The sequence below is a fragment of the Anomaloglossus baeobatrachus genome, unplaced genomic scaffold, assembly GCF_048569485.1.
Source record: "Anomaloglossus baeobatrachus isolate aAnoBae1 unplaced genomic scaffold, aAnoBae1.hap1 Scaffold_111, whole genome shotgun sequence".
Classification (NCBI taxonomy): domain Eukaryota; kingdom Metazoa; phylum Chordata; class Amphibia; order Anura; family Aromobatidae; genus Anomaloglossus; species Anomaloglossus baeobatrachus.
Window position 1 is genome coordinate 459,241 of NW_027441881.1, and position 124,204 is coordinate 583,444.

Consider the following 124,204-nt stretch of genomic DNA (forward strand, 5'->3'; position numbering starts at 1 on the left):
TGCATGGGACACTGTGAGGAGGGGGCAGCATGCATGGGACACTGAGGAGGGGGCAGCATGCATGGGACACTGTGAGGAGGGGCAGCATGCATAGGACACTGTGAGGAGGGGGCAGCATGCATGGGACACTGTGAGGAGGGGGCAGCATGCATGGGACACTGTGAGGAGGGGGCAGCATGCATGGGACACTGTGAGGAGGGGGCAGCATGCATGGGACATTGTGAGGAGGGGGCAGCATGCATGGGACATTGTGAGGAGGGGGCAGCATGCATGGGACACTGTGAGGAGGGAGCAGCATGCATGGGACACTGTGAGGAGGGAGCAGCATGCATGGGACACTGTGAGGAGGGAGCAGCATGCATGGGACACTGTGAGGAGGGGGCAGCATGCATGGGACACTGAGGAGGGGGCAGCATGCATGGGACACTGTGAGGAGGGGGCAGCATGCATGGGACCCTGTGAGGAGGGAGCAGCATGCATGGGACACTGTGAGGAGGGGGCAGCATGCATGGGACACTGTGAGGAGGGGGCAGCATGCATGGGACATTGTGATGAGGGGGCAGCATGCATGGGACACTGTGAGGAGGGGGAAGCATGCATGGGACACTGTGAGGAGGGTGCAGCATGCATGGGACACTGTGAGGAGGGGGCAGCATGCATGGGACACTGAGGAGGGAGCAGCATGCATGGGACACTGTGAGGAGGGGGCAGCATGCATGGGACACTGTGGAGGGGGCAGCATGCATGGGACATTGTGAGGAGGGAGCAGCATGCATGGGACACTGTGAGGAGGGGGCAGCATGCATGGGACACTGAGGAGGGGGCAGCATGCATGGGACACTGAGGAGGGGGCAGCATGCATGGGACACTGTGAGGAGGGGGAAGCATGCATGGGACACTGTGAGGAGGGGGCAGCATGCATGGGACACTGTGAGGAGGGGCCAGCATGCATGGGACACTGTGAGGAGGGGGCAGCATGCATGGGACACTGTGAGGAGGGGGCAGCATAAATGGGACACTGTGAGGAGGGGGCAGCATGCATGGGACACTGTGAGGAGGGGGCAGCATGCATGGGACACTGTGAGGAGGGGGCAGCATGCATGGGACACTGTGAGGAGGGGGAAGCATGCATGGGACACTGTGAGGAGGGGGCAGCATAAATGGGACATTGTGAGGAGGGGGCAGCATGCATGGGACACTGTGAGGAGGGGGCAGCATGCATGGGACACTGAGGAGGGGGCAGCATGCATGGGACACTGTGAGGAGGGGCAGCATGCATGGGACACTGTGAGGAGGGGGCAGCATGCATGGGACACTGTGAGGAGGGGGCAGCATGCATGGGACACTGTGAGGAGGGGGCAGCATGCATGGGACACTGTGAGGAGGGGGCAGCATGCATGGGACATTATGAGGAGGGGGCAGCATGCATGGGACATTGTGAGGAGGGGGCAGCAAGCATGGGACCCTGTGAGGAGGGAGCAGCATGCATGGGACACTGTGAGGAGGGGGCAGCATGCATGGGACAATGAGGAGGGGGCAGCATGCATGGGACACTGTGAGGAGGGGGCAGCATGCATGGGACAGTGTGAGGAGGGGGCAGCATGCATGGGACACTGTGAGGAGGGGGCAGCATGCATGGGACACTGAGGAGGGGGCAGCATGCATGGGACACTGTGAGGAGGGGGCAGCATGCATGGGACACTGTGAGGAGGGAGCAGCATGCATGGAACATTGTGAGGAGGGGGAAGCATGCATGGGACACTGTGAGGAGGGGGCAGCATGCATGGGACACTGTGAGGAGGGGGCAGCATGCATGGGACACTGTGAGGAGGGGGCAGCATGCATGGGACACTGTGAGGAGGGGGAAGCATGCATGGGACACTGTGAGGAGGGGGCAGCATGCATGGGGCACTGTGAGGAGGGGGCAGCATGCATGGGACACTGAGGAGGGGGCAGCATGCATGGGACATTGTGAGGAGGGGGGCAGCATGCATGGGACCCTGTGAGGAGGGAGCAGCATGCATGGGACACTGTGAGGAGGGGGCAGCATGCATGGGACACTGAGGAGGGGGCAGCATGCATGGGACACTGTGAGGAGGGGCAGCATGCATAGGACACTGTGAGGAGGGGGCAGCATGCATGGGACACTGTGAGGAGGGGGCAGCATGCATGGGACACTGTGAGGAGGGGGCAGCATGCATGGGACACTGTGAGGAGGGGGCAGCATGCATGTGACATTGTGAGGAGGGGGCAGCATGCATGGGACATTGTGAGGAGGGGGCAGCAAGCATGGGACAATGAGGAGGGGGCAGCATGCATGGGACACTGTGAGGAGGGGCAGCATGCATGGGACACTGTGAGGAGGGGGCAGCATGCATGGGACACTGTGAGGAGGGGGCAGCATGCATGGGACACTGTGAGGAGGGGGCAGCATGCATGGGACACTGTGAGGAGGGGGCAGCATGCATGGGACATTATGAGGAGGGGGCAGCATGCATGGGACATTGTGAGGAGGGGGCAGCAAGCATGGGACCCTGTGAGGAGGGAGCAGCATGCATGGGACACTGTGAGGAGGGGGCAGCATGCATGGGACAATGAGGAGGGGGCAGCATGCATGGGACACTGTGAGGAAGGGGCAGCATGCATTGGACACTGTGAGGAGGGGGCAGCATGCATGGGACATTGTGAAGAGGGAGCAGCATGCATGGAACATTGTGAGGAGTGGGCAGCATGCATGGGACATTGTGAGGAGGGGGAAGCATGCATGGGACACTGTGAGGAGGGGGCAGCATGCATGGGACACTGTGAGGAGGGGGCAGCATGCATGGGACACTGTGAGGAGGGGGCAGCATGCATGGGACACTGAGGAGGGAGCAGCATGCATGGGACACTGTGAGGAGGGGGCAGCATGCATGGGACACTGTGAGGAGGGGGCAGCATGCATGGGACACTGTGAGGAGGGGGCAGCATGCATGGGACACTGTGAGGAGGGGGCAGCATGCATGGGACACTGTGAGGAGGGGGCAGCATGCATGGGACACTGAGGAGGGGGCAGCATGCATGGGACATTGTGAGGAGGGAGCAGCATGCATGGGACACTGTGCGGAGGGAGCAGCATGCATGGGACACTGTGAGGAGGGGGCAGCATGCATGGGACACTGTGAGGAGGGGGCAGCATGCATGGGACACTGAGGAGGGGGCAGCATGCATGGGACACTGAGGAGGGGGCAGCATGCATGGGACACTGTGAGGAGGGAGCAGCATGCATGGAACATTGTGAGGAGGGGGAAGCATGCATGGGACACTGTGAGGAGGGGGCAGCATGCATGGGACACTGTGAGGGGGGGCAGCATGCATGGGACACTGTGAGGAGGGGGCAGCATGCATGGGACACTGTGAGGAGGGGGCAGCATGCATGGGACACTGTGAGGAGGGGGAAGCATGCATGGGACACTGTGAGGAGGGGGCAGCATGCATGGGACACTGTGAGGAGGGGGCAGCATGCATGGGACACTGTGAGGAGGGGGCAGCATGCATGGGACACTGTGAGGAGGGGGCAGCATGCATGGGACACTGAGGAGGGGGCAGCATGCATGGGACATTGTGAGGAGGGGGCAGCATGCATGGGACCCTGTGAGGAGGGAGCAGCATGCATGGGACACTGTGAGGAGGGGGCAGCATGCAGGGGACACTGAGGAGGGGGCAGCATGCATGGGACACTGTGAGGAGGGGGCAGCATGCATGGGACACTGTGAGGAGGGGGCAGCATGCATGGGACATTGTGAGGAGGGGGCAGCATGCATGGGACCCTGTGAGGAGGGAGCAGCATGCATGGGACACTGTGAGGAGGGGGCAGCATGCATGGGACACTGAGGAGGGGGCAGCATGCATGGGACACTGTGAGGAGGGGGCAGCATGCATGGGACACTGTGAGGAGGGGGCAGCATGCATGGGACACTGTGAGGAGGGGGCAGCATGCATGGGACACTGTGAGGAGGGGGCAGCATGCATGGGACACTGTGAGGAGGGGGCAGCATGCATGGGACACTGTGAGGAGGGGGCAGCATGCATGGGACACTGTGAGGAGGGGGCAGCATGCATGGGACACTGTGAGGAGGGGGCAGCATGCATGGGACATTATGAGGAGGGGGCAGCATGCATGGGACATTGTGAGGAGGGGGCAGCAAGCATGGGACATTGTGAGGAGGGGGCAGCATGCATGGGACACTGTGAGGAGGGAGCAGCATGCATGGGACACTGTGAGGAGGGGGCAGCATGCATGGGACACTGAGGAGGGGGCAGCATGCATGGGACACTGAGGAGGGGGCAGCATGCATGGGACACTGTGAGGAGGGGGAAGTATGCATGGGACACTGTGAGGAGGGGGCAGCATGCATGGGACACTGTGAGGAGGGGGCAGCATGCATGGGACACTGTGAGGAGGGGGCAGCATGCATGGGACACTGTGAGGAGGGGGCAGCATAAATGGGACACTGTGAGGAGGGGGCAGCATGCATGGGACACTGTGAGGAGGGGGCAGCATGCATGGGACACTGTGAGGAGGGGGCAGCATGCATGGGACACTGTGAGGAGGGGGAAGCATGCATGGGACACTGTGAGGAGGGGGCAGCATAAATGGGACATTGTGAGGAGGGGGCAGCATGCATGGGACCCTGTGAGGAGGGAGCAGCATGCATGGGACACTGTGAGGAGGGGGCAGCATGCATGGGACACTGAGGAGGGGGCAGCATGCATGGGACACTGTGAGGAGGGGCAGCATGCATGGGACACTGTGAGGAGGGGGCAGCATGCATGGGACACTGTGAGGAGGGGGCAGCATGCATGGGACACTGTGAGGAGGGGGCAGCATGCATGGGACACTGTGAGGAGGGGGCAGCATGCATGGGACATTATGAGGAGGGGGCAGCATGCATGGGACATTGTGAGGAGGGGGCAGCAAGCATGGGACCCTGTGAGGAGGGAGCAGCATGCATGGGACACTGTGAGGAGGGGGCAGCATGCATGGGACAATGAGGAGGGGGCAGCATGCATGGGACACTGTGAGGAGGGGGCAGCATGCATGGGACAGTGTGAGGAGGGGGCAGCATGCATGGGACACTGTGAGGAGGGGGCAGCATGCATGGGACACTGAGGAGGGGGCAGCATGCATGGGACACTGTGAGGAGGGGGCAGCATGCATGGGACACTGTGAGGAGGGAGCAGCATGCATGGAACATTGTGAGGAGGGGGAAGCATGCATGGGACACTGTGAGGAGGGGGCAGCATGCATGGGACACTGTGAGGAGGGGGCAGCATGCATGGGACACTGTGAGGAGGGGGCAGCATGCATGGGACACTGTGAGGAGGGGGAAGCATGCATGGGACACTGTGAGGAGGGGGCAGCATGCATGGGGCACTGTGAGGAGGGGGCAGCATGCATGGGACACTGAGGAGGGGGCAGCATGCATGGGACATTATGAGGAGGGGGCAGCATGCATGGGACATTGTGAGGAGGGGGCAGCAAGCATGGGACCCTGTGAGGAGGGAGCAGCATGCATGGGACACTGTGAGGAGGGGGCAGCATGCATGAGACAATGAGGAGGGGGCAGCATGCATGGGACACTGTGAGGAAGGGGCAGCATGCATTGGACACTGTGAGGAGGGGGCAGCATGCATGGGACATTGTGAAGAGGGAGCAGCATGCATGGAACATTGTGAGGAGTGGGCAGCATGCATGGGACATTGTGAGGAGGGGGAAGCATGCATGGGACACTGTGAGGAGGGGGCAGCATGCATGGGACACTGTGAGGAGGGGGCAGCATGCATGGGACACTGTGAGGAGGGGGCAGCATGCATGGGACACTGAGGAGGGAGCAGCATGCATGGGACACTGTGAGGAGGGGGCAGCATGCATGGGACACTGTGAGGAGGGGGCAGCATGCATGGGACACTGTGAGGAGGGGGGCAGCATGCATGGGACACTGTGAGGAGGGGGCAGCATGCATGGGACACTGTGAGGAGGGGGCAGCATGCATGGGACACTGAGGAGGGGGCAGCATGCATGGGACATTGTGAGGAGGGAGCAGCATGCATGGGACACTGTGCGGAGGGAGCAGCATGCATGGGACACTGTGAGGAGGGGGCAGCATGCATGGGACACTGTGAGGAGGGGGCAGCATGCATGGGGCACTGTGAGGAGGGGGCAGCATGCATGGGACACTGAGGAGGGGGCAGCATGCATGGGACATTGTGAGGAGGGGGCAGCATGCATGGGACCCTGTGAGGAGGGAGCAGCATGCATGGGACACTGTGAGGAGGGGGCAGCATGCATGGGACACTGAGGAGGGGGCAGCATGCATGGGACACTGTGAGGAGGGGCAGCATGCATAGGACACTGTGAGGAGGGGGCAGCATGCATGGGACACTGTGAGGAGGGGGCAGCATGCATGGGACACTGTGAGGAGGGGGCAGCATGCATGGGACACTGTGAGGAGGGGGCAGCATGCATGGGACATTGTGAGGAGGGGGCAGCATGCATGGGACATTGTGAGGAGGGGGCAGCAAGCATGGGACAATGAGGAGGGGGCAGCATGCATGGGACACTGTGAGGAGGGGCAGCATGCATGGGACACTGTGAGGAGGGGGCAGCATGCATGGGACACTGTGAGGAGGGGGCAGCATGCATGGGACACTGTGAGGAGGGGGCAGCATGCATGGGACACTGTGAGGAGGGGGCAGCATGCATGGGACATTATGAGGAGGGGGCAGCATGCATGGGACATTGTGAGGAGGGGGCAGCAAGCATGGGACCCTGTGAGGAGGGAGCAGCATGCATGGGACACTGTGAGGAGGGGGCAGCATGCATGGGACAATGAGGAGGGGGCAGCATGCATGGGACACTGTGAGGAAGGGGCAGCATGCATTGGACACTGTGAGGAGGGGGCAGCATGCATGGGACATTGTGAAGAGGGAGCAGCATGCATGGAACATTGTGAGGAGTGGGCAGCATGCATGGGACATTGTGAGGAGGGGGAAGCATGCATGGGACACTGTGAGGAGGGGGCAGCATGCATGGGACACTGTGAGGAGGGGGCAGCATGCATGGGACACTGTGAGGAGGGGGCAGCATGCATGGGACACTGAGGAGGGAGCAGCATGCATGGGACACTGTGAGGAGGGGGCAGCATGCATGGGACACTGTGAGGAGGGGGCAGCATGCATGGGACACTGTGAGGAGGGGGCAGCATGCATGGGACACTGTGAGGAGGGGGCAGCATGCATGGGACACTGTGAGGAGGGGGCAGCATGCATGGGACACTGAGGAGGGGGCAGCATGCATGGGACATTGTGAGGAGGGAGCAGCATGCATGGGACACTGTGCGGAGGGAGCAGCATGCATGGGACACTGTGAGGAGGGGGCAGCATGCATGGGACACTGTGAGGAGGGGGCAGCATGCATGGGACACTGAGGAGGGGGCAGCATGCATGGGACACTGAGGAGGGGGCAGCATGCATGGGACACTGTGAGGAGGGAGCAGCATGCATGGAACATTGTGAGGAGGGGGAAGCATGCATGGGACACTGTGAGGAGGGGGCAGCATGCATGGGACACTGTGAGGGGGGGGGCAGCATGCATGGGACACTGTGAGGAGGGGGCAGCATGCATGGGACACTGTGAGGAGGGGGAAGCATGCATGGGACACTGTGAGGAGGGGGCAGCATGCATGGGACACTGTGAGGAGGGGGCAGCATGCATGGGACACTGTGAGGAGGGGGCAGCATGCATGGGACACTGTGAGGAGGGGGCAGCATGCATGGGACACTGAGGAGGGGGCAGCATGCATGGGACATTGTGAGGAGGGGGCAGCATGCATGGGACCCTGTGAGGAGGGAGCAGCATGCATGGGACACTGTGAGGAGGGGGCAGCATGCAGGGGACACTGAGGAGGGGGCAGCATGCATGGGACACTGTGAGGAGGGGGCAGCATGCATGGGACACTGTGAGGAGGGGGCAGCATGCATGGGACATTGTGAGGAGGGGGCAGCATGCATGGGACCCTGTGAGGAGGGAGCAGCATGCATGGGACACTGTGAGGAGGGGGCAGCATGCATGGGACACTGAGGAGGGGGCAGCATGCATGGGACACTGTGAGGAGGGGGCAGCATGCATGGGACACTGTGAGGAGGGGGCAGCATGCATGGGACACTGTGAGGAGGGGGCAGCATGCATGGGACACTGTGAGGAGGGGGCAGCATGCATGGGACACTGTGAGGAGGGGGCAGCATGCATGGGACACTGTGAGGAGGGGGCAGCATGCATGGGACATTATGAGGAGGGGGCAGCATGCATGGGACATTGTGAGGAGGGGGCAGCAAGCATGGGACATTGTGAGGAGGGGGCAGCATGCATGGGACACTGTGAGGAGGGGGCAGCATGCATGGGACATTGTGAGGAGGGGGCAGCATGCATGGGACATTGTGAGGAGGGAGCAGCATGCATGGGACATTGTGAGGAGGGAGCAGCATGCATGGGACACTGTGAGGAGGGGGCAGCATGCATGGGACATTGTGAGGAGGGGGCAGCATTCATGGGACACTGTGAGGAGGGGGCAGCATGCATGGGACACTGTGAGGATGGGGCAGCATGATGTGAGGACAGTACAGATCATATTTCATAATTGAGGAAGGTGTGGTGGATATACAGTAGTTTATCAGGGAGGGCAGAGTGGTGTTTTAGTTTATTAGGGGCAGTCACAGTATATAAGTGGGGACGGTGTGGTGGGAATATTTTATACTCATGCTATGTTTTGATGTGCCTGTGGTGATCCCCATTGGGGGGGGGGGTTAGTGCCCTTCATTTCTCATTTATACTTTTTAAAGTGTTTTACAGAGTAGATCTGCCTTAAACAGTTGTCGTGTGCTAAAACTCAGTTTTACGTTGTCACTAAGGGGCGCGACCACTTAAAGTGCCTAGGGCAGCACGAAGGCAAAATACAGCCCTGACTGTGAGTATGCGCACAGTAAAAAACCATGATGACTGTAAATTCTGTTCCAGCGGCCGGAGCGATCACCCGGCGTCCGTAAAAAAAACCCAGTAAAAAAGAAAAACACAACGGATCGTTTTTTTGCAGCATCAGTTGTGCCACTATCTGCAAAGCAACGCATCCGTTGCATCAGTTACACTACTGATTGTGACTGATGCAAAACAACGGAAGTGTGAACTTAGCCTTACCGGCACTGGTGTCACAGGGTCGGAGATACTGAGAGCTCGGAGAGGGGGTGTCACTGCAGTGGAGCAGCTCAGGAGGGTCAATGGATAGAGAGTCAGTGAAACTGCATACTCATGGGGTGTTGCTGCTGCGTGCACCATTGATCTGCCAGCGGGCTGCTGGCTGTTTTGAATTGTCGGTTGACACGATGGAGTTCAAGAAAATGGACGCAGAGGCCAATCTGTGCAAGCGTTCGCTCTGCAGCCATTTTCTTGAATTCCATCGTGTGAACCGCCGAAGATTCCACGGAGCCTGCAGCCCACCAGCAGATCAATGGCGCCAGCTGCCGTGACACCCCACGAGCCTGCTGTATTGCCGACCCTCGTTCCACTGACCCTCCTGACCCGCGACACTCCTTCCTCCGAGCCCTCCAGCATTGCCAACCCTGTCTCCTGTGACCTGTCTGAGCTGCGCCCCCACTGCCACTCTCCCCTGGTGAGCTAAAATAAGACGCACTAGAATTATAAGACGGACCCCAATTTTAACAGTAAAAATGTTTTTTTTCCTACTTTCCTTCTTCAAATTTGGGGTGCGTCTTATAATCCGGAGCGTCTTATAAAACGAAAAATACGGTACTTACAGAGAAATTATATCCCACTGTCGGTTACATTAGGTGAATATATTTCTTCCCTGAATCCGCCTCTCCCAGATGACTACTCCAGTAGTAATGAGAAATTTTTATAAAATTGCCCCCAGTTTACCGAGCCGCACACACAATAAAAACACCAGCAGTAATGCGCAATAATATACCATTTATTATCAGCAGTTTTATCTGTAGTTATACAATCATTTGTCTTATTATTAGTAATTTTTATTTATTACAGATAAAATATTATAATTTTTGCCATCTGGAAACCATTAACAAGAAGCTGTTGTCAGATCCTCATATTCGTATAAGAATTCTTATAACTGTATGATGATGTACGGTAATTCTGACCACCACTAGAGGGAGCTAAATGTTTAAAGATTTTTGCAGTATTTTTTGGACTTAAGCTGGGGCCACTACTGCGATGCTTGCATGAGACTCGGCTCGCGCTGGCAGCACAGCGGGAGCCGAGTGTCATGCGAGTGTGCCTGCATCTGAGGTCCGACCCTGCGAGCGGACCTCAGCTGTTGGGGGCGGGCCGGCGATGCGGAGGGGCGGGCCGGCACAGAGGAGGAGAGGGAGGGATTTCTCTCCCTCTCTCCTCCGTAGCCGGCTATTGCGATTCTCGCTGTGCACGCGTGGTACACCTATGTACCACGAGTGCAGTGCGATTTTTCTCTCGCCCCATTCACTTGAATGGGTGCGAGAGAAAAAGAGTCTCGGCTTACAATCGCAGCATGCTGCGATTGTTTTCTCGGTCCGATTAGGGCTGAGAAAATAATCGCTCATGTGCGCTGACACCCAGGCTAGAATTGGTCCGAGGGGAATACGATGTTTTATCGCACTCCACTTGCACAGATTTTCTCGCCGGGTGGCTTGGGCCTTAAAGTGGTTTTCCACTTATAGAAAACTGTTTCCTACCCTGTAACAAAGTTAGACAGTACTCGCTCTCCCGCTGTTCGCACCAGTTCTCCACCGCCGCTTTGGTTTCTATGTTTCGGCTGCAGCGGTAACACCATGACTGCAACGCACATCGCTGTGACCTGACGCTGGACCGGGGGAATACGGTCTATGTTTGTGATTTTACATGCTGGGAAAAGATTAGGGATCACTTTTCTATAAGTGGAAAACTCCTTTAATGACAGCTGTATAAATCTTTATGCCGTGATCTCCCTTTCGTAATGGCTGAAAGTAGCGGCTGTTACAGTCATATAGCTATCAGGGTACAGGCAGGAGCCGGCGGCGGTGACTCCGGCCTCATAGTATTTGGCTATGCTACTAGTTATTACAATATTCAGAAAGCGCCACCTCATGTGCTCAATGTGCGGAGTACACAGAATGAAAATAACAGGATCTGTCACCAGCAACTCATGTCATCATAACAGCAAATGGAACCAATTGTCAGAGTCAAGATAACAATCATTTACTAAATCGAAGCAGAAGCAGTGATCGGCTGGTCATCAGGAGATCTCCCCTAAGGAGAATATGACTCGCCCACCCCAGTGCCTTAGGTGACTCTGTGTCGGGCCGGACTAGTCCGGGGTAGTCAGCGGTGGCGGGGCCCGACTCCGTGACCCTGGTGGAGTCAATTAAATTGGTGGTATGGATGGGGGAGATGGTGATGTTAAAGTTTATAATATATATTCGTGACGCCACCTGTGGATTGCGGCTATGGAGCCGCCGCTGCTGAATGGGGCCTCTGGGGCTAATGTAATGGCAACTGGGATGGTTCTGCTCCCCACAGGTGGAGCGGGTACCCCGGGGAAACCGTTGGTGCTTGTTAGAGTCTATGGTGTTGTGGATGCAGTGCAGGATGAATCAGACGACACAGGGCTTGCAGTTAAGATCTTTTAGGCCTTGTGCGCACTAGGCGTTTTTAGCCGCGTTTTTTACCGCGTTTTTGTGCGGAAAACGCAGTGACATTGCTTCCCCAGCAATGTCTATGGGTTTTCAGAAGTGCTGTCCGCACACAGCTTTTTTTGTAGCTGCGTTTTTGTGGTGACCACAAAAATGCAGCATGTCAATTATTTCTGCGTTTTTCACTGCGTTTTTCACCCATTGAGTTCAATGAGATGTTCAACAACGCAATGAAAAACGCATATAGCTGCGTTTCTATGACTAAAAACGCAGCTATAAACGCAAGGGGTGGGCAGTAAAGTGACGTGTACAGGAAGAGGATTCCTTCTGTTGGTAAACACAGAAGCATGAATCCTCCCGGTACCGTCACCGCTGCTTCCACAACCCGCCCGGTGCCATGTCAGCTCCGTGCGGCGCCATGTCTGGGCGGGAGGTGGAGGCAGCGGCGAAAACAAAAGTGAACAGTAGAAAAAAAAATGTCATATATACTCACCTGTCTGCAGGGTCCCGGTGCCATGCCCGCTCCCATCTCCTCCCGGTATCGCCGCTCTGGCTGTGTGCAGTCTCCCCGGGGCACGTACGAAGCTTGCAGGACCTGGCGGTGGATCACCTGATGCAGTCACCTGACGCATCAGCTGATCGTAATTCTCGCGGTGTCGCCGGCTTTTTCGCGCCCGGCCGGCTATCAGCTGATCCTGCCGTCAGGGGACTTCATCAGCTGATTACCGGCAGCTCCTGCAGCGATCGGACAGGATCAGACTCTCATCTGATCGCTGCAGGATCTGCCGATAATCAGCACAGACGTGAGTATTTATTTATTTATTTTTTTGCACTGATGCTTCAGCTGATTGTATAATCGGCTTTTATACAATCAGCTGATGTGTGATGTGATTCACATCCTAGAACCTGACACATCATCTGATCGCTTTGCCTTCTAGCAAACTGATCAGATGATATTGGATCCGGATTGGACGGCGCGGGACCCTGACCCAGGATTACTGCGGAGGGGGGTTCTTTATTTCAATAAAGATGGAGTCACTAATTGTGTTGTGTTTTATTTCTAATAAAAATAATTTTCTGTGTGTTGTGTTTTGTTTTTTTTTATCATTACTAGAAATTCATGGTGGCCATGTCTAATATTGGCGTGACACCATGAATTTCGGGCTTAGGGCCAGCTGATAATATACAGCTAGCCCTAACTCCATTATTACCCAGTGAGCCACCCGGCATCAGGAAGAGTTGGATACAGCGCCAGAAGATGGCGCTTCTATGAAAGTGCCATTTTCTGGGGTGGCTGCGGACTGCAATTCGCAGTGGGGGTGCCCAGAAAGCATGGGCACTCTGCACTGCGGATTCCATTCCCCAGCTGCCTAGTTGTACCTGGCTGGACTCAAAAATTGGGCGAAGCCTATGTCATTTTTTTTTTTAATTATTTCTTGAAATTCATGAAATAAAAAAAGGGCTTCCCTATATTTTTGATTCCCAGCCAGGTACAAATAGGCAGGTGGGGATTGGGGGCAGCCTGTACCTGCCTGCTGTACCTGGCTAGCATACAAAAATATAGCGAAGCCCATGTCATTTTTTTTTCTTTTTGGGCAAAAAACTCCTGCATACAGTCCTGGATGGAGGATGCTGAGCCTTGTAGTTCTGCAGCTGTCTGCTCTCCTGCATACACTAGTTCTGCAGCTGTCTGCTCCCCTGCATACAATGAACATTTTGAAGAAGGAAATGACATCAGACCTTTTTTTTTCATCAACAATCTTTAATGGCATTGTGCACTGATTAAAAACGCAGTGAGCAAAAACGCAGCAAAAAACGCACCAAATCGCGGTAAAAACGCACGCGTTTTTGTCGCTTTTTTTTAGCCGCGGGTGCGTTTTTTGAGACAAAAACGCACATAAAAACGCAGCGTGAAAAAAGCGCCTAGTGTGCACATACCCTTACTCACTGTTTCTGAGTCCAGGTGCTGGCAAACCGTTTTCCTACAGTAGGCTGGAATCCACTGTCCAGTGCCTCCGCTGATCCCGGCTAATTCAGTAATTCAAGGGCCAATGCCGGTGCACCCCTCTTTGTGTATCCTTTCTCCTGACTGTCTTCTTAGCCTTGACTCTATTAGTTGAACTGGTCTTGGCCTCCACCACAGGACCTGAACAAGGGGCTTGCCTCACTGGTTTCTTGCCCTCTTCCCAGGGGGACTGTGGCAGGTTGTGGCCCTGGATGCTTGCAACCACCCCGGGCCTTCGGTGTTACTTTATGAGGAAATGTCTTTCTTCCCTCTGTCTGGGGACCGTCCCCGAATGCAGCCGGATCCCTCCACCCGATCTTCCTGTGGAACAGGCCACGAGCTAAAAATGCCCTTCCGTGGCCCTGGGATCCTTTCTTTTCTTGCTAGACCCCAGGATCTTCACCAGGAACCTATTCTGTTCCTTTCTCTCAGACTTCACTCCTCCACTCTCCTGAGGTATCCACCTCCTCACTACTACTCTCTGACTGAACTGACTTTGAACTTCCTAGTTCCCTTTTCTACTTTTTGACTCTTCTCACACACCCACTAGCTAGGCCCCACCCACACTATGAGGGACCAGGAATGGGACTTACGGCCCCATGAATACATCTATGGGGGTTGCTGCTGACTCGCCCACCCCAGGGCTATGGGACACCCGGTGCCGGGCCGGACTAGTCCGGGGGTCGTCAGTGGTGGCGGGGCCCGGCTCCGTGGCCCTGGTGGGTGTCAGTTAAATATGGCTGGTGACTTGGGGTTAAATAAAGTTTGTGTTCGTGACGCCACCTGTGGTTTGCGGCTATTAAGCCGCCGCTGCTGTGTGAGGCCTCCGGGGTGATGTTATGGCAGCAATGGTGGTACTGCTCCCCACAAGTGGAGCGGTGTCTCGGGGACACTGTTGGTGCTCGTGAAAGTCTATGGTGTGGTGTGGATAACACGGTGCAGGGCCGACAGGCAATGAAAGAACCAGGCACAAACAACAGTCTCTTTACCTTCTCCTCTTTTACTTTAAGAACAGTCCAGTCCTGGGAGACCGTCACAGGTGGTGAAGGGGATTCGGTCGGCCTGGAAGTACTTGGGGTGATCTTTTTGGCCAGCTGAGTATGAGGCCTACTCCTGTTCTTTTCTTTACTATTATAGGACCCTGCTCTCTGGATCTAGCAATGGCCCTCTTGCTGCTGGGACCGGTGGTGCGTCCCTTTCCCTCTGTGGTAGGCTGCGCAGGCCCTCTCTGGTGCTTCTCTGCTGGAGTCCACACCGGGCCCTGATGATGCAGCTGTACCTTCGGGCTGTTTATGGGCCAGGTGCTTGCAGCTCTCCTGCCCTTCGGATTCGGCTACCAGGGAGTATTTTAAGCCCTGGTGGCCACAGACTCCGATGTCCGAGTCTCTTCTCTGCCTCTCTGCTACTCCTGCTTCCCTGGGCCAAGCTGCTCCAGCTCTAGGCCCCAGATCCACAGGACAGCACACTCTGCGTCTGCCTGCTATCACTTCTCTCTACAGACTGAACACTACTTCCTCCCTCAGGTCAGACTTAAGGAATGCTCCCTGGAATTCCAGGTTCAGAGCTCCCCCTGCTGGCCGGAGGGAGAACTGCGTTGGATGTTAAACTTACTGGCCAATGGACCTCCCAATTACCTCCAGGCTCAGCATTAACCCTTTGGGAGGGCAATGCTGTTGTGGCGACCAGGTCCTGGGGCGCCACACTCCCCCTTAGTTAAATTCAGAACTCCCGGACTGTAGAACAAAACATAACATGTTAGAACATTTCATCCCATTATGGGAGGCGCATTACTTAAACGTTACAAACTTAAACACTACTATAAGAGTCCAGTGTGGCTCCCTGCCGGGTGTCCATTACACTGCTCCATGGGAGACCCGCCACGATCAAACCCCCAACGTAGGCTCTGGGCGTGCGTCAGAGCATTGATGACCCCACTCTATGCACGCCGGACGGGTTTTTCTTCAGGGGTGTGGAGCACACTGATGCTAACTATGTACAATTAGAGTGTTGGCCACCCATAGCCCAGTGGCCCAATTGTCCATTTACTTAATCACCTAAAACAAAACATTACATACCAGACATTTTCACATAACTATTTACACTCTGTTAGGTATTTTACTTTCTATGTTCTATACCTTGGAGGGGGCTGTCCCCGAGTGCTACGTTGGGACCGGCGTAGCTCTGGGGTTTGTCCCTGACTACTTGGAGTGTCTGCCCCCCCCGTGTTATTGGTAGGCCTAACCCTGACAGGGATGCATGTTGGTTGCCTACGGGGTCTCAGATTCGCCAAGGGTACGGCAGGTTCACCACTGGCAGGGGGTTGAGCCTCCTGTTCTACTGCTGGCGTGTCATCTCGTGTTGGAGCGTACGGTTCTTTAGGTGGATCTGGAACCTCTTCTGTTTCTGGGTCGACCAACTGCGGGAACGTCAAGACTGGTACCACTATGGCATTGTTTATTCGGGTCCAAGTTTTGGGGAATTTTCCAAGGATTGTTTGGATCATCTCTTCCTCTTTTTCTTGACTTTGGGGACTTTCTTGTACTTCTTCTACTTCTTTTTGGGTTCTGCACAGTTCAGGGCACGCTTTCAGGCGGTCTCGAGAAACTGCTTGATAGGTCTTGCCTTCATCTTTGCTTATGAGGCATACCTTACTATTGTCAAAGTTGGAGGGAATAATGGTGTAGGGTTCATTCTCCCACTGATCATCTAATTTATGCGCCCTCCGCTTTTTCTTGAGGACCTGTTCTCCAGGTGCTAAGGGAGTTGCTGGGGCTGTTTGATTGTAGTTCTGCTCTTGTCTCGTTCTTGCTTGGGACAGGCTCCTTTCTACAACTGCTGGGCTTCTTGTGGAGCGTCTGGACCGAGATGGGTCTCAGCTTGTGCTAGCTTTTCTTTGACCAATCGCACGGCCGGGTCACCGTTCTGTGTCTCTTCCCAATTATGGTGGAGTAATGGGTTGACCGAGACCTCGTGCTGGCTCGAGCGCTTCACTCCTACAGCATGCTCACACTGGGAAACACCTTGGTGATGGAAATCCGGTAACTCTATCTCTTCGAGTTCATCCAGGTCTTCTCCAGACTCGGGTAAGTGAGGCATTCTGGACAGCGCATCAGCATTGTTATTCTTCTTGCCAGCCCGGTACTTGATGGTAAAGTCAAAGTTAGACAGCCGGGCCATCCATCGCTGTTCCAACGCACCTAACTTGGCTGTTGCCAGATGTGTCAACGGATTGTTGTCCGTGAAGATGGTGAACTTGGCCGATGCCAGATAGTGCTTGAAGCGTTCAGTCACTGCCCAAACAATAGCGAGGAACTCTAGCTTGAAGGAACTGTAGTTTTCTGGATTCCTTTCTGTGGGCCGAAGCTTCCTACTGGCGTAAGCTATCACCTTCTCTCTGCCTCCCTGCACCTGGGACAGAACTGCTCCCAGTCCCACGTTGCTGGCGTCTGTATACAGTACAAACGGCTGGCTGTAGTCAGGGTAGGCCAGAATTTCTTCTCCCGTGAGAGCCCCTTTCAGCCAGACAAAAGATGTTTCTATTTGGCTGTTCCATTCAAATGGAGGGCTCTGCTTCTTAGCCTGCTTTGGCTGGCCCACCAGGAGATCTTGAAGAGGCGCTGCTATCTTTGTGAAACCATCAATGAACCTTCGGTAGTAGCCCACCAGCCCAAGGAACTGCCGCACCTCCTTTACCGTGGTGGGTCTTGGCCAGTCCTTGATTACGGTGACTTTCTCCGGATCAGGTGCCACACCTTCTGCGCTGACCACATGACCCAGGTACTGTACCTTTGGCTTCAAGAGGTGACATTTGGACGGCTTTATCTTCAGGCCATACTCCGACAGGGACTCAAACACTTCTGCTAAGTGCCTCAGGTGATCTTCGTAGGTCTTGGAGTAGACTATGACGTCATCCAGGTACAATAGCACGGTTTCAAAGTTGTGATGGCCCAAGCAGCACTCCATCAATCTCTGAAATGTCCCTAGGGCATTGCAGAGCCCGAACGGCATACAATTGAACTCACAGAGACCCATTGGTGTCGTGAATGCAGTCTTCTCTTTGTCCGCCTCTGCCACGGGAACCTGCCAATACCCACTGGTGAGATCCAAGGTGGAGAAATAATTAGCTGATTTTAAGGCTGTTAGTGACTCCTCTATTCTGGGTAGTGGATAAGCATCTTTATGTGTAATGCGGTTAATTTGCCTGTAATCTACACACATCCTCATTGTACCATCTTTTTTTTTTACAAGCACTAGTGGAGCTGCCCAGGGGCTACAACTATCTCTGATAACCCCAGCCTCCTTCATTTCCCGTAACATTTCTTTGGCACGCTGATACTGTGCTGGGAGTACAGGGCGGTATCTCTCTTTAATGGGATGATGATCACCCGTGGGGATTTGATGTTTAACCCCTTTTACCTGCCCAAAATCTAGGGGGTGTTTGCTGAAGACCCGCTCGTACTCCTGTACCACCCGGTAAACCCCATGCTTTTGGTGTGAGGGGGTGGAGTCGGTGCCCACATGTAATTTTTGGCACCAGTCTTCCAGCTGCCCCTTGGAGCCATTGTCTTCCGCCTGGTCGGACGGTATCAAGGGTTCCACTGCTTTGATGGTATTGTTACTGACAGTGTACAGTTTTGCTACAGTGGCGTACCGGGGCAATTTGGCTTCCTCCTCCCCACAATTCAGGACACGGACGGGCACTCTCCCCTTGCGGACGTCTGCTACCCCTCTGGCTATCAGGACTCCAGGCCTACTGTCTGAATACACCGGTTCTACCAAGGCCTGGTAATCCTGACCCTTGAGGCCTATTGCTGCCCTACACCATATCAACATTTCACTTCTTGGGGGTATTGCAATGGGGAGGGGGTCACTTACCCTCACACTGCCAATTTCTCCTCCGGCCAGCTCTACCTGCTGCCTCCTCATCAGGGCTCTGATCTCCCTCTGTAGGGCACGCTGCTGCCCGGAGCTGGCAGTTTCAGACGCCTGTTGCAACAAAATTATCACTTCGGCAATACAATTTTCTATCACATTTGTACCAATGGTTAGCAGTGGGTCAGATTCTTTGCGATCAATATCTACAATTATCATCCCCTGACATGGCAATTCTACCTGCCCCACTTTAATGGTTACTTCTTTATACCCAATTTGAGGTAAGGGCTGACCATTACTGGCCACAATTGTTAAATCATCATCTGGGCCATGGTCAATGTCTGAATCAGCCCAATATCTTTTGTACAGTTTATAAGGGATGGTTGTTACCTGGGACCCCGTATCCAGGAGGGCATTCAAAGGGATCCCATCCAGCACAATAGGAAGGACCGGGCGTCCTCCCACATACTTGCTGCGACTGGGGGTTGAGTCGGGCTTCCTTACACCTGGGGGTCGGCTCCTGGCCCCAGGCTCGGCCCATTTAAAGGACAGTGTCTTGCAATATGGCCCGCCTGGCTGCAGCGGCGGCAGATCGGTTGTCCCGTTGAATCATACCGGTCTGTGTCTTTTCCTCGGGTCGGCGGAATCCTCCTCTGTCGCATCCATGGGACGTCATCTGGGCTGGAGGCCAACTCGATTCTTGCAGGCGATGGGGTCACTTGTAGAGACTGCACGGTCTTGGCAAGGGCAGCTACAGTCTTGGTCAGCTCCTGGACCTGCTGTCTGAGCTTTGCAGCGGGATCCTTATCCAGGGACTGCGCCTCAGCCCCTGCAGCGGCTCGTGTTGCAGGCACCACCCCGGGGTACGTGATAGCAAGAGGCCGGAGGGGTACTGGGTCATTCGGTGTAGATTCCCTCAGTACCCGGATGGCCTGGTCCTTAAACTTTGCAAAGTCCAGAGCAGGGTTCTGCAGGACCATGATACGCAGCTGGGTCCTGTGGGCATCTGACAGGAGCCCCTCTATGAACTGCTCAGTTAGGAGTTTGTCTTCTTCACGTACACTCTCTAGGTCCACCTGTTTAATTGCTTTCAGGGCCTCCTGCAAGTTTAAGGCATAGTCCCGTATGCTGTCTGTGGCCCGTTGTTTGCACCCAAAGAATCTCATCTTTATTTCTGCTGCAGTGCGGGTGTCAAAAGTACTCTTTAACTTGGCCAGTATCTGGGTTGCTGTCCCTTTATCTGTATCAGGCCAGGACTTCACTTCACGCTCGGCCGCGCCGGCTAGCTGCCCCATTAATATGCCCACCTTCTGGCTCTCAGTCAGCGGATACACCCGGAACAAGCTGTGCAGCCTTTCTCTGAAGTCGCTCAGGATATGTGACTCCCCGGAGTACTGCGGCAGCCATTCTGCTCCCGGGATGTACGGCATTGTGATCGGCATTACCGGCGCTACTGCGGGGGCTGGGGCGACGGCGACTGGGATTACATCGGCCGGTGCTGCTGCGTCTTGAACTACTACAGCCACCGGCTCTCCCTCGGTGTCGGACATCTTCCTCCCCCTTAGTGAACCTTACCAGGCTCCGCTTTCTTTTTACAATCTCTTCCGGGTAGCGCGGGGTTAACGACCCTCCGCTCTGATGGCGCACTCCCTTCGCGCTCTTTTTCGGGCACGCTCCCCTTCTTCCTGCACTCAGCGAAGCTAATGGCGGCGGCAGTCTTCAAACAGTAAACACACAGTCTTTTCAAAGGCGCACAGTACCCGGTGGGCGCCAGGCACGAAATCCTGTTCGTGACGCCAAAGTTGACTCGCCCACCCCAGGGCTATGGGACACCCGGTGCCGGGCCGGACTAGTCCGGGGGTTGTCAGTGGTGGTGGGGCCCAGCTCCGTGGCCCTGGTGGGTGTCAGTTAAATATGGCTGGTGACTTGGGGTTAAATAAAGTTTGTGTTCGTGACGCCACCTGTGGTTTGCGGCTATTAAGCCGCCGCTGCTGTGTGAGGCCTCCGGGGTGATGTTATGACAGCAATGGTGGTACTGCTCCCCACAAGTGGAGCGGTGTCTCGGGGACACTGTTGGTGCTCGTGAAAGTCTATGGTGTGGTGTGGATAACACGGTGCAGGGCCGACAGGCAATGAAAGAACCAGGCACAAACAACAGTCTCTTTACCTTCTCCTCTTTTACTTTAAGAACAGTCCAGTCCTGGGAGACAGTCACAGGTGGTGAAGGGGATTCGGTCGGCCTGGAAGTACTTGGGGTGATCTTTTTGGCCAGCTGAGTATGAGGCCTACTCCTGTTCTTTTCTTTACTATTATAGGACCCTGCTCTCTGGATCTAGCAATGGCCCTCTTGCTGCTGGGACCGGTGGTGCGTCCCTTTCTCTCTGTGGTAGGCTGCGCAGGCCCTCTCTGGTGCTTCTCTGCTGGAGTCCACACCGGGCCCTGATGATGCAGCTGTACCTTCGGGCTGTTTATGGGCCAGGTGCTTGCAGCTCTCCTGCCCTTCGGATTCGGCTACCAGGGAGTATTTTAAGCCCTGGTGGCCACAGACTCCGATGTCCGAGTCTCTTCTCTGCCTCTCTGCTACTCCTGCTTCCCTGTGCCAAGCTGCTCCAGCTCTAGGCCCCAGATCCACAGGACAGCACACTCTGCATCTGCCTGCAATCACTTCTCTCTACAGACTGAACACTACTTCCTCCCTCAGGTCAGACTTAAGGAATGCTCCCTGGAATTCCAGGTTCAGAGCTCCCCCTGCTGGCCGGAGGGAGAACTGCATTGGATGTTAAACTTACTGGCCAATGGACCTCCCAATTACCTCCAGGCTCAGCATTAACCCTTTGAGAGGGCAATGCTGTTGTGGCGACCAGGTCCTGGGGCGCCACACTGCCACTATCCCTGACCCAGTGTATGCCTACCAATTGGTGGGTGCAAGTTTAGTCTGTGGACCGGCATATGACCCCATTCTTACCGAGGATGGGACATCACACCTCTGGCTGAGGTGCAATATTTCTGTGGCGACGGAAGCCTCAGGGGCGCCACAAATATATCATCTATATTTTCTGCTAATTAAAACCAGAGCTGAGCCTGTTGTACACAGGGGAAATTTTGTCTCTTTTCCACAGTATCTGTCTTTAAAGGGAATCTGTCAGCAGTTTTTTGCTATTTAATCTGACAGAAGCATGATGTAGGGGCAGAGAGCCTGATTCCAGGGTTTCGTAACTTGCTGTAGTTTCACTACAATATTTTATCAGCAGGAGGTTATCACTAGAGGACTAGGTCTCATGTGGCGGCTAGTCCAGCTAATCTGTGTAACCCTGCCCCCAACAACTGATTGGCGGCTTGCAGACAATGTATAGTGTACACATAATGCTGCCAATCAGTAGTGTGTGCGGGGTCATACACAGCTCAGCATTCTGAGCTCTGCTACATCTACAGCAAAAAAAAAACAGGGATTCTATCAAAACTGCACAAGCAATCCAGTAGGTAACATCCCTGGAATCAGACTTTCTGCCCCTACATCATGCTGCTCCCAGATTACATAACAAAAAGATGCTGACAGATTACATTTAGCAGACAATCAACAATGAAACTGTGAACTTGATAAATGTTTCTGTCAGTCACTAACAGCGGCATTTAAGCCCCGAGATCTGGCTCTGACGTTAGTTCCGGAGCCCATTAGCATCCCTGCAGTATGACCATGAGGTGTCGATGGGCTGTCATGATGGCCGGGAACCTACGGAAACTCCACATACCGGTCAAGCTGATTTTTCTGTGATGTTCAGCCATAAACTGTGATTTTTATTCTACACAACATTAATGGAGCATTGCTGTATATAGAACAAGCGATCGCAGGGTCAAGGCCGTTAAAAAAAGAAACTTAACATGTTAGCAAAAGAAAAAAAACACAAACATTCAAATCCCCCTCCTTTTCCTAAGTTCCTTTTCCTAAGTCTATAAAGAAATGTAAAAAATTCAAAAATAGAAAAAATAAATAAATATATATTTAAATCTGAAATTAATCAGCACAATCTGCATTATGATTTTTTTTTTCCGATTTTCCTAACTTTATATGGTAAAATTAATGATGTCAACAAAATCTGCAAATTGTCTCACAACACACAAGCTCTACGTCTATGGTGACGGAAAGATAAGAAAGTGATGAGAATTAGAAAATTGGGAGGAAAAAATTAAACTGCAAAAATCTAAATTGTCTGTGTCTTTAAAGGGTTAAATCTGAATAATCCTAAATTTGCATTATATAATAATTAGACGCTATTATTACATATGATCTGTTTTCTCTTTTTCTTATTGATTTTTACATTTAATTTTAATTTTTTATATTTATCTTCTGTACATGATGATGGGGGCGGCCATATTGTCTGAGCTGCTGCTATTTTCTGTTAATGTCACTCAAAGATTTGCTCCACGGCAGACACATGGATGGAGGAGACCGTCGTCTGGAGAGGACTTGTGGGCATGCTCTGTGTCCTGTGCAGAGATCCCTGTGCGGGGAGGGGGGAGCTGTGTCCATCAGTTATTGTCAATGGAGGATCCTGCATTATCCTCCTCCAGCTTTATACCAGAGGTGTTACCTTACACTTCATTTCCTTCCTGTGTTGATAATGAGACTGCTGAGAAGTGATCTCTGTGGAAAATCTATTGTTAGTCCATGTGCCCACGGGCGCTCGTGCCTGCGGATATATTCGCAGGTACGGCCGCATGTTTCCAAACATGCGGACTTTCACGCGATTTACCTGCAGACGTCCCGGCCTCTATCTCCATAGCGGAGGGCCGGGATCTCCGCAAGTAAATCCGCATGAATAATTGACATGCAGTTAGGTGCGGCTGAGGGATCTCCGCAGGAGATTCCGCAGCCGCACTTTCCGCAGCGTGGACACAGACACTCCCCATGTCCCATAGGGTAACATGGGGAGTGCCTGTACATGGTAGAACCTGCGGATTTATCTGGAAAATCCAGAAAAATCCGCAGGTTTTCCGCGGCAAACTCCGCAGCAAAAAGCTCCCATGGGCACATGGCCTTAAGGTCAGTGGTGTCAGGAAACACAGGAAGATTTCAGGAGGCTCCAGAGGGAAATGTATTTTATGTCATAGAAAAATCAGAAAAATGTTTAGAATGAAAGTTAGTTTAAAAATTGGGATTTTTCTGATGTTTCTTTCCAGTTATGTTCTAATCTTCACCCAGCTATCTATATAGTGACCGTCATTATACATCCAAAACACACATAAGGCAGCATGAAGGGGCTCGGAGAAGGCGGCAGTGAAGGTGTGTAAGTGTCTGATGGGGTCACACAGCTCATAAAAGGACAGCTGCCCGGCCCCATAATCCAGACAGATCCTGACTCTACCACTGGAGATCTTGTTCGGTAACTGGATCTCTATACTGTCATGTATCACTGAATACTGATTATTATATCTCCTCAAACTCCAGGACTTGTTATTATTTCCAATCAGTGACTCTTCTCCCCTCCTGTCTATACTGGGATAACACATCCCCACACTCCACCCCCCTGATCTACTGCCCTCCACATCCCAGTAATGTCGTCCTGAGGTAAATCCCCTCCTGCTCATCACCTGATTATACTGGAATCTCTCTGCTGTTTCTGGACGATTCTGGTTATTTTGTGTCCAAGTCGCAGTTCTCAGGTCGTCTGATATAAGGAGATCATTACCAGCTGTGTTTACATCCAGTAATATGTCTGCAGGATCCTGCACATAGATCCCCCTCCTTATACCTGTTATTACCTCACATAATGTGTGTAATGTGTGTGAGATCACAGCCACATCCAGGTCATCTCCATCATGGAGCTGTTTATCATGTCCCCCTGTGTCCTCATCACCTCCCTCCTCCTCAGGATCACACAAGTCCCCGGTGTCTGGTTCCTGTAAGACGCTCAGTGGATCAGTCATGTTACACAGCTCCTCAATGTGCCTCATCTTCCTGGACAGCTCGTCCTTCTTTATCTCCAGCTGATGGATCAGAGCAGACAGTGACAGTGACTCTTCCTTTTCCTGCCTGGAGATCTCACTCAGGACCTTCTTCTCCAGGTCGTCCACCCGTCTCCTGATGTCTGTACACAGGGCAGTGACTCTCTCGGCTTCTCCAGCTGCTTTCTCTTGAGCTTTTCTCCTTCGTTCCTTCAGACTCCGAACTCTTTCCTCAGTCTTCTCTCTCTTTGTGGTCAGTTTCTGGAGAACATTTCTCAGTTTCTTCTTCTTGTTCTCTGAGGCCTCATCCAGTGACTCCATTTTATGTCCTTTATGTTTCCCAATCAAACTGCAGGACACACAGATACAAGCAGCGTCCTCAGTGCAGTAATATTCCAGGATCTTCTTATGGACAGAACATTTCCTTTTTTCCAGAGAAGTGCTGGGATCAGATAAGACGTGTTCTGGTGATTTGCTGTGAGTCCTCAGGTGTTTCTCACACAGAGAAGCCTCACAGTGTAGACAGGATCTAACAGCAGGTACAAGAGAGTCCACACAGTAAGTGCAGTAGATCCCAGTGATCTTTTGTTCTTGCTGAGTAATCATGAAACGTTCTGTGACATTATGAAGATTTATGTTCCTCATCAGCGCCGGCCGCTCCTGAAACTCTTCTCTGCATTCAGGACAGGAGTAAACTCCAGACCCGTCCTGTGTATCCAGCACACGATCAATACAGACCCGGCAGAAGTTGTGTCCACATCTCAGTGTTACAGGATCCTTAAAAATAGATAAACAGATGGAGCAGAGCAGCTCGTCATTCAGATCAGCAGACGCCATGGCTGACGAAAGACAGAAGAAGCGAAACTGAAAGTGGATGATTCCGGAACAGGAAAACTGTAGTTACACCCATTTTCTTAACCCCTTAAAGCTGCAGCATTTATTTTTCATCTCTGCATTCTAAAAGCCAAAGTTTTCTATTTTTCGATTGATACAGCCATACTAGGGCTTTTTTTTATGGCTGACGGAAGAAGGAAGAAACGAAACTGAGTGTGTCTAATAATACTTAGCAATGTTGTAGTTACACCCAGGCCCGGACTGACAGGCGGGAGGGGCGGGACTTCTCCCGGTGGGCTGGCCGGTGGAGGGGTGGGGGGGCCGCCCCCCGCCTCTCCCGCACTGCCTGCTGTTTAAAATTATTTTGTGGCTGCCGCCACCCGCCGGCCACCACTATAGCGGCGGGGTCCGGTGAGCGGCCCCCACCCATGCCGTACCCAGTACGTCAGTCATGGCGAAATCGCAGCCCCGGAGGCTGCGATCGCTGCAAATACCTTAGATTCGAGGAGGAGGGGACCTCAGGAGGGGTGGTGTCTCCTCCCTGGACCTACTGAGGCTGTGATTGGCTGACAAACGCCGCTCAGCCAATTACAGCCACTAATGTTTCAGCCATTGAAAATCGCTGAAACATTGAAATCCATCCAAGATCAGTGCAGCTGTAGCCCTGATCATTGGCTGGAGCTGGGTGACCTGTGTTTCACCCGCCCCCAGCTCTGATTGGATAGACCGGCCTTGTGACCGATCTCTCCAATCACTGTGGATCTGGGGCCGCAGACCACTCCCCTCAGCTTCACTCCGGCGTCTGTGACTCTGTGGAAGGTGAGGAGAGCTGCTGATCTATTATTACTATAGGATGGGGACAAAGTGCGCACATTACTATGAGATGGGGATAAGGCTGGGGACATTACTATAGGATTGGGACATTACAAGGATGGGCACAATACTATTGGATGGGGACATTATTACTATAGTATGGGGACATTACTATAGGATAGGGACTAGGATGGGCACATTACTATAGGATAGGGACAAGGTGGGCACATTACTATAGGATGGGGCAAGGCTGGGCACAGTACTATAGAATGGGGACTAGGATGGGCACATTGCTATAGAATGGGGCAAGGCTGGGGACATTACTATAGGATGGGGACAAGGTGGGCACAGTACTATAGGATGGGGCAAGGCTGGGCACAGTACTATAGGATGGGGACTAGGATGGGCACTATACTATAGGATGGGGACATTACTACAGGATGGGGACAAGGTGGGCACATTACTGTAGGATAGGGACATTACTACAAGGGGACAAGGATGGGAAACATTACTATAGAATAGGGATAATGCTGGGGACATTACTATAGGGTGGGGACAAGGTTGGCACATTACTAAAGGATGGACACATTACTATAGAATGGGGGCATTGCTATAGGATGGGGACATTGCTACAAGGGGACAAGGATGGGGAACATTACTATAAGATGGGGGACAAGGATGGACACATTACTATAGATTGGGGACATTACTATAGGATGGGGACAAGGATGAACACATTACTACAAAATGGGGACAAGGATGGGGAACATTACTTTAGGATGGGGACAAGGATGAGCACATTACTGTGAGATGGGGACTAGGATGGGGTGCAATACTACAAGGGGACAAGGATGAGCACATTACTGTGGGATGGGGACTAGGATGGGCACATTACTGTGGGATGGGGACTAGGATGGGGCACAATACTACAAGGGGACAAGGATGGGCACATTACTGTGGGATGGGGACTAGGATGGGGCACAATACTACAAGGGGACAAGGATGGGCACATTACTGTGGGATGGGGACTAGGATGGGGCACAATACTACAAGGGGACAAGGATGGGCACATTACTGTGGGATGGGGACTAGGATGGGGCACAATACTACAAGGGGACAAGGATGGGCACATTATTGTGGGATGGGGCACAATACTACAAGGGGATAAGGATGGGCACGTTACAACAATATGGGGAACATTACTAAAAGATGTTGGTCAAAATTTCTATATAGTGCTAATTGTAAGACTTAGTTACAAGAATGGAATAAAATATATAAAAAAAAATGTTTATATTTAAACAAAGAATGTGCGCGTTTTCTATAATGAACAAGTGAAAAGTTCAAAATCAGTGATCCCAAGGTGTGTAAAAAACAATAAAATATATTATATATGGTACCAATAAAAATGTCACTTTGTCCTGCAAAGAATGCGGCCCCCCAATTTATTTTTTTCCTCTGTGCGGCCCATACATCCAGCCGAGTTTGAGACCCCTGCCTTAAAGTAAATAAATATATGATAATGTCAAGGTAAAATAAAATGACTTATCGCTCGGTCCATACCCCTATGACTGTAAGCCAGTGGCTCCTGGGAGGTTCACCAGTTTCATTGATTTACTGTGCATGCCCAGGGTAGGAACAGTGACACCGTTTTCGGCCAGCCCAAGAGTTGTAAAGAGCTGAAGGTGCCATTGCTCTAACATCAGATAGGGCCGTAATTGTAATAAAAGAGAGCCGAGTGTAGAAGAAATAGGTGGCCCTCACCCCGATCCATAAAAGTCCTTTATTTTGTTTGCTTAAAAACCATAGATGCAGGAGGATGCGGCCGCGCTGCTTCGTCCTCCTGCATCCATGATTTATAAGCAAACAAAATAAAGGACTTTCATGGATCGGGGTGAAGGCCACCTATTTCTTCTACACTCTGCTCTCCTACGTATGTCGTCTATTTGAAGGTTTAGCTCCACTTTCTCCATGTGACCAGTTAGTGCTCATTGTACTCCTTTTTTGTCCTATGATGAGTTTGGTGGATTAATGTTGCCAGATCTATTTCACTGGTTGTGGTCACAATTGTAATAAAGACCCCCATCTAGGCAAGTAAGTATGTGTGTAGGGAGGGGGGCAGCATAGCTGCAATTGTTTTGTGACAGCATGTAATAAAGACCATTGAGGTTTTTATTACAAATATTGTCCTGCCTCTTGACAGCGTCCCTTTAAGAACATTCTAAATTTTCTGTAGGGCGACTTCAATTACATATAGTGTAATTCTGGCTTTACAGCAGTTTGGACGCTTTAATTATGCTATAGACCTCAAGCAATCCGCAAACAAATCTACTTCACATTCACTTCATAGTAGGTGGGCCTGTCTGCTCCCAAATGCCAGGGCTGATTTTCAGTCCCAGTCCGGCCCTGGACTTACACCCATTCATTTAACTCCTTAATGGGAATCCTTGTGAGAATACTGTGATTAGGGGCAGAAACCCTGATTTCAGAGTTGTCACTTACTTTACTGGGTCCTTTATTTTTTTTTTTATTTTTTTTTTAAAAAACAACTGTTTTCTGTGTTGCACAGCTACAAGTTATCTGAATGCTGAGCTCTGTATAACCCCACCCAGACCACTGATTAGCAGCATTCAGTCTACAACGTACATAAGCAGAAAGCTGCCAATCAGTGGTGTGCACAGAGAGAACTAAGGGGTACTTCTCACATAGCGAAATCGCTGCTGAGTCACAGGTTTTGTGACGTACCAGTGACCTTATCAGCGATCTCGCTGTGTGTGACACTAAGCAGCGACCTGGCCCCTGCTGTGAAATCGCTGATCGTTACACACTGTTCTGGTTCATTTTTTGCTCGTTGATCTCCCGCTGTGCAGCACGCATAGGCGTGTTTGACGGCAGGAGACCAACGATATGAATGAGCAGGGAGCTTGCGTCTGGCAGCCTGCGGTACGCTAGTAACCATGGTACACATCGGGTAACTAAGGAAAGCACTTTGCTTAGTAACCCGATGTGTACCCTGGCTATGTGTGCAGGGAGCTGGCGCCTGGCAGCTGCGGACGCTGGTAACCATGGTACACATCGGGTAACTAAGCAAAGCGCTTTGCTTAGTAACCCGATGTGTACCCTGACTACACGTGCAGGGAGCCGGCGCCTGGCAGCTGCGGACGCTAGTAACCATGGTACACATCAGGTAACTAAGCAAAGCGCTTTGCTTAGTAACCCGATGTGTACCCTGGCTACCAAGCAGAGCGTCGTTACACGGGTCGCTAGTGGCTGATCTCTGACCGCTGTGGAGATTTACCTGATTGACACCTCACCAGTGACCATTTAGAGACACTCCAGCGATCACGGCAAAGTCGGAACGCTGGTCGCGTCGCTTAGTGTGACGGTACCCTAAGAAGCAAGAAAAGCACAATAGGGTGATACCATATTACAACTATGTATCTGTGCTCACCAGATTAAGTTGTATATCACAAAGAACTTTAGAGTATATCAGCTGGTGACAGTCACATGAGGAATGATGGAGGAGAGTTGTAGGAAATATGCATGACAGCTATCTGTGCTGCTGGAAGGTGAGACAAATGGGTGGGGAAAGAAAGAACAAAAGGACTCCTTGTTTTTTTCAGTAGGAACCTTCACAGCTGCAATAGAAAAAACACCAAAGCTATGCAGAGCTGAGCTCCTTCAACATGGTCAGCATAAGTATGAGCTATAGCAGGCATAGGGAGGAGTGAGGAGAAGGCAGTGGCTGCAGCTGAGATTACAACTTGGTACCTGTTAGATCACTGCAGAATAGATATTAACTAGGTGTCACAAACCACCGGGGGGGTCACTCAGAAATCCCCCGCGCTGGCTACCAGTACGTCACAATCGGGGGGTAACAAGTGGGGGTCACCCCTCCTTTATACCTCCCGACCGACAGACAGAGCACGTGACGCGCTCTCTAGCGCCCCTCTTATAGTCAGGCCAATTATGGAATTGCCCGACAATAAGCAAGGAGGCCGCTATACTACTTATGCCGATTATTGAAGGGTCCCCGGTGAGAGTAGGGTATATATTCCCCCGACCTCCGCGGGCGGAATATATAAAATCTCCCCGAATCTCACTGGCCTCCCCACAATAATCCTTGGCACAACTCGCTGCCACCAACCGCTTCACGGTAACTATTAGCCGAACACACAGACGTGGGATTCAAGATCGAGATAACAGAACAGCCCAAGATTAATTATATAATTTAATCAGCCTAAAGCACACTAGAAACTACAATATATACAATAGGGAATCTACAGAATATACATATGTCAGAGTACAGTTACAATCAAAGCATGGGTTACAAACAGGCATACACAGTTCCAGCAGTTACCTTGTTGCGTCTGGCCACAGGGGGGCGCTGTACCCAGGTTTCTAGGATCCTTCCCACAGATGTTTCCTACACGTGCCCCCAGCGAAAAGAACACTGGAAAATGGCCGAAGTAGGGTTATCAACCTGGGCAAATCCAGGTCCCCTCCTACCTTAGTGACCTCAGAGGGAGCACTGCTCCACCCCTGGCTGGAGTTATGGACAAAATCCACAACATGGAATATGGCCATAACTTTGCCTGGGAGCGTCGTAGGCGGACGCCAACGCTCTCATTGTGACAGCTATGAATTTAGCTACAGAATGAGAGGACTCGTGACTTGTCTACTAGTTCCACATTGGCTGATATCACGCCTGGGGTATTTCCCAAGCTCCCGCTCCCATAAAAAGGGTGTGCCAGCATCGTCCGCATGCGGAGACACCATTTTTATGGTTGCCGTATTTATCGGAAATATGGCTTGCGAGATATGAACCATTTTTTACTGGAGTCGTTCTGTCTAGCTAGTTCCATAGCCTTGCTAATGAGATACAACTCTTGTTACAGGGTGACGGCAGGGAGTCATCCTGTGTCCATTGTTCCCACACCACCTCATCTCCATATCACAGGAGATGGCCATGGGATTTGTTGCTAAACCAGTTGTGTGAAGGAAAGGGGGGGTGACACCAGGAGAGGGCTTCCTGACATACTTGAATATCATGATTTATCGTCATATCTCCGGATTTACCTCACACCTCCCCCCTTTTGAGGGCGCTAGGGGGCAGCACACTCCGGTGTTCCCCCGTGCGCCCGTCCGCGACCTCTCCTTGTCGGGACAGCCCGTCTGCGTTACCGTGGTCACGGCCCCTTTTGTGGCGAATGGTGAAGTTGTATTGCTGGAGCGCAAGGCTCCATCGCAACAATCGCCCATTCGTCCCAGAGACGGTGTGCAACCAGCTGAGGGGATTGTGGTCCGTCTCCACGATGAAGTGGCGCCCGTATAGATAGGGTTGCAGACGCTGCAGGGCCCACACTATGGCCAGGCACTCCTTCTCCATTGTGGAATAGGCCACTTCCCTCGGTAACAGCTTCCGGCTCAGGTACAAGACTGGGTGCTCTTGGCTCGCAGAGTCCACCTGGCTGAGCACCGCACCGAGGCCGAAGTCACTGGCGTCGGTCTGTACTACAAACGGCCGCGTGAAGTCGGCTGCCTGTAGCACGGGCGGGCTGGACAGGGCGTCCTTTAGGGCCCGGAAGGCTGTCTCGCAGTCCATTGTCCAATCGACTGCAGAGGGCAGCTTCTTCTTGGTGAGGTCCGTCAAGGGCTTTGCCAGGCTACTATAGCATGGAACAAACCTCCTATAGTACCCAGCGGTCCCCAAGAAGGACATCACCTGCTTCTTGGTCCTGGGGGTGGGCCAGGATGCGATGGCCTCCACTTTCTCAGGCTCGGGCTTCAGTGTTCTCCCGCCTACCCGGTGACCGAGGTACTGGACCTCGCTCATGGCCAGCTGACACTTTCCCGGCTTGATGGTCAAACCTGCCCGGTGGATCCGCCTGAGCACCTGTGCTAGATGCTCTAGGTGGTCCTCCCAGGTGGGACTGAAGACGGCAATGTCATCTAGGTACGCGGCCGCGTACCCTTCAAGTCCCTTGAGCAGGGTGTTGACCATCCGCTGGAAAGTGGCAGGGGCATTCCTCATCCCGAATGGCATCACCGTGGACTCGTATAGTCCAAATGGGGTAATAAAGGCAGAGCGTTCCCTGGCCTTGCGAGTCAGGGGGATCTGCCAATATCCCCGGCTCAGATCCATGATGGTCAGGTACTGAGCCCCGGCCAACTGATCGAGCAGGTCATCGATGCGTGGCATTGGGTACGCATCGGCGACCGTGACAGCATTGAGCCCCCTGTAGTCCACGCAGAACCGAGTGGTTCGGTCCTTCTTAGGGACGAGGACTACAGGCGAGGCCCAAGCGCTGTTGGATGCCTGGATCACCCCCAGCTTCAGCATCTCGTCAATCTCCTGGCGCATGTGTTGCTGCACCTCCAGGGAGACCCGATATGCTGAACGCCGGATCGGGGGATGATCCCCAGTGTCCACGTGATGGACAGCCAAGTCAGTCCTTCCGGGCTGGTTGGTAAACAACCCCCGGAAGGGGTGTAGGGTGGCCCACAGCTGGGACCGTTGGTCCTCCAAGAGCTGGTGGCCAACCTCCACATCCTCAATGGATCCGCCTGCCCTAACCTGGGCTAGCATATCCAAGAGGGTTTCCGCTTCTCCCTCCTCGGGCAGGTTGCACACGGGGAGCGCACATGCCTCCCGCTCATGATGTGCCTTCATCATGTTCACATGGAAGGGCTTCCGCCTTCCACGGGCAGGGTCCAGGGTGACCAGGTACGTCACAGGGTTGAGCTGCTGGTACACGAGGTATGGGCCTTCCCAGGCTGCCTGAAGCTTGTCCTGTGGTACGGGGACCAGTACCCACACCTTTTGACCCACTTGGTAGGTCCTCTCACAAGCGTTCTGGTCGTACCAACGCTTCTGATCGGCCTGGGCTTGAGCCATATTGTCGTGTACCAGTTGCGTCAAGGCCTGCATTCTGTCCCGGAAGCGCATGACATACTCGATAACCGACACTCCAGGGGTGGCCAAATCCCCTTCCCAAGCCTCTTTCACCAGAGCCAGGGGGCCCCGCACACGTCGCCCGTACAGGAGCTCAAACGGTGAGAATCCTGTTGAGGCCTGTGGAACCTCCCGGTAAGCAAATAACAGGTGTGGGAGATACCGCTCCCAGTCACGCCCATGGGAGTCGACCAACATCTTAAGCATCTGCTTTAAGGTGCCATTGAACCGCTCGCACAGGCCATTAGTCTGTGGATGGTACGGGCTGGCCACCAGATGTCGCACCTGGACTTGCTTACAGAGGGCCTCCATCAGCTGGGACATGAATTGGGTCCCCCGGTCAGTGAGCATTTCCTGGGGAAAACCCACTCGGGAGAAAATCTCCAGCAATGCGGTGGCCACCTTGTCAGCCCGAATGGACGACAAGGCCACTGCTTCTGGGTACCGGGTGGCATAGTCCACTACCGTCAGTATGAAGCGTTTCCCGGAGCTGCTGGGGATGGCCAGCGGGCCGACCAGATCCACAGCCACCCTCCTGAAAGGCTCATCGATGATGGGCAGAGATACCAGTGGGGCTTTGGGGCGTGGCCCCGCCTTCCCCACTCTCTGACAGGTTTCACACGAACGGCAGTAGGCAGCCACATCGGCCCCCATCTTTGGCCAGTAGAAATGCTGGTTTAACCTGGCCTTGGTCTTAGCGATCCCTAGGTGTCCGGCCATCGGAATCTCATGTGCGATCCGCAACAACTCCGTCCGGAACGGATAGGGTACCACCAACTGTCGGTCCCTGGGCCACGCCTCCGGTGAACCCTGCTGGACCGTGGCCCGGTACAGCCGTCCTTGGTCCCAGACCACTCGCTCCGGGTCCGAGTCCGAGGGAGGCTGTGCCGCCTGCTCCTTAAGAGCTTTCAGGCTGTCGTCAGCTTCTAACGCTGCCTGAAACCCCTGACTAGATGTGGCCAGAATCGACGAGACTGTCACATCTTCAGTCAGTACCCCGGGACCTGTGTCCTGGCCTCCACCTGACTCGGCTGCCACTTGGTCAGAAGGGGAAGAGCTATCGGACCTCCGGGAGGCCCCTTGGCTTCCAGCCCTCCCACTGCGGGTGACAGCGGCCACAGCCGCTGCGACCGTGGGTCGTGCCTGCTCCTCCTCCGTTCCTGACCAAGTCGCTGGTTCAGGCAGACCTACCTGGCTTCCTGACACCCCGGTTGTGGGGGAACCATGCACCGAGATCTTACCTGGGAGCACTTCCGCTCCTGGACCGGCCCCAATCTCACCTGCCTGTTCCCCTCCTGCAGCAACAGAACCCCGCTGTGAAATCTCTGGGGACCCCACATTTGCTGTGGTAGCCCCCCACCCCACACACTGGTCCTCCCCCTGCAGCACCCTGCTCTCTGCTTATCCCTGCAGAGGGCAACAGATCCCAGCTCACAGGCTGGTTACTTGTAGAGGCATTGTCACACCTTTCTCTGACCCCCTCCCCTCCTGTCACAGCTGCAGCTGCGTGTGTGTCTATGGTGTCTGTGCAAGCAGAAATATCAGAGTTCACTCCCTCCTCCCTTACATCATTCATAGATAACACATTAACATTGTCAGGAGTCATGTCAGTACTGGCTGAAGGTTCAGCCCTTGGGGGGGGCCCAAACTGGGAGGTTATCTGCCCCAAATCTGTCCCAAGTAGCACGTTTGCAGGGATCCGATCAGTTACCCCCACCTCCCTCACCCCCCGCCCTGCGCCCCAGTCCACATAAATGTCAGCAACAGGCAGCGCCGGGTCAGTGCCTCCAATCCCGGAGACAGCGAGGGTTTTTCCAGGGATCAAGTCTTGGGGGGACACCATCTCAGGCCGCACCAGAGTCACCTCCGAGGCGCTGTCTCGCAGTCCTATGGTCACAGACCGGCCGACGGTGACAGGTTGGAAGCTGTCCAGGGACCTACCACCACCCCCACCCACACAATACACCTTGGGCGGCCCTTGGGACGGGGACGGAGCCGGGGCCTTGGGACGCTGAGGGCACATGGCCTTGAAGTGTCCAGGTAGGTTGCACTGGTGGCACCGTCTTGGTTCCGCCACGGGCCTGGAGAGGGGAGTTGAGGGGGACACCCCCTGCAGTCTAGGGGCAGGTGGGGCAGTCGCAGAATTCATCTTACCCCCTCTCCAGGTGCTGCTGGTGGCCGCTCTCCTGGCCTCAGGGGCCCGGTTGTTGGTGTAGTCATCGGCAAGGGCAGCTGTAGCCGTGGACCCCTTTGGCTTCTGGTCTCGGATGAACTGGCGGAGATCCTCAGGGCAGTTCCACAAGAGTTGCTCCGTGATGAACAAGTCCAGGATCTCCGGTCCGGTGGAAAGCTGCAGGCCTTGGGTCCAGTGGTCGGCAGCTCGGGCAAGTGCCCGCCTGTGGTCAGCCCAGGAGTCCTTTGGTCCCTTCTGTAGGCTCCGGAACTTCTTGCGGTAGGACTCTGGAGTGAGGTTGTACTGTTGGATCAGGGCCCGCTTGATGGTGTCGTAGCCCTGATCTGCCTCAGCAGGCAAGTCCCCAAGGATATCCAGGGCCTTACCCCTTAAACGGGGGGTCAGGTATTTGGCCCACTGGTCCTTGTCCAGATGGTGCTGCAAGCAAGTCCGTTCAAAAGCAGTCAAGAAAGAGTCCAAGTCTCCATCCTTCTCCAGCACTGGGAAGTCCTCAACACGGACCTTTGGAAGTTTGGTGTCTCGAAGGTCACATGTGGCTGATGAGGGCCGGAGCTGAGCTAGCTGCAGCTGGTAGTCACGGTCTGCCTGTCGCTCTCGCTCTTCACGCGCTGCCTGCCGCTCTCGCTCCGCAGCCTCACGCTCTGCGTGCCGCTCCGCAGCCTCAGCGTCACGCGCTGCCTGCCGCTCTGCCCTGCGCTCTGCCAGGAGTTCCTTGTAGCCCTTCTGGTCTCCAGCCTGGAGAAGGGCCATAGCCATTTGAAGAAGGCTATCCGAGCCTCCCAGGCTCGGTGGAATGGCACGTGGTGATCTGCGGCACGCTGCAGAGCTAGGCGATTCACTGTCCCTTTCAGAGCGGAGGGCTGGCATCTGGCTCGTTGAGGAACCTTGGGTGAGCTCCTCCTCATCTTGTCCAGCAGTGCCAGGTTGCGCAATGTCCTCGGCAGAACGGTTTTCTGGCGTCGAGCTCCTGGAGGACTCGTGGGCAACCTCCTCATTGCTGTCCACAGCACCGTCCTCCCTCTCTTCGGCTCCTGCCTTAGCATTGGCCAGTTGCATAGCTCTGCTCCTGGTGCCATCAGCCATTCTTGCAGACTTTTGGTCACTGACACAGAACTGACACCTGATGCCTCCACACACCTTACAGTATCTGCACTCTGACACTCTAGTGTTGAGCTAGTCTGAAGACCCCAGCAGCCACAGCTGCTGCAGGCAGTCTTTAGTGTCTGGGAGTATGGGTCTCACACTCACACACACTATTATCTCGATCCCACCGCTATGCCACCAATATGTCACAAACCACCGGGGGGGTCACTCAGAAATCCCCCGCGCTGGCTACCAGTACGTCACAATCGGGGGGTAACAAGTGGGGGTCACCCCTCCTTTATACCTCCCGACCGACAGACAGAGCACGTGACGCGCTCTCTAGCGCCCCTCTTATAGTCAGGCCAATTATGGAATTGCCCGACAATAAGCAAGGAGGCCGCTATACTACTTATGCCGATTATTGAAGGGTCCCCGGTGAGAGTAGGGTATATATTCCCCCGACCTCCGCGGGCGGAATATATAAAATCTCCCCGAATCTCACTGGCCTCCCCACAATAATCCTTGGCACAACTCGCTGCCACCAACCGCTTCACGGTAACTATTAGCCGAACACACAGACGTGGGATTCAAGATCGAGATAACAGAACAGCCCAAGATTAATTATATAATTTAATCAGCCTAAAGCACACTAGAAACTACAATATATACAATAGGGAATCTACAGAATATACATATGTCAGAGTACAGTTACAATCAAAGCATGGGTTACAAACAGGCATACACAGTTCCAGCAGTTACCTTGTTGCGTCTGGCCACAGGGGGGCGCTGTACCCAGGTTTCTAGGATCCTTCCCACAGATGTTTCCTACACGTGCCCCCAGCGAAAAGAACACTGGAAAATGGCCGAAGTAGGGTTATCAACCTGGGCAAATCCAGGTCCCCTCCTACCTTAGTGACCTCAGAGGGAGCACTGCTCCACCCCTGGCTGGAGTTATGGACAAAATCCACAACATGGAATATGGCCATAACTTTGCCTGGGAGCGTCGTAGGCGGACGCCAACGCTCTCATTGTGACAGCTATGAATTTAGCTACAGAATGAGAGGACTCGTGACTTGTCTACTAGTTCCACATTGGCTGATATCACGCCTGGGGTATTTCCCAAGCTCCCGCTCCCATAAAAAGGGTGTGCCAGCATCGTCCGCATGCGGAGACACCATTTTTATGGTTGCCGTATTTATCGGAAATATGGCTTGCGAGATATGAACCATTTTTTACTGGAGTCGTTCTGTCTAGCTAGTTCCATAGCCTTGCTAATGAGATACAACTCTTGTTACAGGGTGACGGCAGGGAGTCATCCTGTGTCCATTGTTCCCACACCACCTCATCTCCATATCACAGGAGATGGCCATGGGATTTGTTGCTAAACCAGTTGTGTGAAGGAAAGGGGGGGTGACACCAGGAGAGGGCTTCCTGACATACTTGAATATCATGATTTATCGTCATATCTCCGGATTTACCTCACACTAGGGATGAGTGAATGTATTTGCCATTATTCGGTATCCGACGGATAACAGACTATTCACGCCATTCGGTATCCAACAAACAAAACAACATCCACTCCGACACTTTCATTTTCATTTCTGACTTCCTGGTACTCATTTTGAGAGAGAGAGAGGGAGAGAGAGAGAATACTGTTTCAGTCTTTTCCCATCCATTTCAGCCTTTTTCTGAGTCACCACAGCTCGCCGTTAGGTCCAACGCAGGGGTGGGATTCAGCCGGTTCTGTCCGGTTCTGGAGAACTAGTTGTTAAAAATAGCAGCCGGTTTCCAGAACCGGCAAGAAACAGCTCCGGCGACCCGGTTCCCTGTATTCATTTGTGTTAGTGTCTCTTTAAGACACTAGCACAAATGAATCCCCGTACCTCCACGCCGCACTTCCTGGTACCGTGGAGCCTGTCTGCTCCCTGACCCGGTGTGCAGCGACGTGCTGACGTTGCGGAGATGACGGCAGTGTGAGGAGGTAGCTCCTCCTCCTGCCGTCTGTCAGCGTCAGAGTGCAGAGACGAGCCGCAGAGGAGGACGGAAGACAGGAGAAGCTGACGGTGGCTGGAGGTAAGCGCACAGTGAGCTCAATCTGCAGGGAGAGGAGCCGCATTAAGATGGGAGCTATATGTGGCTATATGGGGAGAGGCCACATAAGATGGGAGCGCTATATAGGGAGAGGGGCCACATTAAAATGAGAGCGCTATATAGGGAGAGGGGCCACATTAAGATGGGAGCTATATGTGGTTATATGGGGAGAGGAGCCACATTAAGATGGGAGCTATATGTGGCTATATGGGAAGAGGAGGCCATATAAGATGGGAGCTATATGTGGCTATATGGGGAGAGAAGGCCATATAAGATGGGTGCTATATGTGGCTATATGGGGAGAGGAGGCCATATAAGATGGGAGCTATATGTGGTTATATAGGGAGAGGCCACATAAGATGGGAGCTATATGGGAAAAAGAGCCATATGGGACAGGATCTGCAGGGGAAAAGGAGCACATGGGATGAGATCTGCTGGGGAAAGAGGCCTTAATGGGATGAGATCTGCTGGGAAAGAGGCCATAATGGGATGAGATCTGCTGGGGAAAGAGGCCATAATGGGATGAGAAAGAGACAAATAATGGGATGGGATCTGCAGGGGAAAGGGGCCATAATGGGATGGGATCTGCAGGGGAAAGAGGCCATAATGGGATGGGATCTGCAGGGCGGGAAAGAGGCCATAATGGGATGGGATCTGCAGGGCGGGAAAGAGGCCATAATGGGATGGGATCTGCAGGGCGGGAAAGAGGGCATAATGGGATGGGATCTGCAGGGGAAAGAGGCCATAATGGGATGGGATCTGCAGGGGAAAGAGGCCATAATGGGATGGGATCTGCAGGGGAAAGAGGCAATAATGGGATGAGATCTGCTGGGGAAAGAGGCAATAATGGGATGAGATCTGCTGGGGAAAGAGGCAATAATTGGATGAGATCTGCTGGGGAAAGAGGCAATAATGGGTTGAGATCTGCTGGGGAAAGAGGCAATAATGGGATGAGATCTGCTGGGGAAAGAGGCAATAATGGGATGAGATCTGCTGGGGAAAGAGGCAATAATGGGATGAGATCTGCTGGGGAAAGAGGCAATAATGGGATGAGATCTGCTGGGGAAAGAGGCAATAATGGGACGAGATCTGCTGGGGAAAGAGGCAATAATGGGACGAGATCTGCTGGGGAAAGAGGCCATAATGGGATGGGATCTGCAGGGCAAAGGGGCCATAATGGGATGGGATCTGCAGGGGAAAAGGAGCACATGGGATGAGTTCTGCTGGGGAAAGAGGCCTTAATGGGATGAGATCTGCTGGGGAAAGGAGCCATAATGGGATGAGATCTGCTGGGGAAAGAGGCCATGATGGGATGGGATCTGCAGGGCAAAGGGGCCATAATGGGATGGGATCTGCAGAGGAAAGGGGCCATAATGGGATGGGATCTGTATGGGGAAGGTCGTCCGTTCCAATTTTAGCAGGGCTCCTTTAGTAATAATTTTTAAAAACTGTATAAAAATCATTTAATACAATATGACTGACAGTGACTGGAACAACTGGTGCTGGACAGGAGAGTGAAGGTATAGGAGGGGAAGGAGATTTTACTTTAAATTACTTGTATTTTTTGGTTGAGGAAAGTGCGTGAAAATGGGTGTGTCTAACAAAATGGGTGTGGTTACAGAATGGGTGTAGTTTTCGAATGGGCGGGGTTTACAGAGAACCTGTTGTTAAAAATTTGAATCCCACCCCTGGTCCAACGTGAGATTATTCGAGTTTCCCATACACTTAAATTGTGCATCTGTGCCGCCCCCACGCCAGCCGTCGGGCTGCTCGGATCTGGATCCGTTGTGTGGCTCGAGGGGTTCTACCGGACCCGGGGGTCGCGCGGACACTTCAACTAAAAGGGTACGTATTTGTACGGTGTGTATAGTAAGTTGTCTGTGACGCCACCCACGGTGTGTGGTGATATGTAGCACCGCCGATGCTGTTGTGGGAACTCCCGGGGCGATGGTCTCGCAGCTGGATGTTAACCCCTCCGTGTGTAGGGATGGATGTCCCGGGGCCCAGTGTCTCTATGCTGAGGAGGGTGATTGCAGGGGTCGGCACACCCGGCCAGGCCGGGGATGTTACTCACGGTCGAATAAAGCACACGAGTCCTGTGGTAAACCAGGGTGATGGTGGCCGGCTGCCCCAGACGGGTGTATCCTGATCCCACAGCCGGGTTTGTAGTCGCAGTCTCTCTCCTCTGCACTGGTGTTTTGTAGATAGGACTCCCCGGTGTGAAACACGGGAGTCCGCTCCCGGTCCTTTTCTTGAGAGCCGTGCCTATCTGACGCTGACCCGTGGGATCTACAGGTTCTGGCGGTGGCCCTATCCCTATCGGTGGGTGGTTGTCTACTTTTCGGGACTTAGGTTGGGACAGGACCTAAAATCCTGCCCTCAATTGGTTAATTAGCTAGGCCATCGGTGCCAGTCCTGGCTTCAGGGTCCGAGTACCCCCCTCTGTGCACACGGTTTCCAGTCGGGTCTCCGGTGTCGGTCCTGGCGGGCTCCTAACCTGTCTCGGTCCACCTCAGATCTGCAGAGCTGTCTTCCAGTCTCCAGCCGGACTGCGGCTACCGTCTGCCACCTAGCCGGGACGTCAGGGCCCCTACCCTGACGCCTGTCAGTTAGCCTAACCTTCTGCTTCAAACTCTAACTTCAGACTCTTCCTTTTCCCGCCCCGGGCTCTCCAGACCCCTAGGTGGGCGTTCCCAACCGCCTGGTCCCTCCCACTGGTGTGTCTGTCCTGCCCTAAAGGGGGTGACTAGGGATTCAGGTCGGCTGCTGTAACCCTTTGTGGGATTGGTGTTATGCGGGGGCCTATTTGTGCCTATACCTAGTTCTCCAGGGCGCTACACATCGAATATTCGTGAATAGTGACGACCTATTCGTCCGATATTCGCAAAGTCGGATATTTTGGTATTCGATCATTCCTAATATTAACCTTAACTCCTTCAGTTCCTGATGAATTGAAATACGCTAAAAAGGATGCAGGAGACGCGAGATGATTGTAAGGCCTTGTTCACACACTGTGTTTTTACCTGCGTTTTTGCTGCAGAAATTTCATGAGAAAATGGTTGTAACCTTTCTGTAGACATTCCCCAGCAAAACCTATGGCAAAAAAATTAGCTGTGCGCACACTACGTTTTGTTCTTAAGAAAATTCTTTCGGTAGATTTTCTTAAGAAAAAGAATGAGCATGTCACTTCTTTTCTACAGCTAAGGCCTAAGCCACACGGCGAGAAAAACAGTGCGAGTGGAGTGCGATAAAACATCGCATTCCACTCGGACCAATTCTAGCCTGTGTGTCAGCACACATGGGCGATTATTTTCTCAGCCCTAATCGGACTGAGAAAACAATTGCCGCATGCTGCGATTGTAAGCTGAGTCTCTTTCTCTCGCACCCATTCAAGTGAATGGGGCGAGAGAAAAATCGCACTGCACTCGCGGTACACCGGTGTACTGCCAGTGCAGTGCGAGAATGGCAATAGCCGGCTACGCAGGAAAGAGGGAGAGAAATCCCTCCCTCCCCTCCTGAGTGCCGGCCCGCCCCCCACAGCTGAGGTCTGCTCGCACGAACGGACCACAGTTGCAAGGACACACGCATGACACTCGGCTCTGCTGTACTGCCAGCACGAGCCGAGTGTCATGCAAGGGGATCGCAGTAGTCCCCGTGTGGCCCCAGCCTTACTGCGTTATTCACTCCATTGACTGTAATGTAATCATGAAATCACGCAGGGAATAACACAGAAGAAAAAACAAAAAGCCAGCACCAAATGTGCACTACAGCACTAAACATTCCAAACTGTACTTATTTTAAAAATTTTGAGATTTTTGGCAAAAAATTGCAATTTCTTGAGCTGCTTCGCCACGTCACGGCAAATCTCATTTGAAGCAGTCCTACACTAAAATATTTTTATAAAATGTGCCATACGGCCTCACATATGAATAGTAGGACTGCTCTTAGCAGCACTCACCTGGTCTATTTCAATCCCGTACCCATGACTGAGTCATGGCTGTGGGCGGGACAGGTCCAAGCAAATGCTGCTTGAAGTAAATAGCCCGTGGACAAAGCCTGATGACTTAATGTGAACAGTCACCAACCGCCAAAATCTAGACAGATGGAATACATCCCAAATTGGGGTGCAAAGCAAGGTGGAGGTCAACCACCGACCAATTCAATGAAGAAAAAACAAAAAGCCAGCACCAAATGTGCACTACAGCACTAAACATTCCAAACTGTACTTATTTTAAAAATTTTGAGATTTTTGGCAAAAAATTGCAATTTCTTGAGCTGCTTCGCCACGTCACGGCAAATCTCATTTGAAGCAGTCCTACACTAAAATATTTTTATAAAATGTGCCATACGGCCTCACATATGAATAGTAGAACTGCTCTTAGCAGCACTCACCTGGTCTATTTCAATCCCGTACCCATGACTGAGTCATGGCTGTGGGCGGGACAGGTCCAAGCAAATGCTGCATGAAGTAAATAGCCCGTGGACAAAGCCTGATGACTTAATGTGAACAGTCACCAACCGCCAAAATCTAGACAGATGGAATACATCCCAAATTGGGGTGCAAAGCAAGGTGGAGGTCAACCACCGACCAATTCAATGAAGAAAAAACAAAAAGCCAGCACCAAATGTGCACTACAGCACTAAACATTCCAAACTGTACTTATTTTAAAAATTTTGAGATTTTTGGCAAAAAATTGCAATTTCTTGAGCTGCTTCGCCACGTCACGGCAAATCTCATTTGAAGCAGTCCTACACTAAAATATTTTTATAAAATGTGCCATACGGCCTCACATATGAATAGTAGAACTGCTCTTAGCAGCACTCACCTGGTCTATTTCAATCCCGTACCCATGACTGAGTCATGGCTGTGGGCGGGACAGGTCCAAGCAAATGCTGCATGAAGTAAATAGCCCGTGGACAAAGCCTGATGACTTAATGTGAACAGTCACCAACCGCCAAAATCTAGACAGATGGAATACATCCCAAATTGGGGTGCAAAGCAAGGTGGAGGTCAACCACCGACCAATTCAATGAAGAAAAAACAAAAAGCCAGCACCAAATGTGCACTACAGCACTAAACATTCCAAACTGTACTTATTTTAAAAATTTTGAGATTTTTGGCAAAAAATTGCAATTTCTTGAGCTGCTTCGCCACGTCACGGCAAATCTCATTTGAAGCAGTCCTACACTAAAATATTTTTATAAAATGTGCCATACGGCCTCACATATGAATAGTAGAACTGCTCTTAGCAGCACTCACCTGGTCTATTTCAATCCCGTACCCATGACTGAGTCATGGCTGTGGGCGGGACAGGTCCAAGCAAATGCTGCATGAAGTAAATAGCCCGTGGACAAAGCCTGATGACTTAATGTGAACAGTCACCAACCGCCAAAATCTAGACAGATGGAATACATCCCAAATTGGGGTGCAAAGCAAGGTGGAGGTCAACCACCGACCAATTCAATGAAGAAAAAACAAAAAGCCAGCACCAAATGTGCACTACAGCACTAAACATTCCAAACTGTACTTATTTTAAAAATTTTGAGATTTTTGGCAAAAAATTGCAATTTCTTGAGCTGCTTCGCCACGTCACGGCAAATCTCATTTGAAGCAGTCCTACACTAAAATATTTTTATAAAATGTGCCATACGGCCTCACATATGAATAGTAGAACTGCTCTTAGCAGCACTCACCTGGTCTATTTCAATCCCGTACCCATGACTGAGTCATGGCTGTGGGCGGGACAGGTCCAAGCAAATGCTGCATGAAGTAAATAGCCCGTGGACAAAGCCTGATGACTTAATGTGAACAGTCACCAACCGCCAAAATCTAGACAGATGGAATACATCCCAAATTGGGGTGCAAAGCAAGGTGGAGGTCAACCACCGACCAATTCAATGAAGAAAAAACAAAAAGCCAGCACCAAATGTGCACTACAGCACTAAACATTCCAAACTGTACTTATTTTAAAAATTTTGAGATTTTTGGCAAAAAATTGCAATTTCTTGAGCTGCTTCGCCACGTCACGGCAAATCTCATTTGAAGCAGTCCTACACTAAAATATTTTTATAAAATGTGCCATACGGCCTCACATATGAATAGTAGAACTGCTCTTAGCAGCACTCACCTGGTCTATTTCAATCCCGTACCCATGACTGAGTCATGGCTGTGGGCGGGACAGGTCCAAGCAAATGCTGCATGAAGTAAATAGCCCGTGGACAAAGCCTGATGACTTAATGTGAACAGTCACCAACCGCCAAAATCTAGACAGATGGAATACATCCCAAATTGGGGTGCAAAGCAAGGTGGAGGTCAACCACCGACCAATTCAATGAAGAAAAAACAAAAAGCCAGCACCAAATGTGCACTACAGCACTAAACATTCCAAACTGTACTTATTTTAAAAATTTTGAGATTTTTGGCAAAAAATTGCAATTTCTTGAGCTGCTTCGCCACGTCACGGCAAATCTCATTTGAAGCAGTCCTACACTAAAATATTTTTATAAAATGTGCCATACGGCCTCACATATGAATAGTAGAACTGCTCTTAGCAGCACTCACCTGGTCTATTTCAATCCCGTACCCATGACTGAGTCATGGCTGTGGGCGGGACAGGTCCAAGCAAATGCTGCATGAAGTAAATAGCCCGTGGACAAAGCCTGATGACTTAATGTGAACAGTCACCAACCGCCAAAATCTAGACAGATGGAATACATCCCAAATTGGGGTGCAAAGCAAGGTGGAGGTCAACCACCGACCAATTCAATGAAGAAAAAACAAAAAGCCAGCACCAAATGTGCACTACAGCACGAAACATTCCAAACTGTACTTATTTTAAAAATTTTGAGATTTTTGGCAAAAAATTGCAATTTCTTGAGCTGCTTCGCCACGTCACGGCAAATCTCATTTGAAGCAGTCCTACACTAAAATATTTTTATAAAATGTGCCATACGGCCTCACATATGAATAGTAGAACTGCTCTTAGCAGCACTCACCTGGTCTATTTCAATCCCGTACCCATGACTGAGTCATGGCTGTGGGCGGGACAGGTCCAAGCAAATGCTGCATGAAGTAAATAGCCCGTGGACAAAGCCTGATGACTTAATGTGAACAGTCACCAACCGCCAAAATCTAGACAGATGGAATACATCCCAAATTGGGGTGCAAAGCAAGGTGGAGGTCAACCACCGACCAATTCAATGAAGAAAAAACAAAAAGCCAGCACCAAATGTGCACTACAGCACTAAACATTCCAAACTGTACTTATTTTAAAAATTTTGAGATTTTTGGCAAAAAATTGCAATTTCTTGAGCTGCTTCGCCACGTCACGGCAAATCTCATTTGAAGCAGTCCTACACTAAAATATTTTTATAAAATGTGCCATACGGCCTCACATATGAATAGTAGAACTGCTCTTAGCAGCACTCACCTGGTCTATTTCAATCCAGTACCCATGACTGAGTCATGGCTGTGGGCGGGACAGGTCCAAGCAAATGCTGCATGAAGTAAATAGCCCGTGGACAAAGCCTGATGACTTAATGTGAACAGTCACCAACCGCCAAAATCTAGACAGATGGAATACATCCCAAATTGGGGTGCAAAGCAAGGTGGAGGTCAACCACCGACCAATTCAATGAAGAAAAAACAAAAAGCCAGCACCAAATGTGCACTACAGCACTAAACATTCCAAACTGTACTTATTTTAAAAATTTTGAGATTTTTGGCAAAAAATTGCAATTTCTTGAGCTGCTTCGCCACGTCACGGCAAATCTCATTTGAAGCAGTCCTACACTAAAATATTTTTATAAAATGTGCCATACGGCCTCACATATGAATAGTAGAACTGCTCTTAGCAGCACTCACCTGGTCTATTTCAATCCCGTACCCATGACTGAGTCATGGCTGTGGGCGGGACAGGTCCAAGCAAATGCTGCATGAAGTAAATAGCCCGTGGACAAAGCCTGATGACTTAATGTGAACAGTCACCAACCGCCAAAATCTAGACAGATGGAATACATCCCAAATTGGGGTGCAAAGCAAGGTGGAGGTCAACCACCGACCAATTCAATGAAGAAAAAACAAAAAGCCAGCACCAAATGTGCACTACAGCACTAAACATTCCAAACTGTACTTATTTTAAAAATTTTGAGATTTTTGGCAAAAAATTGCAATTTCTTGAGCTGCTTCGCCACGTCACGGCAAATCTCATTTGAAGCAGTCCTACACTAAAATATTTTTATAAAATGTGCCATACGGCCTCACATATAAAAATATTTATTTTTTTTTTAAAGGAAAATGGCGCCCGGAGGTGGCGCATCTGAAATCTGAAGATGAGATCCTGGCTTGTAATTGAACCAATAGGTCAATCTGGTCACGTGCTGACTCTGGGTGCCATTTCTTTGAAGCCCGCCAACAGTTTCTGGATGTTGCCTGCCTCACTCACAGCACCCGCAGCCAGCATCTGGGACTACCGCCCTGCCCTGCACCACCACCGCCCCTGCCTCTTGTGACCCCACTCCACCACCAACTAACACCCCTCCCTGGTAAGACACTACCGAATTGTAAGACGGACCCCTTTTTTTTTTTTTCTCGAAATTTGTGATGCGTCTTATAATCCGGTGCATCTTATAAACCACAAAATACAGTGTCTATGTGTGTGTGTGTGTATATATATATATATATATATATATATATATATATATACATATACATATACATACATACATATACACACACATACACACACACCCCATACAATGTATTAACGTGGACTTTTAACCCCTTCTCCCCTGGGTGATTTTCATTTTTTTTTGCTCCACTTCTTCCGAGAGCCAAGACTTTTTCATTTTTCGTCAATCTTGCCATATGAGGGCTTGTTGTTTGCGGGACGAGTTGTACTGTTAAATGAATCCATGAGTTTTACCATATAGTGTACTGGAAAATGGCAAAAAAAATTCCAAGTGCGGAAAAATTGCAAAGAACAGTGCGATTAAACGATTATTATTTTTTAGATATTTTATTCACTGTGTTCACTATATGGTAAAACTGATGTGTCGGTGTGATGCCTCAGGTCAGTGCGAGTTCATAGACACCAAACATTTATCTAAGGGGTTAAAAAATTCAGGGTTTGTCCAAAAAAAGTGGTGCAATTTTTGCTCTATTTTCCGCGACCCGTAGCGTTCATTTTTTTAGGCTCTATGGTTCAGTGACAGTTTATTTTTTGTGTCTCGGGCTGACGCTTTTAAAAGGTACCATTTTTGCACAGATGCTACGTTTTTGGCATTTGATTTTTTTTGCCGCTACACCATTTACTAATCAGATTAATTGATTTTATATTTTGATAGATCAGGCATTTCTGAACACGGCGATACCAAATGTGTGTATATTTTTAATTTTTAACCCATTAATTTTAAATGGGGCAAATGGGGGGGGGGTGATGTGAACTTTTAGGTTTTATTATTTTTTTTTAAACTTTTATTTATTTATTTATTTTACTAGTCCCCTAGGGGACTATAAGGATCAGCAATCTGATTGCTCATTCATTTCTGTTTTGATCATAGGTACACAGCTATGATCACCAGAAATACTCACGTCTATTTACAGGCAGCACTCAACCGGGTGAAACAGGAAGTGAGTCATGTGAGGGACAGTAGTAATCACATGACCCTGTGCTACCATGGCAACCATTGGCTCACAGTGATCACGTCACAGCGCTGCTGATGGAGCCAGGTGAGTGAAGATTTAACGCAACAGAGATTTAAATCGGTCTATCACATTTTGACAGCGCAATTTAAGGGGTTAACAGGCGCGAGTGGATCGCAGATCCACCCGTGCCTGTGAGGCATACATGTCAGCTGTTCAAATCAGCTGACATGTGCAGGAATCGCCACCGGCTGTCCGCAGGTGATTACAGCTATATGGCTTAGGATGTTATGGCCCGCGATCGTTAAGGGGTTAAGAGTAGTGAAGGGGTTAAAACACTGAAGGAAATAAAGTAATGAAATGTAAATAATTTACAAAAGTGCCAACCAACGAAATCCGCATGTCAGAGGCTTTCGCCTACCTGGTTGCCTATGGATATGTTCTGTATTTCCTTCTCGACAGGTCGTACATGCTCAGTAGACACCTGCTGTTCTTCTATAGTGGTCATTTCACTTTGCAGTGATAGTGCAGTGAAACGTGCACACTGAGTCAACACGGACACTGTGCGCCCACTTCTGTCACACATAACAGTATCCTCTCAGAAAGTGCTGCAAAGAAGAATGAGCACAGACATACCAGCAACTAAACCACTGTTTCTTCCTCATATAAAGCATGAATATTTATGTTAATATTTGTTATAATGGCCGCCTCCTGCCTATACATACAATATAAATACAACTAGGCCTTCATCCACACTGTCTGAAAGAGAAACTGTCTCTGTTGCCCATAGCGACCAATCAGAGCTGAGCTCTAATGTTTTAAACCGCTCTGGTAAAATGAAACCTGCGCTGTGATTGGTTGCTATGGGCAGCAAAGAGATACTAGAGGACACACAGGGGAAAAATATCTAAAACACACAGTATTGTAGGATGGAGGGCGGTTGGACTATACACAGAACCTCCTATCACTACTCCTATCACAAAGTAATGGAGGAGCAGCTAATATAGCTTTACACGGATGAGAGCATTCAGTCTGGAGAAGAAGCCGGAGCTTGTGGGAAATGTAGTTTATAGAGGTCACATGGCCACCAGTGAAGGACCGCCCACTTCACACTGAGTACAGAAACATGTATGGAGGAGATGGAGCCAGAAAAATGTAAGGAATGTCGCAGTGAGGATCTGAAGATATGGCCAGGCTACTATAGAGAAGAAAAATTGTTTAGAAGAACAGAGAGTCCTCAGTGGTTGATACCTTTTAATGGCTAACTGAAAAGATGGTAATAATTGCAAGCTTTCGAGACTACTCAGGTCTCTTCATCAGACATGGTATAACACAATAAAACTTTCACACTGAACTGCAGCAGTATTTATGGCCACAACAGTTTGCCCCCTGCCATAGTGATAGTTCTGTTTCATATAACTTGTTTTTTTGGGTTTTTTTTACTGCACTATTCTAAGTCCTGTTGTGTATAAATATGTGACTCTTCAGTCTCGAAAGCTTGCAATTATTACCATCTTTTCAGTTAGCCATTAAAAGGTATCAACCACTGAGGACTCTCTGTTCTTCTAAACAATTTTTTATCTCTACTGGCTAACACGGTACAAAGATATATTTTACTTGTATCAAAATGGAGGATACCAGAATGTACCGCATCTTTATGGAACTAAAGACACTTCTGAAGAAACGCGCACAACTGGACAGCGACATATTTTTCTTATCCAAATGCAAAAAGGAGAATCTGATCCCCAAAGGACTCTGGATTAGAAACCCAATTCTACATACCTACAATACCCATTATGCACAAAACCTTTGTCACAGGACTTCTGAGAGACTAAGGAACCACCTTTTGCATGTCTTCTACAGCATCAAGAGTAAAATCCAGAGGGAATTTGAAACACAAAGGAAGACACTTCCAGAAAGCACAGAACAAGAAGTACAACAATACTACTACAGACTACGAACCCCTCTGATCCACAACAAGGAAAAGAAGCTACATAGATTGCGCCTCAATTCAGGACTTAATACAAACAGGTGGAGAACAAAGCCAAAACCTGACAACTTGGACAACCACTCCATTCAAGACACAAAATCATCTAACTGTGTTATCAATCTCTCGGATTACAAACCAAACAAAATGGAAGTTGCTGTGCTTTCTAGAGGACTCTCATTTTGTCCTACTAAAGCTCTAGACAAAATTGAACTCTGCAGCGACATGGAAGATTACTTCAGGAGACTACGTCTGAGGGAATATTTTAGCGATGCAGATGTTTCAGAATCCACCCAGACTGAAGGAAGACGGATCTTGACAACCAGGAAAAGATCAGATTGGACACCTCCACCAGGACGCAACCCTCATCTGGATAACTATATAGACACTTTCAGACATTTGGTAAAATCCACTTTCCTAGACACACACAGGAGGCAACCATCCAACATCAGTGCCCAGGAGAGAAGGGCCATAAAATCTTTGAAAACCAACAAAGAAATCATCATTAAACCTGCAGACAAGGGGGGTGCAATAGTCATGATGAACAAATCAGACTACATGAAGGAAGCACACAGACAACTGATGGACACACGCTACTATAAGAAATTGGAGTCTGACCCTACACAGGACTATTACAAGGAACTTAACAAGTTGGCCTCTTGTCTGCCTGACATATCCATAAGAACTGATGAACTGATACCGGTGAGTCCAAGAATAGGCACATTCTACATGCTTCCCAAAATTCACAAATCTGGAAACCCAGGAAGACCCATCATTTCATGTGTGGGCACCCTCACTGAACAAGTCTCTGGATGGGTAGAGGGTATCCTTAAACCCTTGGTAAGGGATACACCCAGCTACATCCAGGACACTACTGACCTATTGAAAAAACTATCAGCAATAGGTCCTCTTCCAGAGGGAACCATCCTTGCTACCATGGATGTGGAATCCTTGTACTCGAATATTCCACACCAGGATGGATTAAATGCTTGCAAAATTTTCCTGGAAAATACAGGAACTGATGCCAATTCTGTGGTGAAGCTTACAAAATTCATCCTCACCCATAATTACTTTGCATTTGACAATGACATATCTACAGGAGACTGGGACTGCAATGGGAAGCAAAATGGCACCACAATATGCAAATCTTTTCATGGCCAAGCTTGAGAGTGACTTTTTATCATCTTGTCCTATCAGGCCTCTGGCCTACTACCGTTACATTGATGATATTTTAATTATCTGGACAGAGTCTGAGCAGCAGCTGAAGACCTTCCATGAACAATTTAATCAGTTTCATCCCACCATCAACCTAACACTCAACTACTCCCACACGGAAATCAACTTCTTGGACACCATCATTAAACTACGGAACAATGAAATACAGACATCCCTGTACAAGAAGCCAATTGACCGTCCAACATACCTGAAATGAGACAGTTTTCATCCAAAACACATAAAAAAACTCTATTGTATACAGCCAGGCTATCAGGTACAATCGGATATGTTCCAACAGTACAGATAGAGACAATCACCTTGAGGGCCTCAGAAAAACCTTTCTGAATCAAGGCTACCACCCAAGAACAATTGAAAACCAGATTATAAGAGCGACCAGAATATCAAGAAACCATCTTCTACATTATAAAACTAAAGAAGAAAACAACCGGGTCCCTCTTGTAGTCACCTACAATCCACATCTGGAGGTGTTTAGAGGAGCTGCACGGAAACTACAACCATTACTGCAAAAAGATGCCCGGTTAAAATCTATTTTTCCAGACCCCCCACTTCTGTGTTTTAGACAGCCCCCAAATCTAAGAAGCATCATTGTCAGAAGCTCCCTGTCCTCTCCAACACCAACAGGAACATTTCCCTGCAACCAGAAAAAATGTAAGACCTGTCCATTAATATTGACAATGGACAAGATAAAGATTCCCAGATCACATCAGGACTACAAGATCCCAGGTACCTTCAGCTGCACTACAACCAATGTGGTGTACTTAATTATATGTACCAAATGTCCAACTGGGGGTCTGTATGTAGGGGAGACCGGACAACAGCTCAGGACAAGGATGAATTCTCACCGCCACACAATTAGAGAAAAAAGGATGGATCTACCTGTGGCCAAACATTTTTGTAACTCAGACCACAGCATCATGGACATGAAATTGCTGGTATTGAAAGGAAACTTCAAGTCCCAGAGAGATAGGAGACTATGGGAGTACAAACTTATGATGACCTTTGACACATTCAGAGAAGGAATGAATGTGTCTCATGGATTCATGTCTTTTTACATCAGTTAAAAGATGTGCTCCTCTGACCATCCGAGCGTGTCACAGCCCGGGTCAGACCCCTATCAGAGGACAATAAAAAACTTTCACACTGAACTGCAGCAGTATTTATGGCCACAACAGTTTGCCCCCTGCCATAGTGATAGTTCTGTTTCATATAACTTGTTTTTTTTTGTTTTTTTTACTGCACTATTCTAAGTCCTGTTGTGTATAAATATGTGACTCTTCAGATTTTGTGTTATACCATGCCTGATGAAGAGACCTGAGTAGTCTCGAAAGCTTGCAATTATTACCATCTTTTCAGTTAGCCATTAAAAAGGTATCAACCACTGAGGACTCTCTGTTCTTCTAAACAATTTTTTATCTCTACTGGCTAACACGGTACAAAGATATATTTTACTTGTATAGAGAAGAAAGAAATAGATTCAGAGATAAACCTTTTAATTTGCAAAATCTTGAAGAGTTTACACTCACACACACATAATACAACACAACTGCTCCAATATACAAGGAAATATCTGTGTATTACATATAGACTGATACATCGGCTACTGAACAAAGCAGATATTACAGAGAGCGGTATAACTATCCGGGGTGCAGGAGTCACAGTCACCCCAGGATCCTGGGCCCGGAATCTAATCCAGACACTGGGAAAGCTGGGTTAGCCGAGAAATAGGTACAGTAATCACTCAGCTTTCCCAAAGCCAGATATTTTACTAACAAGTGTACGAAAGAGGGATAGTTCATACCCTTTACAAATATTACTATTAACCCCTTCACCCATCAGCGAGCGATTTTCCGTTTTTCATCCTTCCAAGAGCCATAACGTTTTTATTTTTCCGTCAATATCCCCATATGAGGGCTCACTTTTATCTAAGTGGTGAAAAAAATATCAGAATTTTGTCCAAAAAAAGAATTGTGCTTTTGTCACCATTTTCTGAGCCCTGTGGCGTTCTCGTTTTTCAGGATCTGGGGCTCAGTGATGGCATTTTTTTATGTCTTGAGCTGACATTTTTAATTATACCATTTTTGCATAGATGAGATGTTTTGAGCGCCTGTTTTTGCATCTTAATGGAATGTTGCGGCGACCAGAAAAAAAAACATACGATAATTTTGGAGTTAGGAATTATTTTCTCGCCACGCTGTGTGACGATCAGATCAATTGATTTTAGATTTTGCTAGATCGGACATTTCTGAATGGGATGGGAGTTCCCATTTCCTGGCAGGAGACACGTGCAGATAGGCAGAGGAGGAAAAAGCTGTGGAGCCTAGGAGAAAGGCTTGTGACTTAGCTAGCTAGCAAGTGAGGGTGAGGAACACTCATTATGAGAGTAGGATTCCACTTGTGAGAGACTTGCGCATATATCGCATCACTCGTCACGGCCTGCCTCTTTCCCGACAGGTGGGAGTCAGCTACATAGAAATACAAGAGCCGACCCGCTGCCATCACCAGGCCGTGCCGGGTAATGCGATGAGAGATACGCACGAATCTCTCACAAGTGGAATCCTACCCTAAAAGTTACTAAAGATGGATACAGAGGCCCATGAAAAGAGCTCCAGCCGGATGTTGCTATTTTATGGTACATCTCACATTAGACCCTGGTTCCTAGACAAGATTTCACTTTGACACATTTTCATGACCCTTTTTTTTTTTAGTCACAAATACTAGTTAAAGCAATAAAAGGAGCATTTTTATTTTCTGCTAAATTAATGAACTGTGTGCAAATTTTGAAGATTTTGGGGCAAATTAAATCCGTAAAGACAAGAAAGGAAAATTGACTTCATGAAATCACAAATGATGAATCTGGCCCGTAGTTTTCTTAGATGTTTGATTGCACATTGTACCGTATTTTCTGAATTATAAGATGCATTTTTCCCCCCCAAAACCGGGGGAAAATTGAGATGCGTCTTATAATCTGGGTATGGCTTACCGGGGCAGTATTGGTTGGTGATACTGAGAGCACGGAGGAGGGGGTGTCACTGAAGTGCAGCAGCTCGGTAGGGTCAGTGAACAGAGGGTCAGCGAAACTTTGGGCTCGTGGGGTGTCTCTGCTGAGGGCGCCATTGATTTGCCGGCGGGCTGCTTTGAATCAACAGCGGCTGATGTGATGGACTTCAAGAAAATGGCCACAGAGGCCAGGCTGCACACACACCGCCTCCACGGCTATTTTCTTGAAGTTCATCATGTGAGTTGCCGGCGATTCAATGGAGCCCGCAGCCGTGACACCCCAGGAGCTTGCTGTATAGCCGACCCTCCATCCACTGACCCTTCTGTGCCGCAACACACCTTCCCGAACCCACAGCATCACCGACCTTTCGTCCACTAACCCTCCTGAGCCACGACACCCCCTCCTCCGAACCCGCAGCATCACCGACCCTCCCTCCTGTGACCTACCTGAGCTGCGACACCACTGACGCTCTCCCCTGGTGAGCTAAAATAAGACGCACTAGAATAAGACAGACCCTAATTTTAACTGTAAAAATGATTTTTTCCTATTTTCCTTCTTTAAATATGGGGTGCGTTTTATAATCCAGAGCGTCTTATAAAACGAGAAATACGGTACTTACAGAAAAATCATATCCCACTATAGGTTACATTAGGTGAATATATTTCTTCCCTGAAGCCGCCCCTCCCAGATGACTCCAGCATTTAGTAATGAGAAATTTAAAAAAAAAAAAATCGTCCCCAGCACACACAATAATAAACTCCAGCAGTAATGTGCAATAATATACCATTTATTATCAGCAGTTTTATCTGTAGTTATTCAATCATTTGTCTTAATTTTATTTATTGCAGTAAAATATTTTCAGTTTTTGCCATATGGAAACCATTAACAAGAAGCTGTTGTCAGATCCTGATATTCTTATGAGTCTTATAACAGTATGACGATATATAGTAATTCTGGCCACCACTAGGGGGAGCTAAATGTTTAAAGAGTTATGCAGCATTTTTTGGACTTATAGGGGTTTTTCACTTCTAGAAAACTGGTTCCCAAACATTTCCCAGCCTTTAATAAAGTTAGACAGTACTCGCCCTCCCGCTGTTCGGCACCAGTTCTCCACACCCGCTTTGGTTTCTGTGTTTTGGCTGCAGCGGTGACACCATGACTGCAACGCACATCGCTGTGACCTGACGCTGGATCGGGGGAGGGGGGAGTACTGTCTAAGTTTGTGATTTTACATGCTGGGAAAGGATTAGAGATCACTTTTCTATAAATGGAAAACTCCTTTAATGACAGCTGTATAAATCTTTATGCTGTGATCTCCCCTTCGTAATGGCTGATAGTAGCGGCTGTTAAGGCCGCTTTACACGCTACTATATCGCTAGCGATCGCACCCGCCCCCCTCGTTTGTGCGTCACGGGCAAATCGTTGCCCGTGGCGCACAATATCGCTAACACCCGTCACACGTACTTACCTCCCTAGCGACCTTGCTGTGGGCAGTGAACAACCTCTTCCTGAAGGGGGAGAGACGTTCGGCTTCACAGCGACGTCACACAGCGGCCGCCCAATAGAAGCGGTGGGGCGGAGATGAGCGGCCGGAACATCCCGCCCACCTCCTCCTTTCCTCATTGCAGGCGGCGACAGGTACGATGTTGTTCCTCATTCCTGCGGTGTCACACATAGCGATGTGTGCGAACAACCTGCGTGCAGAAGTCGGAACAACATTTGGGATATGAACGACGTGTCAACGATCAAGTGAGTATTTTTGATCGTTGGAACTCGCTCGTAGGTGTCACACGCAACGATATCACTAACAAGGCCGGATGTGCGTCATTAATTTCGTGACCCTGGCAATATCTCATTAGCGATATCGTAGTGTGTACAGGCCCCTTTACAGTCATATAACTATCAGGGTACAGGTAGGAGCCGGCGGCAGTGACTCCAGCCTCATAGTACTCGGCTATGCTACTAGTGATTTCAATATTCAGAAAACGCCGCCTTCATGTGCTCGATGTGCTGACTACACAGGATGAAAATAACAGGATCTGTCAACAACACCTCATGTCATCATAACAGCAAATGGATCCGGTTGCCAGAGTCAAGACAACAATGATTTACTAAATGAAAGTGGAAGCAGCGATCGACTGATCATCAGGAGATCTCAAGGGGAATAGATTATCTATATCTTCTACTAATTAAAACCGGAGCTCAGCCTGCTGTACACAAGGGAAATGTTGGCACTTTTCTGTAGCATCTGTCTTTAAAGGGAATCTGTCAGCAGGTTTTTGCTATGTAATCTGATAGTGTTAGGGCCAGGTGGACGGGCAGACCCAGGAGGTGGATCCACTGGGCCGAACACCTTAATGAAGGCAAGGCGTCCGGTAGCCGGAGCACTACGGGTAGCAGGACAGTCCGTGCAAAAGCATGGAATGGAGAAGTCCCTGGGACCACGGAGTCACTGATGGTAGTCCGGGTGATGGAGCTCAGGTTCGGAGGCCGAGATGTTGCCAGGCAGAGTCCGGAACCGATGGAGCGAGAGGACGGGTCACCACAGGGATCAGAGATGGTACGGACTGACGAGATGGCAGATAGTCAGCGTTCGGGGTTCGGGGATCGGCAGGACCGGATGGCGAGGCAGGAGCGGCTCTAGAAGAGAGATATGTAAGTATATCATAGAGACACAAGGAGACCTGACTCCTAGCTTAGGAAACACGAAGAACAGGCCCCGCCCACTTGGACATTAAACCCCTTTATACCCTGTACCTGCATGTTCAATTTCCTGTCAGTGGACGCTGGCCCTTTAAGAGAGGGTCAATGACCGCGCGCCCTAATGCGCATGCGCGCGGCCCGGGTGCCAGAAGCCAGAGGAGGGAGCGGTGAGGAGGAAGCAGGAGAGCCGGGCTGGGGCTGGGTTGCCATCGGACGCCGGGAGCGGGGACCGGGCTGCCTGGGGGACCGCAGGCGATGGGGCAGGAAGGCTGTGGAGCAGGGGACCAGGAAGCCTGGCACGGGAGCGGCGGAGCGCGGCAGGGGAGCCGGTAAGCAAGGCAGGGGAGCCGGGGAGCATGGAAGAGGAGCCGGGGAGCGTGACAGGGGACCCGGGGAGCGTGACAGGGGACCCGGGGAGCGTGACAGATAGTAGTATGATGTAGGGAAAGAAAGTCTGATTCTAGGGTTTTGCCACTGGCTCAGTAGCTTGCTGCAATTTCAATCAGTGCATTATTAGCAGGGGATTATCACTAGAGGACTAGGTCTCATGTGGCGGCTAGTCCAGCTAATCTGTGTTACCTTGCCCTCACCACTGATTGGCAGCTTGCTACCAATATACAGTGTACACAGCAAGCTGCCAATCAGTGGTGAGGGCAGGGCTATACACAGCTCAGGATTCCAAGTTCTGCTACATGTACAGCAAAGAAAACCTAAAACTAAGTTTTCTGTAGAATTCTAAACTGTACAAAGCAGTCCAGTGACAACTCTGGAATCAGGCTCTCTGTCCCTATTAAATGCAGCTCCCAGATTACATAACAAAAACCTGCTGACAGATTCCATTTAGCAAACAATCAACAATCAAACTGTGAACTTGATAAATGTTACTGTTAATTACTAACACCGGCAATTAAGCCCAGAGATCCTGGCTCAGGGGTTAGTTTGAGTGCACATTGGGTATGTGCCCATGGGAGCTCGCACCTGCGGATTTTGCCGCGGAAAACTTGCGGATTTATCTGGATTTTCTAGATAAATCCGCAGGTTCCAGCAAGTACAGACACTCACCATGTTATCCTATGGGACATGGGGAGTGTGTGTCAATGATGCGGTATGTGCGGCTGCGGTATGTGCTGCGGATGTCCCGCAGCCGCACATAACTACATGTCAATTATTCCTGTGGATTTACCTGCGGAAATCCTGGCTCTCCACTCTGGAGATAGAGGCTGGGACTTCTGCAGGTAAGTCACATGAATGTCCACAGGTTTTCCGCAGCTATTTCGCTGGAGTACTGCAGCTATGTATAGCTGCGGATTCCGGGGAGCTGCTGCGGGAAACCTGGGAATGTATCTGCGGATATATTCGCAGGTGCAATCTCCCGTGGGCACATAGCCTTAGCATCCCTGTAACGTGATCATGAGATGTCGGTGGGCTGCCATGACGGCCGGGGACCTACGGAAAGTCCACATACTGGTCAAGCTGATTTTCCTGTGATTTTCAGCCATAAGCCGTGATTTTCACTCTACACAACAATAATGGAGCATTGCTCTATACAGAACAAAGCGATGCTCTGTGTCCTGTGCAGAGATCCCTGTGGGGGGAAGGGGTCAGCTGTGTCCATCAGTTATTGTCAATGGTGGATCCTACATTATCATCCTCCAGTTTTATACCAGAGGTGTTACCTTACACTTCATTTCCTTCCTGTGTTGATAATGAGACTGCGGAGAAGTGATCTCTGCGGAAAATCTATTGTTAAGATCAATGGTCTCAGGAAATACAGGAAGATTTCAGGAGGCTCCGGAGGGAAATGTATTTTATGTCTGATAAAGTCAGAAAAATGTTTACAATGAAAGTTAGGCTGGCTTTGCACACTACGACATCGCAGGTGCGATGTCGGTGGGGTCAAATTGAAAGTGACGCACATCCGGCATCGCATGCGACATCGTAGTGTGTAAAACCTAGATGATACGATTAATGAGCGCAAAAGCGTCGTAATCGTATCATCGGTGCAGCGTCGGCGTAATCCATAATTACGCTGACGTGACGGTCCGATGTTGTGCCTCGCTCCTGCGGCAGCACACATCGCTGTGTGTGAAGCCGCAGGAGCGAGGAACATCTCCTACCGGCGTCACCGCGGCTTCCGTAGAATATGCGGAAGGAAGGGGTGGGCGGGATGTTTACATCCCACTCATCTCCGCCCCTCCGCTCCGATTGGCTGCCTGCCGTGTGACGTCGCAGTGACGCCGCACGACCCACCCCCTTAACAAGGAGGCGGGTTGCCGGCCAGAGCGACGGTCGCAGGGCAGGTGAGTGCATGTGAAGCTGGCGTAGCGATAATTTTCGCTACGCCAGCTTTCACAAGACATTGTACCTGCGAGGGGGGCGGGGACTATCGCATGCGACATCGCAGCAACGGCTTGCGATGTCGCAACGTGCAAAGTACCCCTTACTTTACAAATAAGGAATTTTCTGATATTTTCCTGTTACGTTGTAATCCTCACCCAGCTATCTAAGTAATACTTGTGACCATCAATATATACCTCAAAAACATATAATGCAGCGTGAAGAGGCTCGGAGAAGGCGGCAGTGAAGGTGTGTAAGTGTCTGATGGGGTCACACAGCTCATAAAAGGACAGCTGCCCGGCCTCATAATCCAGATAAATTCTGAATCTATCACTGGAGATCTTGTCAGGTAACTGGATCTCTTTCCGGTCTTGCATCACTGAAAACTGATTATGATATCTCCACAATCTCCAGGACTTGTTATTATATCCAATCAGTGACTGCCACCCCCTGTCTATACTGGGATAACACATCCCCACCATCCACCCCCCTGACCCACTGCCCTCCACATCCCAGTAATGTCGTCCTGAGGTAAATGCCCTTGTGCTCATCACCTGATTACACAGAATTCTCTCTGCTGTTTCTGGACGATTCTGCTTCTCTTCTGCCCAGGTCACAGTTTTCAGGTCGTCTCATATAAGGACATAATTACCAGCTGAGTTTACATCCAGTAATATGTCTGCAGGACCCTCCACATAGATCCCGCACCTTATACCTGTTATTACCTCACATAATGTGTGTAATAAGTATGAGATCACAGCCACATCCAGGTCATCTCCATCATGGAGCGGTTTATCATGTCCCCCTGTGTCCTCATCACCTCCCTCCTCCTCAAAATCACACAAGTCACCGGTGTCCTGTTCCTGTAAGACGGTCAGTGGATCACTCATGTTACACAGCTCCTCAATGTGCCTCATCTTCCTGGACAGCTCGTCCTTCTTTATCTCTAGTTTATGGATCACAACAGACAATGACATTGATTCTTGTTTTTCCCTCATGGAGATCTCACTCAGGACCTTCTTCTCCAGGTCGTCCACCCGTCTCCTGATGTCTGTACACAGGGCAGTGACTCTCTCGGCTTCTCCAGCTGCTTTTTCTTGAGCTTTTCTCCTGCGCTCCTCCAGACTCCGGACTCTTTCCTCAGTCTCCTCTCTCTTTGTGGTCAGTTTCTGGAGAACATTTCTCAGTTTCTTCTTCTTCTTCCCTGAGGCCTCATCCAGTGACTCCATTTTATGTCCATTATGTTTCCCAATCAAACTGCAGGACACACAGATACAAGCCGCGTCCTCAGTGCAGTAATATTCCAGGATCTTCTTATGGACAGAACATTTCCTTTTCTCCAGAGAAGTGCTGGGATCAGATAAGACGTGTTCTGGTGATTTGCTGTGACCCCTCAGGTGTTTCTCATACAGAGAAGCCTCACAGTGTAGACAGGCTCTAACAGCAGGTACAGGAGAGTCCACACAGTAAGTGCAGTAGATCCCGGTGATCTCCTCTTCTTCTTGCTGAGTAATCAGGAAACGTTCTGTGACATTATGAAGATTTATGTTCCTCATCAGCGCCGGCCGCTCCTGAAACTCTCCTTTGCATTCAGGAAAGGAATAAACTCCAGACCCGTCCTGTGTATCCAGCGCACGATCAATACAGACCCGGCAGAAGTTGTGTCCACATCTCAGTGTTACAGGATCCTTAAAAATAGATAAACAGATGGAGCAGAGCAGCTCGTCCATCAGATCAGCAGACGCCATGGCTCATAGCTGAGGGAAGGAAGAAACAAAACGGAATGTGTCTGATAATACTTAGCAATGTTGTAGTTTCACCTATTCACTTAAAAGGGGTAGTTCACCCCTTTTCATTATGGGCCACATCGATATTATGTCGAGAAACAAATTTTCTCTCAAATACCTTGTGTTGCCAATAGTGCCTATGAGTGGGCGATATTGTAGTCCACTCACCCCCATCATGTGACCCCTGGGCTCCATGACCCCTGGGATCCGGTGATGTCTCGTCAACTGAGGCGGGCCGCAGTTTCTATGAGTGACTGGGCTGTGGGCGTCGTTGCACCGCTCAACAAAGCCCAGCGTGACAGTCCAGCATCTCCCTGCTCCCTCCTCCTTCACTGCAGAGCACACAAGAAGGAGCGATGCTGGGCTGTGACGAGCGGGGAAACGCCACCCACAGCCCAGTGACTCACGGAGACTGGGGCCGGCCGCGGTAGTGTCACATGAACAGGAAGTTGACGTGACATCACCAGATCCCCGAGGTTAAAGAACCAGGTGGTCATGCGATGGGGAACAGCGGTCCGCAATAGAGCCGCTCACAGGCCAACGGAAGATATTTAAGATACACATTCTTTCTCAAGGTTATACCGATGTAGCAAAAAATAAAAATGGGTGAACTACTTATTTAACTCCTTAATAGGAATCTGCCACCAGTTGTTTAATATCCCTTGTGAGAGTAACGTGATGTAGGGGCAGAAACTCTGATTTCAGAGTTGTGTCACTTACTTCACTGGGTCCTGCATTTATTATTAAAAACTGTTTTCTCTGTTGCACAGCTACAAGTTTTCTGAATGCTGAGCTCTGTATAACCCCACCCAGGCCACTGATTGGCAGCATTCAGTCTATAATGAACATAAGCTGGAAGCTGCCACTCATTGGTGGGTACAGAGAGAAAGAAGGAGCACGAAAAGCACAATACGGTGATACCATAACACAATTGTGAATAGATAAGGGATGTATGCTCACCAGATTAAGTTGTGTATCACACAAGAACTTTAGAGTATATCGGCTGCCGATGGTCACACGAGAGATGATTGAGGAGAGTTGTAGGAAATATACGTGACTTCTATCTCCACTGCTGGAAGGTGAGACAAACGGATGGGGAAAGAAACAACAAAAGCACTCCTTGGTGTCTTCAGTAGGGACCTTCGCAGCTGCAATAGAAACACCACCACTTACTTTAATGGGTCCTGCATTTTTTATTCAAAACTCTTTTCTCTGATGCACAGCTTCATTACCAGTTTTCTGAATGCTGAGCTCTGTATAACCCCACCCAGACCACTGATTGGCAGCATTCTCTCTACAATGTGGATAAGCAGAAAGCTTAAAATAGGAAATATGCATGACTTCTACCTGCGCAGCTGGAAGGTAAGAAACAGGTGGGAAAAGACTAAACAAAAAGCACTCCTTGGTTTTATTCAGTAGTAAACTTTGCAGCTGCAATTGAAATAACACCACAGCTATGCAGCGCTGAGCTCTTTCAACATGGTCAGCATACGTATGAGCTATAGCTGGCATAGGGAGAAGTGAGAAGCGAATATTTACAGGAGAAGGTTGTGGCTGCAGCTGAGGTTACAACTACCTGTTACATCACTGCAGAATAGACATTTACCTGAACCCCTTCAGTACCTGATGGATTGAAATACAGTAAAAACGATGCAGGAGACATGATGATTCCTAAGATTTATTTCCTAAGCATCTCAAGGTATTCCAACCTCTTCATCAGGGAAAAAAAAAAAAACACAGAAAGGCGCACGCATCTCAAAAAAGTCCACATTTCAAAAGGTGCCAAGGACGAGCACAAAACATGTCAGAGGTCACTCTCAGTTTGATTCAAAAGTAACAATATACAAAAAAGATAACAAAACTTTTTACAATTATGCTAAAATGTCATGTATATAGACAATTTGGCATAAAATTATATATAAATATAAGCTTTATTTTGTGGACATAAAAGTATCTGAAATAAAATGAGTATTTGGCTGTGATGTGTGTGTGGCGCCCCTGACCTGGTCAGGCACCACTGAGTACTGCACCCATGCTGGGACAGTACAATACAGGTAATCCAGAAGGCTGACTGGGGTGTGGTACACAGGCGCATAGTGATCAGGTCTCACACATGTACCCATGAGAGGACCCCTGGGGATCCCAGGAGGGGGCAAAGCCTTGACCTCCACTGGAATAGTGGAGGGGGCCAAAAGCCTCCATCTCCTCTCAAGGGGTGTGGTAAGAGAATCTGGTTGCTAGGTGGCGTAGGCAGGCACAAAAGGGAAAGAGAAGGAGGAGTAGTCAGTCGAGAGTCTGCAGCAGAGTGTGGAGGAGTGAGGAGCAGGAAAGTGGAGCTCAGACAGGAACAGCAGTGAAGGTCCCAGATGTGAGCCGGTTCAGAGCAGAGTCCAGGGAGCTCCGAGGAGAGCTGACCCCTTCCCCTGGGCTGCTGTAGTCTGACAGCGTCCGCGCAGTGGCTACCGACGGGGGAGAACGGTCAACCAGGAGTGCTACCCGAAACCCATCTCAGCTAGAGAGAGAGCACGGAGGGGGAAGTAAGGAGACTGCTGGAGAGTACCAGGCCCAAACGGGCGGCAGATCCCGAAGCGGAGATAGATCCAGCTTTCTTTTGCTAAACCTGCCGGTGTGGGGCTCTCAAAGCCCACGCCACAACACCACAAAAGCCGCAGCCACGTAGCCACAGTTAGGGCCCATAGGTCACAGGAGGCAAGCAGCTGGAGTGGCCTGGCCCAGGCGACAAGCACACGGCAAACGAAGGGGAGTGAGGCTTCAGCAACTTCCCTGGGTGACCCCCATAGGGACTCAAAGTCGGGGTCACCCCAAACCACCAAGGGCTAAGGAAGGCGAGTTAGTAGTCACCCTCACAAGTCAGCCTGAAGGATACCTGGTTCCCGCCTGGTTCATCCCAGCTACGCCCGGGTTACTCGCCCTGCCACCTGAAGTGAGTAAAAACCCTGAAAGACATCCTGCCTGTGTTGAGTCATTCTGCGCCTTGTGGTACTACGCACCTACACCGGGCCCTGGGGCTTGCCTCACTCTCAGGAGGCTATTCCAACTAACTGCACACACCATCAGCCCCAGGCGACCCTCAACCTGCAGTGGCGGTCCCTACTGGCCGCAATACTGAGAGTGGCGTCACGACAAGAAGAAGATCTCCTACCTGTGACCAGATCCAGCTGAGTGGAGTCCCTGAAGGTAATGCACCGACACAACACCTGTGGGGCTTCACATCTGGCGTCACGAACAGGATAAGGACTAGACCTGTTCAGACAGGTGACCATGTGCCTGGGCGGTCCGCTTGAAAAATTGGAAGCGCCGCCATATTGCCACCATGAAAAGCGCGCTGAAAAACAACAGCAGCCCGCGCTGGGAGAAGTTACCGCCCACGAAGAGGTGTGGCTACCGAGAGATCCCCTGCAGAGTTCTGACCTCGCTTGTGAAGAGAGCGGAAGCGTTCAGAGACGTCGGGACAGAAAGGGAGCCAGAAGCCTGCTGCTGGGAGAGGAGCTGCTGAAAGAAGCAGAGCGGAAACTGAACAGCTTGCTACTAGAGGCAACGGCGAGTCCACAGCTGGAGAGTCGTGCAGAAGAGGGCGCAGAGGAAATGGCGTCTGACCGCAGAAACCCAGAACCGGGCTCCGCTGCCTGGTGGTATCGGGAGCTGGCCCAGTTCTGCGACCGACTGGAGACTCGGGTCGTGGAGCAGATCAGAGAAGAACGCATGGAACTTCTGGAGATGGCTGCCGCGGTTCAGGCCTATGAAGGGGGAACCGCACGACGAGTGCCAGACCGGACGGCGACGACTCAGACCCCGATGCTGCCACCGATGGGTGAGTCCAGTATTACCCCTGCCGGCCCGGATGCCCCGACCCCTGCTGCCACGCCCGCGGTCCCTGAAGAGGCGCCCGGCGCGGCGACGCTGAGCCAGGCCGCAGCCACGCCAGGTGCGGCCCGCCAAGCCCCGGCCGCCGCAGCGATGCCCTGCTCGGCCCGCCAAGCCCCGGCCGCCGCAGCGATGCCCTGCTCGGCCCGCCAAGCCCCGGCCGCCGCAGCGATGCCCTGCTCGGCCCACCAAGACCCGGTCCCTGCAGCGACGCCCAGCCCAGCCTGCACAGATCCCATCGCAGCTGCGACGCCGATCCAGTCCGCCGCCATACAGGGCGCGGCCCGCCAAGACCAGGCCGCCGCCATGCAGGGCGCGGCCCGCCAAGACCAGGCCGCCGCCATGCAGGGCGCGGCCCGCCAAGACCAGGCCGCCGCCAAACAGGGCGCGGCCCGCCAAGACCAGGCCGCCGCCATGCCGGGCGCGGCCCGCCAAGACCAGGCCGCCGCCATACAGGGCGCGGCCCGCCAAGAGATTGCATCACCATTTACCCCGGCCTGCAAGGCCAGAGCAGACACCGCTCCCCAGTCCAAAGAGGTCCCTGCTGGAAAACCCACGCTGGGGGAGGACCCCGAATACTGGAGGCTGAAGGCTGACATGGAGGCCAAGTTTCCACAATGGTTGGTGGACCAGTACATGCTCCCTCCGCATACCCCCAAGAGGATTCCAGCAACCCCTGCAGCAACCACGCCAAAGAGTCCCCCGCCTGGGCCTGTTGAAGGAAGTTCATCCCCAGCACCGCCACCAAAGGGGTGCCAAGAAGAACTAAGGGGGAGAGGAGGCCAGGAAACTGAGGAGCTGACTCAGAAGATACCAGCAGTGGATCCATGCCCAGAGCCGGAGATGCTGCCCTATTCCCGCTGGGACGAGGAAGATCTGACACCGTCTGCTGAGGAAGATCTGCCCCAAAGCCTCACCTGGGAGCTTGTAAGCTGCACCTCGCAGAATCCAGTCCGCAAGACACAGCGCCGCAGCAGAACCCAGTTTTCACCTGCTCCGCCATCCCCAGAGCAGAGAGAAGTCACAGCCAGAGACCTACAAGAAAAACGGTTACTGAGAAGGTCCAAAGCCCAGGTCAGAGGACCCCTTTGTAGAGGAGTAGTGGAGGACTTTAGCCTAAAGTCAGGATACGGGTTCATCGTAGCACCTGGTATCAAAGAAGGCATTTTTGTCAATCGGAGAGACGTCAGAGCTCATCTGCCCAGTGGACACCCTGGCAGAAACTTAAAAATGGGAGACTCCGTACAGTTTACCCTGCATCAAGGAGAAAGAGGCTGGTATGCCCTAGATGTAGTGCCATGTCCCAGAGAAGAAAGGAAAGACAGCCATAAAGAAAGAAAAGACCAAAGACCTAATGATGAGACAACTACAGATGAGGAAAAAGGTCAAGAAACCAACAGGTGCCGCAGCCCTACAGGCCCAAGCCCTGGTGAAGAGGAGTCTGCATAAGTTCAAGTAAAGAAGTTACCAGTTTGAAAAAGTTTGAAGTTTTGCAACGTTCTCAAGTTTAAGTAATGTGCCCACAAAAACTATTGTGAGAAATAAACCTTAAGGCTATGAACTGGCTATAGCCACAAACTCTCGCAGTGTAAATAGTTACACCAGAGGGCACCACCACCACCAGAGTCAGCCTGTTTAGGGGCTTGGCTCGTCTGCAACCAGGAGGAGCCCGTCCGTATATAGGGCCTTGGCTCACCTGCAACCAGAGAGCATGCCTGTTTATGGGGCCTGGCTCTCCACCACAAAGAGGGTACCTGGTCAGCACCAACTGTGGAGGCCGCCTCTACATCCTGCCAGAAGAGGCTGAAGGCGCGGATCCACCAGGCCAGGTATACCCTGAAACCACCAGCCCATGAAAGCCGCCTCTACATCCTGCCAGAAGTGGCTGAAGGCGCGGCCAACGTGAAAGGGTTTTGGGTGGGTTAACGGACTTGTGGGTGGAGGGTGGTGATGTATGGTACCTGGTGCTTTTAAATGTTTTAACATGTTTTAATGTTTTATGCATTTTAAAATGTTGTCTTGCAGCCCGAGGACGTGCTGGTGATAACTAAGGGGGAATGTGGCGCCCCTGACCTGGTCAGGCACCACTGAGTACTGCACCCATGCTGGGACAGTACAATACAGGTAATCCAGAAGGCTGACCGGGGTGTGGTACACAGGCGCATAGTGATCAGGTCTCACACATGTACCCATGAGAGGACCCCTGGGGATCCCAGGAGGGGGCAAAGCCTTGACCTCCACTGGAATAGTGGAGGGGGCCAAAAGCCTCCATCTCCTCTCAAGGGGTGTGGTAAGAGAATCTGGTTGCTAGGTGGCGTAGGCAGGCACAAAAGGGAAAGAGAAGGAGGAGTAGTCAGTCGAGAGTCTGCAGCAGAGTGTGGAGGAGTGAGGAGCAGGAAAGTGGAGCTCAGACAGGAACAGCAGTGAAGGTCCCAGATGTGAGCCGGTTCAGAGCAGAGTCCAGGGAGCTCCGAGGAGAGCTGACCCCTTCCCCTGGGCTGCTGTAGTCTGACAGCGTCCGCGCAGTGGCTACCGACGGGGGAGAACGGTCAACCAGGAGTGCTACCCGAAACCCATCTCAGCTAGAGAGAGAGCACGGAGGGGGAAGTAAGGAGACTGCTGGAGAGTACCAGGCCCAAACGGGCGGCAGATCCCGAAGCGGAGATAGATCCAGCTTTCTTTTGCTAAACCTGCCGGTGTGGGGCTCTCAAAGCCCACGCCACAACACCACAAAAGCCGCAGCCACGTAGCCACAGTTAGGGCCCATAGGTCACAGGAGGCAAGCAGCTGGAGTGGCCTGGCCCAGGCGACAAGCACACGGCAAACGAAGGGGAGTGAGGCTTCAGCAACTTCCCTGGGTGACCCCCATAGGGACTCAAAGTCGGGGTCACCCCAAACCACCAAGGGCTAAGGAAGGCGAGTTAGTAGTCACCCTCACAAGTCAGCCTGAAGGATACCTGGTTCCCGCCTGGTTCATCCCAGCTACGCCCGGGTTACTCGCCCTGCCACCTGAAGTGAGTAAAAACCCTGAAAGACATCCTGCCTGTGTTGAGTCATTCTGCGCCTTGTGGTACTACGCACCTACACCGGGCCCTGGGGCTTGCCTCACTCTCAGGAGGCTATTCCAACTAACTGCACACACCATCAGCCCCAGGCGACCCTCAACCTGCAGTGGCGGTCCCTACTGGCCGCAATACTGAGAGTGGCGTCACGACAAGAAGAAGATCTCCTACCTGTGACCAGATCCAGCTGAGTGGAGTCCCTGAAGGTAATGCACCGACACAACACCTGTGGGGCTTCACATGTGTAGAGCTTGTAATCTTGTGGGGGATGTGATACCTGAAGTGCTGTTAGTAATGGTACCGTCACACTAAACAACTTACCAGCGATCCCAACAACGATACAACCTGATAGGGATCGCTGGTAAGTTGCTAGGAGGTCGCTGGTGGGATGTCACACAGTCAGACCTAAGTGACGCTTCAGCGATCCCACCAGCAACCTGACCTGGCAGGGATCGCTGGAGCGTCGCTACACGGGTTGCTGGTGAGCTGTCCCACAGGCAGATCTCACCAGCCAGTGACCAGCCCCCAGCCACGCGTGGAAGCGATCCTGCGCTTGGTAACTAAGGTAAATATCGGGTAACCAACCCGATATTTACCTTGGTTACCAGCACACACCGCTTAGCGCCGGCTCCCTGCTCTCCTAGCCACAGTACACATCGCGTTAATTACCCGATGTGTACTCTGCTACACGTGCAGGGAGCAGGAGCCGGCACTGGCAGTGTTAGAGTGGCGGACGCTGGTAACGAAGGTAAATATCGGGTAACCAAGGACAGGGCTTCTTGGTTACCCGATGTTTACCGTGGTTACCAGCGTCCGCAGACGCCGGGTCCCTGCTGCCTGCACATTCAGTTGTTGCTCTCTCGCTGTCACACACAGCGATGTGTGCTTCACAGCGGGACAGCAACAACTAAAAAACGGTCCAGGACATTCAGCAACAAACAACGACCTCACAGCAGGGGCCAGGTTGTTGCTGGATGTCACACACAGCGACATCACTAGCAACATCGCTATTACGTCACAAAAGTTGTGCCTCAGCAGTGATGTTGCTAGCAATGTTGCATAGTGTGACGTGGCCTTTAGATGAGCTACAATGATATTAGGATCGCAGGCTGAGATCGAGGGACGGGTGGACAGTCAGCAGCAGAGCATCAAAGGAAGAGAGGATGGTCAATTACAAAGTGGAAAAAGTCATTAGTGATAGGAGCGTGAAAAGGAGGAGGGATTCTGAATGACAGAGGCAAGGAAAAGGATCCCGGATACCATCGCTCTGAAAAAGAAGAGTAACATTCAAGTATTCAAGAGAATATTGGGCAGCGTGTAGTGAATGTGTCCTTTGCCGAGGAGAAAGTCAATAGCAGGTGAACACTAGAGATGAGTTTGTGTTTGCTGAACAGTTCAACAATTCTGAACCCTATTGAATTCAATGGGAGGTAAAGACAAAAGGCATAGAAAACACCTTTAGGGGAGCCCAAAAGCTGCCAAAACAGCTCACACCGTTTTACAGTGAAGCCACACTGTTGTGGCACAGCTTTTAGATTTCTATACTATTAACATAAGAAATAATGAGGAGGATGAGTGACAGGTGTAGGCCTGGTAGGCTGGGAGCCCTTATACCTCATGCAACAGCTCAACTGCTTTTTTACTCAGGTGGCACCAATATTAGCTTCATAGACTGTCATTGCTAAACACAATTAAGCTTCAGATAGGTCTAGCGCACATTCAGCTCAGCGTTCACCGCAGACACAGGTACACGCATCACTGCTGGTGACGCTGCATTAAGTAGCATGTTAGCACGCCCCTGTGGCCGTACCAACATACAAAGAGGGTGGACTAGTCGATGGAAGTAACGCCCTTACGACTAGTCCCTGCTCATTAGCATATGATAAAAAAGCTTTAGAAATATTTTTTCTAAAGATCAATCTATGAAGCTAGATACAGGGATGGTTAGGCAGGGATTAGCAATATACACAAGAACTGCTCGTGGTTCTGGTGCATATTTCACTTGACAGGTTCCCTATAAATGAATGTGAACATCTCAAGCACTACATGGCTCAAGAAGAAAATTGTGAGACTCTTCCTGCAATGGATTAAAAAAGTTGAAATCTGAATTCCCAAATGTTGAAATTGCACTCAGATTGTTCATGTGCTTGACGGAGACCAACTCTACTGGAGAACGTTCTCGCTCAAAACTGAAACTTCTAAAAAATCTGCTTCGTAGCACTGTTTCAACTGGCTTCTATCATGTGCATGGAAAGTGACAACCTGAAGACCATTGAATTCAAGCCAATAAGAAAAATTCTCTGAAAACAAAATTCATACTTCCATAGTGTGCCATATAATGTCTGACTTAGGGGTACTTTGCACGCTGCGACATCGTTAGCGATCTCGTTAGCGATGTGAAATGCTAGATCGCAAGTGCGATCTTTCGGGATCGCACATAGGTCATTTTACGCATGTGCGATCTCGAAAGATCACACTTGCGATCTAGAATTTCACATCGCTAGCGATGTCGCAGCGTGCAAAGTACCCCTTAAGGCCCTGTCACACACACAGATAAATCTGTGGCAGATCTGTGGCAGATCTGTGGCAGATCTGTGGCAGATCTGTGGCAGATCTGTGGCAGATCTGTGGCAGATCTGTGGTAGATCTGTGGTAGATCTGTGGTAGATCTGTGGTAGATCTGTGGTAGATCTGTGGTTGCAGTGAAATTGTGGACAATCAGTGCCAGGTTTGTGGCTGTGTAAAAATGGAACAATATGTCCATGATTTCACTGAAACCACAGATCTGCCAAAGGTTTATCTCTGCGTGTGACGGGGCCTTTAGGCTATGTGCGCACTTACCGGTTTTTGCCGCAGATTTCCTGCATGTTTCGCTGCAGAAAATGTTCATAACATCTCTGCAGTGATTCACCAGCAAAACCTATGGGGAAAAAAAATGCTGTGCGCACTATGCGGATTTTGACAGCTGCATGTTTTGCTGTGGGATTCCCGCAGCAAAAACAATTGCATGTCACTTCTTTTCTGCACGTCGCTGCGTGATTTCACTCCATTGACTGCAATGTAATCGTGAAATCCCGCAGGGAATAACGCAGGCAGCAAATTCTGTGCGGTTCATTGCGTTTTCCTGCGTTATTCTCTCCGGTATTACGCGGTTTACCTGCGGTAATGTACATCGCTGCCTGCGGTTTGCAGGGAGGTGATGTCATTATGGCAGGAAGAGGAAGCGGAGCAGAGTAAACACACACACAGACATAAAACATACACAGATCACACTCACGCACAGACACATAGAAAGCAAACGGAAATATAGAAAAGAAAAAAAAAACACGTGTGCTCCGCTGTATTTTTACCTTCCAGCCGAGGTAAGCACACAGCGGCGGCCCGGTATTCTCAGGCTGGGGAGGGCGAGGGGCAGAGTTAATATCCCCCGCCTCCCGCCCGCAGCCGAGACTATCAGCCGCAGCTGCCCCGGGACTGTCGCATTCATTATGCGACAGTCCCGGAGTGTCCCCGACTCTTCCTGTCGCCATGATGCGGTGGCGATCAGGGTAATATATGGAGTTAATGGTGGCGGATCGCCGGCACTAAGTCCAGGCTTGATCATAGCAGCGTCTATGAGACAGCTGACATGATCAACTCGTAAGTAAAGTGAAAAAACACACACCGAAAAATCCTTTATTTTAAATAAAACACAAAAAAGCTCCTGGTTCACCTTTTTATTAACCCCCCCGAAACACAGCTCCGGCGTAATCCACGTCCTGCGATGCTTGCATCCAGCCGCGACTAACACACTGCACTGAATGCAGCCGAGCAACAGACAGCAGAGGTAATTACCGGTCATTTCCCACGGCCGGTAATGTCAACACACTGCCGACCGTGAGAAATGCCGCGTGTGCTCACAGGGACTCTATCTATCCCTCTATCTCAGAATGAAATGACTTTTTTTTTCTTTTCTTTCAATGTGCTTTATTGCATTGAATGCATTAAAGCACATGTACCAACCCGCACGCGGAAAAAACGCGAACAATACCGCGGTAAAACCGCGGCAAACCGCATGCGGATTTCGGTGCGGATTTTTTTGTGGATTTTACCGGGTGCGGTAATCTTTCAATGCCTGCAGAATTTTCTTGAGAAAATTCTATTTTCCAGTGCGCACAAAGCCTTTCTGAGGATTGTATTTTTCAAGCCTCGTGAATCGTTCAGATGTTTATCGTGTTGATCATTTGAACGTTTTTAATGTGTTCACAGCAGTTTTGTTGACGTGCCAAAAAAATAAATATATGTTTAATATTATCGCCATTTACTTTTTATTCCTGTAAGTGGTTGTTGTAGAGGCCTCAACAAGGCCCATAATGCTGTTAAAGGGAACTTGTCACCAGTTTTTTGGCCTATAAGCTGCGGCCACCACCAGTGGGCTCTTATATACAGCATTCTAACATGCTGTATATAAGAGCCCAGGCCGCTGTGTAGAACATAAAAAACTTAATAATACTCACCTAAACCGGTCGCTGCAGTGTCAAATGGGTGTCTTCGTCCTCCGGCGCCTCCTCTTTCGGCCATCTTTGTCCTCCATCTTCTGAAGCCGCGGTGCATGACGCGTCCGACGTCATACACACTCGCCGGCATTCATTTCCTGAGCAGGGCAGATTAAAGTATTGTAGTGCGCCTGCGCGGGTTCGGAGATGTGTATGACGTAGATACGTCACGCACAGATGCTTCAGGAGGATGAAGAAGATGGCTGAAAGAGGAGGCACCGGCACCGGAGGCCGAAGATGCCCATTTCAGCCACATCCACTGTAATGACTGGTTTAGGTGAGTATTCTAAAGTCTTTTTTATGTTCTACACAGCGGCCTGGGCTCTTATATACAGCATGTTAGAATGCTGTATATAAGAGCTCACTGGTGGTGGCTGCAGCTTATAGGGCAAAAAAAAGCCAGGCCTCATGTGTGTGCGCGCGCACACACACACACACACACACACACACACACACACAGCCAGGCCTCATATGTGCGCACACACACACACAAACACACACAGCCGGCCAGGCCTCATATGTATGTACACGCGCGCTCACACACACGCACACACACACAGCCGGCCAGGCCTCCTGTGTGTGCGCACGCACACACACACACAGCCGGCCAGGCCTCATATGTGTGCGCACGCACACACACACAGCCGGCCAGGCCTCATATGTGTGCGTGTACACACACACAGCCGGCCAGGCCTCATGTGTGTGTGTGCATACACACACTGCCGGCCAGGCCACATGTGTGTGTGCACGCGCACACACACACACACAGCCGGCCAGGCCTCATGTGTGTGTGCACGCGCACACACACACACAGCCGGCCAGGCCTCATGTGTGTATGCACGCGCGCACACACACACACAGCCGGCCAGGCCTCGTGTGTGTGCACGCGCACACACACACACACACACACACACACACACACAGCCGGCCAGGCCTCATGTGTGTGTGCACGCGCACACACACACACACACAGCCGGCCAGGCCTCATGTGTGTGTGCACGCGCACACCCACACACACAGCCGGCCAGGCCTCATGTGTGTGTGCACGCGCACACACACACACAGCCGGCCAGGCCTCAAGTGTGTGTGCACGCGCGCGCACACACACACACAGCCGGCCAGGCCTCATGTGTGTGCACGCGCACACACACACACACACAGCCGGCCAGGCCTTATGTGTGTGTGCACGCGCACACACACACACACAGCCGGCCAGGCCTCATGTGTGTGCACGCGCACACACACACACACACAGCCGGCCAGGCCTTATGTGTGTGTGCACGCGCACACACATACACAGCCGGCCAGGCCTCATGTGTGTGTGCACGCACGCACACACACACGCACACACACACACACACACACACGCCTCATATAAAAAATATGTGTATATATATATATATATATATATATATATATACACAGGTCTCCTATATTCGCACATGCGTACACGCACAGCCAGGTCACATACACAGGTAAAACAACAAAGCACAAACACACAGCCCCAGGAATGAATACTTACCCTCAAACACGTGTCTGCACAAGCAATGGCGCCGGCCTCGGAGGAGAACAGGAAGTCAGGAAGCGGCTCTTCGCAGTGAAGTTCCGGCTGATCAGCCCTGCATGACCCTGGCCCCGCCCCCAGGGCTGCTCCGGGAGTGGCTGAGTGCGGCTTCCGTAGAGCAGTGAGTGCAGCTGCCGCCTCCTGTGTCTGCAGACAGGAGCTTCGGGGCCGGAGCAGCCGCTCACACTAATGACACAAATGGCCGATACTACCGCTCATACACCGGCCGGAGGGCAGCTCCCCTGCAGCAATGGCCGCTTCCCCCTGCAGCAATGGCCGCTTCCCCCTGCAGCAATGGCCGCTTCCCCCTGCAGCAATGGCCGCTTCCCCCTGCAGCAATGGCCGCTTCCCCCTGCAGCAATGGCCGCTTCCCACTGCATGTGAGATAGTGGCACGTGGCTGGAGCACAGGTTCATGGGGACAGTGCAGCATCGGTTGTTCCCGGTCTCTGTGTGAGCTCCGGGATAACCCTGCTCCACACAATGGCCCCGGCTCTGACAGTCACTCTCCACTCAGGAGCTCCATGTCTCCTTCCTCACAGAGCAGGGGCTGCAGGGGTTGCACATAAGGCAGGAGGGGGCATCAGGCCACTGTCAGGGGAAGGGCTCTGCTCCCATAGCTTTGGGTTAGTTTGGCCATGGTCTATGTGAGCAGCATTGCTGTGCTCGTGCTGTACCTCATTTATTTGCCCATATTGTCTCCACACGTGTTTTATTGCTGAGACACCTGATCTGTGTCACATACGGTAAGGCTATGTGTCCACGGGAGAATGTAGCTGCGGATTTTTCTGCATCAAAATCCGCAGCTTTCCCGCAAAATCCGCACCTTTTCAAAGGTGTGGATTTTCCGCGGAATTGCCGCGGATTTTGGTGCGTATTTTTTTTTTTTTCCCCCAATTTTAAAGCCAAAATCCGGATGAAAATCCGCAACAATAATTGACATGTTGCAGATTTTTCCGGATCAAAATCCGCACGAAATCCGCCGCGGAAAAATCCGCGGCGTGGGCACAGCATTTCCAGAATGCCATAGGCTGGGAAGTGCCTGAGCTGCAGATTTTCGGGAAATCCGCGGCTTTTCCGCGAGAAATCCGCGGCAAAATCCGCGCATTTTCCGCAGCGTGGGCACATAGCCTAATTGTTGGTGTTGTGCTGTATCTGCCCTCACTGGTCTCCTGCAGTGTGCTGCCATCTAGTGTCCTGTCCTTTGCATTACACCCTATATTTTATGTTTTTCACAATGAAGATATGTTTTATCCCTTTTATTTTGTTCTGACTTCTGTGAATTGTTCTTAGTTTTGCTAAACCTGAAGCAATTCCATCCATAGTTATTTCTGAGCAGTGGGTGGTGGGATTATATTGTGATACCTGGACATCTTTTTACTTTAAACCCCTTTGCTCAGTTTAATTGGCTGAAATTTGTTGGGTTTTTTTGCTTGTTTTTTAAGGAAAATGGCGCCCGGAGGTAGCGTGTGCAGATGAGATCCTAGCTTGTCATCTAGCCGATATCACAATCTGCTCATGCGCCGACTCCGGGAGCCATTTCTTTGAAGCCCGCACGGCCGAAAGTTCTGGATGTTTCCTGCCTCACTCACAGCACCCGCAGCCAGCATGTGTTACCCCCTCCGCACCGCCCACAGCATCGCCCTGCTCCACCACCGCCCCTGCCTCCTGTGACCCCGCTCTACCACCGCCCCTGCCTCCTGTGACCCCGCTCCACCACCGCCCCTGCCTCCTGTGACCCCGCTCCACCACCGCCCCTGCCTCCTGTGACCCCGCTCCACCACCGCTGATACCCATTCTCTGTAAGACACCACCGAATTGTAAGACGGACACCCTTTTTTTTTTATCTAAACTTGTGATGCATCTTATAAACTGCAAAATACAGTGTATATATATATACACCCCATACAGGGTATTAATAAAAAATGAACTTTTAACAGACATGAAGGGGTTAAGATACTGAAATAAATAAAGTAGTAAAATGAATCAAATTCCAAAAGTGCCGCCCACTGAAATCCGCATGTCGAAGGCTTCTGCCTACCTGGTTGCCCATGGATACGTCCTGTAGTTCCTTCATGACAGGTCGCACATGCTCAGTAGACACCTGCTGTTCTTCTATAGTGGTCATCCTCTTCTCACTTTGCAGTGATAGTGCGCACGTTTCACTACACAGAGTCAACACTGACACTGTGCTCCCACTTCTGTCACACATAACAGTATCCTCTCAGAAAGTGCCGTAAAGCCGAACGAGCACAGACATACCAGCAACTAAACCACTGTTTTTTTCTCATATAAAGCATGAATATTTATGTTGATATTTGTTATAATGGCCGCCTCCTGCCTATACATACAATATAAACACAACTGGGCCTTCATCCACACTGTCTGAAAGAGAAACTGTCTCTGTTGCCCATAGCGACCAATCAGAGCTCAGCTTTAATATTTTAAACAGCTCTGGTAAAATGAAACCTGTGCTGTGATTGGTTGCTATGGGAAACAAAGAGATAGGAGAGGACACATAAGGGAAAATATCTAATACACATACAGAATTGTAGGATGGAGGGCGGTTGGACTATACACAGAACCTCCTATCACTACTCCTATCACAAGCAATGGAGGAGCAGCTAATATAGCTTTACACGGATGAGAGCAGTGAGTCTGGAGAAGAAGCCGAGGCTTGTGGGAAATGTAGTTTATAGAGGTCACATGGCCACCAGTGGCCACCGCCCACTTCACACTGAGCACAGAAACGTGTATGGAGGAGATGGAGCCAGAAAAATGTAAGGAATGACGCAGTGAGGATCTGGAGATATGGCCGGGCTACTATAGAGAAGAAAGAAATAGATTCAGGGGTAAACATTTTAATTTGCAAATCTTGAGGCGTTTACACTCACACACACACACACACACATAATAATACAACTGCTCCAATATACAAGGAAATATCTGTGTATTACATATAGACTGATACATCGGCTGCTGAACCAAGCAGATATTACAGAGAGCGGTATAACTATCCGGGGTGCAGGAGTCACAGTCACCCCAGGATCCTGGGCCCCGCATCTAATCCGAACACTGGGAAAGCTGTGTCAGCCGAGAAATAGGTACAGTTATCACCCAGCTTTCCCAAAGCCAGATATTTTACTAACAAGTGTATGAAAGAGGGATAGTTGATACCCTTTACAAATATTACTATTAACCCCTTCAACCACCTCCCCTTGGCGATTTTCCGTTTTTTCCTCCTTCCAAGAGCCATAACCTTTTTATTTTTATGTCAATATACCCGTATGAGGGCTTGTTTTTTTGCAGGACGAGTTGTCCTTTTGAATGACACCTTTCGTTTAACCATATATTGTACTGAAAAAAGAGAAAATATTAAAAGTGCAAATCCACAGTTATTTGGGGGGGGGGGGGTATTTAACATGTTCACTATATGGCATTATGATTTCCCAGGTCGGTACGAGTTTGTAGACACCAAGCATGGATAGTTTCACTTTTATCTAAGTGGTGAAAAAAAATTCAGAATTTTGCCCAAAAAAATAATTGTGCTTTTGTTGCCATTTTCCGAGGCCTGTGGCGTTCTCATTTTTCAGGATCTGGGGCTCAGTGATGGCTTCTTTTTTTGCATCTTGAGCTGACATTTTTACAATTTTTGCACAGATGAGATGTTTTGATCACCTGTTTTTGCATCTTAATGGATGTTTCTGCGACCAAAAAAAACTATTTGAGTTATAATAATAAGTTTTATTTCTACAGCGCCAACATATTCCGCAGCGCTTTACAGTTCAGAGGGGACATGTACAGACAATATGAGACAATACAAAATAACACTATTAGGGTATGTGCGCACGTTGCGTACTAGCTCAGCACCGTAAAAGGTGCGCTTCAGAGCGCAGCTGAAAAGCTCCGTTCTGAAGCGCATGGTGCCGGCGAGAACGTGCGCTCTGCCTGCAGCTCCTGCCATAGACAGAGCAGGAGCTGCCGGCAAAGCACACGGAAGAAGTGACATGTCACTTCTTTTTGCGCAGCGCTTCGGCAGTAGCCGAAGCGCTGCGCACTAAAACGCCACATGCGCACGGCCCCTGCACAATCTCCATAGACTGTGCAGGGGACGCAGTACGCATGCAGTTACGCTGCGCTGCAAAGCGCAGCGTAACTGCATGAATTTATGCAACGTGCGCACATAGCCTTAAGATACCAGGAGGAGTGAGGGCCCTGCTCGTAAGCTGCAGTCTATGAGGGAATAGGGGAGGCACAAAAGGTGAATGGGGGAGAAAAGCTTGTCATATATGGTCCAGCCATCGATTTAATAGGGGATTCAAAACCAGCTGCATGAACCCGTCATCGGCCAGAATTTATACAGGTACAGGGGACAAGAATTGGAAGTAAAAATTTTGTTATGAAGGGCAGAAAGGGACTAGATTAGATTAGGGCAGTGAGGGGATAGGCTAGTCTAAAGAAATGCGTTTTTAGGGCCCGCTTAAAGGTGTGGATGTTGGGAATTAATCGGATTGCTCTTGGTAGTGTGTTCCAGAGCATAGGCGCAGCTCAGTTAGGAATTATTTTCTCGCCGCGCTGTGTGACAATCAGATCAATTGATTTTATATTTTGCTAGATCGAGCATTTCTGAATGGGGTACCCATGCTGCCTGATAGTATAGGTGTGACGCCCTGGCAAAACTAGGTAGTCATAGATAGGTCCCCGCACAACACCTTCCCTTATTTAGGAAAAACACAGTCGACCTGAAACCCTAGTCACCCCCCCTTAGGCCCCCTTCACACACAGGTGTCTCCGGTACGTGCTAGGTCAGTGCCCGCATGTACCGGAGACACGGGCACACGTAAACCCATTAAAATCAATGGGTTTATGTGCACGCACGTGTTCAGCCATTGGCCCGTGCCTCCGTGTGGAGCAGACGTGTGACCGTGTGCTCCATACAGAGGCATGTCCATTTTTCTCCGGCAGCAAGGGTGTCACGCGGCCCGCACACGTACCACACGGATGTAGTGTGGATACTGGCCCATGTGACACGTGCCGGAGAAACACACGTGTCATTTTATTTCAAATCTGTTTTATTATTAAGTTTATAAATCAAGCATACATCTTGAACATTTATAAAGATTATAAAACATAAACAGTGATTTCTCAGTTTCGGAATGACAAAAATAACATCACATTGTAGATTTCATTGGAACTCTATAAGCTATCCTTATGCTAACACTCCATGACAAACCATACACTAGAAATCAGAGTTCCAGCTAAACATGTCTTCCTGATAATTGACAAGACCACTCTCAGCATAAAACAATCCCCTTTTAAGTTATTGAATAAACATTTAAGAAAAAGTAGAAAACTAGAAAAAAAAAAAAAGAACAGATATAAGCTTAGAAAAGAAGGAATCAAATAGAGTGAAGAAAGTAGGGTAAAGAGGGGGTGGGGGAAAAAAGTGTGTGGGGAGAGGGGAAGACAAGGTATGTCACCATTTCTCATCCCAAATAACCTGCCAGACTCACCGTGAACTCAGGAGACTCCATGAACGTAATCCACGGTCCCCACACTGTGATAAATTTTTCCGTGAGCCCATTAAGTTCAGCTGTGAGTTCCTCCATTCTCTGGAGGTTTGCCATCTCCTCTACCCAGTCAGCTAACGTGGGGCATCTAGTCTGTTTCCAGTATCTGGGAATAATTATACGGGCTGCTGCTAAACAAAATCGCAGCAGGTCCCTCTTTTGTGACTTGAATGAACCTGGGAGGATAGAAAGCAGGGCCACCTGGGGAGATCTCTCCACCTCACCCCCACTCATCTTTTTATACAGAGAAAACACTGAGTCCCAGAATGGTTGCAATTTAGCACAGCTCCACCATATATGTAACATAGACCCTTTTTCTGTACCACATCTCCAGCACATGTCGGACACTGAGGGAAAGATAGCATGCAATTTGGTCGGGTATTGGTACCACCTTGTGAGAATTTTATAGTTTTTCTCTTGGGCGGCACAAGCCAGAGAAAGTTTGTGGGTCCACAGAAACGCCCTGCTCCATCTGTCCTCCGAAATGTCCTCTCCCAGTTCCTCTCCCCATCTATAGACAAATTTGGGTTTGTCCGACATGTCTCTCTGGTTCAGCATTTTATAAATAAGAGAGATGACATGCCCAGGTGACGAACCCTGCAAGAACAATTTCTCAAATGGAGTAGGGGGGGTCCTCAACTTCCTCTCCCTGTCCTGGTTGGATAGAAACGATTTCAGCTGCATATATTCTATCCAGGAAACCTCTCTCCCTGTGGCCCGTAGAGATGCATAAGGGGGCAGGGTATTTCCCTGGAGCACATGAAAAAAACGAGTTTCCTCCACCCGAGCATATCCCAGAAATTTATTGGAATGAAGCCCCGGAGGAAACTCCTGGTTGCCAAAGAGGGGGGTAAGTGGACCCCTCCCCTGTGAGAGAGAACCCCTCTTAACCTCACCGTCCCACGTCCCCATCACTGTCCAAATAAACTCCATTCCCTTCTCTATCTGTGACCTACTCTCCTTTCCCATCCATGAGAGGAAGTGCAAAGGGACTCCCAATCCGTCCTGTTCGATCGCGACCCATTGTTTCGAGTTCCTATGGAAGTGCCAATCCATTATCCTCGTTAGAATAGTTGCCCTGTAGTATAACTGGAAATTTGGGAGCCCTGCCCCTCCATTATTTTTGTGTCTGGTAAGAGTTTTTATGCTTGTCCGAGGTCTCCCATTCCCCCAAACGAACCTTGACAAAGCCGTCCGAATTTTGGAAAAGTAACTCCCCGGCAGCTGAATAGGTACCGTTTGGAACAAGAAAAGAAACCTAGGAAGAACATCCATTTTAATAGCGTTGATACGCCCAAACCACGATAGTCTTTTTTTGTCGTACTTCTTTAAATCCCTAATTGTCCTCTCTAACAGGGGTAGAAAATTATGATGCATAATTTTTGTTGGATCCCGAGGTACAACTACCCCCAGATATTTTATAGCTGACGGTTGCCACTTAAAGGGAAAATTTTGGGTTGTACGGGCTAGATCTTCCGCCGACAGGGTCACATTCATAGCCTCTGATTTAGAGAAGTTCACTTTAAAATTACTTAAGTTACCAAACTCCTCGAACTCTTTGAGCAAAGACGGGAAGGATATGTGTGGCTGGGAAATAAACATGAGAAGGTCGTCAGCAAATAAAGCTAACTTGCGATTCCCTCCCCCGGCCTCTATCCCATGGATACTAGCATTATTTCTTATGGCGACCGCGAGATGCTCCATGACAATGACGTAGAGCAGAGGTGACAATGGACATCCTTGCCTTGTTCCATTGTGGACCTGAAACGATGACAACAGAAACCCATCTGTCCTAACTTTTGCTGAGGGTCTCGAATAAAGGGACGCAATCCTATCTAAAAAATTTTTGCCCAAACCCACCTGCTTTAGAGCGGCCATCATGAAATTCCAACTTACCCGGTCAAAGGCCTTCTCCGCATCCACTGAGAGTAAACACATGGGAAGAGAATGAGCCCTCGACCGGGTCATCAGGAGGAACAGTTTGTTGGTATTGTCACGCGCCTCCCGACCTTGTACGAACCCCACTTGATCTGTGTGTATTATCCCGGGCAAGGAAGGAGCAAGTCTGTTGGCTAAGGCTTTGGAAAAAAGTTTTAGGTCTAGATTGATCAGTGAAATGGGTCTGTAATTTGTAACTAACATGTGATCCTTCCCCGGTTTGGGGATAACACATATATGGGCTTCGAGAGATTGCGCCACCCATTGGGAATTTTCTGAGATGGAATTAAATACTTTAGTCAAGAACGGGGATAGCTGAGTTTGGAATATTTTATAAAATTTAGGGGTGAACCCATCTGGACCCGGACTTTTGCCTGAGGGAGATTCTTTAATGATAGATGCCACTTCTGCTTCTGTAAAGTCCGTCTCTAAATTTTCAACCTCAGCGCTGGGTATAACCGGTAGGGCCGTTCTGGATACGTAGTCGTTTATTTTATTTTCTAATGCGTCATGTGGCATGTCTCCAAATTTGCCCTTTATGTTATATAGGTCTCTATAATACTTTTGGAACTGTTCCGCGATGAGAGTTGGGTTCTGAGTCGAAGAGCCGTCTGCTTGTTTAATCATGGGAATGTGGCTGGGGTCTCCCCTAGGGTGTAGAATCCTAGCTAGTGGTCTACCACATTTATCTGCATACTCATAGAGGAATCTTTTTATTCTAGTCCTATGTCGCTCATACTGTCGGTCGAGAATCGATTTAAGCTCCTCTCTATTTTTGACTAGCTCCGCCAGTGTCAAAGGTGATAATGTCTTCTTATGGGCCCTTTCCAGATCTGAAATATTCTGAAGTAGGGACAAAATGGTTTGGGCTCTCTCTCTCTCTTAAGCCTAGCCCCATGTTTGATCAAAACCCCTCTCAACACACATTTAAGTGCCTCCCACTGCACGGGAAGGGCTGTGGGGTCTTCTGAGTGTATTTCTAAAAATTCATCAATCGTGTTCTGTAGATCCTTCATGCACCCCTGATCCCCAAGCAGACTATCGTTCAGCCGCCAAGACCACGGCCTCCCTGCCCCATCTGGGATAGTAAGGCTCAGGAATATAGGAGCGTGGTCAGACCAGGATATACTGCCTATAGAGGCCTGTATCTGCCAAGTCAGAGCCTTTTGGCTCACAAGAAACAGGTCTATGCGGCTGTACGAGGAGTGAGCCGGGGAGAAGTATGTGTAGTCACGCTCCACTGGGTGTAACGTTCTCCACACATCTACCAATCGAAGCTCTTGTATTGAGCGTTTAACTTTTGTTAGCTTTCTGAGAGAGAGAAAATTGTGTCCCGAAGTTGTATCTACCTTAGGGTCCAAAGTGAAGTTTAAATCGCCACCCACGATCACGGTCCCTTCTGCGAATTCATCCAATGATGACAGGAGAGAGGAGCAGGACGTCGCCAGATCTCTGTTTGGTAAATACCAATTGACAATGGTAAAGATAGATGAATTAACATTAATTTTCAGAAAAATGAATCTTCCCTCAGTGTCCACTCTCGTGTCCAGAACAGTGTGCACCAGGGCTTTATGGATGCCTATAGACACCCCTTTTGATTTTGACTCTGGGTTGGTGCTATGGACCCATTTGGTGTAATATCTGTCTTTAAAGTTAGGGAGGTGACCAGTTTTGAAATGTGTTTCCTGAATCAATAATATATGGACTCGTTTCTTATGCTTGTCAAAGAATACCTGAGACCGTTTTTGCGGGACATTGAGGCCCCTCACATTCAATGAGCCAAAGGTAATCTGCGTCATTCTGAGGAGGAGGAACGGTGAGGAACCGGGAAGTAGGGTCAGAGGATGGGGATGGGAAGAGAGGTGTGGGTGGAGAGAATAGAAAAGGTTAGGAGAGAAAAAAAAAAAAAAAAAGAGGGGGGGGTAGAAGGATTAAGTATATGAAGGAAACTACAAACAAAGAGAGAGTACCGTAGGCAAAAAGGTCAAAGCACCTCTTGCCTGTAGGGTCGTAACGTGACCCTTATACTTGGTCAAATAAACTAGAGGTAAATGCAGAAAAATAAGAATCTCTATATACCAGGGATGTTAATCCTACGCCACTACCCTGTGGCGTGTTATCCCAATCAGGGAGGGAACTTTCCACAAAGGAGCCCCCTGCCCTGGACTAAAAAACAACTTTTAACTATATATATTTTGATTTGCAACTTGTTAAAAGCACTAAAATTAATACATCTAGTTATCAAATATTTTATAGTAGTACATACAAGTTCACAGTTCTGTTTATGTTGGAGGGCATAGTATATTAATTAAGTTTTTATAAGGAATACATATTATAATATTCGTATTGAATATACATAAGTGCTGACATGGAAGGATATTTATATATTCTTCCCGAAGCTTCCAGAAGCTTCTGGAAGGTTACGTCATATGGAACTATATTCAACTAAACACCCTATATGGATTGAACAGTTGGTATATAACACACGATGGAGGGGGCTACTGCTCGCTCCTCCACATTGCCTGCTGTCAGAAGACTCCAGTGCTGCAAGATGAAGACACACTGTCCGGCCTAAGAGATGACACCCCCTGCCTTGCCATTCAGGACCCAAAGAGAGATGGGTAAAGATTTCCCATTGATCAGTATGGACTAAATGAACTCTTTGCGTAAGCTATCAAAGTATATTATTTTTCCTTTCTGTAACTGAACCCTGGCAACCATTTTTAAATAGATAAAATACATTTATTTTTTACATTTTTGAAGTCCTTTCTTTCATGCGCTTTTACGTATTTGAAGAAAAATATATTTAAGAGTATATTTTTTAACATTTGGTGAGCCAGCTATTCGTGGTTTTTTTACATTTTTTGTTGTTCCTTCACTTTGCATAAGGGGGGTCGAAGTAATAAGTATCTTAAGTATCTCCTGCAAAGGATCAGGAATCGACAATTTATAAAAATCACGCAGAACCTAGGAAATACGTATAAGTCAAGTTGCATGAAAGTTTTTTTGAATGAACTTTAAAGTCTTTACAAAGCCTCAGAAGTTAACTTTTGACGTATTTTTGAGCAAGAAAGATAAAGCCAGTCCATAAGAAGTATTGGACGTGTTGAAGAAGGTGAATCAAGTCTTAGAAGATCATCTGATCAGTTCAGGTAAGAAAATGGATTTTATCTCTTCATATGTTAAGCAAAGTAAACTTCAGTTCACTTATTCAGACATTTCTAATGTGGAAGAGCTTTGGTTACGCTTTTATAGGGAGTGTGAACTTGAGAATTCACGTATAGAATGTGCAAGGTCTTTTAATAGAGAGAAACAGAAAATCAGAAATGTCTGTCATTTAGTCTATGATTTTCACAAGTTAATAGTAGAAAAATGTAAAAATGGTGGAAATAGACAACCTGAATTGTCAGGAGAGTCAGTGATAGAAAAATCCAAAGACTGCTTAGAACCTGGAATGTCAATCAGTGATATGGTGAATTCTGACTGTAATGTTGGAAATGATAAATCAGATTTTGATAATGGCGGCAGACACGTGCTACCTAATCAAGGTGCCTTTCAACATACTGAGAAAGAAGCAGGAAATGACGTAGAGAAGCCAGAAGGGGGAGGAGCCAGAGTGGGAGACGTGCAGAAAGGACACGTGCAGAGAGAAAATGGCGACGATCAGTTTCTAAAAATAGAACAGGCTAAGTTAGGGATTAAACTTAGAAAAAATTTATTGGACATATGCAAATTAATTCCCGCATATAATCCTAAAATACATGTTTGCAGAAATTCAGAGATATTTGAAAGTTCCATTGAGAAGTTAAATTTAACCAATAGTGAGACGAATCAGTTATTCCGTATGTGGATACCTCAGCATTTCTTTAGACAATTGACATTAAAAAAGTCTTCTGACAATGAGACATTTGATTGTTCAAATGATAACGATATCATAAGGCTGAAAAATCTCATCTTCTGTGCAAGGAATGAATCTGATCCAAATTATGAGATGTTGAAGGAATTACAAATTGAACAGAATGAGAGTACGTTCTCATTTATGTCCGTTTTTGAACGCTTGTATAGGGCGGTCATTCCAAATGTCAGATTGGATGGAATGATACATTTATTCATCAAGAAATTTAATTTCCTTGACAATGCCGCCTGTGCGGTGGCATTAAATAAAAAGTCCCTATTCGAATGTACGACATTTATCGATTTTGTTAGAAGCCACCAAAGTCAATCAAAACAGAAATTAATTAATTCTGAAAAACCAACAGTGTCTCCCAGATCCAGATATTTCTGTGACAGGGTGTATGAAATTCGAAGGAAGATGCATACGTGTTACAAACCATACAATGCATCCCAATTTTTATCATCTAAAAATCTTTTTTCACAGGAAAAACCCTTGTCTCCAGTGGAGGGTTTGGTCACTGGGATTGATGATCCCAGACAAATGATGAGTAAAAGTTGGGAAAGACAGAAACAGGTGTCTTGTGCAGATTCTTTCCCTGGGTTAGGATTTGACCGCCAGCGACAGCTGGGAGACATTCTCTCTCATTTAAGAGAAAACCTTGAATTACATAAGTTCAGAGATTCCTATAAGTTCAAAGTGAATCTAATAAATCGAATCTTTGAAGAAAAAATTAGGTATGGTCTTCAGTTAAATAAAGTGGATTTCTGGGTAAATTAATTTTATTGTTTGATAAATATGTTTATTCATATACAGTGAATCAATGCATATATATATATATATATATATATATATATATATATATATATATATATATATTAAAGGTAGTGATAGTAAATCAAGGTCATATTTTCATTTAGTAAAATGATAGTTTAATGTTATAAATTAATAATTTGATCTCTGTATATGGATAATAATATTTAAAATAAAATAATAAGAGAAAGTAACGGATTTTAAGTGTTTCATTTTTATCATAAATATGATAATTTTATTCTTTTATTTCCCTCAGAATTTATCAGTAAAGCAAATTGATGAAGTATTAACTTTTTATTTATACATATGTTCTTGTCCTCAATCAGGTAACATATATTTTCTTGTGTAAGGTTAATCGCGAAAGCATGATTAATAATAATTATTATTTTCTCAGGTACCAATTGTCAGAGAACTATTATTTTAACGTTTCTTTTATGAAATATATACATCTTCTTTAGAGTTATTAGAAATGTAATCTGAGCTTTGGAGTGTAGTAAAACTGCTTGCTGTTTTGGAATGGTGTTCTTTGCACGTAACCAGAGCATGTGACTTGGTACTAAAGCTAATAATAAATGTTTGTTCCATGGTCATATGTACAGTATGTAATACATTGGAATTTGTTTTTTTCGAGAAGTACTTCAAATTAGTAACATAATTTTTGAAATGCGCATAGAATATTGGAAAAAAAGGGATATGTGTCTGTCAGTTTCTATGTAGAAGTATATGTTAAAGAACCATGACAGTCTTGTGTGCATAGATGTGTCTATGAATGATTGATTGTTGGAGCAGCTGCTAATGTGAATGTTAAGTACTTTGGATCCAGAGAGAAAAAAAAAAAAAAGGGGAATTTTTGTTTTAACTTCGAGGTTATAATACATGTATGTATACTATTAGAATAAATAAGTTATAGTACATAAGTATAAATAATGAAGGAATTTATACAGAATATATATCTTATTCTTAGACATATTTCTTTAATATAGAGATGTTAGGATCTTTTGTGTTAAGTCACTTCTTTTACTGATACATAGATTGGTAATCATTTTTCTTTTCAAATATGGAAGTGATATTTATAATATGGTCTTGAAGATATACCACACAAATTTTAATTTAATTTAATCTAAACATATTAATTTTTATAATATCATATTTCATGATATTGAAAGGGAGAGGTTTGGTCTCAATCACACACATTTATATTTGATAAATATATGTGTTTATAGGATACTTTAATAATTAATATTTCAAGTACAAAGGAAGAATTGAAAAAAAAATATATTTGAAGTATATCATAATGCATTTATATACTAAGAGAAGTGTATTATTTGCAAGGTTACATGACTTAATTATTTTTATAGGTTGCTGATATGATAGGTATGGTAATCCTATAAGATACTGGTAACATTAAGGTTATGTATTATTAAAGACATAGGTGTTATATACATAGAAGGCCTTATTTTTATTTTAATTTTTATTTTTATTCCGATTTTCATTTTTCCTTTTATTCCTAATTTTTATATTAATTATTATTTAATATTCACATTTTTAATCAAAATCTTAATTCTACAATTTTTATTTTTTTCCTTCAAATTTTAAATATCTCAATTGAGAAAACACTTCAATATTTAGTTCAGTAATATCTAATATAAGAATATTACTTTATTAAATATGAATCATATTAAAAGGGAAAAGTTCCATTTTTTGGAAGAAAAGATACTTCCTTCATCAATATATACAATTGTTTACTTTCTGGTAATACATTATTTTTATATTAGTATGTTAACACAATAAGGATGAAATATTACTTATAGTTACACATTTCCTTATAGTAGGTTATTTAATAAATAATAGACAAATCAAATAAATTAAATTAGAGTAATAAAGATGGAAGATCGAGGTACATCTAGGTTTACCTTCCTATATTTACAAATAATATATATTATATTTTTAATCAATAATAATTTATAATGGGTATTATTGTGTTTTGATGGAATCATCCAGTCTTTTCTAAAAGGTTATTTGCTTTGGTTTATAATTTTACAAATAATCTAACTAAAAAGCCACATTGTTGCCTTTCATATTTATAATATGATACATGTTATAGGTACACATTATATTATTTCATATTTTATATTATATTTTGGTTACATTCAACACATTGCCACCTATGGGTTTGGAAGGGTAATGCACCAATGACAAAAAAGGTCATTACATGAGAATACTATTGTCTATACCATTATGCAGTATTATTACATCATTCTAAGTATCAATTATATTAATACTTCTACGATAATAATAATGACATGGTATTATAGTATTAGAGTTATGATACGCTGTGACATTTATTAGTGATAGTTATTGCCATATTTGGTATTTAGATTAGGGAATGAAGTCGTCAATCAAGATTACAGAAGATAAAAAGACTTTATAATTTTCCTAAAGTTAAAAGGGATTCTGCAAAAAGGTCCAAAAGGTAACGTCTCAAATAAGACTGTGAAACATACAATACACTTACCGTGCTTGCACCTCAGAAACATAGTGGTCTTATGGTTCAAGGATGGACAATGACACATGGTCTGTGCATTAAGACCTCCCTAAAGTTACTAAGAAGAGCAATGACGTGTTAAAGTTAACCCCTGTCGTGCTGACCAAGAACGTCTTAACATCTCTTCCAGGATTTGACAACAGGCAGCATGGAGGATAAAGGTGACTAATGTAAATTACACTGCACAGACATCAAAGACTTCTGCTATTCTTTAACACTCATGAACTGTGGTTTATCAACATTGGCTATGGACTTTGTAATAAAGAATAAAGTTTATGGACTTGATCTAACGATGATAAACGCAATATGGGACTGTATAAATTGGTAACCATTCATTTTTATCAAAGGATTTATTTCTAAGAGACTGTGTTTATGCCAGATTACATCGGAGATAAGAAGACATCAACTCAGATGACATCATATGGTGACCGGATTTGATTTTTGCATTTCTTTTTAGGTCTAGCGAAGTATAGTTATATATTTTTATATGATTGATCAGTCACGGCCTATCATAACATGAATCCACATTATTATATTATTGAACTTACAACATGAATAATCCAAATTGATTATTATTCATCATTATTATTGATATTAATCCATTATCACCAAATAAGGAAAGAAGATTTGTTATTTTAATGATGTATTAATTCTCGGGGTTACTCCACCCGCTTCAAGGGGGGATTGTTAAAAGCACTAAAATTAATACATCTAGTTATCAAATATTTTATAGTAGTACATACAAGTTCACAGTTCTGTTTATGTTGGAGGGCATAGTATATTAATTAAGTTTTTATAAGGAATACATCTTATAATATTCGTATTGAATATACATAAGTGCTGACATGGAAGGATATTTATATATTCTTCCCGAAGCTTCCAGAAGCTTCTGGAAGGTTACGTCATATGGAACTATATTCAACTAAACACCCTATATGGATTGAACAGTTGGTATATAACACACGATGGAGGGGGCTACTGCTCGCTCCTCCACATTGCCTGCTGTCAGAAGACTCCAGTGCTGCAAGATGAAGACACACTGTCCGGCCTAAGAGATGACACCCCCTGCCTTGCCATTCAGGACCCAAAGAGAGATGGGTAAAGATTTCCCATTGATCAGTATGGACTAAATGAACTCTTTGCGTAAGCTATCAAAGTATATTATTTTTCCTTTCTGTAACTGAACCCTGGCAACCATTTTTAAATAGATAAAATACATTTATTTTTTACATTTTTGAAGTCCTTTCTTTCATGCGCTTTTACGTATTTGAAGAAAAATATATTTAAGAGTATATTTTTTAACACAACTAAAGCTCTGTATAAAGAAGGGAGAAGGGGCTTTGAGAGGGTATTGTACCTTATAATGTTGAGGGGCGCCCCCCATTACACCCAGGATGGAAGGAGGGAACCCGCCACCCCCCTGTCCAGGGCGATACAATAACCCCACAACGCGAAATTCCCATCAGGACCAGGGGATAGACTCCATCGTACTGTGATCTTATAACCAAAAACATACTAGAACAATTTAATCCACCATTCTCTTATACATCAGACCGGCCTCCCTCCTCTTTCTCTACGAGAGCCACGCATCCGATCACCGGCTGGGACGGTGACTCCCCCCCATTGGAAAGTCCGGCCAGTCCTCTATAGGCACTAATGGAATGTCCAAGGCCGCGGTGAACGAGGGTAAATCCGCCGGAGACCGAAGAACATGCATTCGTCCCGCGTGCCGAACCTGCAGGCGGAAGGGGAACCCCCAGCTATATGGAAACTCGTATGAGCGGAGAATGTCCAGCAGAGGTTTAAGAGCTCTTCTCCTTTGTAAGGTAAAACGGGATAGATCTTGTAGAATCTGGATTTGGCTCCCCTCATACGATGGTGATACTCCACTGCGGAGCTTAAACAGAATGGCCTCCTTAATAACATAGCGGTGGACCCTACAGATCACATCCCGAGGTCGGTCGTTCTGGGCTGGTTTGGGGCCCAACGCTCTATGCGCTCTATCCAATTCCAGGGGTTGGCTTGATGGTTCACCCAGAATATTATTGAAGATCACTTGAAGGGTACCATGTAAGTCCTTGGACTCGACAGACTCAGGCAGGCCGCGCACTCTGAGATTGTTTCTTCGGCCCCTATTTTCAGCATCATCCATTGCTTCAACCACGTATTGTATTTGGCGGGAGTGTTGTTCTAATAGTGCCCCGTGGGCCTGTGAAGTGTCCTCCATATTCTGAATTTTAGCTGCCTGCACTTGACTCTGGGTGTCCACTCTCTCCACCTCCCCTTCAGGGCTGACAGCTCTGTGCGGTATGCCTGCTCCAATCTGGTTATATATGCCTCCATATCTTCCCTGGTGGGTATAGCTGAGAAACGTGCCCGCATCTCATTAAGCTCTGTCAGAACTCCTGACTCTTGTGTTTTTGTTATGGCTGGCTCTGACCCTGCATGCTTGTCTGCATCTGGTAGCTTTAGATTTATGTTGTGCTTCTCCCTGGGTACGGTCTCACTTCTGTCAGGGACCTGTAACTCATTTGCAGTGCAGTGTCCCCCCTCCTGAAATTCCTCACACTCCTGCATGTGTGTTATAGGAGAGGACGTTGCTTCCCCCTCCAGAGGCCTCCAGGCTTCAGGGCTACTGTTTACATCAGCAGGCACTTCCCCCGTGCTTCTCACTCCGGGTTTCCCCTGTACCTGCAATCTTGGGCTGTCTGGCCTTATCTTCTGTATCTCCTCTTCACTCCGGGTGGTCTCTCCTCTCAGTCGCGTCAGCTGCTGAGCCTTTCCCTGCATCTCCATAGCTGCCATCTCACTGCTGCACGCTGAGCTCACCTCGTGTGTAGCCTTAGCAGCCATCTTGGGTGCCACCTGTGAAGCTTCTCTCTGCCCCGGCCCGGATAAAAAGTGTTTGATCCCTCTCTCCTCCGATTGTGAAGCTCTGCTGCTGCACCCCTGGGATCTCTCTCGTCTCCTCCGCTGCATAGCCTGTGTTGCAGAGTCCTCAGTTGCGTGGATCATCAGTTATAAAGTCCAGTGGCAGGAGCTAAGACAAGTCACGTCCTCACTCCTTCATAGCCAGGACACGCCCCCACACGTGTCATTTTAAAAATATAAAAAAAAGCACATACCTCCACCAGCTTTGCAGTCTCTGCCACGGCTGTCACCTCCATCCAACCCCCAGTGAATTTGAACAACACATCTTCTTCACTGGGGGCCGGAAGCAGCGTCAGCAGGGCGTGGCCTGTGCCGGACACTGTCATTCAGCACCACAGACAGCTCCGGAAGACACAGGTAAGGCGGGGCTTTCCGCTCTCCGTGTGTTATTACGTATAACACACAGAGAACACGCATGTGCCACAAACACGGTACACTGGGAGCAAACCACCCCTTTAATACGTACGTGAAAAAACTGTACTTTTTTTCATGTTCGTGTGAAGGGGCCCTTAGGGAAAGATAGACACACCAGTGGGCGTGACCAGGCCGTTGGACAAGCCCACCCAGGGGTCTAGACAGCCTGGGGTGGGAAAACAGTAGTTAGTGTAGTTTTGGAGTTCAAGGAGAGAGGAGTGTGGGCTGAAGCTAAGTGTAGCTCCAGCAGAGAAAGTTCAAGTTGAACGGTGCCAGGGTAGGAGCCCTGGTGCCACTGGCTAGATGGCAGACGGTGGTCTCCGTCAGCAGGAGACGGGAAGACGGCTTGGCAGAACAGAGGTGTACCGGGCCAGGGTTGTAGCCCGCCGGTACCAACACAGGAACAGACCCAGAAACCGGAGCACAAAGGGGGGTACTCGGACCCTGAAACCAGGACCGGAAATAAGCGGCCTGGTTAACCAACCGATTAAGGCCAGGATTATAGGTCCTGTCCCACCCAAAGTCCCTGATAGAAGACAACAGCCCACCGAAAGGAATAAGAGGTCACCGCCAGGGCCCATAGATCCCACGGGCCAGCATCTGCGGGCTCGGCTCTTTAGGCCACATCCAGCCGGGAGCGGACTCTTGAGTTCCAGACTAGGAAGTCCATCTTACACAAAGTCAGTGCAGAGGAAAATTATAGAGACCACCAGCCTGGGTGGGGGACCCGAATGCAACCGGCCACCAGCGCCTTACTTTACCAGAAACTCGTGTGATTTCTTGACTGATTAATCAAGCACTCCCCCCTGGCGTCGCTATACCCTGCACCAGACAGCACATAGGGAGCATAGTTTTCCCATTTCCTGGCAATAGACACATGGAGACAGGCAGAGGAGGAAAAAGCTGTGGAGCCTAGGAGAAAGGCTTGTGACTTAGGCTGGTTTCACATCTGCGTTGTTTCAACGCAAACGGACTCCGTCACTAATGTTTACAGTTCATTTATTTACAGTGGAAGAACGACAGCATGACTCATGCACTACCCGCATGTGTCCACATGGTGTCGTGCTTACACTGTAAATAAATGAACTGTAATACAGTAGTGACGGATTCCGTTTGCGTGAAAATAGCGCAAGTGTGAGTGGGGCCTTAGCTACCTAGGAAGTGAGGGTAGGCAACACTCATTATGAGAGTAGGATTCCACTTGTGAGAAACTCACGCTTATCTCGCATCGCATCACCCGGCACGGCCTGCCTCTTTCCTGACAGGAGCGGGTCAGCTGCATAGAAATACAGAAGCAGACCCGCTCCTGTCGAGAGAGAGGTAGGCCATGCCAGGTGATGCAATGCAAGATATGCGTGAGTTTCTCGCAAGTGGAATCCTACCCTAAAGGTTACTAAAGAGGGATACAGAGGCCCCTGAAAAGAGCTCCAGCCGGATGTTGCTTTTTTATGGTACATCTCACGTTATGCCGGCGTCACACAGGACGATAAATCGTGCAATCGCATAAGCAATCGCACCCGCCCCCGTCGTTTGTGCGTCACGGGCAATTAGTTGCTTGTGGCGCACAAAGTAGTTAACCCCGTCACACGCACTTACCCCCCCTAGGCGACGTCGCTGTGGGCGGCGAACACCCTCTTCCTGAAGGGGGAGGGACGTTTGGAGTCACAGCGATGTCACACGGAAGCCGGCCAATAGAAGCGGAGGGGCGGAGATGAGCGGGACGTAACATCCCGCCCACCTCCTTCCTTCCGCATTGCCGGCAGGACGCAGGTAAGCTGTGTTCGTCGTTCCCGAGGTGTTACACGGAGCAACGTGTGCTGCCACGGGAACGATAAACAGCCGGAGCACAGAAGGAGGACCGACATTCTGAAAATGAACGACGTGTCAACGAGCAACGATAAGGTATTTTTGCTCGTTCACAGTCGTTGGGAGGTGTCACACGGTACGATATCTCTGATGATGCCAAATGTGCATCACTAACGACGTGACCCCGACGACATATCGCCCGTTATATTGTACCGTGTGACGCCGGCATTAGTCCCTGGTTCCTAGACAAAATTTCCCCTTGACACATTTTCGTGACTTTTTTTTTAGTCACAAATACTAGTTAAAGCAATAAATGGAACATTTTTATTTTCTGCTAAATTCATGAACTGTGTGCAAAATTTTGAAAACTTTGGGGCAAAATAAATTCGTCAAAAAAAGACAAAATAAGAAAATTGGCTTCATGAAATCACAAATGATGAATCCGGCCCATAGTTTTCTTAGATGTTTGTTTGCATATTATACCGTACTTTCCGAATTATAAGACGCACTTTTTTCCCCCCAAAACTGGGGGAAGAATGGAGGTGTGTCTTATAATCCGGGTATGGTATAGGCGAAGTTCACACTTCTGTTGCTTTGCATCAGTCACAATCCGTCGCCTTGAGGAATTACGGTATCCTGAAAAATATTTTGCGGGAATCCTTTTTTTTCCCCCATAGAATTCTATTAGCGACGGATTGTGACTGATGGCACTGTGTTGCATCCGCCGCGTGACGGATCAGTCGTTTACTGACTGACCATCCGGCGGGAGCAACGTTTTTTGTCTGCGGCTGATTGGTTTTTTTACTGTGAGCATGCGCACAGTAAAAAACCATGATGACTGTAAATTCAGTTCCAGCGGCCAAAACGATCAGCTGATCGCCCGGTGGCTGGCTATTGTGAACGATCAGCTGATCGCCCGGTGGCTGGCTATTGTGAACGATCAGCTGATCGCCCGGCGGTCGTAAAAAAAAACCCAGTAAAAAAGAAAAACACAACTGATCTTTTTTGCAGCATCAGTTGTGCCACTATCTGCAACGCAACGCATCCGTTGCATCAGTTAGACTACTGATTGTGACTGATGCAAAACAACGGAAGTGTGAACTTAGCCTTACCGGCACTGGTGTCACAGGGTTGGAGATACAGAGAGATCGGAGAGGGGGGTGTCACTGCAGCGGAGCAGCTCAGGAGGGTCAGTGGACAGTCAGCGAAACTGCGGACTCGTGGGGTGTTGCTGCTGCGGGCACCATTAATCTGCCAGTGGGCTGCTGGCTGTTTTGAGTTGTCAGTTGACACAATGGAGTTCAAGAAAATGGACGCAGAGGCCAATCTGTGCAAGCGCTCGCTCTGCAGCCATTTTCTTGAATTCCATTGTGTGAACAGCCGAAGATTCCACGGAGCCTGCAGCCCACCAGCAGATCAATGGTGCCAGCTGCCGTGACACCCCACGAGCCTGCTGTATTGCCAACCCTCGTGCCACTGACCCTCCTGAGCCGGGACACCCCTTCCTCCGAGCCCACAGCATCACCGACCCTGCCTCCTGTGACCTGCCTGAGCTGCGCCACCACTGCCGCTCTCCCCTGGTGAGCTAATATAAGATGCATAGAATTATAAGACGGATCCCAATTTTAACAGTAAAAATATTTTTTTCCTATTTTCCTGCTTCAAATTCGGGGTGCGTCTTATAAAACGAAAAATACGGTACAGAGAAATCATATCCCACTGTAGGTTACATTAGGTGAATATATTTCTTCCCTGAATCCGCCCCTCCCAGATGACTACTCCTGTAGTAATGAGACATTTTTATAAAATTGCCCCCAGTTCACCGAGCCGCACACACAATAAAAACACCAGCAGTAATGTGCAATAATATACCATTTATTATCAGCAGTTTTAGCTGTAGTTATACAATCATTTGTCTTATCATTAGTCATTTTTATTTATTACAGTTAAAATATTTTCAGTTTTTGCCATCTGGAAACCATTAACAAGAAGCTGATGTCAGATCCTTACATGCTTATGAGGATTCTTTTTAACAGTATGACGATATACAGTAATTCTGGCCACCACTAGGGGGAGCTAAATGTTTAAAAGATTTATGCAGCATTTTTTTGGACTTAAGGGGTTTTTCACTTATAGAAAACTGGTTTCAATATGTTTCCCAGCCTGTAACATACAGTTAGTACTTGCCCTCCCGCTGTTCAGCACCAGTTCTCCACCGCAGCTTTGGTTTCTGCGTATCGGTTGCAGAGGTGACACCATGACTGCAACGCACATCGCTGCGACCTGACACTAGACCGGGGGAGGGGGGAGTACTGTCTACGTTTGTGATTTTACATGCTGGGAAACGATTGGGGATCACTTTTCTATAAGTGGAAAACTCCTTTAATGACAGCTGTATAAATCTTTACGTCGTGATCTCCCCTTCGTAATGGCTGAAAGTAGCGGCTGTTACAGTCATATAGCTATCAGGGTACAGGCAGGCAGGAGCCGGCGGCGGTGACTCCGGCCTCATAGTACTCGGCTATGCTACTAGTGATTTCAATATTCAGAAAGCGCCACCTTCATGTGCTCAATGTGCTGACTACACAGGATGAAAATAACAGGATCTGTGACCAGCAACCCATCTCATCATAACAGCAAATGGATCCAGTTGTCAGTCAAGATAAACATTTACTAAATGGAAGCGGAAGCAGCGATCGGCTGATCATCAGCAGATCTCTCCTAAGGGGAATATATCATCTATATCGTCTAATAATTAACACCGGAGCTGAGCCTGTTGTACACAGGGGACATGTTGTCTCTTTTCCACAGTATCTGTCTTTAAAGGGAATCTGGCAGCAGGTTTTTGCTATTTAATCTGACAGAAGCATGATGTAGGGGCAGAAAGTCTAAAGGGTACTTTACACGCTGCGATCTCGCTAGTGAGATCGCAAGCGATCGTACCCGCCCCCGTCGGTTGTGCGACACGGGCATATCGCTGCCCGTGGCGCACAACCTTGCTTACCCCTGTGACACGCACTTACCTGCCCTGTGATGTCGCTCTGGCCGGCGAACCACCTCCGGCAGGCGTCCAATAGAAGCGGAGAGGCGGAGATGAGCGGGACGTAACATTCCGCCCACCTCCTTCCTTCCTTCCGCATTGCCGGTGGAGGCAGGTAGGGAGATGTTCGTCGCTCCTGCGGTGTCACACACAGCGATGTGTGGTGCCGCAGGAACGAGGAACAACATCGCTAATAAGCAGAAAAAGATTTTTGGTTTTAGGACGACCTCTCCAAAACCAACGATTTTTGTCTCTTTTGCGACCGTTTAAGGTCGCTCATATGTGTCACACGCTGCGATGTCGCTAACGGCGCCGGATGTGCGTCACAAACACCGTGACCCCGACGATAATTCGTTAGCGATATCGCAGCGTGTAAAGCATCCTTAATTCCAGGGATGTGTCAATTGCTCAGTAGCTTGCTGTAATTTCAATCAGTGTTTTATCAGCAGGACATTATCACTAGAGGATTAGGTCTCATGTGGTGGCTAGTCCAGCTAGTCTGTGTAAACCTGACCCCAGCACTGATTGGCAGATTGCTGACAATATACAGTGTACACAGGAAACTGCCAATCAGTGGTGTGGGCGGGGTTATACAGAGCTCAGCATTCCGAGTTCTGCTACATCTACAGCAGTGAAGACAGGGATTATATCAAAACTGCACAAGCAGTTCAGTAATTGACACATCCCTGGAATCAGACTCTTTGCCCCCACAGTATGCTGCTGTCAGATTACATAACAAAAACCTGCTGACAGATTACTTTTTACAGCAGCAAACCGTCAACAATCAAACTGGTAACTTGATAAATGTTCCGGTCAGTCACTAACAGCAGCATTTAGGCTCCAAGATCCGACTCAGGTGTTAGTTTGACTGCCCATTAGCCTTCCCGCAACATGATCATGAGGCATCGATGGGCTGCCATGACGGCTGAGGACCTATGTAAAGTCCACATACTGGTCAAGCTGATTTTCCTGTGATGTTCAGCCATAAGCCGTGATTTTTACACTACACAACATCAATGGAGCATTGCTCTATACAGAACAAGCAATCACAGGGTCAACGCCGTTAAAAAAGAAACCTAACATGTTAGAAAAGGAAAAAAACCACAAACATTCAAATCCCCTCCTTTTCCTAAGTTAAAAATAAAGAAATGTAAAGAATTCAAAAATTGAAAAAAACAACAAAAAAAAACCAAAATTGTATATATAAATCTGAAATTAATCAGCCCAATCTGCATTTGGATTTTTTTTCCCCATTTTCCTAACTTTATACGGTAAAATGAATGGTGTCAACAAAATCTGCAGCTATTCTCACAAAACACAAGCTCTTATACGTCTATGGTGACGGAAAGATAAGAAAGTTATGGTGATTAGAAAATTGGGAGGAAAAAATGAAAATGCAAAACTCTAAATTGTCTGTCTTTAAACGGTTAAGTCTGAATAATCCTAAATTTGCATTAAGAATTAGACGCTATTATTACATATGATCTGTTTTCTCTTTTTCTTATTGATTTTCACATTTAATTTTAATTTTTTATATTTTAGCTTCTGTACATGATGATGGGGGCGGCCATATTGTCTGAGCTGCTGCTATTTCCTGTTAATGTCACTCAAAGATTTGCTCCACAGCAGACACATGGATGGAGGAGACCGTCGTCTGGAGAGGACTTGTGGGCATGCTCTGTGTCCTGTGCAGAGATCCCTGTGCGGGGAGGGGGAGCTGTGTCCATCAGTTATTGTCAATGGTGGATCCTGCATTATCCTCCTCCAGCTTTATACCAGAGGTGTTACCTTACATTTCCTTCCTGTGTTGATAATGAGACTGCTGAGAAGTGATCTCTGTGGAAAATCTATTCTTAAGGTCAGTGGTCTCAGGAAACAGGAAGATTTCAGGAGGCTCCGGAGGGAAATGTATTTTATGTCATAAAATTCAGAAAAATGTTTACAATGAAAGTTACTTTACAAATAAGGAATTTTCTGATGTTACTTTCCTGTTATGTTCTAATCCTCACCCAGTTCTCTACACAGTGATCATCAATATATACCATAAATACACATAATACAGCATGAAGGGGCTCGGAGAAGGCGGCAGTGAAGGTGTGTAAGTGTCTGATGGGGTCACACAGCTCATAAAAGGACAACTGCCCGGCCTCATAATCCAGACAGATCCTGACTCTATCACTGGAGATCCTGTCAGGTAACTGGATCACTTCACTGTCATGTATCACTGAATACTGATTATTAAATCTACACAAAATCCAGGATTTGTTATTCTCTCCAATCAATGACTGATCTCCCCTCCTGTCTATACTGGGATAACACATCCCCACCATCCACCCCCCTGATCTACTGCCCTCCACATCCCAGTGATGTCGTCCTGAGGTAAATCCCCTCCTGCTCATCACCTTATTACACTGGAATCTCTCTGCTGTTTCTGGACGATTCTGGTTATTTTGTGTCCTGGTTGCAGTTTTCAGGTCGTCTGATATAAGGAGATTATTAGCAGCTGTGTTTACATCCAGTAATATGTCGGCAGGACCCTCCACATAGATCCCCCTCCTTATACCTGTTATTACCTCACATAATGTGTGTAATGTGTGTGAGATCACAGCCACATCCAGGTCATCTCCATCATGGAGCTGTTTATCATGTCCCCCTGTGTCCTCATCACCTCCCTCCTCCTCAGGATCACACAAGTCCCCGGTGTCTGGTTCCTGTAAGACGGTCAGTGGATCAGTCATGTTACACAGCTCCTCAATGTGCCTCATCTTCCTGGACAGCTCGTCCTTTTTTATCTCCAGCTGATGGATCAGAGCAGACAGTGACAGTGACTCTTCCTTTTCTTGCCTGGAGATCTCACTCAGGGCCTTCTTCTCCAGGTCGTCCACCCGTCTCCTGATGTCTGTACACAGGGCAGTGACTCTCTCGGCTTCTCCGGCTGCTTTCTCTTCAGCTTTTCTCCTCTGCTCCTCCAGACTCCAGACTCTTTCCACAGCTTTCACTCTCTTTGTGATCAGTTTATGGAGAACAATTATCAGTTTCTTCTTCTTGTTCTCTGAGGCCTCATCCAGTGACTCCATTTTATGTCCTTTATGTTCTCCAATCAAACTGCAGGACACACAGATACATGCGGCGTCCTCAGTGCAGTAATATTCCAGGATCTTCTTATGGACAGAACATTTCCTTTTCTCCAGAGAAGTGCTGGGATCAGATAAGACGTGTTCTGGTGATTTGCTGTGAGCCCTCAGGTGTTTCTCACACAGAGAAGCCTCACAGTGTAGACAGGATCTAACAGCAGGTACAGGAGAGTCCACACAGTAAGTGCAGCAGATCCCGGTGATCTCTTGTTCTTGCTGAGTAACCAGGAATCGTTCTGCGACATTATGAAGATTTATGTTCTTCATCAGCGCCGGCCTCTCCTGAAACTCTTCTCTGCAGTCAGGACAGGAATAAACTCCAGACCCGTCCTGTGTATCCAGCACACGATCAATACAGACCCGGCAGAAGTTGTGTCCACATCTCAGCGTTACAGGATCCTTAAAAATAGATAAACAGATGGAGCAGAGCAGCTCGTCTCTCAGAATAGCAGACGCCATGGCTGACGAAAGAAGGAAGAAATGAAACTGAATGTGAATGTTACTCAATATTTAACAATGTTGTAGTTACACCCATTCATTTAAACCCTTCACCCCCAGATCAGCAGACACCTTGGCTCATAGTTGAGGGAAGGAGGAAACGAAACTGATAATACTTAGCGATGTTGTAGTTACACCTATTCACTTAAAGGGGTGGTTCACCCCTTTTCATTATGGGCCACATCGATATAATGTTGAGAAATAAGGTTTCTTTCAAATACCTTGTGTTGCCAATAGTGCCTGTTAGCAGCGCTATTGTGGTCCGCTTACCCCATCACGTGACCCCTGGGCTCCATGACCCCCAGCATCCGGTGTTGTCACGCCAACTGAGGCTGGCTGCAGTCTCCATGAGTGACTGGGCAGTGGGCGTCGTTGCACCGCTCCACACAGCCCAGCATGAAAGTCCATCTCCCTGCTCCCTCCTCTTTCACTCCAGAGCAAACAAGCCGGAGCGATGCTGGGCTGTGACGAGCAGGGAAACGCCACCCACAGCCCAGTGACTCACGGAGATAGGGGCCGGCCGCGGTGGTGTCATGTGAACAGGAAGTTGACATCACCAGATCCGAGGTCACGGAGCCCAGGGGTCACGCGATGGAAAACAGCGGTCCGCAATAGTGCTGCTCACAGGCACTATTACCAACGGAACGTATTTGAGAGAAATATTGTTTCTCAATGTTATACGGATGTAGCAAAAAAATGGGTGAACCACGTCTTTAACTCCTTAATAGGAATCTGCCACCAGTTGTTTAATACCCCTTGTGAGAGTAACGTGATGTAGGGGCAGAAACCCTGATTTCAGAGTTGTGTCACTTACTTCACTGGGTCCTGCATTTATTATTAAAAACGGTTTCCTCTGTTGCACAGCTACAAGTTTTCTGAATGCTGAGCTCTGTATAACCCCACCCAGGCCACTGATTGAATGTTGCCAGTCTACAATCTACATAAGCTGAAAGCTGCCAATCAGTGGTGGGTACAGAGAGAAAGAAGCAAGAAAAGCACAATACGGTGATACCATAACACAATTGTGAATAGATAAGGGATGTATGCTCACCAGATTAAGTTGTATATCACAAGAACTTTAGAGTATATCGGCTGCCAATGGTCACACGAGAGATGATTGAGGAGAGTTGTAGGAAATATACGTGACTTCTATCTCCGCTGCTGGAAGGTGAGACAAACGGGTGGGGAAAAACAACAAAAGCACTCCTTAGTATCTTCAGTAGGGACCTTCGCAGCTGCAATAGAAACAACACCACTTACTTTAATGGGTCCTGCATTTTTTATTAAAAACGTTTTTTTCTGATGCACAGCTTCATTACCAGTTTTCTGAATGCTGAGCTCTGTATAACCCCACCCAGACCACTGATTGGCAGCATTCTGTCTACAATGTGGATAAGCAGAAAGCTTAAAATAGGAAATATGCATGACTTCCACCTGCGCAGCTGGAAGGTAAGAAACAGGTGGGAAAAGACAAACAAAAAGCACTCCTTTGTTTCTTCAGTAGTAAACTTCGCAGCTGCAATTGAAACAACACCACAGCTATGCAGCGCTGAGCTCCTTCAACATAGTCAGCATAAGTATGAGCTATAGCCGGCATAGGGAGGAGTGAAAAGTGAATATTTACAGGAGAAGGTTGTGGCTGCAGCTGAGATTACAACTACCTGTTACATCACTGCAGAATAGACATTTACCTTAACCCTTTCAATACTTGACGGATTGAAATACGGTAAAAAGGATGCAGGAGACACAAGATGATTCCTAAGATTTATTTCCTAAGCATCTCAAGGTATTCCAACCTCATTAATCAGGAAAAAAAAAACCACAAAAGGCGCAGGCATCTCAAAAAAGTCCACATTTCAAAAGGCGCCAAGGTCGAGCACATGACATGTCAGAGGTCACTCTCAGTTTGATTCAAAAGTAAAAATATGCAAAAAAAAAAAAAAGTTGAAATGTCATGTATATAGACAATTTGGCATAAAATTATATATAAATATAAGCTTTATTTTGTGGACATAAAAGTATCTCCGATAAAATGAGTGTTTGCCTGCGATGTGTATAGAGCTTGTAATCATGTGGGGATGTGATAACTGAACTGCTGTTAGTAAGATGAGCTACAATGAGGTTAGGATCGCAGGCCGATAACGAAGGACGGGTGGACAGTCAGAAGAACAACATCAAAAGGAAGAGAGGTTGGTCAATTACAAAGTGGAAAAAGTGGTCCACGTCATACACACTCGCCGCCACTGAGGTCCTTGCACAGGCGCACTACAATACTTTGATCTGCCCTGAGCAGGGCAGATCAAAGTGCGCCTGCGCAGGACCTCAGTGTCAGCGAGTGTGTATGACGTGGAAGCGTCATGCACACAGGCTTCAGAAGACAGAGGAGCAAGATGGCCGAGAGAGGAGGCGCCACTCACCAGGCCAACCAGCACCGCAGTGACTGATTTAGGTGAATATTATAAAGTGTTTTTTTATGTTCTCACAACAGCCTGCGCTCTTATATACAGCATGTTAGAATGCTGTATACAAGAGCCCAGTGGTGGTGGCCGCAGCTTATAGGCCATAAAAATGACGACAGGTTCCCTTTAAACTTTTGTAAAAAATAAACTGAAAATTGCGGCATGCAATATTATTCATCCCCTTTACTTTCAGTGCAGCAAACTCACTCCAGAAGTTCATTGAAGATCTCTGAATGATCCAATGTTGTCCTAAATGATTGATGATGATAAATATAATCCACCTGTGTGTCATCAAGTATCCGTATAAATGCCCCTGCTCTGTGATAGTCTCATGTCTCATGTTCTGTTTAAGGCGCAGATAGCATCATGAAGACCAAAGAACACAACAGGCAGGTCCGTGATACTGTTGTGGAAAAGTTTAAAGCCGGATTTGGTTGCAAAAAGATTTCCAAAACTTTAAACATCCCAAGAAGCACTGTGCAAGCGATCATATTGAAATGGAAGGAGTATCATACCACTGCAAATCTACCAAGACCCGGCCGTCCATCCAAACTTTCATCTGAAACAAGGAGAAGACTGATCAGAGATGCAGCCAAGAAGCCCATGATCGCTCTGGATGAACTGCAGAGATCTACAGCTGAGGTGGGAGAGTCTGTCCATAGGACAACAATCAGTTGTACACTGCACAAATCTGGCCTTTATGGAAGAGTGGCAAGAAGAAAGCCATTTCTCAAAGATATCCATAAAAAAAGTGTCATTTAAAGTTTGCCAAAAGCCACCTGGGAGACACCAAACATTTGGAAGAAGGTCTCTGGTCAGCTGAAACCAAAATAGAACTTTTTGGACACAATACCAAACAATATGTTTGGCATAAAAGCAACACAGCTCATCACACCATCCCCACTGTCAAACATGGTGGTGGCAGCATCATGGTTTGGGTCTGCTTTGCTTCAGCAGGAACATGGAAGATGGTTAAAATTGATGGGAAGATGGATGGAGACAAAAACAGGACCATATTTAAAGTAAACCTGTTTGAGTCTACAAAAGACCTGAGACTGGGACGGAGATTTGTCTTCCAACAAGACAATTATCCCAAACAAAGCAAAATCTAAAATGGAATGGTTCATAAATAAATGTATCCAGGTGTTAAGGCCCCGTCACACACACAGATAAATCTTTGGCAGATCTGTGGTTGCAGTGAAATCATGGACATATTGTTCCATTTGTACACAGCCACAAACCTGGCACTGATTGTCCACAATTTCACTGCAACCACAGATCTGCCGCAGATTTCTCTCTGTGTGTGACAGGGCCTTTAGAATGGCCAAGTCACAGTCCAGACCTGAACCCAATCGAGAATCTGTAGAAAGAGCTGAAAACTGCTGTTCACAAACGCTCTCCATCCAACCTCACTCAGCTCCAGCTGTTTACAAAGGAAGAATGGGCGAGATTTTCAGTCTCTCGATGTGCAAAACTGATACACATACCCAAAGCGTCTGCAGCTGTAATCGCAAAAAAGGTGGCACTACAAAGTATTAACTTAAAGGGGCCGAATAATATTGCACGCCCTAATTTTCAGTTTTCTATTTTTTACAAAAAATGTAAAATAAGCAATATTCAACTTCATTGTGTCCCACTTGTTGTTGATTCTTCACCATAAAATTTAAAATTTTTACCATTCTGTTTGAAGCCTGAAATGTGGGGAAAGGTTGAACAATTCAAGGGGGGGGGAATACTTTTGTAAGGCACTGTACCTCATGTAATAGTTCAAACTGCTTTTTTTACTCAGGTGGCATCAATATTAGCTTCATAGATGGTCATTGCTAGACACAATTAAGCTTCAGAAAGGTCTAGTGCACAATCAGCTCAGCGTTCACCGCAGACACAGAACTGCTCGTGGTTCTGGGTGCATATTGCACCCGACAGGTTCACTTTAAATGAATGTGAACATCTCAAGCACTACATGGCTCAAGATGAAAATTGTGAGACTCTTCTGTGTCGCCTAGGGCTATGGGGTACTCCCGGCCCGTATATTTACGGGGATACTGTGTCACGGGAGAATACTGGCCGTTGCCCGGTTCCGTGACCCTGGGGACGCTTTATAATGGGGAGTATTTGTAAGTTAACAGTTTTACTCACTCTGGACCCTTGGACGGCTGGTTCAGGTCCCTGTAGTTCGTTTGATGACTCAGTTGCTCTGTCCCCAGCACCCTCAGTGTGGTTGGGTCCCCGTAGCATGAAGTCTGAGTCCCAACTGTCTTTTGGCAGTCACCTCGTACGTATGGTGGGCATTGTGGACCCTGTAAGGTTGGTCCGTGGTCCCGAACCCTGATCCGCTTGTTACTGCCGATACCCCCGGATCTGTGGGTCAGTGAAGGTCCCCTCATTGTGCAGGTATTTGCCAGGCCAAGTGAAGCTGGCGCCTGACCTAGGACCCTGTGCCCCATCGGTGCTCTGGTTCCAGTGGTATTTGGGTGTACCTATCCTGGCAACTACTGTCCTGTACCCTCGGGTCACCATTGCACGACCCAGCTTGAGGCACTTCCATTCTCCTGACTTGACTGACTGTTCCCTCCCACCAGGATGTCTAGTCCCCTGGACTGGCTCCGCTCTCTAGGTGGCCATCCCTGTGGTGTCTGACTAGCCAATTACCCTTGGTGTGGAGTGGAAACTGGGATTTTGTGTGTGTGCAGATGTTACTGGCACTGGTGTTACAGGTCCCTGGGGGTAGGCCCTGCATCCAGGTGAGGATGCAGTACCTAGTAGTGCCCTGAGTAGTTCAGGGGCGCTACATTTCCTGCATAGGACTAAAAAAAAATTGAAATCTGAATTCCCAAATGTTGAAATTGCACTCAATTCATGTGCTTGACGGTGACCAACTCTACTGGAGAACGTACTTTTTCAAAACTGAAACTTCTAAAAAATCTGCTTCGTAATCACCGTTTCCACTGGCTTCCCTCATGTGCATGGAAAGTGACATCCTGAAGACCATTGAATTCAAGCCAATAAGAAAAATTCTCTGAAAACAAAATCCATACTTCCATAGTGTACCATATAATGTATGACTTACTGAGGATTGTGTTTTTCGAGCCTTGTGCATTGTTCAGGTGTTTATCATGTTGATCACTTCAATGTTTTTAATGTGCTCACACCAGTTTTGTTGAAGTGCCAATAAAATAAATATATTTAATATTATCGCCATTTACTTTTTATTCCTGTAAGTGGTTGTCGTAGAGGTCCCAGCACAGTGGTTTGCCCAGGGGCCCAAAATGCTGTTAAAGGGAACCTGTCACCGGTTTTTTACCTATAAGATGCGGCCACCACCAGTGGGCTCTTATATACAGCATGTTAGAATTCTGTATATAAGAGTCCAGGCCGCTGTGTACAACATAAACACTTTATAATACTCACCTAAACCGGTCGTTATGGTGGATGTGGCTCAAATGGGCATCTTCGTCCTCCGGTGGTGGCGCCTCCTCTTTCGGCCATCTTCATCCTCCTTCTGAATCCTGCATGAAGCGTCTACGTCATCCACACTCGCCGGTCCCGCGCATGCACACTACAATACTTTGATCTGCCCTGCTCAGGTCCTGAATGCCGGCGAGTCTGTATGACTTAGGACGCGTCATGCACCGCGGCTTCAGAAGATGGAGGACAAAGATGGCTGAAAGAGGAGGCGTCGGCACCGGAGGATGAAGACACCAATTTGACCCACATCCACAGCAGCGACCGGTTTAGGTGAGTATTATAAAGTAATTTTTATGTTCTACACAGCGGGCTGGGCCCTTATATACAGCATGTTAGAATGTTGTATATAAAAGCCCACTAGTGGTGGCTGCAGTTTATAGGCTAAAAAACTGGTATAGGTTCCCCTTAAGATGGCCCTGGTCTGGAGACTTGTGGCCAGTCTGTACATCACAAGCCATTCTCAGATTGTGAGACATGGATGAATGAGGCCGGCCTCACAGAGGTCACCTCACACCTCTGCCGCTTCTCTCAGCTATATTATCTAAGGGGTTTAAATTCCGGTTGCTTCGCTATCTCCATTCCCGGCCTTTACAGCAGAGTATCTGCTCTATTTTATAGATGACACCAACTGCTTAGGTGAAAGCACAACATCTCTGGAGAACGTGTAGGGTGGCACGAGGTGGTAGGGGCGGGCGAGGGATTGACTCCAGACGCCCCCGAACACTACATGAAAACTGTGGCCCTGGCTGGGTGCGTGGACTTGTGTGGTGCAGGTCATGCCTCTTAGCAGACCGCATGTCACCATTGCCTTTGGCAGGCCAGGACCAGACAGCAGTGTAGACTAACACCGAGACCTCCAGTCCTTATTAAGCAAGTCTTTTACTGAACAGTTTCCACAGTTCTTTCGGCATTACATCACATGTGAGCAGGGGCTGGCTGGCAAATTTTGGCCTGGGGGGCAAGCACACAGCAGCAGCCCATAAGCAGCGGCCAATCCTTATTGTATTTACCTCCGGCTGCTTCATATAGGGAGTAGAGGTAACAAGTTTTTTGAAAAGATAAAGCCGAAGTAATGATGATATAGTTGTGGTCAAATGCCGACTAAATTCTCATCCACGTCTATCAGTGTCCTACTGAGAGAAGTGTCTGGGACTCTACTTAGCACGTGACCATAACTGTGCAAAATGCATACATCTGATCACTACACTGGGAATACAGGGGAATCCTGACAGTGTGCACAGCGCTCTATCACCATTCAGCAGTCTGCAGTCACATAGGGACTACAGAAATCTGTCTAGAGCTCGGAAAACAGTGTTGGAAAAAAAATGTTGCCTGGAAATTGCATGTTGTCCACAGAGTTGATTCATATATACTCGCCTCCATTATAAAACAGACAAAACAGTCCACCTAAAGAAGCCGCACATGGACTTTTTTCTCTCTGTGTAAATGTCAGTGCAATGTACGGTCAGTGTGTTAGTATACTTACCTGCAGCGACCTTCTGTGTGCGGCACCACTCTGCTCCTCTTCTCAGTGACGTCACCGCTCTGCAGACTCTCCTGGTTGCACTAAGATCTGCTCCTCTTCTCAGTGACGTCACCGCTCTGCAGACTCTCCTGGTTGCACTGAGATCTGCTCCTCTTCTCAGTGACGTCACCGCTCTGCAGACTCTCTGGGTCACGCTGCGCTCTGCGTGACCTAGAAGAGGCTTTTACAATGTAAGTCTATGGAATGAGGTTCACACACACACACACAGCCATGCCTCACATGTGTGCACAAGCGCGCGCGCACACACAGCCGCCTCATATGTGTGCACAAGCGCGCGCACACAGCCACGCCTCATATGTGTGCACAAGCGCGCGCACACAGAGCCACGCCTCATATGTGTGCACAAGCGCGCGCGCGCACACAGCCACGCCTCATATGTGTGCACAAGCGCGCGCGCGCACACAGCCACGCCTCATATGTGTGCACAAGCGCGCGCGCGCACACAGCCACGCCTCATATGTGTGCACAAGCGCGCGCGCGCACACAGCCACGCCTCATATGTGTGCACAAGCGCGCGCGCACACAGCCACGCCTCATATGTGTGCACAAGCGCGCGCGCACATACAGCCACGCCTCATATGTGTGCACAAGCGCGCGCGCACATACAGCCACGCCTCATATGTGTGCACAAGCGCGCGCGCACATACAGCCACGCCTCATGTGTGTGCACAAGCGCGCGCACACAGCCACGCCTCATGTGTGTGCACAAGCGCGCGCACACACAGCCACGCCTCATGTGTGTGCACAAGCGCGCGCGCACACAGCCACGCCTCATGTGTGTGCACAAGCGCGCGCGCACACACAGCCACGCCTCATGTGTGTGCACAAGCGCGCGCACACACAGCCACGCCTCATGTGTGTGCACAAGCGCGCGCGCACACATAGCTACGCCTCATGTGTGTGCACAAGCGCACGCACACACATAGCCACGCCTCATGTGTGTGCACAAGCGCACGCACACACAGCCACGCCTCATGTGTGCACAAGCGCGCGCACACACAGCCACGCCTCATGTGGGTGCACACAAACACAGGCCTCATATGCGCGCACGCACACAAACACAGGCCTCATATGCGCGCACGCACACAGGCTATTTTTTATATATATATATATATATACTGTACATACATACACACACACAGGCCTCATATATTCGCGCGTGCGTACACACACAGCCAGGTCACATACACAAGTAATACAACAAGGCACAAATACACAGACCCAGGTATGAATACTTACCCTCCAACACGTGTCTGCACAAGCAATGGCGCCGGCCGCAGAGAGAGGAGAACAGGAAGTCAGCTCTTCGCAGTGAAGTTCCGGCAGATCAGCCCTGCATGACCCTGGCCCCGCCCCCAGGTCTGCTCCGGGAGTGGCAGAGTGCGGCTTCCGTAGAGCAGTGAGTGCAGCTGCCGCCTCCTGTGTCTGCAGACAGGAGCTTCAGGGCCAGAGCAGCCCATAACAGTATCCTCTCATAAAGCGCTGTAAAGCCGAACGAGCACAGACATCCCAGCACCTAAACCAGTAATGTTTTTCCTCATATAAAGCATGAATATTTGTTATAACGGCCGCCTCCTGCCTATACATACTATAAACACGTCTGGGCCTTCATCCACACTGTCTGAAAGAGAAACTGTCTCTGTTGCCCATAGCGACCAATCAGAGCTCAGCTTTAATGTTTTAAACCGCTCTGGTAAAATGAAACCTGCGCTGTGATTGGTTGCTATGGGCAGCAAAGAGATAGGAGAGGACACACAGGTGAAAAATATGTAAAAGACACACAGAATTGTAGCATGGAGGGCGGTCGGCCTATACACAGAACCTCCTATCACAAAGCAATGGAGGAGCAGCTAATATAGCTTTACACGGATGAGAGCAGTGAGTCTGGAGAAGAAGCCGGGGCTTGTGGGAAATGTAGTTTATAGAGGTCACATGACCACCAGTGAAGGACCGCCCACTTCACACTGAGCCCAGAAACGTGTATGGAGGAGATGGAGCCAGAAAAATGTAAGGAATGTCGCCGTGAGGATCTGGAGATATGGCCGGGCTACTATAGAGGAGAAAGAAATAGATTCAGGGGTGAACATTTTAATTTGCAAATCTTGAGGCGTTTACACTCACACACACATAATACAACAGCTCCAATATACAAGGAAATATCTGTGTATTACACATAGGCTACATGCGCACGCTGCTTTTTTTCCTGCTTTTTTGCTGCTTTTTTGGCTGCAGTTTTGTCAGCAGAACTTTCTGACATTTGACTTCCCAGCAAAGTCTATGAGAAGTCAGATTTGTCATGCGCACTTTGCAGTTTATTTGTCAGCGTTTTTTTTGTCAAAAGTTTGTGACAAAAAAAATGCAGCATGTTCATTCTTCCTGCGTTTTTGTCAACATTTGTCACCCATTGAAATCAATGAGGGCATCAAAAACGCAGGAAAAATGCATGCTAATCAAAAGTGGTGCATTTTACCTGCCTTTTGGTACCAAAAACGCAGGTGATTTGTCAGGAAGTGAGGTCAGGCAAGTGGTCCCGTCCCGTCCTCCATGTGTTCCCCGAAGTACCGCTGTCCCCAGGGGAGATGATGTGGAGGACGGGACTATCAGCAGCGGCGGCAGCGAGAGGGAAAAATGAATGTTTTCAGCTGCCAATGTCCATCCCCCTCTCGCTGCCGCCGCTGATAGTCCCGTCCTCCACGTGTTCCCCGAAGTACCACTGTCCCCAGCGTGCACGCACAGGGGAGATGATGTGGAGGACGGGACTATCAGCGGCGGCGACGGCAGCGAGAGGGGGATGGACATTGGCAGCTGAAAACATTGATTTTTCCCTCTCGCTGCCACCCTCGCTGATAGTCCTGTCCTTCACGTGTTCCCCGAAGTACCACTGTCCCCAGCATGCACGCACAGGGGAGATGATGTGGAGGACGGAACTATCAGCGGCCGCGGCGGCAGCGAGAGGGAAAAATCAATGTTTTTAGCTGCCAATGTCCATCCCCCTCTCGCTGCCGCCGCTGATAGTCCCGTCCTCCACATGTTCCCCAGCGTGCACGCACAGGGGAGATGATGGACCCCTCTCACCGCCACCGCTGCCGCTGAAAGTCCCATCCTCCACGCAGTAGCGCGATCAGCTGAACTGTCACTGAGGTTACTCGCGGCCACCGCTGGATTCAGCGGTGGCCGCGGGTAACCTCTGACAGCTCAGCTGATCGCGCGGCTGTCTTCATTTGCTGCATGGAAGTGACCGGAGCGGCGGTGTCTGCTGCTTCTCCGGTCACCTCCATGCAGCAGAGTTGGATGCGGCGCTGGAGCATCCTGGATTACGCCGGACATGGAGGGCTTTGTCGGGGTTAATAAATTGGTAATGAGGGAATTGGTTTGTGTTTTTTATTTCTAATAAAGGATTTTTCTGTGTGTGTGTTTATTTACTGTAATTTACAGATTAATCATGAAAGGAATCTCGGGGAGACGCCTGACATGATTAATTTAGGATTTAGTGGCAGCTATGGGCTGCCATTAACTCCTTATTACCCCGATTTTCCAACGCACCAGGGCAAATCGGGAAGAGCCGGGTACAGTCCCAGAACTGTCGCATCTAATGTATGCGGCAATTCTGGGCGGCTGCTGACTGATATTGTTAGGCTGGGGGGCTCCCCATAACGTGGAGCTCCCCATCCTGAGAATACCAGCCTTCAGCCGTATGGCTTTATCTGGCTGGCATTAAAATTGGGGGGGGGGACTGCACGCCAGTTTTTTTTAATTATTTCTAATTTTTTTTTTTCAATTCAACAAGCTTTATGGGCTTGTTTGAACTGAAAAATACATGAAACAATTGTTGACAAAACTGCAGCCAAAAACACACCAAAAAAGCAGCAAAAACGCACCAAAAAAGCACCTACATTTTTTGTGACATTTCCAGGCTCTCTCTGACAAGGTGCAGTTTTGGCTGCAGTTTTGGCTGCAGTTTGTGAACACGAAAAAGAAGCAGCGTGCGCATGTAGCCATAGACTGATACATCAGCTACTGAACCAAGCAGATATTACAGAGAGCGGTATAAGGCTACATGCGCACGCTGCTTCTTTTTCGTGTTCACAAACTGCAGCCAAAACTGCAGCCAAAACTGCACCTTGTCAGAGAGAGCCTGGAAATGTCACAAAAAATGTAGGTGCTTTTTTGGTGCATTTTTGCTGCTTTTTTGGTGCGTTTTTGGCTGCAGTTTTGTCAACAATTGTTTCATGTATTTTTCAGTTCAAAAAAGCCCATAAAGCTTGTTGAATTGGAAAAAAAAAAAAATTAGAAATAAATAAATAATTAAAAAAACCGGCGTGCGGTCCCCCCCAATTTTAATGCCAGCCAGATAAAGCCATACGGCTGAAGGCTGGTATTCTCAGGATGGGGAGCTCCACGTTATGGGGAGCCCCCCAGCCTAACAATATCAGTCAGCAGCCGCCCAGAATTGCCGCATACATTATATGCGACAGTTCTGGGACTGTACCCGGCTCTTCCCGATTTGCCCTGGTGCGTTGGCAAATCGGGGTAATAAGGAGTTATTGGCAGCCCATAGCTGCCAATAAGTCCTAGATTAATCATGTCAGGCGTCTATGAGACACCCTCCATGATTAATCTGTAAATTACAGTAAATAAACACACACACCCGAAAAAAATCCTTTATTAGAAATAAAAAACACAAACACATTCCCTCATTACCAATTTATTAACCCCGACAAAGCCCTCCATGTCCGGCGTAATCCAGCATGCTCCAGCGTCGCTTCCAGCAGTGCTGCATGCAGGTGACCGGAGCAGCAGACACCGCCGCTCCGGTCACCTCCATGCAGCTAATGAAGACAGCCGCGCGATCAGCTGAGCTGTCACTGAGGTTACCCGCGGCCACCGCCGAGTCCAGCGGTGGCCGCGAGTAACCTCTGACAGCTCAGCTGATCGCGCTACAGCGTGGAGCCGGCGGCAGGAGCGTGGAGCCGGCCGGCGGCAGGAGCGTGGAGCCGGCCGGCGGAAGGAGCGTGGAGCCGGCCGGCGACAGGAGCGTGGAGCCGGCCGGCGGCAGGAGCGTGGAGCCCGGGACTTTCAGCGGCGGCGGTGGCGGTGAGAGGGGTCCATCATCTCCCCTATGCGGGGACCGCGGTACTTCGGGGAACACGGGGAGGACGGGACTATCAGCGGCGGCGGCAGCGAGAGGGGGATGGACGTTGGCAGCTGAAAACATTGATTTTTCCCTCTCGCTGCCGCCGCTGCTGATAGTCCCGTCCTCCACATCATCTCCCCTGTGCGTGCACGCTGGGGACAGTGGTACTTCGGGGAACACGTGGAGGACGGGACCACCAGCGGCGGCGGCAGCAGCGAGAGGGAAAAATCAATGTTTTCAGCTGCCAATGTCCATCCCCCTCTCGCTGCCGCCGCTGATAGTCCCATCCTCCACATCATCTCCCCTGGGGACAGCGGTACTTCGGGGAACACATGGAGGACGGGACGGGACCACTTGCCTGACCTCACTTCCTGACAAATCACCTGCGTTTTTGCTAGCAAAAACGCAGGTAAAAGGCAGGTAAAATGCACCACTTTTGATTAGCATGCATTTTTCCTGCGTTTTTGATGCCCTCATTGATTTCAATGGGTGACAAATGTTGACAAAAACGCAGGAAGAATGAACATGCTGCATTTTTTTTGTCACAAACTTTTGACAAAAAAAACGCTGACAAATAAACTGCAGTGTGCGCATGACAAATCTAACTTCTCATAGACTTTGCTGGGAAGTCAGATGTCAGAAAGTTCTGCTGACAAAACTGCAGCCAAAAAAGCAGCAAAAAAGCAGGAAAAAAAGCAGCGTGCGCATGTAGCCTAACTATCCGGGGTGCAGGAGTCACAGTCACCCCAGGATCCTGGGCCCCGCATCTAATCCGGACACCGGGAAATCTGTGTCAGCCGAGAAATAGGTACAGTTATCACCCAGCTTTCCCAAAGCCAGATATTTTCCTAACAAGTGTACGAAAGAGGGATAGTTCATACCCTCTACAAATATTACTATTAACCCCTTGAACCACCTCCCCTTGGTGATTTTCCGTTTTTTGCTCCTTCCAAGAGCCATAACCTTTTTATTTTTATGTCAATATACCCATATGAGGGCTTGTTTTTTTGCAGGACGAGTTGTACTTTTGAATGACACCTTTCGTTTAACCATATATTGTACTGAAAAAAGAGAAAATATTAAAAGTGCAAATCCACAGCTATTTGCGGGGGGGTATTTAACATGTTTACTATATGGTAAACCTGATATGGCATTATGATTCCCCAGATTGGTACGAGTTTGTAGACACCAAACATGGATAGTTTCATTTTTATATAAGTGGTGAAAAAAAATCAGAATTTTGCCCAAAAAAATAATTGTGCTTTTGTTGCCATTTTCCGAGGCTTGTGGCGTTCTCATTTTTCAGGATCTGGGGCTCAGGGACGGCTTCTTTTTTTGCGTCTTGAGGGGACATACTAAAAAGAATGATGAAAAGGAATAAATAAAAAGAATGAGGGTAATAACTTATTAGGTGTATATTATGTAGATGTATAAAAGGTTTCTTGGGCAAGTTAGTCATGGAATGAACATAAAATATCTGTAAATAATAGGAGAATGAATGCATATGGCATATAACCAGGTGTATATTATGTTACCTGAGCATTATAGGTGTGGAATGATCATGAAATATATGTAGATAATAGGAGAATGAATGCATATGGCATATAACCAGGTGTATATTATGTTACCTGAGCATTATAGGTGTGGAATGATCATGAAATATCAGTAGATAATAGGAAAATGAACGTATATGGCATATAACCAGGTGTATATTATGTTACCTGAGCATTATAGGTGTGGAATGATCATGAAATATATGTAGATAATAGGAGAATGAATGCATATGGCATATAACCAGGTGTATATTATGTTACCTGAGCATTATAGGTGTGGAATGAACATAAAATATCTGTAAATAATAGGAGAATGAATGCATATGGCATATAACCAGGTGTATATTATGTTACCTGAGCATTATAGGTGTGGAATGATCATGAAATATATGTAGATAATAGGAAAATGAACGTATATGGCATATAACCAGGTGTATATTATGTTACCTGAGCATTATAGGTGTGGAATGATCATGAAATATATGTAAATAATAGGAGAATGAATGCATATGGCAAATAACCAGGTGTATATTATGTTACCTGAGCATTCTAGGTGTGGAATGATCATGAAATATATGTTGATAATAGGAGAATGAACGCATATGGCATATAACCAGGTGTATATTATGTTACCTGAGCATTATAGGTGTGGAATGATCATGAAATATATGTAGATAATAGGAGAATGAATGCATATGGCATATAACCAGGTGTATATTATGTTACCTGAGCATTATAGGTGTGGAATGATCATGAAATATATGTAGATAATAGGAGAATGAACCGGCTACGGAGGAGAGGGGGAGAGAAATCCCACCTTCTCCTCCTCCGTGCCAGCCCGCCCCTCCTGAGAGCCTGCCTGCCCCCTGCAGCTGTGGTCTGCTGGCACAGTCGGACCTCAGATGCAGGCACACTAGCATGATACTCGGCTCCTGCTGTGCTGCCAGCGCGAGCCGAGTGTCATGCGAGCATCCCAGTAGTGCCCCGTGTGGCTCCAGCCTCTCTCTCTCTCATACTCACACTCACTGACTCATTCACTCACACTCACCGATCACCGGCGCTGCACTGCACGGCTGTCACATTGCTGGCGGCTTCTCCTGATTTGAAAATGCCAGCCGCCCATTATTCAATCTCGTATTCCCTGCTTTCCCCGCCCACCGGCGCCTATTATTGGTTGCAGTCAGACACGCCCCCACGCTGAGTGACAGCTGTCTCACTGCAACCAAATCACAGCCGCCGGTGGGTGGGTCTATATCTTGCAGTAAAATAAATAAATAATTAAAAAAAAACTGCATGCGGTCCCCACCAATTTTGATACCAGCCAGGGTAAAGCCACATGGCTGAAGGCTGGTATTCTCAGGATGGGGAGCTCCACGTTATGGGGAGCCCCCCAGCCTAACAATATCAGCCAGCTGCCGCCCTCAATTGCCGCATCCATTAGATGCGACAGTCCCGGGACTCTACCCGGCTCATCCCGAATTACCCTGGTGCAGTGGCAATCGGGGTAATAAGAGGTTAATCATGGCAGGCGGCTATGAGACACTCCCAAAAATTAACCTGTAAGTGAAAGTAAATAAACACATACACCCAAGAAAATACTTTATTTGGAATAAAGGACCAAAAAACACCCTCTTTCACCATTTTATTAAAATCCCCAAATACCCCTCCAGGTCCGACGTAATCCACAGAGGTCCCACGACGCTTTCAGCTCTGCTACATGAAGCTGACAGGAGCAGCAGTAGAACACCGCCGCTCTTTATCATCTCCACACAGCAACTGAGGGAGTCGCGCTGTCACCGGTGACGTCACTGAGGTAGTGCCGGGGTGTGTGCGGGGATGATGCGTGCGGGAGTGCCAGGGTGTGTGTTGGGATGATGCATGCGTGCGGGAGTGCCGGGGTGTGTGCTGGGATAATGTGTGCGGGAGTGCCGGGGTGTGTGCGGGGATGATGCGTGCGGGAGTGCCAAGGTGTGTGCAGGGATAATGCGTGCGGGAGTGCCAGGGTGTGTGCGGGGATGATGCGTGCGGGAGTGCCGGGGTGTGTGCGGGGATGATGCGTGCGGGGATGATGCGTGCGGGAGTGCCGGGGTGTGTGCGGGGATGATGCGTGCGGGGATGATGCGTGCGGGAGTGCCGGGGTGTGTGCGGTGATGACGGGGTCTCTCCCTCTCTCTCAGCTTTAAAAAAAAACGGATCCGTTGCAACACTTTTTACACACTCTGACATGGATCCATTGCATCAGGCACAAACCGGATTGTGCCGGATTGCAAAAAACTGATGTGTGAAAGCAACCTAAGGGGTACTTTGCACACTACGACATCGCAAGCCGATGCTGCGATGCCGAGCGCGATAGTCCCCGCCCCCGTCGTAGCTGCGATATCATTGTGATAGCTGTCCACCTCCTTCCTTCCGCATAGCCGACGGGAGCCACGGTGACGCAGGTAGATGTTCCTCGCTCCTGCGACTTCACACACAGCGATGTGTGCTGCCGCAGGAACGAGGAACAACATTGGACCGTCGCGTCACCGTAATTATGGAATTCGCCGACGCTGCACCGATGATACGATTACGACGCTTTTGCGCTCGTTAGTCGTATCATCTAGGATTTACACATTACGATGTCGAGAGCGACGCAGGAAGTGCGTCACTTTCAACATGACCCCACCGACATCGCACCTGCGATGTCGTAGTGTGCAAAGCCCGCCTAAGGCTGGTTACACATCACAATTTTTTCCTGCCTGTGGGGATGCTATTTTTTGCAGGGCCCCATGGACAGGAAAGGACACCATCAGATGTGACCTCCAGATGCCATTTCTGTATCCGTGTTCGTGATTTTCACGGATCGGGACACAGAAAGGCCGAGCCTACAAAGCGCAGGCAAGCGGGGCACTTTAACTCCCGCAATGTACATACATACACTATATACATACATTATATACATACAGTGCAGGAGTGAAGCAAGTGATAAAAATAAAAAAAAGAAATTCTCACCTCTTCGGCGTGTGTCCCGCGATGCGCTACATCTATTCCGAGCTTAAGGACCTGGCGGGGCTACCCAATCAGCTGATCGGTCACATGAACGCATTTCGTGATCATTCCACACCTATAATAGTATCATAGTTTTAAGGTTGAAGGGGGACTCTAAGGGCGGCTTTGCACGTTGCGATATCGCAGGTGCGATGTCAGTGGGGTCAAATCGAAAGTGACGCACATCTGGCATCACTTTCGACTTCGTAGTGTGTAATTGCTAGATGATACGATGAACGAGCGCAAAAGCGTCGTTATCGTATCATCAAGATAAAAGGGCTGTGGAAGAGAAAGCGCAATAGGGTTTTACCCAGGTGATGGGAGGGTAGAAGAAAGTGTTACACTCACCTATAATGGTTGTGTCAGTCACAACCACTATGCACGTATATAAGAATCCAAGTCCGGCAGCAGTCCCAAATGGCTGATAACAGAAATTGATTTGATGGTCCTTGCTTGCTGTCCTGACGAAGGGAGCTGTGACTCCTGAAACGCGTTGACATTTGCATGCCAATAAAAGAAGCATAAAATCTCCATTGAATCCTCTGGGTCCTTGGCGCGGATTTAGAACCCGTTTTCTTCGTCCACTTTCTGTTATCGTATCATCGGTGCAGGGTCCGACATTTCCATAATGCCGGTGCCGCGACAGGTACGATGTAGTTCCTCGTTCCTGTGGCAGCACACATCGCTGTGTATGAAGCCGCAGGAGCGAGGAACATCTCCTTACCTGCCGCCGGTAGCTATGCGGAAGGAAGGAGGTGGTTGGGATGTTTACATCCTGCTCATCTCCGCCCCTCCGCCGATATTGGCCGCCTGCCGTGTGACGTCACTATGACGCCGCACGACCCGCCCCCTTAGGAAGGAGGCGGGTCGCCGGCCAGAGCGACGGTCGCAGGGCAGGTGAGTGCATGTGAAGCTGGTGTAGCGATAATGTTCGCTACACCAGCTATCACAAGATATCGCACCTGCGATGGGGGCGGGGACTATCGCGTGCGACATCGCAGCATCGGCTTGCGATGTCGCAACTTGGAAAGCCCACCTAAGGCAGCCTTTGCACGCTGCGACATCGGTAACAATGTGTTACCGATGCAGCAGCGATAGTCCCGCCCCCATCGCAGGTGTGATATCTAGTGATAGCTGCCAAAGTGAATATTATCGCTACGGCAGCGTCACATGCACTCACCTGCCCTGCGACTTCGCTCTGGCCGGCGACCCGCCTCCTTCCTAAGGGGGCGGGTCGTGCGGCGTCAGAGCGATGTCACACGGCAGGCGACCAATAGAAGCGGAGGGGCGGAGATGAGCAGGATGTAAACATCCCGCCCACCTCCGTCCTTCTGCATTGCAGCCGGGACGCAGGTAGGAGATGTTCCTCGCTCCTGCGACGTCATACACAGCGATGTGTGCTGCCTGCTGGAACGAGGAACAACATCGTACCTGTCGCTGCACCGGCATTATGGAAATGTCGGACACTGCACCGATGATACGATAACGACGCTTTTGCGCTCGTTAATCGTATCCAAAAGGATTTGCACACTGCGATATCGACTGCGACGCCGGATGTGCGGCACTTTCGATTTGACCCCATCGACATCGCATCTGCGATATCGCAACGTGCAAAGCCGCCCTAAGTCCATCTAGTTCAACCCGTAGCCTAACATGTTGATCCAGAGGAAGGCAAAATAAACCCAATGTGGCAAACAAGCTCCAATGGGGAAAAAAATTTCTTCCTGACTCCACATCCGGCAATCAGACTAGTTCCCTGGATCAATACCCTGTCATAAAATCTAATATACATAACTGGTAATATTACATTTTTCAAGAAAGGTATCCAGGCTCTGCTTAAATGTTAGTAGTGAATCACTCCTTACAACATCATGCGGCAGAGAGCTCCATAGTCTCACTGCTCGTACAGTAAAGAATCCTCGTCTGTGATTATGATTAAACCTTCTTTCCTCGAGACGTAGCAGATGCCCCCGTGTTCCAGTCGCAGGCCTAGGTGTAAAAAGATCTTTGGAAAGGTCTCTGTACTGTCCCCTCATATATTTATACATTGTGATTAGATCCCCCCTAAGCCTTTGTTTTTCCAAACTAAATAACCCCCAGTTCAATAACCTGTCTTGGTATTGCAGCCCCCCATTCCTCTAATAATCTTGGTCGCTCTTCTCTGCACCCTCTCCAGTTCAGCTATGTCCTTCTTATATATCGGTGACCAGAATTGTACACAGTATATAAGTGCGGTCGCACTAGTGACTTGTACAGGGGTAGAAGTATATTTTTTTCATGAACACTTATACCTCTTTTAATACATCCCATTATTTTATTAGCCCTGGCAGCAGTTGCCTGACACTGTCCACTAAAGTGAAGTTTACCATCCACCCATACACCCAAGTCTTTTTCTGTCTGTTTTACCCAGTGTGCTACAATTAAGTACATAATTCTAAATTATATTTCCTCTACCAAGTACATGACCTTACATTTATCTACATTAAACTTCAATTGCCACTTCTCAGCCCAATCCTCCAATTTCCATAAATCTCCCTGTAATATCAAATTATCCTCCTATGTATTGATTACCCTGCAGAGTTTAGTATCATCTGCAAATATTGAGATTCTACTCCGCATGCCCCCAACAAGGTCATTAATAAGTATGTTGAAAAGAAGTAGGCCCAATACTGACCCCTGTGGTACCCCACTATGAACTGAGACCCAGTCCGAGTACGTACCATTAATAACCACCCTTTGTTTCCTATCACTGAGCCAGTTTTTAACCCAGTTACACATATTTTCCCCTATCCCCATTATTCTCATTTTATGTACCAACCTTTTGTGTGGCACCGTATCAAAAGCTTTTGAAAAGTCCATATACACAACATCCACTGCATTTCCCTGGTCCAGGCTTGAACTTACCTCTTCATAGAAGCTGATCAAATTAGTTTGACAGGATCGATCCCTTATAAACCCATGTTGATACTCTGTCATAAGGTTATTTTTCTTCAGATACTCCAGTATAGCATCTCTCAAGAAACCCTCAAGGATTTTTACCAACCGTAGAGGTTAAACTTACCGGCCTATAATTTCCCGGCTCAGTTTTTGTCCCCTTTTTGAATATTGGCACCACATTTGCTATGCGCCAGTCCTGCGGTACCGACGCTGTTATTAAGGAATCTGTGAAGATTAAATATAATGGTCTATCTATCACAGAACTCAATTCCTGTAGTACTCTGGGGTGTATGCCATCCGGGCCCGGAGATTTGTCAACCTTAGTGATTTCGAGGCGGCGGCGTACTTCCTGCTGGGTTAAGCAGGTAATATTCAAGGGTGAATTTATGGTATCACTGGTCATGTCATCTGCCATGGCATTTTCTTGTATAAAAACCGTTGAAAAAAGTCATTCAGCAGGTTGGCTTTACCCTCATCCCCTTCCACCATTTTACCAAGACTATTTTTAAGGGGGCCAACACTATCACTTTTCAGTTTTTTTAATGCTCAGGTAACCTAATATACACATGGTTATATGCCATATGTGTTCATTTTCCTATTATCTACAGATATTTCATGATTATTCCACACCTATAATGCTCAGGTAACATAATATACACCTGGTTATATGCCATATGTATTCATTCTCTTATTATCGCCAGATATTTAATAATCATTCCACACCTATAATGCTCAGGTACCTTAATATACACCTGGTTATATGCCATATGCATTCATTCTCCTATTATCTACAGATATTTTATGATCATTCCACACCTATAATGCTCAGGTAACATAATACACACCTGGTTATATGCCATATACGTTCATTCTCCTATTATCTACTGATATTTCATGATCATTCCACACCTATAATGCTCAGGTAACATAATATACACCTGGTTATATGCCATATGCATTCATTTTCCTATTACCTACATATATTTTATGATCCTTCCACACCTATAACGCTCAGGTAACATAATATACACCTGGTAATATGCCATATGCATTCATTCTCCTATTATCTACTGATATTTCATGATCATTCCACACCTATAATGCTCAGGTAACATAATATACACCTGGTTATATGCCATATGCGTTCATTTTCCTATTATCTACATATATTTCGAGATCATTCCACACCTATAATGCTCAGGTAACATAATAATCACCTGGTTATATGCCATATGCATTCATTTTCCTATTATCAACATATATTTCATGATCATTCCACACCTATAATGCTTAGGTAACATAATATACACCTGGTTATATGGCATATGCATTCATTCTCCTATTATCTACTGATATTTCATGATCATTCCAGACCTATAATGCTCAGGTAACATAATATACACCTGGTTATATGCCATATGCATTCATTCTCCTATTATCAACATATATTTCATGATCATTCCACACCTATAATGCTTAGGTAACATAATATACACCTGGTTATATGCCATATGCGTTCATTCTCCTATTATCTACAGATATTTCATGATCATTCCACACCTATAATGCTTAGGTAACATAATATACACCTGGTTATATGCCATATTTGTTCATTCTCCTATTATCTACTGATATTTCATGATCATTCCAGACCTATAATGCTCAGGTAACATAATATACACCTGGTTATATGCCATATACGTTCATTCTCCTATTATCTACATATATTTCATGATCATTCCACACCTATAATGCTCAGGTAACATAATATACGCCTGGTTATATGCCATATGCATTCATTTTCCTATTATCAACATATATTTCATGATCATTCCACACCTATAATGCTCAGGTAACATAATATACACCTGGTTATATGCCATATACGTTCATTCTCCTATTATCTACTGATATTTCATGATCATTCCACACCTATAATACTCAGGTAATATAATATACACCTGGTTATATGCCATATACGTTCATTCTCCTATTATCTACTGATATTTCATGATCATTCCACACCTATAATGCTCAGGTAACATAATATACACCTGGTTATATGCCATATGCATTCATTCTCCTATTATTTACAGATATTTTATGTTCATTCCATGTCTAACTTGCCCAAGAAACTTTTTATACATCTACATAATATACACCTAATACGTTATTACCCTCATTCTTTTTATTTATTCCTTTTCATCATTCTTTTTAGTATGTCCCCGTCTTGAGCTGACATTTTTACTTATACAATTTTTGCACAGATGAGATGTTTTGATCACCTGTTTTTGCATCTTAATGGATGTTGCTGCGACCAAAAAAACAATTTGAGTAATAATAATTTTTATTTCTATAGCGCCAACATATTCCGCAGCGCTTTACAGTTCAGAGGGGACATGTACAGACAATATGAGACAATACAAAATAACAAAATTAAGATACCAGGAGGAGTGAGGGCCCTGCTCGTAAGCTACAGTCTATGAGGAGATACGGGAGGCACAAAAAGGAGATAAGCTTGTCATATATGGTCCAGCCATCGATTTTAGTAGGGGATTCAATGCCAGCTGCGTGGACCGGTCGCTAGCAAGAATTTATACATACAGAGTGTAAAAAAGTATATGAAGAGAAAGGAACCAGTAGATACAGGGGACAAGAATTGTAAGTAAATTTTATGAAGGGCAGAAAGGGACTAGATTAGATCAGGGCGGTGAGGGGATAGGCTAGTCTAAAGAAATGCGTTTTTAGGGCCCACTTAAAGCTGTGGATGTTGGGAATTAATCGGATTGCTCTTGGTAGTGTGTTCCAGAGCATAGGCGCAGCTCAGTTAGGAATTATTTTCTCGCCACGCTGTGTGACAATCAGATCAATTGATTTTATATTTTGCTAGATCGAGCATTTCTGAATGGGGTACCCATGCTGCCTGATAGTATAGGTGTGACGCCCTGGCAAAACTAGGTAGTCACAGAGGCCCCCGCACAACACCTTCCCTCATTTAGGAAACACACAGCCGACCTGAAACCCTAGTCACCCCCCCCCTTAGGCCCCCTTCACACGCAGGTGTCTCCGGTACGTGCTAGGTCAGTGCCCGCATGTACCGGAGACACGGGCACACGTAAACCCATTAAAATCAATGGGTTTATGTGCACGCACGTGTTCAGCCATTGGCCCGTGCCTCCGTGTGGAGCAGACGTGTGCCCGTGTGCTCCATACGGAGCCATGTCCGTTTTTCTCCGGCAGCATGGGTGTCACGCGGCCCGCACA

At 48.5% G+C, this 124,204-nt stretch overlaps 3 protein-coding genes across 4 annotated transcripts; all 3 read right to left on the bottom strand.

Annotated features, from left to right (window-relative positions):
* Positions 1-22,363: 22,363 nt before the first annotated feature.
* Positions 22,364-25,378, bottom strand: LOC142260482 (E3 ubiquitin/ISG15 ligase TRIM25-like). Its single transcript, XM_075331954.1, has one exon. The coding sequence runs from the start codon at positions 25,367-25,369 to the stop codon at positions 23,768-23,770; it is 1,602 nt and encodes a 533-aa protein (XP_075188069.1). The 5' UTR covers positions 25,370-25,378; the 3' UTR covers positions 22,364-23,767.
* Positions 25,379-29,486: 4,108 nt separating this feature from the next.
* Positions 29,487-76,375, bottom strand: LOC142260486 (E3 ubiquitin/ISG15 ligase TRIM25-like). Its single transcript, XM_075331955.1, has 4 exons — positions 76,277-76,375; positions 62,151-62,338; positions 60,224-61,160; positions 29,487-29,566 (listed from the first exon to the last, which is right to left on the bottom strand). The coding sequence occupies exons 3-4, from the start codon at positions 61,149-61,151 to the stop codon at positions 29,487-29,489; spliced, it is 1,008 nt and encodes a 335-aa protein (XP_075188070.1). The 5' UTR covers positions 61,152-61,160; positions 62,151-62,338; positions 76,277-76,375.
* Positions 76,376-95,998: 19,623 nt separating this feature from the next.
* Positions 95,999-109,980, bottom strand: LOC142260474 (E3 ubiquitin/ISG15 ligase TRIM25-like). Of its 2 annotated transcripts, none has more exons than XM_075331948.1 (3): positions 109,529-109,980; positions 101,868-101,977; positions 95,999-100,779 (listed from the first exon to the last, which is right to left on the bottom strand). In XM_075331948.1, the coding sequence occupies exon 3, from the start codon at positions 100,775-100,777 to the stop codon at positions 99,176-99,178; it is 1,602 nt and encodes a 533-aa protein (XP_075188063.1). In that variant the 5' UTR covers positions 100,778-100,779; positions 101,868-101,977; positions 109,529-109,980; the 3' UTR covers positions 95,999-99,175. The 2 variants fall into 2 exon arrangements, with proteins under 2 accessions (XP_075188063.1, XP_075188062.1); XM_075331947.1 differs by having other exon boundaries at positions 101,868-102,051.
* Positions 109,981-124,204: the final 14,224 nt, after the last annotated feature.

Bases quoted from the DNA above. Each gene is read 5' to 3' on its own strand.
- LOC142260482 (XM_075331954.1), bottom strand. From the start codon at position 25,369: ATGGCGTCTGCTGATCTGAATGACGAGCTGCTCTGCTCCATCTGTTTA.
- LOC142260486 (XM_075331955.1), bottom strand. From the start codon at position 61,151: ATGGCGTCTGCTGATCTGATGGACGAGCTGCTCTGCTCCATCTGTTTA. The intron at 29,567-60,223 runs GTGATGAGGACA...CTTGCTTCTTAG, and splicing joins TGATTTTGAGGAGGAGGGAG to GGTACCGTCACACTAAGCGA.
- LOC142260474 (XM_075331948.1), bottom strand. From the start codon at position 100,777: ATGGCGTCTGCTATTCTGAGAGACGAGCTGCTCTGCTCCATCTGTTTA.